Source organism: Primulina eburnea, chromosome 3, assembly GCF_022965805.1.
Source record: "Primulina eburnea isolate SZY01 chromosome 3, ASM2296580v1, whole genome shotgun sequence".
Classification (NCBI taxonomy): domain Eukaryota; kingdom Viridiplantae; phylum Streptophyta; class Magnoliopsida; order Lamiales; family Gesneriaceae; genus Primulina; species Primulina eburnea.
This window is the reverse complement of record NC_133103.1, coordinates 15052984-15196337: the sequence shown is the minus strand read 5'-3', so window position 1 is coordinate 15196337 and position 143354 is coordinate 15052984. Positions and strand designations below refer to the sequence as shown.

Sequence of the window (143354 nt, the reverse complement as noted above, 5' to 3'; positions counted from 1 at the left end):
GTACTTTCCCGGCAATTCAACTGATGTGGGGTTCGGTTTTGAGAGGGGGCAATTACTTAAGATTTTGGGAGGACGTCTGGGGGGGCGGGGAGACTCCATTCAATGTTCGCTTCGCTTCTTTGTATCGCATTTGTACTTTGACAAACAAACCTATTTTGAGTTTCTTAGAAGTTGTCAATCACCAGGATAGACAAACATATCGGTGGGATGTCTGTTTTAGGAGAAATCTTAACGACCGAGAGTTGGAAGAGTTTGTTACTCTTCAGGGCGTGTTAGATACAGTTAGGATTCAGCTAGGCGTCGACGATTACAGGGTTTGGTTGGGGGAGTCTACGGGTCTGTTTAGTGTCAAATCATTTTACGACTCTTTTTTTCCGACTCATCTATTTCCTGCTTTTCCAAGTTACAATCATATTTGGAAGGTTCCTGTCCCTCAAAAGTTACAAATTTTCTCGTGGATTGTGGCGTTGGGTAAATTACCTACGGCGGACTTGGTGCAAAAAAGATGGCCCACCTGCGAATTGTGCCCAAACTGGTGCTCCTTATGCGAACGCAGCGAAGAAACTCAAGATCATTTATTAATTCACTGCTCTTTCGCAAGAAGCTTATGGTCAAGGGTTATGCAAGATCTGAATTTTCAGTGGGTGTTCCCGAACACTGCTAGAGATATATTCACCAGCGATCCAGGTATTCCTAGGGGGAACAGAACTACCATCCTATGGTTTGTCACGATTCACTTCGTATTTTGGAGCATTTGGCTGGAGAGGAATAACAGGATATTCAATGACAAGAAAGCGGAAGACACGGATGTATGGGAGCTCATCAAGTTCAGAATGGGAACTACAATCACATCGATTAAAGAGTTCATTCACCTATCTATTTCAGATGTTGTTAGGGATTTCAAGTTTTCATTGACGTGAATTTGTATTAGATATATGTTGTTGCTATTGCGGATCACTCATCCGCCCAACTGTACTTGAACTTTCATATTTAAATAAAATTTTGTTTCTAATCAAAAAAAAATACAGTTGTGACTGGGTACATTTAAGTGAAGCTTGAGTGTGTGTGTGTGTGTGTACAGATACATAGGCATACATCTGTTTAAAAGATTATGACCATTAGTAAAAAAAATGATGAAAAATAAAACACAATCATCTTATTATGTATAATGCTAACTGCATTACACTATTTAAAATGTAAAAAGCTAGCAAGTCATCTACACTCTTCTCACAACAATAAATTTTTTCTTTTGCAATTTGAAGCGGTAAACTGTGCAAGTTGTGGAGATTTGGTGTGTGCATTTCATCATGTCTGTTGATATTACACACACAATTATGTGATCCTTACTGTCACCCAAATATCTATGTTTTATTTGTGTGTAGTAATTTTTTGTTACTTAAATAGAGATAGACTGAAGTAGTTTCATCACATGCTGAGTACCTTGGTGAAATTATGGCTTCTGGTTTTGTACAGGTGTACTTGAAATTTGAGCATGCTCTTGGGGATCCAGCCCGCATACAGATCCTGTATGAACGTGCTCTAGCAGAGTTTCCTGTATGTAGTGATTTATGGTTGGATTATACTCAGTATCTGGATAAGACGTTCAAGGTTTTCTTTTCTCCTTTCTGTACCTTTCTTCTATTGTTGTCCTTCAAATATATTGATCTCATTTCAATTGGGCGTACCTAATGTTACAGACCTCGAGAATTGTGAGGGATGTTTATTACCGAGCCACAAGGAACTGTCCGTGGGTTGGAGAACTGTGGGTTCGCTACTTGCTTTCCCTAGAGCGCAGTAATGGTTCTGTGGAAGAGTTATCTATTGTATGTTTCCATTTTCATGTTGCATATCATCATTAAATAACTTGATGAAATAGGTGTGGTTTGGTCATCAAATAGCAACACTTCTTGTGTTGTGTTGGTGGTTTTATTTTGGAGTGTGAATTTTTTACCAGTTTATTAACCATGTCCGAGTTACGTCTATTAACATTTTTTCTTGTTATCTTTTTTATCCTGCTAACTTTCTGCTTTACATATTAATGTGTTCATAATCAATGCAGCTTGTCTACAGTTTTATGAAGTATTTTTGAAGATGGATGTTTGTATGAATGTTGTATTTGTTACAACCCTACAACCTTGAATGCTTCTTGGCCCGCGAAGAATTAATGACCGCGTGAAACTGCATTTATTCTGCAATATAATTCAACTTTTTCTAGCTATGCTGTTATTGTTTTGCAAAACTGGTTCTAGAATACTCACTCTGGCACTGCTTGTATGCGTACGTAATGCAGCAGGCAACATAGAATGTCCCAAGTTCCAACATTGTGTTTCCTTTTTCTTAAGCAATGTTCTGTCTTTCCTCTCTGCTCTACAATAAATGGGCGAAATTGTCATATTAAAGCTTTGTGAATCTTCATCTCTGTGGCAATCATATAATTCTTTTATCCTGTAAAATTAAAATAATTATAAATAGCTAACTGAGGGAATGGTTTTCATGATACTGTAGATTTCTCATACCTGTTCTTGTTTTGGTTTTGTCCACAATGAACGTGACTGAGTTATTAGCAATAAGTATTGGCTACTAATTACATGTTCGTTGGTTGAGATGCTACTTGTCGTTGTTAAGTTGAAAATGGAACGGGACAATGCTTCTCATGGCATATTGTGAATGTTTGTATGCCTTTCTTTTCTTTTATTTGGAGTATAAGAAATTTAGACTATTGTACAGGCTGATTTCCTTGGCCAATATAATTGTTTTGCTGTCAATATTCTATTTATCACTGTCTTACCAGTTACATTAAGTTTCATCTTCCATTTTGATATGTGATTTCTCATCATCCAGGCATTTGAGAGATCACTTCGGTACTCTTTTTCCAGTTATGACGAGGTAATATAAAATCTGTTTGAAATTACTTGTTATGCTTCACTTCCATGTTAATTGAAAACCATAAAAAGCTATTTTGTTGTCTTAGTGTCACTTTTGTTGAGTACTTGTGTCATGATATAATTTTTTGGAGGACTGAGTTGTGTAAATGGACAAAATCGAGCTAAATAATAGGCATTTTTTCATATTCGAGCTAGAATATCTCTATGCACTCAAAGATTACTCGAAAAATGACATAATTTGGACTCGAGTTTGACACAACTTAATTTTTGAATTTGAGCTGGATTCTTTTGGTACAAATTGGATTTATTGAGCTTTATTAAGATAATACTCAAATTCAGATTTAAGCTCTTGGGCTCATGGAATTTTTAATGCATTTAAAAAATATAACTAAAGCATTAAAGCTTGTAAGAAGCACGAAAGTTGTCGAACTAATTAATTTGAGCTTGGACGCACCTCAAAAAATATACAAACAAGCTTAGTTGTAGTTCGATAATTTGGAATATAAAAGCCGAATAATATTTGGGCCGACTCTATTTTTTACCTCCCTTGTTTGGACAAGGTCCAAAAGCTTCAAATTCTGTGTGATTTCTTGATGAATCTTCTTTTTCATCCTACCACGTTGAATGGTTCGTTGCTAACACCGAACTTACTTTCAACTGCTATACTGCTTTCTTAGTAATGATTTTTCATAACCTGATAAGTTGGGAGGCATAATGACTTAAAGAGGCAAATTATTAGGCATGGAATGGTATCATGCTTTGGAGCTTCTTCCTTTTTCTTCGTTTATTATCTATACTATATTATTAAGGTTGAGACATCTATAATAACTAATTTTGGTGTCATGGTCTATTTTTTGTTCAACCAAAACTACTCCTTTCCGAAATTACAAAACATACATTTTTTGTTTAATAAAAATGTCATCAAAGTTGACATCTTATCTATCATATCCTAATAAAAATCTCAATCGCTATATTATGAACTTTTAAATTTAAATACTCGAATCTTTCATAACATGAAAAATAATTTTTTTATAAAAAATATATTTAAATTTTATTATAATCTCTCGAATTTACAAAACAAAATTATTGTACAGTAAATTTTTTTAATAAGTATGCATGCATCGCCTGCGAAGGGGCACTAGTTGTTTAAATTTTAGGGAGATGTAAATCAGATGGATTGTTGGAAATATACTGCATGGTGGATTCTTTTCAAATACTTGTCTCGAGTATAGTGGGTTTTAAATTACCGGGAACAAGTGATTTTAACAGTAAGAAAACATGAAGTAAGATTTTCGATTTGTGTTCACATCGGGTCCTGGGATGATGGGCGTCCAGATCATTGATATGCGAAATCAATGGGGAAAAACTTTTGCCAATTTGGTGAAGTGATAGGAAAAGGCAAATTCATGCCATGCTACCTATATTACCCTTTTTTGTTGTTGTTGACGCTTCTTTTCCTTTTTCTAATTGATGGAGACCAAAATCACAATTTCTGTGGATGAAGAAATATGATAAATTAACGTTACTTAGAATAAATAATTGAAGATCAAGACATAATTTTCGAGTGACTTTTTAGCATGCAGTCTGTTATTTGTGCATCTGAATGTTGTGGAACTTTTGTGAAAATACATTATAAGTTTCTTTTGTTCATGGACTATTTGTGTGTTAATGAAGCTCTTCTTTTCTTACCTTCTGTTTTTTTTTGTTGTGCTATTTCGATTATACTTTTCTGACACGGGCTTCGTTTCACTGTTTCAGTACCTAAATATATATCTCACTAGGGTTGATGGGTTAAGAAGGAGATTCTCTACATCATTACAAAATGAGAATGGCATGGACTATGCAGTTATACGGAATGTTTTTCAGGTTTCCATTGCTGACTTATAAACTCTTGTGCTGTTATTTTAAGTGGTTACTATATCTTATCTGCTACAGTGTTCACCCAGCTCTTCCTATTTTCCATTTTACAGTAACTAAATTCTTAAGCGTTACCTTTTGTTCTTTGTTTGTTTGGTGTTTTCTCGTGTTTTAGTTGCTTGATTTGCAACATTACATTAATTTTTTTCTTGGTATATTAACTTTGAAGTGGATGGCTACTTGTCCCTATTAAATGGCGTTCAAGGTGGCAGGCGGCCCTCGACTGCCCGCTTTTGTCTAAGGCAGTCCGAGACTATCCGCCGGCGGAGGCGGTGGAGACAGTCAATGATTTTAAAATTCTAGTCAACTATCAAAGTCAAATAATTTTAAAAACTAGTCAATCAATTTAAAATATCCTTGATATAATAAAAATATCCTTACTCTCTTTTGTATTTACTTTTGGTTCAAAGTGTCTTTCATCACCTGCCTCAAACCGCATCTAGCCGCTGCATCAGTCACCACCTTTATTATCTTGTTAGTTTGCATTTATATATTTATTTACATTTTGTCTAGATTGTGTTTTATTGTATGAAGCTTTTTATGCATAAACATTATTTAAGTATATATATTACATAAAAAATTATGATTATTTGTATTACATTGCATAATTATGCATGATTACCTATAAAAAGTTGCTAAAAAAATATTCAACCAGGCGGTCGAGGCGGTAGGCGATCATTGACCGCCCCGCCACCGCCACCGCCTCCTGCCATTAACATTGCCTGTTAGCCATGATTGGTTTCAAGGTCATGGGAGCTTTTGTTAGTATCTTGTACTATTCAAGACTGGTATTTTTCAGGATTATTTAGAGCTTTATGTGTGTTAGTGTTTTGGATAATTCTGGGTTAGTTACTTCGAAGAATCAGTACCTATCATAATTACAGTACTCAGGCTTAATTTTCATTTTCTTTTGATGCTTCAGAGAGCATCAGATCACTTGGCCCAAGATCTCAAGAATACATACAGTTTGTTGCACATGCATAGTTATTGGGCTCATTTAGAGTTACACTTGGGAAAAGATTCGACTGCAGCACGTGGTGTCTGGGAGGGGTTGCTTAAAATTAGGTCTACTTTTTTTTTTTTTTTTACTTTCATCATAAGTGAAATCTCTTCTTTTATTCAGATTATCTTAGCTGTTTGTTCTTCAGTGGGTCTATGCTGGAAGCTTGGCAAGGTTATATAGCAATGGAAATTGAGATGGGCCAGATAAATGAGGCCAGATCACTCTATAAGAGATGCTACAGTAAAAGATTCCCTGGGACTGGCTCAGAGGTATATTGTTTAATTTTGTTCTGTTCATCATCTTAATTCTTTAGAGAACCTCACTTCTGAAACATTTTAAGACCCTCAAGCCTACTTGTATGAATCTTACCGTAGAAGCTTTCAACACATTGCTTCTTTGTAGTTCCTTCTCTTTCGCTTCCAGAGTTTGGAAGTTATCCATTTGTTTTGTTTGGACATTTTTCCTTCTTGATTGAGAATGATGGGGCCATGGGGGTAGTGTGGGTGAATAATGGTTGAAGAATTCTTCAAAACACATGGTGGTTGGACAAACCATTGACTTTCAAACCTAATGATAAACAAAAGCCCAATCTCGCAAAATATCAAATTGGAAACATTCTTAAAAGTATTGAGTAGTTTTTGATTTAGTGGATCACTGGTCCACTAATGTAATTTGACAATTTATTATAAATAATATATCGTTTCTTATAAAAAAAATATGAATTTGGAATCTTGATTGAATTTGAAAACTTTCTACAAGTCTTGGATATGTATGCATACAATGTTACTTGATTTCCATTTCAACAAGGATTTAGGATTTTCCTTTTAGATTTTCTAGCTAAGGATGTTTAATTTGCGCTGCATAAATAACCAAACCCGATTAATCAAATTTAAGTATGGGTGTACTAGATGAATAATTAACTATTATAACTTGAATATGGAAGTATGAAAAGAGCAGCTAGAAATTAAAAATTCATTAGGGGACAGGGTATACTATGCATGCAAGGTCAGAATCTAGAAAATTGGCATTTTTCAGCTTTATTTTATTTTGGATGAATGCGTCGCTAGATTCATTACCTGACACCTGTTCTATCTCGCTAGAGTCATTTCTAGAATTCTAAATGTTGTTTAATCAAAGCATATGTATGTTAGTGTTATAGGGCATTGTATTAGATGATACCTTCCTTTCCTAAAAAACAGAATCATTCAGGACATATGCCATTCATGGGTTCGGTTTGAGAGGGAATATGGTTCTCTGGAAAGCTTTGATGCCGCTGTGCAAAAGGTACTAATTTATACTGCATGTAACTTTGGTTGTTCACGTCGCGTTACTTATAGTGGTTTTTGAAGACTTTTTTTTTTTACTTAATATATTGGTCTTATGATTAAGCTGTTCTTATTTTTCATTTTTTCACACTGTTGCAGGTGACACCGCGCCTGCAAGAGCTGCAGTTATTTATGTTGCCGCAGGAAAGTAAAAATATTGGTGCAGCAACAAATGAAAAAGAAAATTCTAAGAAGAGTGCTCGCGAGAAGAGGAAGCCTGTTTCCAATTCAATCGATGAGCAGCCTCCAATCAAACGTCGCAAAGATATGGATCAAAAGTTTAAGACGCATGAAAATGATGAAGATCATACCAGATACCCGGTTGAAGTAACTGAGGTTGCCAAAGTAAATAACAACGCAGTGGAGAGTTCGAACAAAGAAACAAAGGATCACTCTCCTAAAAAACCTGTTCGTTTTGATGATCAATGCACAGCCTTTATATCGAACCTCAGCCTAGAGGTATATCGTTTTGCAATCACGTTAATAAACTTTTTAGTGTTGGGGTGTACAGGAATAAGTCGTGTAATTCTACAGTAGATCTAATTCGGTAATGATGATTTGTGCAGGCAACCGAGGGGGACCTGCGTAATTTCTTTGGTGTTGATGGAGGAGTGGTGGATATTCGAATACTAACTGACAAACTCACAAAAAAATCAAGGGTGAGTCCCGGTAGTAATTATCTCCTTGACAAGTGTTCTATCTTTCACCGGTCTAAATAGAGAATATGTTTTTGGGCTTCATTTTCTTACATGTGATCTTATGAAGGGATTGGCATATGTTGATTTCACCAACGATGCTCGCCTTGCTGCGGCTCTGGAAAAGAACAAGCAAAGTTTGCTCGGCAAGAGATTAAGCATTTTGAAATCAGAACCACATCAAGGCCGAAAAAAAAGAGTAGCTGGTGTGCATCTTGTCCTAGTGTGGCTCTTGAGAGCTTTTCACTTAAGTGTAGTAATTATTAAATTTGCTCATGTTATATTATCTATTATTACTTAAGTGTAGTAATTATTAAATCTGCTCATGTTATGTTACCTCATATTCATCAATCTGCTGCGTCTGCCTTCATCAAAATTATTGATTTTTTCAAACTGGAACTTAAGTAGAACTTTTAGCCAAACAAAGTCTAATCCAGTATACCTGCTCTTTGTACCTCCGGAAATTGTTATGTTATTTCTGCATCTGAATATTCGTGGATAAAAATGGGACCAGTAGCTGAGAAAATTTTCTGTGTCTCGGTCTAATGCTTCATCGTTAATTATTCTTGCTCCTATTGGCTATGGAATTTTCTGCCATCTTGCAATTATATCTACTGCTATTTCTCTCAAAACGACAGGAAATGCCAACAAACCAAAGAACATGGGGGAAGTGGATTCGCCCGAGGCTTCCAAAGGAAGAAGGGGGTCTCAACCTCAGTCTGTAAGTAAGGCACATAAAGTGGATGTCCAGTTAACGGGAAGGAACACATTTGCAGTGCCAAGAAACGTTAAAGCCCTGGGTTGGAATAGCAGCGACAGAGGTAAACCGCCAGCCAAAGGAGTTAGGGAAGAGGGAGATGAAATCCCGAAATCTAATGATGAGTTCAGGAAGATGTTCCTGAAAAATTGAATATGGATTTGTGGTAAGTTTCTTGCTAACAATGTGATCGGTGATTAGTGCCATTACCTCTTCTTTTGATGATATCTGAGAATTCGATAATTTTACTCTCGAGTCTTTTGCTAGCTTTGTCACACTCAGCTAACTAAACCCTTGCGTCGGGGTAAGGAAGTAAAGTGTGTTTTTTTTTTCCTAGGATCATTTCGAGCTAATTTTCTACGGGCTATTGCCCCTTGGTTGATTTTAAAAAAATTACTGCAGGACTAATTTCTACATAAAAAAAAGGTGACCCTGGGAAAAAACCAAGGTCTTGAGCTGTCAAATGTTGCGAAGCTTTCAAATGTTTGGCTAACGTCACGAGATGCACGGGTGAAATATTTGCTAGAAATGCTTTATACCTCGTTTGGTTTTTCTTGGAGACTTGTGGTGAAAGAATTTTGGAGAAATGAATGTGTGGAAATATATTAAGAAATTAGTTGTATGCGTGGTGTTTTAGCGTATATTCAACAGTGGTAGTAACTCGAAATTTCACAAGTTAGGGACAGAACCATTTCCATCTCAGCGTAGAAAGAAAGAGAAAATCTGTTTTGAGATCAATAATGACGGTAAAAATTATTGTTTTTAAAACCAATTTCCCATCTCCATGAGCAAAGTCATTTTCATTTCATTTTCTAAACGCTCAGACTGGTAGAACATGTGGAGAATTTAAACGTGCGTATCGGAATAATGAAGGGCTCCACTAAAACAAATGCAAATACGCATAATAATATTAAAACTCTTTAATCCTCATTCACCAGCTTCTCAGTTCATTCCATCAAATGGGTCTGGTTTTGAAGCTCCGTGGCCTGCTTCTAGAGCTCCACTGTCTGTTTCTTAGTTTTGTCACGAGTTGAGTTGAAGCTCGTGATGACTTCGACAGAGACTCTCACATACTGGTTTCATTTGCCTTATCAACAGCCCCGATTTTAGTCCACAACAAAAAAAACAAAATAGGAAAAACATTTCAGACAAAAATCGTCGAGAGACAAGGGTAGAATTCTAGACAAAATGTCGTGGTCAGGGGTAGAAGTATTAACTGGGAAACTGGAATAAATTGAATGTTTATGCGGCACTTCTCGTAAAAATAGCCGATCAGTTTTGGTGATACCCCGATAATTCTCGGTGTCACATAGGATCTGAACTAGGTGGAGACGTTTGGTTTGAAGAGAATGGCTGATGGATTGTCTGGATCAGACGACGACACCTCCGGAGGCGTAAGCCTAGAAGAACAGGTGGAGGGTTTAAAGGATGAAAGGCCAGACTAAAATAAAACAAATGTAACGTTTTTTGTGTTTTTACTTGCTCTTAATAATATTAAAAGTCTTTAATTATAGGTGGAGTCAGATTTTCATTTCTACTTAGACTAGAATTTTATAAATCATGGTTGAGCTAATATTGACAAATGGAGTCTCCGGACTAACGGAAAATAAGACAATTTTATGTATAAAAAATATCGGAAAAAAACAAGCCATCTGGGCTGTGTTGCTCTGCCCGTGTTAATCGTGCTTCTCAATTCGGTCCAGAAAATCTGCTTCTGAAGATCTATGGAGCTCTAAAGTTTGTTTCTTAGCTTTCTCAAGAACCTTTCGAGAAGCCTCTATTGTTTATTTTCCGAGCCATGCATGAGTTAAGTTGAAGCCGATGATGACGTCGGTGCCTTCTATATATGGTTTAATTTTGATAAATATATTAATTTTCAAACTTTTTTATTTAGCAGAATTAAAAATGTGTAACGGGTTTGCAGGTCGGACCGTGTAGTTTTGGAGCAGGGGGAGCGAGTCTAGGCCAGGTCCAAGTCCGATATTTCCATCATGAGGCTGGTCCTGAGATTGATCAGACTCGTCTCGTCGTCCCTATTCATCCCCAACTCATTAAATCTAAAAAAAATCTTTATCGTAATAGTCCTTATTATACTGTATTTTTTATATAATAAGGGATGGCTGATTTTCTATCTAAATTACCGAACTTTCCATACAAATGAGATTTGAACCCGAAACATCATTGATCTTGGTACATCATTTTTGTCGGAAGACCGGAAAATCCTTGACTCATGTTGTAGTATTTATAACAAATAATTTATTCCACAAAAAATTATTTACATATAAATATATTAATTTAATTAATTTGTATATTTTTATTAAATTATTAAGTAAAATTATTCCAACAATTACAATTAAATAAATAAAATTTTTTAAAATAAAACTTTAGATAAAATTATTGAAAAATATATCACAATTAACTATTGCAAAAATAAATAAAAACAATCACTTTTATTACATGTTCAATAGTATGAGATAGTTGGATAGATGAAACTGATAACCAATAACCTCCATGTGTGCGAAAGCCACTAAGGAAAAGTTTGGTAAAACAACGCCACGTATCAGATTCCTCTTTGATTCCAAGCCCCAGATGGTATCAGAGCCATGGAAATAGTCTGGTTAATAATTTAGCACTTTTTATTTAAATGAATATTTTCAGTATGAAAGAAACTGTTCATAACAGTTTAAATGAAGAATATGATATACCTGAAAAATTAGATTTATTGAATAAATGGACTATTCCTAAGATAGAATCTAAAATGATCTATAAGTTAGGAACCTTTGAAAGAATTGGTCTTAAACAAGTAGTTAAAACTACAGAATCATCTGTACCTTTTCATAATAATGAAATGGTGATAAGATTGTTAAACAATAAAGATATTATGCCTTATATGAAAAATTATAAATTTATTCATATAGGATTAATTCAAATTGCTTTTAGACCTTTAACATTAGAAGGTTTACCAGAAAGCTTCATAGCAGCTTTAAGAGATGGAAGAAATTTGAATTGGAAACAATCCCTAATGGGAATAATTCAATCTAGTCTGGCACATGGTCCAGTATATTTTGATGTTTATCCAAATTTATCTTTATCTTTGTTTGATCCAAATATATTAGATGCTTTAACATTAAATGTTAAAACTCATGGTTATAATTATACTCCTGGAACAGAAGTAATATGTATCTGTTATCGTATTTATTATAAACCATTATTTACACTTAATCCTATGTGTAAAAGAATAGATAAAAAATTAAATGAAACCATTCTTATAGAAACTAATTTTAATAGATCTAATATTACAACTCGTAGATCTATAAAATGGGAAGAAATAGAATTTCCAGAAAACTGGATAATTGAACAAGCTGTTCCTAGAAATCCTATAATAAACAGAGATTTAGAACAAGTTATACAAACTAATGAAGGAACTGTTCAAATACAGTTTAATAATGAACAAAGAAGATTATTACCCTCTTCTGTTTATGCTAGATCAAGATCTAGTCATTCATTTATTTCTCCTCTAGATTATATGGTTGATATACCACAAACTTCTAGAGCTTCTACTTCTCAAGTTAGAGAAGATTTAGAATCTACTAATACAGTAGATGATTTAATTATAAATCAAAACAATATAGTTCATAAAAGTAACTTTCAAAAAGTTAAAGAAACTGATACAGTTTCAGAAATGAATTTTAGTATTTAATGGATAATAAACCTAAAATTGACTTTACCAAAGGATCTTCTGCTAGAGCAAAGATCAATGCAGAATTTTATTTACCCAAATGGGAATCTTTCAGAAATTGGTACTTTAAAAGTTTTTCTGAAGAAGAGTTTGAATATATTGTTTCAACATTTTATAAATATTGTGATAACCAGAATAAATTAATACATTTTGTTCCTTGGTTTTTTAAAACATTTATTATAGATTATATTTCTATTCTTGAAAGAAATTATAAACTTTCTTCAGGACAGATTCAAAAATCTGTTTATCCTCCTCAACAATCTTTTATAATAGAAAAGAATAATAAAATCTTAAATTTCACTGCTTTTTCAAAATTATTTGAGAATGATATGTTACAAATTACTATTAAACATATTAATCAGATAATTGAAAAACAAAATTATACAAATTTATATCTCACGATTATAGGAGAAGAAATAAATTCTCTTAAAGATCGTATTGATAAAATTATTTTAGCTATTAATAAAATTAAATCTGATGTTCATATAGAAGAACCAGAAAATAATATTGTTTCTGTTGCTACCTCATCCATTCAATCCCCTCCTGATATTAAGGATTTTAAATTTAAATCTTCTGTTTCTGATATAGAAAAATTATTAGAAGAAAAATTTAGAAATCTTAATTTAAATACTCTTAATGAAGAGTTTGAAGAATTAGATAAGATTAATAATCATTCTGAAGATGAAATTAATAAAATTAAATGGGCTGATAGACCCACTACATCCAAATATTACTATAATAAACCTACTCCCATGGATGTTCTCATTGAAGAAAATGAATATATTTATTCAAATAGTTATAATGGGAAAAATATTTATGAATGGAATATTGATGGTTATAGTGATAGACAAATTTATAATACTGCTCACAGAATGCTAATGTATAGTACTGTGTGTAAATCATCAGGTAATACTGATAAGAATATTGCTAAAATGATAACAGCAGGATTTACTGGCCAACTTAAAGGTTGGTGGGATAATTATCTAAATTATTCTCAAAAAGATGAAATCTTTAATTCCATAAAAATGGAAAATAATATTCAATTAGAAAATGTAGTGTATACATTAATATTGACTATGATTGAACATTTTACAGGAAAATTCACTGATAATAGTGAACAAATTAGAACTTTATTAAGTAATCTAAAATGTAAAACACTTACTGATTTTAGATGGTATAAAGATACTTTCTTATCTCGAATTTATGAGATTCCAGACTGTAATAATAGTCTTTGGAAAGCTAAATTCATAGATGGCTTACCTTTCTTATTTGCTGAAAGGGTTAGAAAAGTTTTAAGAAAGGATGATATAAATATCTCCTATGATAATTATACTTATGGTAATTTAATTAATACTTGTATTCAAGAGGGTTTAGCTCTCTGTAATGAATTAAAATTAAATAATCAAATTAAAAGACAGAATTTACTTGAGAAAAAACAGTTAGGTAAATTTTGTGATCAATTTGGTATGGACTTACCTAATAAAGGTAAGAAGAAAATTAAAGATAATAATGAAAAAATTTATAAGAAAAGACATTTGTCTGAAAGACAAAAAGAAAGAAAAAAGAAAAGAAAAGAAATTCGTGAATCAGCTAAAGCTGATAGGAAAAAAGATAAATATAAAAATAAATTAATAATTTGTAGAAAATGTAAAAAGCCAGGACATTATGCTAATCAATGTTGGGCTAAAAACAAAATTAATAATTTAGATATAGATGATAATCTAAAAGAAACATTATTTAAAATAATAATGGATTCTAATAATAATTCTGATAGTGAAACTGAGAATTCTTCAGAATCCTATAATTCAGAAGAAATTTTGGATAATGAATCAGATATTTCTGATTTAGAAGAATGCAATAATTGTATACAAGGAAAATCTTGTATATATCCTATAGAAGATAATAATAATAATAATGATGAGTTTTATAAACTTATGTCTCAATTTCAAGATTTAAATATTAATGTTTTAACTAACAATAATATTTTAGAATTCCTTAAAATGATTAAGGACCCAATATTAAAATCTACAATTATTGATCAAATGGAAAATACTGCTTCAACAAGTAATAATGAAAATAATATTCTTGTTAAACAAGAACAAGCATATTCTATGAAAGAAGTCAAAAATCTTTTACAGAAAAAATATAGTCAACAAAATCCAGTTACTATACAGGATTTAGTTAAAGAGATTGATAATCTTAAACAACAAATAAAATTTTTACATGATAATAATAATAGTTTAAATTATCGTATTTCAATTATTGAAAATAATAATAATTCAATTACTGAAAGTTTTGAAAATATTCAAGATATTTCATTTCCTGATAATAATCAGAAACATTTATCTGTTTTGAGTATGATAATATCTCAAAAATGGTATACTAATATTACTTTATTAATTGATAATTCTTATAAAAAGAATTTCATTGCTATGATAGATAGTGGTGCAGATTTAAATGTTATACAGGAAGGATTAATTCCTACAAAATATTTTCATAAAACTACTCATTCTCTCTCTCATGCAGGAGGAGAACCTTTAGAAATAAATTATAAATTACCTAAAGCTTATATTTGCAAAGATAAAAACTGTATTCAAACCAGTTTTTTATTAGCTAAAGATATTACAAGCCAACTAATACTTGGTCTTCCTTTTATTTATCAAATTTATCCTTTAACTCATGTTGATGAAACAGGTATAATAGGAACTTATCAAGGTAATCCTATTTCTTTTCAGTTTATAACCAAACCTGTTCATAGAATTTTAAATGAACTACAAGAACAGATTGAAAGAAAAACCTTTCAAATAAATTTTTTAAAAGAAGAAATAAAATTTCTTACAATTGATGAAAAATTACAGAATCCTAAATTACAGGAAAAAATAAAAATTATTTATAATAAATTTTCTTTAGAAATATGTAATGATTTACCAAATGCTTTTTGGAATCGTAAGAAGCATATTATCTCTCTTCCATATGAAGAGAATTTTGATGAAAAAAATATTCCAACCAAGGCTCGTCCTTGTCAAATGAATTCTGAATATTTAGAATTATGTAAGAATGAAATTCATTCTTTGTTAGACAAAGGTTTAATAAAACCTTCTCAATCTCCTTGGTCATGTACTGCTTTCTATGTTAATAAACACTCTGAACAAGAAAGAGGTGTTCCTAGATTAGTAATAAACTATAAACCTCTTAATAAGGTTTTAAAATGGATTAGGCATCCTATTCCTAATAAAAAAGATTTATTAGATAGATTAGTGCATGCAATTATATTTTCAAAATTTGATTTAAAATCAGGATTTTGGCAGATTCAGGTAAAAGAATCTGATAGGTATAAAACTGCTTTTAATGTTCCAATAGGACATTATGAATGGACAGTTATGCCATTTGGCCTTAAAAATGCCCCTTCAGAATTTCAACAAATAATGAATGATATTTTTTATAATTATAGCAATTTTATAATTGTTTATATAGATGATATTTTAGTGTTTTCCAATGATATTGAAACACATTTTAAACATTTAGAGATGTTTAAAAATATTGTTATCCAAAATGGATTAGTTATTTCAAAATCTAAAATGATTTTATTTCAAACAAATATTAGATTTCTTGGTCATATGATTGAAAAAGGAAAAATAGTTCCTATTCAAAGAAGTATTGAATTTGGTTCAAAATTTCCTGATATAATTACTGATAAAACTCAGTTACAAAGATTTTTAGGAAGTTTAAATTATATTTCTCCTTATATTAAAGATCTTACTAAAGATTCAGCTATCCTGTATGATAGATTAAAGAAGAATCCTTTACCTTGGTCTGATAGACATACTATGGCTGTTAAAAATATTAAGGAAAAGGTTAAAAATCTTCCTTGTCTTATGCTTGCTAATCCCCAATGGGATAAAATAGTAGAAACTGATGCTTCTGATATAGGTTTTGGTGGAATTCTTAAACAGAAAGATCCCCAAACAAAACATGAATATCTTATAAGATTTTATTCTGGGAAATGGAATAATGCTCAGAAAAATTACTCCACAGTAGCAAAAGAAATCTTAGCTATTGTTAGATGTATTTTAAAATTTCAAGATGATTTATATAATCAAAAGTTTATTATAAAAACTGACTGCAAATCTGCAAAGTTTATGTTTAATAAAGATTTTAAACATGATGTTTCTAAACAAATGTTTGCAAGATGGCAGGCTCATTTAGCTCCTTTTGATTTTGAGATCATTTATAAAAAAGGTGAAGATAATCATCTACCAGATTTCTTAACTCGAGAATATTTATCTTAATGTTTTCATCTACAGATATGTACTCTCGAGGCAGAGGAGAGTCCTCTTATAGAGGGCGAGGTGGTAGGGGAAAACCCCCTAATATTATAGCACAACATGGAAAACAGAGGCTAATAGCCCAGAACTTATCAAGTTCATCAGCCAGTAATACTGAGCAGAATGAGTTATACAATGAATTTCAAGAATTCTTGAAACAAAAGCAGAAAAATAATTCTGATTCTCAGTCTTCAGCATCATATGCTAATATCATCAAAGAAGATGATAATGATACAGCTCTTTATACAGAGTCAAAACATAAAGAATTAATTCTTCTTATAGAAGAAAAAGATATCCAATGGGAAAAAACTCCTTGGATTATTATGGAAAGATATTTTACCAATACATCATATGTATATGGTGCTTATAAGCAAAGAGGATATTATGAGAATCTTCTCATATCCACAAAAAGTGTTGATATTACTCACTTTTTCAGTAATACTCAACAAAAAGGAAGTTATAACTTCTCTAAGTTTATTATCAAAAAGATTATATCTATTGAAGAATGGGGTATATCTCCATTAGTTGAAAAAGAATTTTACTCAGAAAATCATAAAACCAGTTTTAAATTTAATTTCTGGGATTATATTGAAAGTTTTAATAAAACTTTATTATATGAAAATGAAAAAAGGAAACATACATGGTTTCTTAAGATTTGTGAAAATGTTTTCCATTATCCTATCTCAAATTGGTTTTTTATTTGGTGGAAAATATTTGGTCCATCAGCAAAGATTTTGCCAGAGGTTTTTATAAAACCATTTGATACTTGGATGAATGTTGCACCAATTATTACAAAAAGTTTTTCCGAGCATTGGATTGATGGAAAGACTTTATGTCTATTCTTCATGGAATTCGGTATTCCATGGATATGGAAATGGCAGCCAGAATTTGGTTATACAGATGAAGGTATCCCTTGTCTATGGAGAACTAGCTCTACAAAATTTTGGGATAAAATGTTACGAGAAGATCCAGTATCTGGAAAACTTCATGGTCATGACACCTTACTTCAAATGGAAGAAAAAATTTCTTCATATCAGAAAGATTTGTTGAATCAACAACAAAAAGAGAAAGATGCAATGAGTCCATTTAAAATTTTGACTCAAAAATATTCAGATATCTATTCTAAAGAGAAGATGGTAGAAATCTACATTGATGAGATGAAAAAAGATCTTTATAAGAATATGGGATGCTCCGATTCAAAATCAGACAAATCAATTGAATCAGATAAAACAATGGCTTCAAATTCCAGTAATAATCAATTCATACATCTAATGAAGATGCATGATGCACAGGATCCAGATGAGGATATTCCTCAATTATCTCAAATTGAGGATATATTTGAAAGTTTGAAGAAATCTCTCAAAGATAATACCAGAGATGATTAAGAATCGTTGAAAGTGGAATCTCACTATTCAAGAGTTGGTGGTATAACACATCATCATGGCATATCATGACAAAAAGTGGGTGGCATATCACTATTTACTTTTTGAATTTTGTAACCATGTTACTTTTGCTTTAATAAAGCATTTACTATTTTTATTTGGAGATGGAATCCGGGGCTTGATGTCCGGCTCTTCTATCTATATATAGTCAGTCTCTGTGTTCTTAGAAGGACACGGTTGAGTTTGCTCCCCTCTCTACTCTCTCTTGTACAAAACCCTTCTGAAGATAATAAAAGTTTGAAGTTTCTGCTTACAACCTTGTAAGTTTATTGCTTTTATTTTTTGTTTTTTTTTTTGTTTTTAATTTAAATATTTCAGTAATTAGCCTGAATGACAGGCTAAAGTATTCGTGCTAAATTATTTTCCTTACTATGACATGATCTATATTTATTTGTTCTTGGAATCAGATTGATATAATAAAAGATTTATTTAAATTTCTGGAATCTAATGTAATATAAGAATCTTTGGTTAGAACATAAGGTAAGAAGATGAACCAGGAAATGATTAACACAAGGTTCGAGTTTATCCGGGAAGATTAAATTCATGTTGTAGCCCTTCAGCCTGCTTAGCCGAGAAATGGCGTTTAAGGCGTTTATGGGTGATTTTTTATGAATTTATGATTCTTTGGGCCCTCGATAAATCCTCTGTTGTTTAATTTCTCTGGTATATCTTTCGTAAATCCTTTTATGTTTCGTAAAATTCCAAACAAGAATCTTATATTCATTATTATTCTGGAGTTTAAATTTCTCCTTTTCTTAGCTCAATTTGAGTTGAAGATGGTATATAGGCTGGAAACCAATAAATGTAATTAAAACTTTAAACATAACTAAAAAATACACATAATTAAAAAAACTAACATACAATTTTTTTTAAAATACATGCAATTAAAAAATCACAAATAATTAAGTATAACAAACTATAAATATACATGAAGAATTTTTCTTACATCTTCGTATAACACTCATGTTGAACATCATTCAAGTTTGGATCGTTAATATCTTTTCTCAATTCTCATGATTAGATTTTCTTGCTCCATCTCCTTTATTTCTTGATCCCTCAAACTCATTTCCCACTTCTTTTTCATATTTTATTTAAAATTTTCAAAATGTTTTTCTGCTAGAGCAACCTTCGCATCTTTCTTTCCATAGTATTGTGTCTCTTGTTTCTTTTCTTTGAGAAAATCCACATTCTTTGCAACTTTTGATCATTCTCCTTTCATGGCCTTTTTGAAGCTCTTTCTTCCCGTTGGTTTAATGGTTTTGCCAATTCCTGCATGTGGTCTCTCTCATCGAAGATGAATGTATCAGAGGGTGTTGGAAAAGGAGATGAAGATGATTCATCAATATTCTTCAGTTTTTGGTAGCATTTGTTGAAACCCATTTGAATTTTTGAATGACCATATCTTCTATTTTGATTAACCAAGCTTTCTCATCGGATCATCGACTCTCATAATCTTGCTCGAACATGGTTTGAGCTTAGGCATACAAAACAATATATATATAATTAGGAATTTGCTAAATGTCAAAATATTTCAGAATGATTACCTTATTCTCAAATGATGATCTGCTCTAGTTGAATGCTTCTAATTTGCTAATTTTAGTTTGGAAAGTGAAAACTCGTTTCTCGACATCTATGAAATGTTGTCGCATATTGTTCAGTGTACGTATTTTGATCCATTTGGCAAATCATAGTTATATTATTTCCAAACAATCCATGTAATTCTTGCTTTGATCATTTCCATGTGCCGGATCAGTGGAAGCTTTGCATTATATCTTTTTGAGCTTTCATCTTCCGTCTTCGTCTAATATTTCCTTGTGAAACCTTTAGTCGTATCGCATCAACAATATTCTTCCGTTAATTTTTGGCTAAAGAGGAGGGACTTCATTGGTATATTGAGATAATTGAGTTTAATTAAACATAAAACTCAACATTTGGTTGTCAGAGTATTGAGAATTAATTTGAGAAGAATTTGATGAAAGAGTATTGATATCATGGGAGACAAAAAGAACTCCATGGCTTGTATGGATGGATTTTTACATTTCATTGCTGCAACATTTCTAGGGATTGATTTCCGACTACTTTTTTGTTCTTTTACCGTCTTTCCTTGGGTGTGAGATAACCATTGTTTATCCATCTTTTCTAGGCATTTCCTAGGAACTCTCCATTAGCCGTCGACTTGTCAACCGCTATCTTAACTTTATCAGAGAATGGCGAACTTCGAAAGATGCATGAAATTCTAGATAATGTTTACTCGTGAAAGAAACAATATATAACAAATTATGTGAGATTTGACATATATGTTACTGATTTAAAAAACTAGAAAAGTAATAATGATATGGTTTCGAGGGGGCAACCATGTCAGCAAGCCCCATGGTTGGGCAAAACTTTGTCCGGCAGCATAACATTTATGTGTGTATATACATAATTTGAGTAAGCAAGTTTATAAGAAGGCAGAAACTAGTGTGAGACGGTCTCACGGGTCGTATTTGTGAGACGAATATATTATTTGGATCATCCATGAAAAAGTATTATTTTTTATGATAAAAATATTACTTTGTATTGTGAATATGAGTAAGGTTGACCCGCCTCACAGATTAAAATCCGTGAGACGGTCTCACATGAGACCCACTCTTACAAGAAAGTGAAAAGACCACTAAGTGTATCTCCAGCCTTCACCATTTTGCAAAGATTGGCTTCAATGGAGACTGCCAAAATAGCGCAGCCTCCACCTTACGCTAGAGGCACTTATTTTTTATTTTTGTTTTTTGTTTTAATTATTATAAATATGTATTATTTATTTTTAAAAATAAATATTATTTAAATAATAATAAAATATTTATTTTATTATTTTGATAATGAGATATCTAAAAATAAAAATTAAAAATAATAATGATTGATTTTTAAATATTTATTTATGTTAAGTATTACTAATTAAGAAATAATTTGATTTAATGATTTATAAATAATATAATTTAATACAAATACAAAAAATTAATATAACAATATAATTCATAAATAAATAGTAAATTAAAACACGTAATTGAAATAAAAATGCAAATTGAAACACATAATTCAAATATAAATGCAAAGACAAAGACAATAATTGAAAGAAAATTACATTTAGAAGATAAACAAACTAGATGAATGTGACCTTTGTGCACCCATTCAAGATGCGAGAGAAGCACCAACTCCGAACCTAAAAATGAATGTTGATTAGCATATCAAATTTCAAGAATTTCTCAGTCGATATAGAAGACAAAGATGTTCACTTCACACTACGAAATGCTTTAATTGATCATTTGTTAGATGAATATAGTCTTTCAAATGTTTGAAGTTGTATTCTTATTATATTTGAAGTTGTATCTATATTATGTATAAACTTAAATATTATTATTTAACTGTATTAATAATATAATATTGATTATATAAAATAAACATTAATCATAATTACAATACATATTAAATAAAAGATAATAATTAATATATGAAAAATAAAATGAATATTTCGAAAATATATTTTTGGTGTAAGATTTGAAGTAAATGGATTGGAGGCTGATGATGTATTTGACGTATAAATCTCACTAATTTAATGTAAAATTTGCAGAAAAATAAATTTTGTGATTGAAGATGACCCAAAATACTAAATTTCGGAGAGAAACAACTGCAATGATGAATTTCCTCCTTTTACAGAAGAAATGACCGAAAAAGGGCTCCTCGATTATTCTTTGACTGGAAATTCTTGCATTGACTCTGGTAAAAAGATAGAATTAATTTGAGCCAACCCTAATATAAAAAATAAATAAAATAAGATTTGGTTTTACTATTATATAATTATTCGGGATTTGTATGGTTTTCTCCATTTATGATAAAGAGATTATTTGACTGAATAATGATTATACACTATATGATATATCGGGAGAATGGATCTACAACCCATACTAGATCTTCTCAATTGATAGCCAAAAAAAGAGATGCAATATATCATAATCATTAGATTATAGTTGTTTATGATTATCTAAGTTTAGGTTTGTATAGGTCGAGAAGTATGCGAGTCTCTCGAAACCTTAACATATTTGTTGATCTCGAATTCTAATAAACCAGATCTATTATCATCACTACATGTAATCCATATGTAACAAGCACGTACATAATCGGTCTAGATTGCAATATATTTTCTCCGTTAAGAAAACAAAATTTGGAGATAGTAATCATGACGTCTAACGTAAAAATGAGCATATTATGTTCAATAAACAAAGGTTTTATCAATTTTATAATTTAATAAATTTTTAGAGAGCCATGAAATTAATTTCTTGGTCAAAGTTGGTCTTTATATTTGGTAGTTTTGCATTAATAACTTAACTATATGCATATCATGCATGACATTCTGAGGCACGATACCAATATCTATAGAGGGTAAATAGGCCAACTTCAAGGTCCCAAAGCATGAGTTGAGCTAGTGTCAGTATTTTAAAGCCAAATTGTACACATTCTTCAGGTAAAACTGAGAGATTTCACCCTCTTCTCCATTATATATATATATATTCCTTTTCAAGAAATAGAGATAGACAAAGTGTTGAAAGAAAGAGGTTTATTTCCTTATTTTGATGAGTATCATACTGAAATTTTCTTTTTCGTTTTGGTTTGGTCTTCTTAGCTAAAAAATACCCTGATGAAATTATATTGAATTTCTCATTTCAGGCTAAGATTTTTCTCACTTCGCTTGCTTACTTGGAATTAATAACTTTTATATCTTCGCTGTTTTTCCAAGAAAAGAACTTTGAACGAGTCATGGGGAACAAAAAGAGACGGAAGGATTTTCTAGAAATGTTCACGAGAACTATAATTGGTTCCCTGGTATTGTAGCTTGTTTCTTCATTGTAGGCCCTCTAATTCCATCCTCTTTTGTTCTCCAAACAAGAAGGTCACCAAACGTTGAGGAAAAAATGGAGCATCCAAGTCAAGAAGAGGCTATGCCAATTCCACTAAATAGCACATATGGCAGTCATGGACATGGCCAAGCCCACATCATATATCATGACATGATCCCTTCTCCACTCTCTCAAATCCCCACAAATGTACCCTTCAAGAAAGCAATCAAGTACAAAGAATGCCTCAAGAACCATGCAGCATCCATGGGAGGAAACACCATCGACGGGTGCGGAGAATTCATGCCCAACGGGGAAGAAGGAACAATTGAAGCCCTCACTTGTTCAGCCTGCAGCTGCCACAGAAACTTCCACAGAAAAGAAATCCAAGAGGAACCATCTTTTCACGATCCCATCAGTCGCTACCAGCACAATGTCACAAATCCAAGCACAATCATTGGGAGAAAAGTATTCCTGAGGCCCCATAAAATGTTCACGTGCTCTCGCAATATGGAATCTCAAGATGAAGGCGACGACCACGGCAGTGCTGATGGGGTGTTCGAGGCTAATAACTCGCCTCTGTTTGTGAAGAAAAGATTCAGGACAAAGTTCACTCGAGAACAGAAGGAGAAATTGTTCTTGTTTGCAGAACAAGTTGGTTGGAAAATGCACAAGCAAGAAGAAGGTGTCGTGCAACAGTTCTGCCGGGAGATTGGCGTCAAAAGAAGAGTGCTCAAGGTTTGGATGCACAATAACAAGAAGAATCTTGCCAAGAAATATAATCCCATGTTAGATTCTTAGGCAAACCAAGTTTATACGGGCTGTCTTTTCCCCTTAACTAAAATAATTTTTTATGGGATGTCTTAGATTCGAAAATTTGTATCATTGGATCTACCTTGAGAACTAGCTTTCTAAATAGAAGCTGAATTTAGATTTCGGTTGAGTCGGCTTCGTAGAAACTGAATTGTTTTTCTAGTTAAATCAAATTTATTACACGATGTATTAATTAACACGAGTACTATTGTTACGAGGATCTCGTGTTAAATTATTTGTAGTCTTATATAGTATGGGGGTTTTATTTCAATCATCCTCTTTCTCTAATTATTTTATAAGGCGGCTACACTTTGCTTATAAATACACTTCCTTTTGTTCATTCATACATTCACAGTATAGTGCATATTACTAAATCTCATAAAGTTTCTCCCTTTTCGTGAGTTTATATTGACTTGAGCGTCGGAGTGGTGATTTTGGGAATTCTTCCGATGTCCATTCACTGGTTATTCAATTATACAGAAAACTGGCTCCTGAGTCGAAGTGAAAGAAATATCAAATTGGAAAGGATTTTCACGTATACATAAAATTTTTCCCGTGATATCAGAATTTTTCTTACATATTGCGTTGAAATGATATGCTCTAGTTAGCAACAATTTATGAAAAATTGTCTCTAGTTGCATATGTATACCATTTTTTTCCAGTGATTTTCATATTTTTTTCTCAAAACGTCAGATCTAACTAGTATCTTTATGCATGTGTTGCAGTATATTTTTCAAGAACTCTATCAACCGCTCATAAATGAATAATTGAAGCTTGAAGACATTAACAGTTGAGTCAACTATGGACATTCCAACACATAACGGTGTGTTTAATATATGATACGTTTTATATTGAAATTTAGATATAACTAATACAAAAATTAACTCAAAGAAGAATGATTATCCAAATCCTCGTAAACAATCCCGATAACTCTTTCTAACCGATGTAGGTCAATTTTTTTAACAAACTTTTTATTATCAATTTGAACAATAATTTTCAGAAATTTGTCTTATAATAACGATTATAATTGCATTGAATAGTATATATTATGTTCTTGTAGCCATATTTTTTGTACGTTTGTCTCAATATTCGAGAATCGGCAAAAGCAATAAATAATATAACAAAATAAAATTTGACTTGAAAAATCGACATAGTATATAATATATATTCTTGTAGCCATATTTTTTGTTCGTTTGCCTCAATATTTGATAAATAATGTAACAAAATAATATTTTCAATTTTCCAAAAATTAATATTTTTAATATGTGAAGAAAATATCTGAAAAATAATTTATATGGCCTATATTTATGTCAAATGAAATTAGGTGGGGAAAAATAAATTTCCAGCAGTATAAATAAAAGAAGTCAAAGTTGAGCATAAAAAATAATAAATAGTGGAGTATAAAATTATAGAGAGAGAAATTCGAAAGTGTTGTCGGCTTCGACCAGGCAAAGACCATCGCCCTCTCTCTCTCTAGCTTTCTCAGTTTTCCTTTTCTGCATAAAAATAGTTGAAAAGTTCATTCATATCAGCTGGAAAGCTTCTAATTCGGAGCTAGCAAGTTCTGTGGAAGGGAAGCTTGCGGTCATGGTTGGGGGATGATTGTGGAATCCGTGCAATTTTGTAGGTTTGCGGGCAAAACCTTGGTAGAAACCATAGCTCCAATACTGGCATGTGATTTGATTTTTGGTTTGGTGTTGGGCGTTTTTTATTCGCTTAGATTAATTGTGTCCGTGCTGTAGTTTCAGTCATAGATAGAGCGTTCAGAGATTTGTGTGAATTTGTTGAAATATCATGTTGATGTAGGTTTGGGTTGTATTGATACTCAGGGACATGAAGGTCTGGACTGTTTTTCGTTTAGATCTGTGTATCGTGTTTCTGTGTTTGATAAAAGAATCCTTTGAATTGTAGGCGGTATTGTTGTATATTTGTCTTTCTTCAAGCTCGATTCGGCTGAGATTGCATTTTTTTTCTTGAAAAGTTGTTGATTTTTTGGTTCAATGAATTCCAATTGTCTATTCATCTCTAAACTCTTCATTCCATCCATGGTGGCAAAAATATTTTTTTTAGTAATTGTCTTACATCTTTAAGCTCTGCGTTCTGTCTGTGTTGACAAAATTGATATTAATTTGAAGAATAATGTCCGTGTAGCATTACAACCTCAATCTGCCCCGCCCGTCCTTTTTTTTGTGCAGATGCAGTTTCTGGTTGTGGAGGTTCATCACGGATCTTGATCCGATATGTGATAGTTATGATTAAGATTATTGGTTTTATTAAGTTATTGGTTCTATTATAGACTGAGTGGTTAATTAGGCGGTGAACTAAATATAGAACATTAGCAGAAGGTTTGACTGATTTAATTTAGCAAATTTAATTAAAGGTTCTTCCAGAACATAGGTCATAAAGGTAATATCTTTATGACAAACTCAAATGGTCCATACCCTTTTTGTGATCTTCATGTGAGAACTTGAGGATAAAGGCAAAATTTTTACTGATTTTCAGGTAAAAAAAGCAGAGGTTTGAGCGTGATTAAGGCATTTACCATTCTGGCATATGGATTACTTGTAAATTTAGCTAGTATTTTATTACAATTGGATATGATACTGGGATTTGGTCAGATCAAATTTTGAGCTTATTCATTGAAGCGAGTTGATCAATTTTTCGGGCTAAGCTCCGATCCAAAAAATAGAGCTGGTTTTCTCATGGCTAATCTCTCCGAAAATCATTTTGCCGGGGGCCCTCCACCAGGTTTGAGTTATTACACTTGCACTTTTGGAAATGTATTATTTTTTAGGTGCTTCGTCATTTCTTTACCTGCTGACCCTCAATGTTTGTTATATGTCCATTCAGACGGCATAACTACTAGGTGTGTCATGCAAATTTATTTGGTGTGTTCTTTTGATTATTTCTTTCTGCAAATTATCTTGTGAATTATGATCCTTTGAGTTGATAAATATGACGTGAATCTGATCAGAGAATCTTGACGATTTCAGTTCCATCTTTTCTAATCTGCATTGTTTGAGTGTTCTCTTAGAATATTTGCTTTTCCAATTTTATCGAAAAGAAATAAGATTTTGCTCTTAGTCAAGATCTATCACTTGTGCAAAGTTATTAAAACCAAGAAGGTGTGCACTGTGCACCTAGGCTCAAAACTCGAGACGCCTAGCCCTTGTGTGTTGGCACGGCTCTTTTCTTCCATTAAGCATATGGCTTAACCATGATCCCATAACTTTGGTGCCTTTTAAAGGCGCGAGACTCTTTATAAGTGTGGCTAATGTATTGGAAAATCAATATTCTAAGGTCAAAAGCTAGATAATAATGATTCGTTATCGCCAACAAATAATCATATATCTGTTTTATTTTCATTTCAATACTTTGTAAATTATAGATTTGGTTTTATTCATGAAATGATCTTTTGATATTTAGGATGCCTTACTTGTAATGAGGCTTGTGCCATGCTGTGTCATTTACGCCTAGCTCTAAGATACACGTCTAATAAGCATGGCCTGTAAATGGTAAAATCATGTTCCCAAACTCTACAAATAGATTTACCATAAAGAAGGGGATGGATGGTGTATAGCTTCATGGATTCCACATTTTATTTGTGTACATGCAGGTTTTTCCTGGTATTATGATCATAGTTTCCTCGTTTTCCTTGAAAAGAGAATATTCCGGGAAGTGTCTCCTATTTGCGGGTGTTGTTTAATGTGTTCTAGCGGGTTATTTTACTTTTTGCCTTTTCAATTTTTCCCTTACTTTTGTTATGACCTGGTGTTCTATTACAGGAGGCCCAACTGATGCTTTATACAACGAATTATGGCATGCCTGTGCTGGACCCCTTGTTACCCTTCCATGTAAAGGCGAACGAGTTTACTACTTTCCTCAAGGTCACATGGAACAGGTTGGACTGTTTCTGTTTATCCATTCCCAGATCTGTTCTTTAAATTGCTAATCTACTGTCCTGCTATATTGTAATGGTCGTGATTCCAACTGTTCTTCTCTTGTCTTGACAGTATTGTTTCAAGCAAGGGTCTGTATGACATTTGTTGTCAACTTGATACCTTTTTTGGCTTAGATGTGATATGACTTCTCAGATCCTGTTTGATATTTCTTTTTCTCACTTGTCAAGTTTCATAAAGAGTTGACATCAGTTTCTTTATTGACAGAAATTTTAACAGCTTTCATTTATAAGTATTTTACCATGTAGTCCTGGAGTTTTTGGTCAGTCATTTATTGATTGTGCGTTATCATCTAGCTTGAAGCATCCACACATCAGGGTTTGGACCAGCAACTTCCTATATTCAACTTACCCAGTAAAATACTTTGCAAAGTGATGAATGTCACACTGCAGGCAAGTAAATGAAATCTTTAGTGTGAGAATTTGGAGTTTGTTTCCCAAAGTTGCTTCTGGTGCCAAATATTTCAAAATAATCTCCCTCTTGTATTTTTGTTGTTAACTTGCTCATCTTGAATTGTAGGCTGAGCAAGAGACGGATGAGGTGTATGCACAAATAACGCTGATGCCTGAACAAGATGTAGATTCTGTTTCTCTTACTAAATATTCTTTTGATCTGAACAGTTATTACTATTTTGAAGTTTTCTAAATGGAGCTAGTGACTGGCAACACTAGTTCTAGATTGAGTTCAGTCATGTGGAGTTGAAACCAATAGGATTTTTATCTTTTTAACAACATATTAAATTAATATTAGTTGGTCCCTATTTACACCTGGCAAAAACAATTTTAATTTTTTGGAGTAATTTTATTCATGGTTCCTTTTTTCTTGAGAGGTCAACAGAAACATATCACAGTCTGTTTCACAATTTAGTTTGGTTTTCATATAATTAAGGTAAATTAAATCCTTCCAATGCCACTGATTCTCTTTCAATCTAAGCAGGCTAGGCAGGGATTCCTGCGCACATAATCCTCGCGGTTTAGCTTTCACACATACCTAATTCTTATTATTTTGTTCTGTGGATGGATCAGGAAAATGAGATAAAAAGTCCCGATCCTTCTCTGCCAGAGCCTCAACGGAGCACTGTCCATTCATTTTGCAAGACTCTTACTGCTTCTGACACCAGCACTCATGGAGGGTTTTCTGTTTTACGTAGGCATGCAGATGATTGCTTACCTCCATTGGTAATAGTCCGTCTTCTTTAGCTTTAGTCAGCCTCTAGTACTCTGTTTATATCCTGGCGAGGTTTTGAAGGTGCACTTTCTAATTGTAGGATATGTCTCGGCAACCACCCTGGCAGGAGTTAGTCGCTTCTGACCTTCATGGAAATGAGTGGCATTTTCGTCACATTTTCAGAGGTTAGAAATTTACTGGTTAAAAGCTGAATGTAATTTTAGTCTTGCTAATTTGTTGCAGAAGTCACCTTGTTACATCATATTGCATGTGTGCAACAAACACGTTGGCCAGAATCTGTGCATGCTACCCATGGAATATTCGGTGTACTCATCCATTGTTTATTTCTTGGAGAATTAATGTTAAATGAAGTACTGTAACTTAAAGCAACCTCTTGAAAATCAGCTGCTCAGTATTACTTCCCCGATCATCATTATGTTATGTTGCGGGGCCTCAGTGATCCATGGTTATAGGAAACGTGAACAACTCGTGTTTCATTCCCCAACATCTAGAATAAAAAACGTAGCTTATTTTGGAGCTTTAGATTAATGTAAGACAAGATTGTTTATTGTGTTGTCTTCTAAAGATACAGTTGTTAAGTGATGGGAACACTATTAATCTAAAATGAGGGAACATATTGAAGTTAATCTGATAATCTAGGTAATATTGCATTGTTCGAGAGTATTAGAAGGGAAATAGGGGCCATTCAATTCATGATGGTACATTTTCTAATTTGAATCTCTTTTGGATTGACATTATTCTCAGGTCAACCTAGGCGCCACTTACTGACCACTGGGTGGAGTGTCTTTGTTAGTGCAAAAAAGTTGGTTGCTGGAGATGCTTTCATTTTCTTAAGGTATTATATGAAAATGACATTGATCTTTATAACAGAATTGTTATTGCTTAAATTACAATTCATTAAACTTTACAGAGGAGAAAATGGAGAGCTTCGAGTTGGAGTCCGTAGGCTCATGAGGCAGCTAAATAAGACGTTATCATCTGTTATATCAAGTCATAGTATGCATCTGGGGGTTCTTGCGACTGCATCACATGCCATCTCTACAGGGACACTTTTTTCAGTTTTTTATAAACCAAGGTTCTTTCCTACTTTTCTGGTTTGGATTTTGCATCCATCAATATCAGTTAGATTTTCCCATTATAGTTGCATAAAATATTATGTTGTATCAACCATTCTTGTGAACTATCAAGTTCAGTCGTAACATCTGTGAGCATTGTGATCTATTTTTCTGCCGACCATTCTTTTTCTGGACATGAATTGGTGTGTTTAGCATGCTTTACAGTTTCTATGTAGTCGTGTGTTTCAGGATTCTAACCTTATACCTGTAACCTGGCGTCAATTCAGGAGAATATTTTGATTTTTCATATCTAATTTTATGGCACACTCTTGCGAAATGCCAAATGTGATTTGTTTATAAAGTCTGGCGGTATGATAGTCTTTCTTCTGTTGAGCCATTCTTTCCCAGGTCATGAATTGACTGTGCGTTTGACATGTTTTGCTTTCTAGTTTCTACGTAGTTCTAAATTTAGGTGTCTAGGCCTTATACACGTGAGCTAATGCAAGAGAAGATCTTAGATTATTTGTAAATAGTTATGTTCCACATCCTTGTGAATCCTCAAGTCTGATTTAGTTATAAAATCTATAAACGATGGTCTATTCTCCTGTTGAACCATTCTTTCCCTGGGCGTTTGTTTAACATGCTTTACACGTTTTATGTATTTCAAGCCACTACACCTTATACTTGTGAATTAATTATGGTAAGATTTTATTTTATTGTAACTAATGATATTGCGGGCTTGATCAGTTATTATAAATTAGCTAGGCAACTACTTGTGGTGGCTGTCTGGTTTGTCTATAGCATCCAATTTCTCGTTGTTCTGATGGTTGTTTATAAGAATTAACTGTATTGAACTTCAACCATTTGTCTCCAGAACTAGTCGATCAGAATTCATTGTAAGTTTAAACAAGTATCTTGAAGCTCGAAGTCACAAACTGTCTGTGGGGATGAGGTTTAAGATGAAATTTGAGGGCGAAGAGGTTCCAGAAAGAAGGTAGGTACTTTTTTGCTATAAAATGTGTTTTGGTTGTTGATTAGTTCTAAGCTAAACTCTTTTTCCAGAATCATTTTAGAATAATCACTATAAACGCATGTTCATACAGGTTTAGTGGGACTATTGTTGGTGTTGGGGATAATCCTTCATCCAGGTGGCCTGAATCAGAATGGAGATCTTTAAAGGTAAACTATATTCATATGCGGATATTTCTTCACACAGGCTGTAGTCCTCCCATGCTGAGAAGGCTTCAGCTTTTTTATATTTTATCCTTCCCGTAACAAATTTTTTTTCGTTCCCTACACAGATAAATTGATCTTCTTACTAAAAGAAAGTTGGGAATTTGGATAATGACAAGTATTTTAATTACATGATGATTTATTTCATGCATCCAGGTACAATGGGATGAACCCTCCCCAATTTTGCGTCCAGACAGAGTTTCACCTTGGGAGATAGAGCCACTTGTTGCATCAACTCTTCCAAACTCACAGGCTCAGCAAAGAAACAAGCGTGCCCGACCACCTGTCCTACTTTCACCTATACAAGATCTTTCTTCACGTGGTATTGTTTATTTCCACGATGATGCAAATTACATTTTTCTTTTTTTTTGCCGCATGTCAAAAAACAATGTGTTTTTTATAGGTATTTGGAAATCACAATCAGACCCCCCTTCATCATTTACTTGCCATGATCCATTGCGTGGACCAGATCTCTATCAATCACCTAAACATAGCTCTGTCACCAAAATCAGCACTTCAAGTTACATTGAAAATTTGCTGCCCCTTTCAAGCAATTCAATATACCGATCCAATATAGAAACTGCAGCCGAGTCAGTCACTCCAGCGAGTGACAGAAGACATGGTAATGGCTACAGGCTGTTTGGAATTGAATTGGTCGACCATTCAACAGTTGAATCCACGTCGTTAGCAATCCTGACTGGAACAGCTGTTGAGGACTCTCATGTTTCCATGGATATTGAATCTGAACAACAATCAGAGCCATTGGATCGGAATCATTCCAATTTTCCCTCGTTGATTTATGATCCTGACAAGTCATGTCTGATATCTCCCCATGAGCCTCAGAACAGGCAAATTAGAAGCTGCACCAAGGTACCTCCATTTTCAGTGCATGTTACTTTCTTTAAATAACACTTGATTTTAAAATTGGAATTAAACTTGACCATCTAATGGGAACATTCCCTCCTTTCCCGTGTGTTAAAGAGCTGAATGGCTTGATATTTTGGACATTTAACATTGCATATTGTCTAGGATTACTTATATTGCTCATCCATTTGCATTATCCTTCTGATTGACATTTTATTACTTCTGCATCTAGTTTTATTTCTATCAATCTACTAATATGGAACATATGCGACTTCGTTTTGGATTTCCTTTTGATTCTGGAAATCTTTGTTTTTCATTTTTCTTTTAGCTTAGATGTTCATAAATGGTCAATAGGTAATTGATTTGCATATATGAATCATCTAGGTTCACATGCAAGGCATTGCAGTTGGAAGGGCTGTGGATTTGACTAGATTTAATAGTTACGAGGATCTACTTAACAAATTTGAAGAGATGTTTGAAATCGTAGGGGAACTCACTGGTTCAGAGAAGAAATGGCAAGTGGTATATACAGATGATGAGGATGACATGATGATGGTTGGAGACGATCCATGGCAGTTGAGTAAAATTTACTGTTCCCATCACATTTACCTGCATATTATGTATCATCATTCCTGATTATACATTCTCCACTTTATGAGTAGACTACCCATGAACGGTGGATGTTAATATGTTGCTGTTGATGGGATGGTCTTGACATTTTAGGCTGCAAATACCAGTCAGCAGTCAGCACATACAGCTTCACTGATATTCACCATTGCCTTTCAAGCTTAAGTTATTCTTATATCTCGGATGTTGAGAGCATCTGAATGAATATATTGGAACTATGCTTCTTGAAATGCTAATATCACACTTTATTTTTGCATCTTCCCAGTGAATTCTGCACCATGGTGAAGAAAATATATATATATACAGCCGAGGAAGCCAAAAGACTATCGCCCAAGATAAAGCATCCTCTCACTGAGGTTAAATCTTCCAAGCTCCTTTCAGATGCAACTATTGGTGCTGAAGAACAATCATCAACCATGGGATCGGCATACTGATGAGTTCCTTACTATATTTAAGCTTCAAGAATGTTGACAAATGCACTAGTGAAGATGGAGTCGACAAATGACTTGTGAAGTTGTATTCCAGCTGCCAAATGAGCTATACATGATAGATTGACAATCATCATATATGGTTGGCGTTTGCAGGATATGGTAGTGAGGCAAAATTTGCTGTTATTTTTTCTTAAATTCTTTTAGAGTGGCTTCATAAAGTTAAGGTTTCTGATCTGGTATTCTTGTATTATTATTGTGTTTGTTGTTGGGAATCTTGTGGTGCATGCTTTTTTTTCCTGATCCCATTGAGGCTCAGATTTCTTCAGGATTAGTTCTTGACTTTCGTAATTTTTTTGGGTTTTTGGCTATGAGATTCTTTTTATGTCAGAAGACTATTTTGTATATAAATAAATACAGAATCTGTTATTGTCTTTTCCATTTTTTCAGTCTCTTGCCTCGTGGGATTTATTTATCTTCACTGGTTTTCATGTAAATTTCATGTCACATTTTCTACGCTTGGGCAATTTATTTTACGGACGGAAATTATTTTTTGTGGGAATTATTACATGGTTTTCACTGCATCGAGTCTATGGCATCGATGATAATTGCTCTATTTTACTTCCTACGTAGTAAATGCTACGTAGCAAAATCCTGTATTATTTAAAATAAATTAATATTTATAGAGGAAAAAAGAACTGTCCCATTTTTTAAAACAAAAAAAAAAGAGAGTGATTGCTCGTTTTATGTGTTTCAGTGATATAAACGTTACTAAAATTTTAATTATCATAAAAAGGAAAAGAAAAAATAATAATAAAAGACAACGAAGAAAAAGAAATATTAATGTAATTGCGTAATTTCTCTGTATTAGTTGAACTGTAATAATTATGACTCACAAAAATAAGAAAAACAGAAAATCTTAGTTGAATAGATCATTTTCTTAAAAAAACTTGTTCGAAATTATTTAATAAATTTTTTTGAGGGATATTTTATTTTTAATCTCGGTAAACTATTATGTTAAATTGTTGATTGATGAAAAGGATCGATGTATGTGGATGTTTGCTCCATTTTGGTTTATGCAAGTTTTTTTTAATCTTTGGAACTCGATAATTTTGAGAGTGCCATCTACAATTACTCATTTTTTAGTTTTGCATTAAAAGTAAAGATGTATGCATTAAACACTAGCATTGTTCCAGTCTCATATTTGTCTAGCATGGAGTAATGGGTTTAATGTATTGGTTACCGTGTTTATCAAAATTACTTTTGTAATCTCACATTCAGAGGAACACCTGCTTCGTTTAACTTTGGAAGTGTAACACTTAATCTTGATCTTTTAGACGGTAGACAAGATCCTATTTATGTGGCATAATGTTCATTTTATTTCAATAGATAAGATCTTGTCATACGTATAATTTCAAAAAAAAAAAAAATTGGATCGCATAAACAAATCTTGACAATCCATATCGGAGACAATGTCCTCATGGTTAGATGAAATAAACCCTTTTGACTATAGACAAAAGAAACTGCCATTTTTTTCGTCATGATAGAGATTGAAATTCCCAGCTTGGTATTTCTGGTAAATACAATTCACATTTATTCTACAAGTACAGAGAAAATCATCGTCTAAGGACACATCCAGAACTCAGTTACTGGGTTTAGTATCAAAACATTGTTTTGTGGACAAAGAAAGGCTTCGGAGACCGCCAAATTGGAGCTTTCTCTTGGAGACTTCAATTTGACAGAGTTGGAGACAGAGGTGCTTACTTGTAATACTCTAATTCTTTTGGTGCTTAGTACCTTATGTGGTTGAATAATCATGGTGTTGATGTTAGTCTGTTCTTCTCTGATATGCTCGAGGGACAGGCAACAAATATTAATAAAGACAAGAAGGTATCAGTTTCGGTGGTTTCGTCTATCCCAGGAATTTCGTCGGAAGATTGGGATGGTTGCAGTCTTGATGCATCATGTCCCGAGAAATTTAACCCTTTTCTTACCCATGGTTTTTTGTCGGTCCTGGAAGAGACCGGCCGTGCAGTTAAGGTTAGAATTTAGAAATATCAACTTGTTTGACTTGGCTCTTTCATAGTTTTTTTCTTCGTAACTACTTAGGTAAACAATAGATATGCTTCATTTACACAAAGAAGATCCTTTGGCAAGTATCTTCATTTAACTTGTATACACAAGTATGGATGTTTCAATCTTGCACTTGCAGTTCCTTTTTTTTTTTGGGAAAAAGGTGTAATATGTGGAATCAGAAACATAAATATGTTGCAATCTGATAAGATTCTGAAGCTATTTACTCAGCTTTTTGAGAGCCAAGAAAGGTATTAATTAATGGAACCAGATTCCAGTTATGTTTTAGAGCATCAGTGGCTGATGAAAGCTCACGTCCATCGATTTACTGAATAATATTGATGCGATCCTGGCGAAATGGATGAGCAGGGTCGGGTGCTCCACCGGATCGAATCAATAATTTATAATGTTGTTCAGGAAAATGAGCAAAGTAGATGAACTTGTGAGTTATAGCTTCCACTATGACCTGCAGACAAGGAGATGAACTCGTGAATGGGCGTCGGAGGGGTGTCCGGCGTGGCCACTCCGATGCTTGAGTCAGCAGGGTACTCAAGCAATAAAACCAATGTAACCAAGTGATGGCTGTGATATTGGTGTGATGAATCCAATGTAAATGTAAAGAGAGAACCTGATATTTATAGTATGAGGAGTAATGATGACCTCGTTCTCCGTGCTACCTACTAATTATAGTAGGACGGCTGAGCACATCCTATATTCTGACATGTCAACTCATCGGCACGGTGTCAGAGATGGGACAGTCGCCCACATCCTATTCTGCTAGTATACTCGAGTACGGTGCTCATATCGAGGTGGCCGGGTAGAATGCCTCCCTGGAGATTTATACAAGAGCCCGGGCCTATGACTCCCCGGAGAGTAGAGCATGGGCTTGCACCTGCCCGGCTCCAGAAGAATCCACCTGCAGACTTACTCGGATTTGGGAATCCATTTGATATTCCGGGTCATCCATGACTCGAGCTCTTACGGGGGTATCATCACACATCCCTTAAAGAGTCGGGCTAGAGTCATACTCGCTGTCCCGATCAGTCATGCTTGGATTCCCAAAGAGATAATCAATCTTGTTCTATAAAAGCATCGGGGGCTTCATGTCTCTCAGAAATGAGATGAAATGCCGGAGTCTCGTGTCTCATGGACTTGAGATAAGATGCCGGGGCCTTGTGCCTCCCGGTCTTTGCATAAGATGCCAGGGCCTCATATCTCCCGGACTTAGGAATGGCCGAGGTACGGAGCTCCGAGCCAGGTTTGAGAACCTTGGGCTTATAAATAACCAAGGCGCAGAGCCTTGGGTCGGGGAGCGTGTCCCGGGACTTGGGAATGGTCGAGGTGCGGAGCCCCGAGCCAGGTTTGAGAACCCTGGCTTATAAATAACCAAGGCGCGGAGCCTGGGCCTTCATGAATGGTCGAGGTACGGAGCCCCGAGCCAGGGTACGGATCCCTGGACTTAATAGATAACCAGGGTGCGGAGCCCTGGCCTTCATGAATGGTCGAGGTACGGAGCCCCGAGCCAGGTTTGAGAACCCTGGGCTTATAAATAACCAAGGCGCGGAGCCTTGGGCCGGGTAGCGTGTCCCGAGACTTGGGAATGGTCGAGGTGCGGAGCCCCGATCCAGGTTTGAGAACCCTGGGCTTATAAATAACCAAGGCGCGGAGCCTGGGCCTTCATGAATGGTCGAGGTACGGAGCCCCGAGCCAGGTTTGAGAACCCTGGGCTTATAAATAACCAAGGCGCGGAGCCTTGGGCCGAGGAGCGTGTCCCGGGACTTAGGAATGGTCGAGGTGCGGAGCCCCGATCCAGGTTTGAGAACCCTGGGCTTATAAATAACCAAGGCGCGGAGCCTGGGCCTTCATGAATGGTCGAGGTACGGAGCCCCGAGCCAGGTTTGAGAACCCTGGGCTTATAAATAACCAAGGCGCGGAGCCTTGGGCCGGGGAGCGTGTCCCGGGACTTGGGAATGGTCGAGGTGCGGAGCCCCGAGCCAGGTTTGAGAACCCTGGGCTTATAAATAACCAAGGCGCGGAGCCTTGGGCCGGGGAGCGTGTCCCGGGACTTGGGAATGGTCGAGGTGCGGAGCCCCGAGCCAGGTTTGAGAACCCTGGGCTTATAAATAACCAAGGCGCGGAGCCTGGGCCTTCATGAATGGTCGAGGTACGGAGCCTCGAGCCAGGGTACGGATCCCTGGACTTAATAGATAACCAGGGTGCGGAGTCCTGGCCTTCATAAATGGTCGAGGTACGGAGCCCCGAGCCAGGTTTGAGAATCCTGGGCTTATAAATAACCAAGGCGCGGAGCCTGGGCCTTCATGAATGGTCGAGGTACGGAGCCCCGAGCCAGGGTACGGATCCCTGGACTTAATAGATAACCAGGGTGCGGAGCCCTGGCCTTCATGAATGGTCGAGGTACGGAGCCCCGAGCCAGGGTACGGATCCCTGGACTTAATAGATAACCAGGGTGCGGAGCCCTGGCCTTCATAAATGGTCGAGGTACGGAGCCCCGAGCCAGGGTACGAATCCCTGGACTTAAAATAGGATGTCGGGGCCTCATACCTCCCAGACTTAAGATATAGTGCCGGATGCCGGGGCCTCATACCTACCGGACTTTCAAGATTTTGCTTCTCCTGCTATATTAGTTTAAAAACCAAATTACTAACCTGGAAATATTGAATCCAAATTCATTTTCGGTAGAGTGGAACTTCTCTGGTTGAGCTAAATTAGGTGACTAATATAGCTGTATGCTAATGAGTGCATAGAAAATGTTCTTCCATGCCAATCCGGGATAGCTGCTGAGCTTTGAGCCCATATAAAACCCACATAAAATCTGAGTGCCGAGCTGGTCGGACTTGTATGTTTGCCAAGCAGAGTTGGGCTTACTGAGTGCCGAGCGTGAGGTCGGACTTAAGTTCTGAATGGAAACCATATCTACGTCTTGAACTCACTTTCCCACAGACGGCGCCAATGATGCGATCCTGGCGAAATGGATGAGCAGGGTCGGGTGCTCCACCGGATCGAATCAATAATTTATAATGTTGTTCAGGAAAATGAGCAAAGTAGATGAACTTGTGAGTTATAGCTTCCACTATGACCTGCAGACAAGGAGATGAACTCGTCAATGGGCGTCGGAGGGGTGTCCGGCGTGGCCACTCCGATGCTTAAGTCAGCAGGGTACTCAAGCAATAAAACCAATGTAACCAAGTGATGGCTGTGATATTGGTGTGATGAATCCAATGTAAATGTAAAGAGAGAACCTGGTATTTATAGTATGAGGAGTAATGATGACCTCGTTCTCCGTGCTACCTACTAATTATAGTAGGACGGCTGAGCACATCCTATATTCTGACATGTCAACTCATCGGCACGGTGTCAGAGATGGGACAGTCGCCCACATCCTATTCTGCTAGTATACTCGAGTGCGGTGCTCATATCGAGGTGGCCGGGTAGAATGCCTCCCTGGAGATTTATACAAGAGCCCGGGCCTATGACTGCCCGGAGAGTAGAGCATGGGCTTGCACCTGCCCGGCTCCAGAAGAATCCACCTGCAGACTTACTCGGATTTGGGAATCCATTTGATATTCCGGGTCATCCATGACTCGAGCTCTTACGGGGGTATCAAATATCTTGATATTTCAATATGCCAGAAAACCATTAGGGTACTTTATTATAAAATCTGCTCATTTTCTTCCGCTCTCATAATTTGCGTTTGCCCGCAAGATTGGCATATTAATAGTCTCTTAGCCACTTTAGGAAACAGGATGGGTTCCACAACATATCATTGCTAGGGATGACAGCAATAACATTTTGGGAGTGATTCCTCTTTATCTGAAAAGGCTTTGTTTATTCTTTCAGACTGTTTTGCAATCAATTGCTACAAACTAGTACTTGTTTTATATATATCTATTATCTATATAAATATGTCACTTCAATTGTGAAATTACTTTGACACCCTTATTAATTATGAATTTATGTTCTTTAATTTAATACCAACTTTGGCACCCTTATTATTTATTTATGTCATTTAGTACCAAGGGTGATATGTACATTTGGTCATTCAATCTTTGTGTCGTTTTTTATTCTTCCGTTACTCACAAGAACATGGTTGTTTTGTTCTCTTGACCCTTATTAATTATGAATTTTTGTCATTTAATACCAACATTGGCCCCCTATTTATATATGTCCTTTCATACCAAAGGTGAAATGTGTCGTTCAATCTTTGTGGCACTTGCCTTATTTTACGAGCCATTGATAAAGTCCATATCTATATTGTCCTTCGCCAGGACGAGAAGGTCTGTGTCTCTGAATCTCTACTCCATTGCTTTTTTTGGCTTATTTCTAGCTAGAATTTTGATGTGTTTTTAGTTTTATATATTCTTAAACATGCTGTTTTGATTACATAAGGATCGTTTTTGTGATTTCGGTTTTGAATTTGGGTTGTTTTTCCTTGAATGGTGCATTTCTGAGTCGTCCTTGATATATTAGAAACATAATCAGAAGATTTTGTTTTCTCGAGTTTTTCTGTTCAAGGGGAAGCAGAAAACTAAGATAATTAAGGTAATGTTTTCAAATGCGGTAGAATAGTGGAACCACTGTTACGCCTTAAACGCATACAAATCTCGAGGATGAGATTAATGTTTTTATTGCTGTAACATATCCCAAAGTTTTTGTTTTGATGATACCAAAACTTGGCTTAAAAATGTACTAATGTTTTATATTGAGGCATGCAGGAAATTAAGAACAAGGTTACGTTCGGAAGATCCGAAATTTGGTTCGGACGTTCCGAAATTGTGCCAATCAGAAGCAAAATAGAAGCTGTTCGGAAGCTGCGAGGAGCGAGTTCGGACGTTCCGAAGACTGGATCGGACGTTCCGAACACAAGCAATCAAATCACTTCAATCCGGAGACAATTTGATCTGACTGATTGATTGAGTAGATTTCGGACGCTACGATGGACATGATCGGAAGCTACGAAGTGTTGAAGATTTCAAATCTCCGGAACGCGGGAATGTTCGGACGATACGAACTGGAGTTCGGACTTTCCGAAGTTGTTCATACACTTTCTGAAAGAATTGTTCGGAAGAAACGAAGTTTGATCGGTCCCTCCGAAGCATATGTTCGGACCCTACGAAGTCAAGAACGGAAGATCCGAAGTCATGCCAGAATTACGCAAATTGATTTCAATCACATCGGAAGTTCCGAAGCACAAACGGAAGATCCGAACCTTGGCGTCCAAGACTAGTATAAATAGGCCTTTGAGGATGCATTCTCAATCATCCCACTCCATTCTCTCTTGTCTCTTATAAAGCTTTCTACTATCTCGTGTGTGCGTTGATTAAAAGAGTTGTAATATCAAAAGAGTTGTAGAAAAAGAGTGAAAGTAATACTCTCGAGTGGGTTGTAAAGTTCGTGGCTATCCTTGGAGCCCTCAAGGCCAAGTAGACGCATCGAGGCGTGGTTGTAAAAGCTAGCTTGGAGCTTCTAAAGCCAAGTCGTTATAGTGATACCTCGATCTTCATCGAGAAGGGGAGACGTAGACGATTCTTCGTCGAACTTCCATAAACATCTCTATCCCTCTTTACCTTACGCATTTACTTTATTGCATTTAAATTACGCATTTATTTTACGCACTTACTTTACGCATTCATTTATCGTATTTATTTGTGATTGTCCCTCAAGTCTTCCGCTTGCAATTTTTGCAAACTCGTTTTAAAAACGCTAAAGGGCCTTAAAGAACCTATTCACCCCCCGCCCCCCTTTAGGTTCTTCAAGTGGTATCAGAGCCAAGTTTTTCAAAATCTTTTAAAAATGGCCAATCTAGCAAGCGAGTATGCCCAAGGACAATCCACAAATCGTCCCCCTCTTTTCAATGGTACTAATTACGGATATTGGAAGAATAGAATATCTCTATACATCCAATCCGTCAATTACGACCTTTGGAAAATAACGGTGAAAGGTCCCTATATCCCCATGAAAACGGTGGATGATAAGGAAATTTGATAGGACTCGTTTTTACGTGTTTTTAGTGTTGGTTTCGAGTCGCATTCATACATCATATTAGCTTGTTCTAGTTTATTCTTGCATTTTGTTTGCATTATTTAGCATGTGACTGATTTCGTGTGTTTTGTGGTATTTTGTAGGAATGGAACCAAATATAGCAGAAAATGGGCACAACAACGAAGAAGCCTCGCTAGGGCGGTCAAAACTGACCGCCCCAGCGAGCATTCTAGTCTTACCGAGGATATCGAACAGAAGACCTCTCGCTAGGGCGGTTAAAACTGACCGCCCCAGCGAGACTGCTAGCCTGGACAAAAGAATTTAACAGAAGATCTCTCGCTCGGGCGGTCAAAAGTGGCCGCCCCAGCGAGACTAGAGAGAAGGCTCAAAGTTTTTATTCGAGAGTCACTCGCCCCAGCGGTCAAAACCTACCGCCCTAGCGAGTTACGCGATCCAGCAAGATTCTGCGAGATTTGTTTCTATTTTCATGGACTCTATCCAAGACCACTAACCTAATACACGAGATTGGGCGCCGTTTTTCAGACTTACACATCATATTTTCATCATTTTTTCTGGGAGAGAAGGCTAGGAGTAAGGAAGACTTTCGAAGAACTCGAGAATTCCAAGCGTCGCAGCCATCTTCCATCGTCATATTTAGTATTTTATTATTCAGTATTTTATTCTCTTGCATAGATTGTTGATTTTTAGTATGAATTTGGTTGGCTAAACTCTAAATTTGTTGGGATTTGAGGGGATCCTACCCATACTCGTTGTTTAACATTATTTCTTGACATTTTTACAAGTGATTTGTTTATGCTATTGTTATTTCTTGTTTCAAGCGAAGCCTAGCTATCTTCCTTTGATTATTGCATGTTGTTAACGATTTCGACAGACTAATTAACAATAGGATCGCATAGTATAAACCACGGACTTACAATTTTAGTAGACATACGGAATTGGGTACGTGTCGATAGTAATAGTTCACCCGGATGAAAGCTAGTGGATTCCATAGAACGTAATGCAATCGTGAACTGTTAAATAATTGAGGACACTTGATTACTGCATGTTTATGATTAGTATTAATATAGCTCGACAGAGTATATTGATTAGTCTAGGGAATTCCGTCGAATGCACGAGTAAAAGTCGAGTCTAATTATCTGAACACGAGTGGTAGGTGAACTGATAATTCCCAACAAATTCGTTTCTCATTTGATTTTCATCCAATTTAATCATTGATTTCTTGATTATTTGTTCTTGCATTTTAATCATTTTAGTATTAAATTCACTTTAGTTTAATCACCAACTCCATCTATCGTTGCTAGAGAAATTTAAGTGAAAATAAGAATAGTGTAACGCAGTCCTTGTGGATCGATACTCGTATTCACGTACGTTTATTATAACTTGACTATCGTGCACTTGCGATATTTTAAATCGAGCCAAGCAACACGGAGACTAACCCGAGAGAGCATGTGAAAGCTGTGGAATTGCGCAGTGGAAAGGCACTTGAGTCTAAGGAGGAAAAGAACAAGCAAGGTGAGGATGAGGTGGAACAGCATGGAGGTAAGTCTTCTAACTCTACTTTTACACCTATTGCACCGAGTAAAATTGTTATCCCCCCACCTTTTCCTGCTGCACTGAAAAAAGCTAAGTTAGATGCACAATTTGGTAAATTTCTTGAGATATTCAAAAAACTGCATATTAACATTCCTTTTGCTGATGCTTTACTGAATATGCCAAGTTATGCAAAATTCTTGAAAGATATCTTAGCAAACAAGCGGAAGCTAGAAGATCATATGACTGTGAACTTGACTGAAAATTGCTCCGCTTTAGTTCAAAACAGGATGCCTCCTAAGCAAAAAGATCCAGGGAGTTTCTCTATACCTTGCATTATTGGTGATATTAATTTTCATAAAGCTCTATGTGATCTTGGTGCGAGTATTAATTTGATGCCGTATTCTGTGTTTAGGAGACTGGGATTGGGTGAACCCAAGCCAACTAGGATGTCATTGCAGCTGGCTGACAGATCTGTCAAGTATCCACGTGGGATTATCGAAGATGTCTTGGTGAAAGTGGATAAGTTTATTTTTCCTGCAGATTTTGTAGTACTTGATATGGAGGAAGATTTGGAGATGCCTTTAATCCTAGGGAGACCATTTCTGGCTACAGGGAAAGCACTGATCGATGTTGACGAGGGAAAATTGAGACTGAGAGTTGGAGAAGAAGAAATTATTTTTGATGTCTTTAATACTCTCAAGCACACAATGCACGATGATAGTTGTTTTCGCGTTGATGTCTTAGATTCTCTTGTTTGTGATTTTGTGCAGGATGGATTGCAAGAGCCATTGGAGGCTACTCTCACTACTGAAAAACAGGAGGACGAGCTGGACAAGGAAAGGATGGAGATGGTAGCTCATTTGAATGCCATTCCACCTTGGAGAAAGCAAGTGAGGCTTCGACTAGAGGAATTGGGGGATAGAAAAGATTTAGTGCCTCAAAAGTCAAGCCTAGAGGAGCCACCCACTTTGGAGCTCAAACCACTACCTCCACATCTCAAGTACGTATATTTAGGAGAAAATAATAAACTGCCTGTTATTATTTCCTCTTCTTTGACAGACGATATGGAGAGTAAGCTCTTGGGAGTCCTTAAGGAGCATAGAGGAGCATTCGCTTGGAAAGTTTCGGACATCAAGGGGATAAGTCCTTCGATCTGCATGCACAAAATCCTAATGGAAGATAAGTACTCACCTCTAGCACAACCACAAAGGAGACTCAATCCAAAGATGCAAGAGGTAGTAAAAGCTGAAACGATCAAACTTCTGGACGCAGGTATTATCTATCCTATCTCTGATAGTGCGTGGGTAAGTCCTGTACAATGTGTGCCTAAAAAGGGTGGGATTACTGTTATTACCAATGAAAAAAATGAGTTGATTCCCACTAGAATCGTTACGGGTTGGCGTGTGTGCATGGATTATAGGAAATTAAATGATGCAACCCGTAAAGATCACTTCCCCTTGCCATTTATTGATCAAATGATTGAACGATTAGCCGGTCATGAATTTTACTGTTTTTTGGATGGATATTCGGGATACAACCAAATCACAATTGCACCCGAGGACCAAGAGAAAACTACTTTCACTTGCCCTTATGGTACTTTTGCGTTTAGGCGTATGCCCTTTGGTCTATGCAATGCACCTGCTACATTTCAAAGATGCATGACCGCTATTTTTCATGACATGATTGAGAATTTTCTTGAAGTTTTTATGGATGATTTCTCTATTTTTGGCTCTTCATTTGATGAATGTTTAAAAAATTTGAATTTGGTGCTCATTAGATGTGAAGAGAGCAATTTGGTGTTAAATTGGGAGAAATGTCACTTCATGGTGCAAGAGGGGATTGTGTTAGGACACAAAGTATCGGAGAATGGAATCGAGGTCGACAAGGCCAAGGTGGAAGTGATCAAAAATCTACCACCACCTTCATCGATAAAGGGAGTTCGAAGTTTCCTAGGCCATGCGGGTTTTTATAGGCGTTTTATTAAGGATTTTTCTAAAATTGCTAAACCTTTATCCTCTTTGTTGATGAAAGATGTTGAGTTTAATTTTGATTCTACTTGTCTGCAGGCATTCGAAGTACTCAAGAAGAGCTTGGTGACAGCACCTGTGCTGACTGCCCCTGATTGGGAGTTACCGTTTGAGGTAATGTGCGATGCTAGTGATACAGCTGTTGGTGCGGTGCTGGGTCAAAGGAAGAACAAGGTATTTCATACCATCTACTATGCAAGTAAGACCTTAAATGATGCTCAATTGAATTATGCTACTACTGAAAAGGAACTACTTGCTATAGTATTTGCTTTTGAGAAATTTCATTCATACCTTGTTCTGTCTAAAGTGATTGTGTATACAGATCATTCTGCCCTAAAATACTTGCTTGCTAAGAAAGATGCGAAACCTAGGTTAATTAGGTGGATTTTACTATTGCAAGAATTTGATCTCGAGATTCGAGATAAAAAGGGTGTAGAAAATGTGGTTGCTGATCATCTGTCTAGGCTTGAGGATGTTAGAATTAATGGCTTTAACACTGATATAGATGACTGGTTCCCTGATGAGCAATTGTTTGAGGTAAATGCGTGCCCTTGGTATGCCAATTTCGCAAATTTTCTTGTCACTGGCACACCTCCCCCAAATTTATCGTTTCACCAAAGAAAGAAATTCTTTTCTGACGTGAAATATTATTTTTGGGAGGAACCGTTTTTGTTTAAAATCTGTGCAGATGCCATGATAAGGAGATGTGTAGCGGAGGAGGAAACCAGTCAAATTCTGAACCACTGCCATGACCGTGAGGTAGGTGGTCACTTTGGACCCATACGGACGGCATCTAAGGTACTCGAATGTGGCTTCTATTGGCCAACTCTTTTTAAGGATGCTCGTTTGTATGTTCTCAATTGTGATAGATGCCAACGCACAGGTAATATTTCTAACCGTCATGAGATGCCTTTGAATAACATTATTGAGTGTGAAATATTTGATGTGTGGGGGATTGATTTTATGGGTCCTTTTCCTGCGTCTTTTACAAAGAAATTTATTTTGGTGGCAGTAGAGTATGTATCTAAATGGGTGGAGGCGGAGGCTTGTGCCACGAATGATGCACAAGTGGTGTTAAAATTTTTGAAAAAACACATTTTTAATCGATTCGGTACACCACGTGCAATCATAAGTGATGGTGACACCCATTTTTGCAACAAAATTTTTGATAAACTGATGGGCAAATATGGTGTCACCCACAAAGTTTCCACTCCATACCACCCTCAGACTAGTGGACAAGTTGAAGTGTCCAATCGAGAGATTAAGAGGATTTTAGAAAAGACGGTTAATGTGAATCGAAAGGACTGGTCCATTCGGTTAGATGATGCTTTGTGGGCTTATCGTACTGCGTTCAAAACACCTATAGGCACTACACCATATAGGTTACTTTTTGGTAAAGCATGTCATCTACCCGTAGAATTAGAGCATAGAGCATATTGGGCGACCAAGGCACTGAACTTTGATTTTGCTCTTGCAGGTGAAAAACGACTGTTGCAGTTGAGTCAGTTGGATGAGTTCCGAGGTACAGCGTATGATCTTGCCCTATCTTACAAGGAACGCACCAAAAGAGCCCATGATAAACACATTGTAAGAAGAGAATTCAAAGTGGGTGAAGCGGTGTTGTTATACAACTCTCGCTTACGACTCTTTCCGGGCAAGCTGAAGTCAAGATGGTCAGGACCATTCGTTATAGCCGAGGTGTTCCCATCAGGTGCAGTGGTGTTGCATGACGGCAAGGAAGGGACGTTTACTGTGAACGCCCAAAGATTAAAGCACTATATTGGTGGCACGATTGAGCCACAAATTGGAGTCACTCGGCTCCAAGACAGTCGTTAAGGACATGGGTGAAAAGTCGAGCTCTAGACGATAAATTGAGAACTACTTCTACTCCTTATTTTATTCTTTTCGTTAGTTAATTAATTGCATCATTTGCATTTAGATAATTGCATGGCATTTGCATTAAAATTTTTTTTCAAAATGATTTCGAAAATACCTCACTAGGGCGGTTCATTTTAACCGCCCCAGCGAGAGGTTGTAATTTGTAATGGATTTTTGGCCGAGCATGCATCGCTAGGGCGGACACTTTTGTCCGCCCCAGCGAGGAATCGAAATTTTCAAAAACATTTTTTCCCGAAAATCCCTCGCTAGGGCGGTCAAACTTGACCGCCCCCGCGAGTGTTACAACTTTTCAAAATAATTTTAGTCGAGGATGTCTCGCTCGGGCGGTCTAAACTGACCGCCCTAACGAACACTCGCGTCTTTTTAAAATTTTTAAAACCGAGGTTCTCCCGCTAGGGCGGACACTTTTGTCCGCCCCAGCGAGCACTCGTAATTTTCGGGCAGACAGACTCTCGCTAGGGCGGACACTTTTGACCGCCCTAGCGAGTCGCGAATGTTTAAAAGCTGCGCCCTCCCTTCTCTCTTCTCCCACTCGCAAAACCTACACTTTTCTCTCAAATTTTCGCCCCTCCACTCCAGATCTGAAGCGATTGACGTGGTTTCTTGCCAATTTACAGGTATATTTGTGAATCTCCATTGTTGCAAAGCCCAAGACGCGATTTTCCCGGCCAAATCTACACTCTCCGACCACCACCCACGCCGCCGCCTCTTCACGTTCCGGCGAGCTTCCAAATTTTCCGGCGACTTCATATTACTTGTGCACTCTACTCTTACCATGGCTTCCAAACGCTCGAAGGTAACCCGCGGTGCCTCTAGTTCTCGATCCACCCCCTCTATATTTGTGAATGATAGGGCTAGGGAGCGATTTGAGCAAGCTAAACTCCATAGAAAACCAATCCCTGAGAGGGGATGTACTTCGTGGATTTTAGATAATATTTTTGAGGAGTTCCAGGTTGCAGGACGAGGGTGGACGAATTTTTTAGCACAACCGAATGCGGCTGTGGTGCCGGTTGTACGTGAGTTTTACGCTAACGCCCCGGAAGGGACTGAAAATAAGGCTAGGGTGAGGGGACGTCAAGTCCCATATGATCCTAAAACGATAAATGATTTGTTGGGTTTACCGGCAGTGGATGATTCGGTATTCCAGGCTTGGGTGCTGAATCCGGATTACGATCTGATCATTCACACATTGTGTTATTCGGGCACTACGTGGAAGCAGCCGGGAACGTATACGGTGTTTCTTGAGAAATTTTTGAAGGTGGAGGCGGCACTTTGGTATGCCTTTCTATCGAAGAGATTGATGCCGGTAGGGCATACGAGTGATGTACAGCGGGATAGGGCGGTGGTTCTTTATGCGATCTATACCGGGATGCCTATTGATGTGGGCAAACTCATATTCGGGCAGCTGACTATCTGTATCAATTGCAACAATTTAGCCTTTTATTTCCCCACTATCGTGACTGAGCTATGTGCCCGCGCGGGTGTGATTTTCGCGCACGATGATGAGTGGCTACCGCCACTGAGATCCATCGATGAGGCTCTGCATACCTCCAAGTACGCGAAGAGACGGGATGAGCTGCCCGCTGATGTATTTTACGGTCACGTGCAAGCCGCTCCACCACCGCCGGTCGTCGGACATCCACCACCACCGCAGCCACGCCGCCGTGCCATTCGAGACCGAGTCGACGAGTTGGGCGCTTGGGCCACCTACCAGACTCATTATCAGGCCATCGACCAAGCCCACACTCTGAACATCGAGTACTTGGTGCAGGGCATCTCGACTCACTTGGGCTTAGACACTTCCGGCCGGCCGCCTGTTCCAGCATACCCGCCACCTTTCCACTTCCAGTACACGTATCCTATTCCGCCTGCAGCTGACGAGGGCAGTCCACCACCTGAGCATGATGAGGAGGAGGAGTTTTGATCAGGGGAGTTCACTGTTTCCCCTTTCTTTTTCTTTTGCATTTTCTATTGTTGCATTTGAATTCATAAGTTGTTATTGTTTTTCGTGTCTGTTTCGTTTTGTGCGATGAGGGCATTGCACAACTCTAGTATGAGGGGGTCGGGTAGTTTGTTTTGTTTGTTTGTTCAGTTATTTAGTTTGTTAGTTGGGTTTTTAAGTCGGTGTATTTTCGTTGTTAGATTGTGAGTCGTTTATGGTGAGTTGACATGATTTATGAGCCGATGATGATGTTGCTTTGAGAAATATTGATTGGGTCAATGCATGAATGATACTCTGGATTGTTGAAACATGAGTTTTGGTGCAAATTTTGAACTTTTTGAGCACATATGTGTGGGGCCTAGAATTTTGTAGGAATAATGGTGAAATTTGAAATTCTTGTTGGTTAACTTGAAAGACATCACGTATGAATTGATTTAGCATGAAAACCCGTGGAAATAAGTCACTAATTGAGATCGTGCATGATAGCATTTGACTGACCTTGAACCGTACATATGCCCCCTTGTCAATATCCTGAATTCAAATACAGTACTCCTAACCAGCTGTAATCCAAAAAGATATATTCTTAGCCTAGGGAGTACATGTGTGAAAATTGTGCATCAAAATGTTGAAATAACAAAGTTCTTGTAAAAAGAACTTTGTGAAAAAAGGAGATGTAAGGTGAGGGGGAGCCGAAAATAAAAGGAATGAAATTCTATTCCTTGGCTAAAAGTTGGAGATGTAAGGAGTCGAGGAAGTCTGACACACAGTCTTGACAATTGCACAATGAAAATGATCGATGTACTCCCAACTTTTCGCCACTTGAGCTTATTTTCTTTCCTTTCGACACCCTTCTATGCACTTAAAAATTGACTAAAGTTCAAAATGATGGTTAGTGATGAATGGACACGGGGATGCATGCTAGTGAGATTTGTATTGAAGTGTTAATTGAGTGACTTGCATAACTTGACGATTGATCTATTTGACGTACGAATGACTAGACCCACCATGACACACACACGTTCGAATTAGTGCCAAGACTTATTTGTAGATGAAAAAGAGTATTTATTTGTGAAATGACTTGATTATGATGTGAAAAAATTTACTGAGGCACGAACATAAAATTGTTAACTCACCATTAACTTTTTCTGGTGTTGGTTATTTCGTTTTTTTTATTTATTTTGTCTGTTTAGAATCTCGTGCTTTAACCTATTTTACTCGAGGGCGAGCAAAAGGTTAGTATGAGGGGGTTGATAGGACTCGTTTTTACGTGTTTTTAGTGTTGGTTTCGAGTCGCATTCATACATCATATTAGCTTGTTCTAGTTTATTCTTGCATTTTGTTTGCATTATTTAGCATATGACTGATTTCGTGTGTTTTGTGGTATTTTGTAGGAATGGAACAAAATATAGCAGAAAATGGGCACAACAACGAAGAAGCCTCGCTAGGGCGGTCAAAACTGACCGCCCCAGCGAGCATTCTAGTCTTATCGAGGATATCGAACAGAAGACCTCTCGCTAGGGCGGTTAAAACTGACCGCCCCAGCGAGACTGCTAGCCTGGACAAAAGAATTTAACAGAAGATCTCTCGCTCGGGCGGTCAAAAGTGGCCGCCCCAGCGAGACTAGAGAGAAGGCTCAAAGTTTTTATTCGAGAGTCACTCGCCCCAGCGGTCAAAACCTACCGCCCTAGCGAGTTACGCGATCCAGCAAGATTCTGCGAGATTTGTTTCTATTTTCATGGACTCTATCCAAGACCACTAACCTAATACACGAGATTGGGCGCCGTTTTTCAGACTTACACATCATATTTTCATCATTTTTTCTGGGAGAGAAGGCTAGGAGTAAGGAAGACTTTCGAAGAACTCGAGAATTCCAAGCGTCGCAGCCATCTTCCATCGTCATATTTAGTATTTTATTATTCAGTATTTTATTCTCTTGCATAGATTGTTGATTTTTAGTATGAATTTGGTTGGCTAAACTCTAAATTTGTTGGGATTTGAGGGGATCCTACCCATACTCGTTGTTTAACATTATTTCTTGACATTTTTACAAGTGATTTGTTTATGCTATTGTTATTTCTTGTTTCAAGCGAAGCCTAGCTATCTTCCTTTGATTATTGCATGTTGTTAACGATTTCGACAGACTAATTAACAATAGGATCGCATAGTATAAACCACGGACTTACAATTTTAGTAGACATACGGAATTGGGTACGTGTCGATAGTAATAGTTCACCCGGATGAAAGCTAGTGGATTCCATAGAACGTAATGCAATCGTGAACTGTTAAATAATTGAGGACACTTGATTACTGCATGTTTATGATTAGTATTAATATAGCTCGACAGAGTATATTGATTAGTCTAGGGAATTCCGTCGAATGCACGAGTAAAAGTCGAGTCTAATTATCTGAACACGAGTGGTAGGTGAACTGATAATTCCCAACAAATTCGTTTCTCATTTGATTTTCATCCAATTTAATCATTGATTTCTTGATTATTTGTTCTTGCATTTTAATCATTTTAGTATTAAATTCACTTTAGTTTAATCACCAACTCCATCTATCGTTGCTAGAGAAATTTAAGTGAAAATAAGAATAGTGTAACGCAGTCCTTGTGGATCGATACTCGTATTCACGTACGTTTATTATAACTTGACTATCGTGCACTTGCGATATTTTAAATCGAGCTTTCATTTATAAAACAAATTTTGGGACTATTCACTGTGCAAGTTTGGCTCGATCAAAATTCCTAAAGGAATGGATGACCTCACCAAGGACGATATGAAACTTATCTCTCAAAATGCTAAAGCTATGAATATTCTTCATTGTTCCCTAGATATGAATGAATACAACCGAATCTCGGCTTGTACCTCCGCCAAAGAGATTTGGGACAAATTGGAGATTTGCCACGAGGGAACCAATCAAGTCAAAGAAACGAAGATAGATCTTCTCCAACTCAAGTACGAGACCTTTGAGATGGAACCCAAGGAGGATATCGACACCATGTTCCGGCGGCTCACCCAAATCATCAATGAGCTTGCCCAACTTGGTGAGAACTACCCAACTAAACAAGTGTGGAGGAGAGCCCTTCGAGCACTACCGGCAGAATGGGATGCAAAGCGCACGGCTATCATTGAATCCAACAAGGGAGATGCGGCATCCTACGACCTTGATCAACTTCATGGGACCCTAAAGACCCATGAACTTGAAGTATCTACCCGGAAAGAGACAAAGAAAGATGACGACAAAGTAAAGGCGAAAGGGATCGCCTTGACCAGTCAACTTGAAGATAGCGACGATGAAGAAATGGCACTCCTCACTAGAAAGTTCAAAAGATTCATGCGGAGTTCCAACTTCAACAAGAAGGACAAAAAGATTGAGAAGGAAGTGACCTGCTACAACTGTCAACAAAAGGGTCACTATGCAAACGAGTGTCCCTCCAAGAAGAAGGCCGGCAAAGACAAGAAGAAGGCCCTTCTAGCCACGTGGAGCGACAACGAAGAGGAGTCTACCCTATGCTTCATGGCGAAGGAAGATCATCTGACCGACTCGGATGACGACGAGGTACCCTCTTACGATGAATTACTCTCCGCTTACACTAGTATGTACAATAAGTCTAAGTCACTTAGAAATGAGAATAAGCAACTTAAAACTGAACTAGAAGCTAGGATGCATGACAACACTAGGCTCAAGACAAACCTAAGAGACTTAGAGAAAGCCTTCAACAAGTTCAATATGAGTAGCGGTAAACTAGAAAACCTCTTGAGCATGCAAAGGTGTAACTTCGACAAAGGAGGTCTAGGATATGAAAAGAAATCAGTCAACTTCGCTAGTCTTATCGCAAAGGAAAAACTAAGAACACCACCAACATGCACTTACTGTTGTAAGATAGGCCACATAAGACCTAAATGCAAGAAACTTAGACACCAACACAATAAGAATAGTTATTGGAAATGGATCCCCAAATCCCCAACTACTACTAACCTCAAAGGACCCAAAGAAACGGGTACCAACTATCAAATTGTATCTCAATCTTGTAGGGACAAAGGGGAGACAAGTCATCGAGCACTTGGTATCTTGATAGTGGATGCTCTCGACACATGACGGGAGAAAAGAAGCTGCTACAATCCATTCGACCAAAAGAAAAGGGATCGGTGACCTTTGGAGACAACAGCAAAGGGATCATAGAAGGCATCGGCTCAATAGGTATATCTAACTCTACTATTATTGATGATGTACTTCTTGTGAAAGGACTTAAACATAACCTCCTAAGCTTAGTCAATTGTGCGATAGGGGTTATGAAGTCAAATTCACACCACACGATTGCACTGTATCACTCACAACTGACAAATCCATTAGTTTCAAAGGTTATAGAAGTGAAAATGTTTACAAGGTCGATTTAAAGATTTCATCTTTTTCAAAAATAAAAAGCCTTGTAACATTAAATGTTGATGACAACATTCTTTGGCATAGACGACTTGGTCATGTTGGGATGAGCACCATAGAAAAACTTTTAAAACTTGACCTAGTTTCCGGAATGCCAAAGCTGAATTTAAAATTAGATTCTTTTTGTGATGCTTGTCAACTTGGTAAACACACAAAGGAATCTTTCAAAAATAAAAATTTTGTATCCACTTCTATGCCCCTTGAATTACTTCACCTAGATTTATGTGTTCCCTCGAGGACAACCAGTCTAGGAGGTAAATCCTATGCTTTTGTCATTGTGGATGATTTTTCACGTTTTACTTGGACATTGTTTTTAGCCCATAAAAGTGATGCCTTTGATCATTTCAAAATTTTTGTCAAAAAGGTTGAAAATGAGAAAAATCTTTTGATCAAACAAATCCGTAGTGACCACGGAACGGAATTTCAAAATGAAAATTTTTCAATTTTTTGTCAAAACAAAGGCATTGGTCACAACTTTTCTTGTCCTAGAACTCCTCAACAAAACGGTGTCGTTGAGAGGAAGAATAGGACCCTAGTAGAGATTGCAAGGACCATGCTATGTGAGCATTCTCTACCAAAATATTTTTGGGCTGAAGCGATGAGTTCTGCTTGTTACATCATCAATCGCGTATCAATAAGGCCAATTCTCAAGAAAACTCCATACGAACTATGGAGAGGGAGAAAGCCTAACATTTCTTACTTCCGCGCTTTTGGATCAAAATGCTTCATCCACAACAATGGTAAGGACAACCTGGGTAAGTTCGATGCTAAATCGGACAAAGGTATCTTTCTTGGTTACTCTACTTCTAGCAAAGCATATAGAGTCTTTAATAAACGCACTTTACTAGTTGAAGAATCTATTCATGTCATATTTGATGAAACTAACCCTTGCTTGCCTAGACCTGTTGTTTCTGATGATGATGATATAGATATCCTTGGCGAAGAGTTGGAGTCCACAAGCCTAGATGATGTTCCTAAAGATCAAGAGGACGCACCTCTTCCGAAGGAGTGGACTACGCACAAGGATCATCCCATGGACCTCATCATTGGTAGCCCATCGAAGGGAGTATCTACTCGCTCTTCTAATATGTGCAATTATCTTGCTTTTCTTTCTCACATAGAGCCTAAGAACATAGAAGAAGCTTTACTTGATGATTCTTGGATTATTGCTATGCAAGATGAACTAAATGAATATAGAAGGAATAAAGTTTGGAATCTTGTACCTAGACCCACTGATAGACCTGTCATAGGAACTAAATGGGTATTTAGGAACAAGTTAGATGAGCATGGTACAATCACTAGAAATAAAGCTAGGCTAGTAGCTAAAGGATATAGTCAAGAAGAGGGAATTGATTATGATGAGACTTATGCCCCTGTTGCTAGACTAGAATCCATTCGCATGCTACTTGCTTTTGCTTGCTCTAGAGACTTTAAATTGTTTCAAATGGATGTTAAAAGTGTTTTTCTTAATGGTGATTTGAAAGAAGAAGTGTATGTTGAGCAACCTGTTGGTTTTGAAGATGTGCACTTATCTGATTATGTGTATAAACTTGATAAGGCTTTGTATGGTTTGAAACAAGCTCCTAGAGCTTGGTATGAGAAATTGTCTACTTTCTTGCTGTCTAATGGTTTTTGTAGGGGTAAAGTTGATATTACCTTGTTTACCTTGACTAAAGATAATGATTTGCTGATAGTACAAATATATGTAGATGATATTATTTTTGGTGCTACTAATGAACACTTCTGTAGAGATTTTTCTAAGCTTATGCATGATCACTTTGAGATGAGCATGATGGGCGAGCTCAACTACTTCCTTGGTCTCCAAATCAAGAAATGCAAGGATGGTTTCTTTGTCAACCAAGGGAAGTACATCAAGGAGATGCTCAAAAAGTTTGGGATGGAGTCTTCCAAAGCCTCATCCACACCTATGAGCACGACAGTCAGACTCGACAAAGATGAGGGAGGTAAACCTGTTGACCAAAAGTTATTTCGTAGCATGATTGGCTCCCTACTCTATGCGACTGCTAGTAGACCTGACATTATGTTTAGTGTTTGCTTGTGTGCACGATTTCAATCATGTCCAAAGGAATCACACTTATTCGCCTTAAAACGCATTTTCAAATATCTTTCAAATACTCCAAATCTCAGATTATGGTATTCTAAGAACTCATTTTTCGATTTAAAAGCTTACTGTGATGCCGACTTTGGAGGATATAAGGTGGATAGAAAGAGCACTAGTGGTACTTGTTTCTTTTTGGGAAATTTCTTGGTGTCATGGTTTTCTAAAAAGCAAAACTGTGTTGCACTTTCAACGACCGAGGCCGAGTATATGGCTGCCGGTAGTTGTTGTGCACAAATTCTTTGGATGAAGTATCAATTACTCGACTATGGTGTTACTTTTTCAAAAATTCCAATCTTTTGTGATAATACAAGCACCATATGTCTAACAAAGAATCCAGTTCAACATTCTCGTACAAAACATATTGACATTCGACATCATTTTATTCGTGATCACATTGAGCAAAATGATGTTGAACTTCACTATGTTGACACCAAGAATCAAATTGCTGATATTTTTACAAAACCACTAGATGAATCTACTTTTACTCGTTTGCGTGGTGAACTTGGCATGATTGAGTTGTAAACATTAGTCAAATACTCTCGTACATATTTGTTAAATTGAGGGGGAGTATTATTAATGTGAGCATTATAATGTCGGATAATACAAATTAATTGTATTTATCCATAATTATGGCTCAACATTCATTTATGTGCTAAATATTTTAAATTTTAGGTGTTCCTCATCTTGGCTACTTCGGAATCACCGTTCCTTATTCGGATGCTTCGTTTCACTTCGGATCCACCGAACGTGTTCGGATCGTCCGAACCTGACCATAGGTTCCAGAACCTCCGATTCACTCTTCGGACCATCCGAACACACATCGGATCGACCGAACACTTTTATGTTCCCTTCGGTCTTCTTCCTCCTCACGTTCAGACGAGAGGATTTCCCGCTGGTCCTCCTACTACGGGTACCACTCCTAACCCTTCGTCTGATATTCCCTCTACATCCCAGCAGCGTGGTCCCGACCCTATTAGCACTCCTTTGTTGATCATTGATGACCTTCCTCATGGCTTCACTCCGCCTGCTCCCTCTGGACCCTTCGATCGGATTTTCGAGTATCTCGAGCGATTGGAGACTCGTTTCGACACTCGTTTCTCTCTTTTGGAGTCTGCCTTAGAGCGCCATCATACTGAGACTTCCTCGCGTCTTGATTCCATCGAGGCTGAGATGAGGAGCCATAGAGAGTCGCGGGATGCGGATTCTTAGCTTATGTTTTTGTTATTTTTTGTTTATTTTATCTTTATGCATCATTGTATAAAAGACTTGCATTTATTAGTGGATATTTTACCTGTTTATTTGTCTCTCTTTATGCTTATGTCTTTTTTATTATCGCAAAAAGGGGGAGAATTTATTTGGTTAAAATTGCTATTAAATGGTTATTAAATAAATTCTCAAATAAATTCGCCTTAATTCAACCTCTTAGATTTGTTATTTGATTAAGGGGGAGTTATTTAATAACATTTAGATTATGTTGATTATCGTTTCTCAATTTTTAACCAAGTTTTGTGATCATCAAAAAGGGGGAGATTGTTACGCCTTAAACGCATACAAATCTCGAGGATGAGATTAATGTTTTTAATGCTGTAACATATCTCAAAGTTTTTGTTTTGATGATACCAAAACTTGGCTTAAAAATGTACTAATGTTTTATATTGAGGCATGCAGGAAATTAAGAACAAGGTTACGTTCGGAAGATCCGAAATTTGGTTCGGACGTTCCGAAATTGTGCCAATCAGAAGCAAAATAGAAGCTGTTCGGAAGCTGCGAGGAGCGAGTTCGGACGTTCCGAAGACTGGATCGGACGTTCCGAACACAAGCAATCAAATCACTTCAATCCGGAGACAATTTGATCTGACTGATTGATTGAGTAGATTTCGGACGCTACGATGGACATGATCGGAAGCTACGAAGTGTTGAAGATTTCAAATCTCCGGAACGCGGGAATGTTCGGACGATACGAACTGGAGTTCGGACCTTCCGAAGTTGTTCATACACTGTCTGAAAGAATTGTTCGGAAGAAACGAAGTTTGATCGGTCCCTCCGAAGCATATGTTCGGACCCTACGAAGTCAAGAACGGAAGATCCGAAGTCATGCCAGAATTACGCAAATTGATTTCAATCACATCGGAAGTTCCGAAGCACAAACGGAAGATCGGAACCTTGGCGTCCAAGACTAGTATAAATAGGCCTTTGAGGATGCATTCTCAATCATCCCACTCCATTATCTCTTGTCTCTTACAAAGCTTTCTACTATCTCTTGTGTGCGTTGATTAAAAGAGTTGTAATATCAAAAGAGTTGTAGAAAAAGAGTGAAAGTAATACTCTCGAGTGGGTTGTAAAGTTCGTGGCTATCCTTGGAGCCCTCAAGGCCAAGTAGACGCATCGAGGCGTGGTTGTAAAAGCTAGCTTGGAGCTCCTAAAGCCAAGTCGTTATAGTGATACCTCGATCCTCATCGAGAAGGGGAGACGTAGACGATTCTTCGTCGAACTTCCATAAACATCTCTATCCCTCTTTACCTTACGCATTTACTTTATTGCATTTAAATTACGCATTTATTTTACGCACTTACTTTACGCATTCATTTATCGTATTTATTTGTGATTGTCCCTCAAGTCTTCCGCTTGCAATTTTTGCAAACTCGTTTTAAAAACGCTAAAGGGCCTTAAAGAACCTATTCACCTCCCTCCCCCCCTTTAGGTTCTTCAACCACGTTGCTCAATAGTTGAACCATTCGAAGAAGTCTGTAATGAAAGATAAATACGAGTGTAAGATATTTTGGTATCTTCTTTAGATGTTCTCTTAAGGCACCTCTTGGTTCATGGAATAGGATGATAATGATCTATGATATAGGGATAATAAATTGATAGTTTATTGATATGAATAACATATTTTCTAATGTTTTGTCGGTGGACATTGCTCAATCGGTGCCATTCAAGAATTTTTGTTTTCCCGTAGGACTACATTTTTTCCTCTCGGTATATAGTGTATTTGTGAGTCAGGGTCATTGATCACGCTTTGTAATGCGTGGTCGGCGTTCCTCTGCAATTTCCGCATTTGTTGCAAGGTATGTGTTTAATTAATGTTGTTCATCTATGGGTGTCGACTTCGATTATATGGTGTTATCAGTGAGTTTAATGATTGTAGCAGCTGTGACGTTGTTGGGTCTGGTGATGCACATGGCGATCGGTCCGTTTCTATCTCCGTAGGTGAGTTAACTTGTTTATTTTTACTCTTACTATCTTTTTTAGAGTTCAATTTTTCCGATTATGCTTTTGTGAGAATTATTCTATTTATTAGTTGTATTGAAAAAGAATTTGTTTTTTTTTTTGTTTTGGATTAAACGGTAAGTTTGTTTTAAAATCTTGAAAATAAGAAATTTTTTTCTTTTTTGTTTTTATTGCAAAAATTTACATTGTGGATCGGTTGAGCTTTCAAAAAAATTTGGTGCTTTTAAAGAAAATTATAATTAATGTCATATATATTATTAGCTATATAATAATAGTATAAATTGTGTCTTAATTTTAGTCAATTAAATATTGCACGTAATACTTTGAACACTAAACTTTTGAGGGACAAAATTTTCTACATTCAAATTGTTGATATTAACATTAACTTGCTAACTACTTCTAATTGTACCGATTCAGATATGGTGAAATATAATTTATTTAAAATTTTAAATTTATTAGGGAACAAAACTATTACTTTTGAAAATTATATATACATACTCAGATACTTGCATAAGACTTACATTCATGACAACTAAATATAAAATTATATATTCATTATTCGAAACATATGTCTATCTTACATTTCCTTCATAGTATAATAAATTTGAATAATCGGTTCTAATAGTCTAAATAATAAAACAAAACAACCCACAAATTAAAAAATCGTTTTATCACACATAAATTGTGGTTATAAGCTATACGCCACATTAAAAAAAATTGTATTGGTTAAATTTTTTTCGCTCATATTTATGTTCCTTATCATAAGAGAAAATATTGAACGCTCATATTATTTAACTTATGAATAAGATCAGTTGACAATTGCACGTATATGGAACCATTGAAAAATAGTATGTTTAATTTTAAAGTTAATGGATGTTGTCATATAAATGCTTATAATAATATAATATATTATTTTTTAAGTAAAATAAAATAATAAATTACGTGTATATTTTTTTAAACTTATTTATATCATCACCATTGTAGTTATGTTTTAATTCAATATAAATATAATATTATGATTATCTGCATACTTTAAAGCTCGTGCCAACTCAGATAAAGATTTAAACTTAGCAGTGACTTGATGATTATTTCTCATCATGTGTCGTTTAAAGAAAAAATATGGGGTGAAAATATACTAAACGTAAAAATTTGAAATACAAACAATTTAGTCATAAATTATATGGACCAACCGTTTTGTCCACAACATTAATAGTTTCATGTCATCCTGTAAGAAGAAATAATAGTGTAGCTAGCTTTTAATTCAATATTTATGGTGTCAGGTGTTGCTTCCGATGCCTTGTTGCGGGTGGCTTGCTTACCTGTTTGTGAGTAATTTGTTGTGCAAGCTTCTCTTTAAAGATCATTTATCTTTTCTGATCTCCATTTCTAAAGTCAATCTATTCGTTTAATTTCTCTTGTTTTATTTCAGTCACAGAGTTGCAATTAAATTATGCTAATACACTATCTGCAATTCCAACATGTAAATTTTGTGGGGCATTCAGATTTCCGCATGAACCCCCTACATTCTGCTGTGACCGTGGTAAAATTCGTCTTGTTTCACCTATTGCACCAGTGGATTTGGTTAATCTTTTCGTCGATCCTTCTTCTCCGATGGCTGTATCATTCCGTCGTAAAATACGCTTGTATAATAGTATATTTTCATTTACATCATTCGGTATACGGATTGACAAAAGTCTAGCATCTCTTAATCATGGGGTGTACACCTTCCGAGCTGCTGGACAAGTGTTTCATGCATTGCCTCCACTTGTGCCTCAAGAGGGAAGACCTAAGTATTTTCAGCTTTATTTCTGGGATAATGATAATGAGTTACATAATAGAATGTCTGCGGTAAATGAGGATGCTGTTGATGAGGCCACTATGATATTATTGATGCATATTATGAAACATAATCCTTATGCAGAGCTTCTTAGAAGAATAAATGAATGTGCTTCTATTCGAGATATCCGACTGCACATAAGCAAGAACGTTCCTGTTGATCAGAGGTGTTATAATTGTCCTTCAGCTGATCAGGTTGCGGCGATTTGGGTTGAGAGCAATGATAACACTAATATCCCTTATGATAGAGATATAGTTGTGCGATCGAATGATGGTGAGACCCATCAAATCAGACCCTATTTTGGTTGTTACGATCCACTACAATATCCTCTTTTTTTCCCTTATGGTGATTGTGGCTGGCAACAACATATTATAAAATTTTCAGGAGACTTGCACAATACATTTACGGGGGCAGCTATGTTGCCATCTGAAGGTTTTTCTTCATTTGATCAAATTGTTGCACGCGAAAGTCATGGTAAGGTTTGGTTTTATGTAATTATGATTTTCCCAAAAATGAGTGTATCATGTACATCGTTTTAATGTATTTTTGTTATTATTTTTCATTTTTTCAGTCGTTCGTGGGAAAAATGATAAGATGGTATCATGTCGGGAATATTATTGTTACAGGCTTCAAATTCGAGAAAATTCATCTTCATTGTTGTTGTATGGTGGCCGGTTATTGCAACAGTTTGTTGTCGACATGTATATTAAGCTGAAAACTACTAGACTTGATTACTACAGGCGAAATCAAGCAGAAATTAGATCAGAACTATATCAAGGCATTGTTGATAGTGTGGTAAATGGCGAAACACGTGGTCGGGAAGTTGGTCATCGTGTGGTACTTCCTTCTTCTTTCATTGGGGGCCCAAGGGATATGCGTAAGCGGTATCTTGATGCGATGGTGTTAGTAAGGTATTTCGGAAAACCTGATCTATTCATTACAATGACTTGTAACCCTGAATGGCCCGAGATTAAGAATAACTTGTTTTGTGGTCAAACTTCCAACGACCGACCTGATTTGGTTTCACGTGTATTTCGTGCGAAGTTGGTTGATCTGAAAGATCAAATAATTAAGAAAAAGATCTTTGGTTCTGTTGCAGCATATGTTTATGTAATCGAATTCCAAAAGAGAGGTCTGCCGCACTGCATTTTCTTGTTATATTGGACTCTGGGTGTAAAATTGCTTCACCGGATATGTATGATAGATATGTTTCTGCAGAACTTCCCAACAAGGATTCCTTCCCACGCTTATTCGACTTGGTTTCACGTCATATGATGCATGGTCCCTGTGGAAGTTTGAATAGGAGGTGTCCTTGCATGCTTAATGGAAGATGCAAACATCACTATCCTTGAGCTCACTCAAATCTGACAATACAAGGGCACGATGGATACCCAATATATCGAAGAAGAGACAATGGCCTTTTCGTTGAGGTAAGAGGTTGCCCACTAAACTCCCAATGGGTTGTCCCTTATAATCCCTACTTGTTGTATCGTTATGATTGTCATATCAATGTTGAAGTTTGCTCAGGCCTTACAGCAGTGAAATATCTATACAAGTACATCTATAAAGGACATGACAAGATATCTGTCCATGTCTCTCCTTCTGGCTCGGATACGTATATTGACGAAATCAAGAGCTTTCAGGATGCTCGATGGGTTTCTGCTCCCGAGGCAATGTGGAGAATTTTTGAGTTCAGTTTAAATGATGTTTCTCCTCCAGTTATTAATTTGCCTTTGCATCTACCCAATCAACAATGTGTTACGTTTTGGAACAATCAAAACTTGAGAAACGTGTTGGATTCTGAACATGTGCAGAAAACTATGCTAACTGAGTATTTTTGGACTTGTTATGCAGACATTGATGCAAGGCAGTACTTGTATTCAGAGTTCCCTCGTTATTTTGTGTGGGATAGTGGGAAGAGAGTATGGAATAGAAGAAAGCAAAAGAAGGTAATTGGTAGGGTAAATGCTGCTAACCCAGTAGAGGGTGAGAGATATTATTTACGTCTTTTGTTGCTTCACGTTCGAGGCCCTACATCTTTTGATGATTTATTAACTGTTGGCACAAGACTTTGTTGCACGTTCAAAGAATCAGCCCAGGTCAGAGGGCTATTAGAATGCGATGAAAGTAGTTTCCAATGTCTTAATGAAGCCGTTGATTTCCACATGCCTTATGCTTTGCGTAGATTATTTGCAACAATACTTGTGCACTGCCAACCAGCTGATGTTCGTAACTTATGGGACACTTTTTACCGATCTTTGTCTGAAGATTTTGTAAGGGGTAACCTCATAGATGAAGTTGAGATAATGTGTGAGACACTCCGATCTGTAAGTAATTTTTTGGAAAGCATGGGAAAACATGCAGATATGTATGATTTGCCGAAATTTCCATCGATATCAAGACAACGTGATATGGTCGAATCCAGAGAAATAATGGATGAAAAGTCTGTTCCAATACCTTCAAGTGACCTGCTTGCTCACCAATATCTTAATACTGATCAAGCGATAGCATACAGCATGATCATGGATTGTATTGATCGAAACTCCGGTGGAGTATTTTTTTGTTAATGGACCTGGGGGAACCGGCAAGACGTACATGTATCGTGCTGTACTTGCAACAGTTCGCTCACGAGGAATGATTGCCCTTGCCACTGCTACATCTGGTGTCGCAGCTTCCATTCTACCAGGCGGTCGAACGGCACATTCGCGCTTTAAGATCCCAATTGAGCTACATGAAAATAGTTACTGTTCTATCTCGAAACAAAGTGGGCTCGCTGATCTGCTACGTTTGACTAGGCTTATTGTTTGGGATGAAGCTCCGATGTGTAGACGCTACGCAATCGAAGCTGTTGATCGAACTTTGCAAGACCTTGTTGTCAACAAAGAACCGTTTGTTGGAAAAATCGTATTATTAGGAGGAGATTTTATGCAAATTCTTCCTGTTATTCCTAAAGCAACAATTGAAGAAACTATCGATGGAAGCTTTATTCGATCGCATTTGTTTCCGTGTATGAAAATCATTCTTCTACATGAAAACATGCGTGCGAAAAATGATACTGATTTTTGCGATTTTTTGCTCAAAGTGGGTACAGGGATGGAGCCTGTTGATGGAAATGGGAATATCAAAATCCCATCACATATGATAACTAAAGTGTGTGAAGGAAGTATTGAGTTGTCAGAAAATACATTGATTGAAAATGTATACCAAGGGTTATACGATAATGATAACTATCTTTCATCAACTTACATGACTCGGCTAAGCTCGATTGCTTACTTACTTGTATGTGGCTTTATTTATCTATTTCTTCATCTTCTTTTAAAATGTATATTTTATCACCAATATGTCTGTTAATAGGCTCATGTGTCAACTATTACAAAATAATGATAGTTTTCATATTTACTTTATATATTTCACACTTTTACTTATAACAAATATCAAAAAATATTAAGTTTATTTATTATAAATAATTTACGAATTTAAAAAGAATACAATATTTTTTTTCTAAATATATAATATAAAATTTAAATATTAGATGACAATTTATATTATGATTATATATATATTATGATTTATATTTCTTAATCTCATTTAGGCTTGACAACAACTAAAACAAACTCGCGAGCCATGAATATATTATTTAAAAAAAAATGAGATCGTCTTGATTATAAACACATCCAACTCAAATAATCGATAATTCATTTCGGCTCAACTCACCTCGATTACTTGCCTACTTGTATGTGCTTTTATTTATTATTTATTATTCTCTTTTCTAATACTTATATTTTATCCTTCAATGGTTCATTCGTAGTCTAATTAATCATATGTTAGATTATATATATATATATATATATATATATATATATATATATATATATATATATTTTAAACTTTTATTTATAACAATTATAAAATAATTTATATATATATTTAATATTTTTTACACTTTTATTTATAACAATTATAAATTAATTTAAAAAAATAATTTATTATATTAAAATTATGCATTTAACTAAGAATACTATTTTCCCTGCTTTTAATTCAAATTTTAATAGCTATTTAAAATTTTGCCTTATTCTTGTTAAGCTAATTCATACTCGATAAAATCTGAATAAACTCCTAAGTAATGAATATATTCTTTAAATAAAGCTTCAGTTCGACTCGATTATAATGCGTCAAAATCATATATTCAAGATTTCAGGTAGAAACATTTTATTACTTGCCCTACTTGTTTGATGCTTTATTTGTTAATCTTTTACCTCTTCTGTTAAAATCTATATATGATTGTTCACATGTTCGCTTTTATCTCAAGATCCAAGTATTAGATAAAACTAATAATAATAATTTATTTATAAATTTATCAAAAAAATATACAGGAATCAAGTAAATTTATTTTAATAAAAATACGAATTGAAATAAAAATACTACAGTTTTTTGCAACAACATCTTTCAGCTTTAATAAAAATAAATAGCTATTAAAATTTGTGCTTTATATTTCTTATGCTCATTTTGAGCCATTATGTTTTCGTAAAACAAAAATTGACCTCTGCATGATTATAAATGAATATCGATTACTTGCCTACATTCACGTGGCACAATTAATTTTTTTTTATCATTTCAGTTTTATCAACTCTTATTTTAAAACCTATATTTGATACTGATTTAAATAAAATATGCATAATATGTACTTCAATTTAATTTCTTTTCACATCGTATATAAAAATGTTATTTATGCAAAAGATTGGTACATATTCAAAACGGTAATAAAAAATAGTGGGACGGTGATGCGAAACCAAACAATGAATGAGATTTACTTAAAATAATTGCCCTTTCAAATACTGTATATGAAAGTTACTGAAGAATGGACGGTTTCAAATATTAATAGAAACATGCATGTATTACATTCCCTTCATACCGTTATATATGCAGTAAACGTTTTTTAATTAATCAACACATTTATGTTACTTCATTTCTTGGAATTGATTTACACAAGCTTCACCGTGTAAACTTTGCTTCATATAAATAACAGGTACAAGTCAGCACGGATTACAGCAACCCCTTTGAAACATTGCAAACATCGAATATATTCTGACATGGATAAACCAAGGAGCCTCACACACAACCGAGAAACTGAGATTGCTACAGCCTACGTTGACATCATTAAAGGTTTTAAGGAAAATCAATCGGATGTCGTCATCGATGCTCCCGTTCTTCGACAAGGATATGAAACCCGAACAGATACAGATTCCATAACAATCAAGAAGTCGACACTCATTGAAAATCATGTATGTAATTTATATCTTATTCCGACCAAGCATCGTAATATCGTCACTTATATCAAAATAGGACGATCTTCACAATTTTTTATATTGCTGCACTGAGATGTAATCAACATCAGCTTCATATATATTTGGAATACTCCTACGTTAGACTTCATATAGGTTACCCGTTGCTTTCTATTATATATTTGTATGGAAGTATGATTTACTCTCTTTTTTCTTGAATGTGATCTCCCAACTTAAAACCTTGTTGCAATAGAAGTTTTACACAAGTCATAAGATAAAGAAAACAATCTATGGAGCATATGTGTTTTATCTTATATTTATCTTCTGTGGTAGGCGACCTTTTTGGGTTCAAACCGAGTGTTGTATTTTTCCGAAAATTCCTGAAAGCTAACCCAAATTTCGGTGAAAATGTGTTTCCATTTTTTCTTTTTATCAAGTGATTATTGGATGAAAATTATTTGAGACGCTTAACAACAACTCAATCTCTGTAAACGTTTATCTCTGAACTACGCTTATTTTTATTTTTTGGTTTCGGCTAAAAAAATTCCCGAACTTTCTTTTATTTGAAAATTTCTCCAAAACACTCTCCTAACTCGTATCTTGTATAAAAATATTGTTTTTATCATTATTGATCTCTTTCTACTTTGCTAAGCCTTCCCTTTTTTTTAATTTAAGGAATTGACTCTCTGTACTCGTGCTGGAATTCCACAACGTATGCGCGATCTCGCTCTCAACGAACACGACATTGTGATAGCAAACCTTAGAGCTCAACTCTGTGAAGAAAAACAAGAACATCAAGAGCAATTGTTGGGCAAAGACTTGGCATATGAAGACTTAAAGAAGGAGAAACTTGAGTTAAAAGAACTCAAGGACCATCTTCAAGCTGACGTACAAAGGTTTGCATACTATCTCAATTCAGAAGAAACACATGAACAAAGATGACCAAGAACGAACTACACGCTGCCCAAACAACAGTCAATGAACTATATAAATTACGTGAGCAGATGGTAAAGGAAGCCCATTCACTCCAGAACCAAATTAAACATCTTGTGCTGACAGAAAACCAACGCCGTCAGCAAGATGAGGAAACCATCCAAGGGCTGCAGAGTTCAGTGCAAACCTTGACTACTCAAAACAACCAGTTGCACAACCATGTTAATGATCTTCAGTATGCGTTGGCCACCTTGGTTGATGATCCCGAGGAATAGCCTCAAGAAGATCTTATGGAAGATGAAGCGGAGGGAGAAGGAGAAATTTTAGACAATTAGACTATATCTCTGATAAGAGCGTTAGCTCGTGGTCTATGATGTAATTTATTTTGATTTGTACAAACTTATGTTATGACACATATGACGCAACTATGTTAACAATAATATTAATGCATTAATTTTTTTGAAGTAACAAAATATTTCCTTTTCTATGTTCCGCTACAAAACCTTGACAGTTGACACCAAATATACAACAGAACTGATCACACGCTAATGGGAATATGACAGCTAGAAATTTTTTTAAAGTGTCAAAATATTTCGTTGTCTAATTCCCACTACGAAACCAGTAAACAAAAATTAAAAACAAAAACATAAGGGAATAGCAAATGGTGCTACAGATATCTTGTTTTTAAATTGAAATATAGCAGCGTATGGCCTGTTCGCAGCGTTTTAGTGACAACCGATCCCTCGATTGATTTAGCTATTTTCACTTTAAAAGGTCTTATAATGATGGCGATCATTATACAAGCATATGGAGAAGTTGAGTCTGGGGTGAAGTTCTCTGTATTTTTGTTAGCTTATGATTCACCTTCCAACTTGGAAGGGTCTAGACATATTATTATTTTGGTTACATACTTATATAATTTAATTTAAATTAAAGATAATATTAATTTGAGATATATAATAAAATATAAATATAAGGAAATTAACATTTTTTTACTTCAAACAAAAAAAAAAAATTGATGGATCAATTAATAATTTAATCCTACTAATTTGTATTTTTTTATTTTAGTTTTTTCAAAATATTAATGTGACATTGCAGTCTGGAGTTAAAATTGATTACATGTTGTTACAAATAAGTAATTAACACAGTCTATAACTTTCAAATTTAATATAAATTATTACTGATGTATTTTGTGCAAGATTTTCATCATTATTTATAGATTGCAGTAAAAAAATTTAGTAGAAAGACCTGTCGGCTCCTTTACATTGTACTTGTTTCTATCCATCCATAAATAAAAATGTATGTATGTATGTACATATATACAAAGTTGATATTTATATTTCATTAAATGTTTTTTTGTTCCACTTCATATGTAAAATATTTGTCAAATTTATTCATAAATGGAGTGTATATATCAACTCTATTATATATATATATGATGTTTTATTATTTTTTTATTTTTTTAAGGAGCTTTAATTATCAAAATATCTATACAAATTATTTTTCTTAAAATCTATAACTATCATATCTTGATGCAATATTATTTTATCTTTATCTTCATTTTGGACTTTCAAATGATTGATCACATAAAAAAAAATTATAATTTATCTTTTTTTATGTGTTTCACTAAAACATTATTATATATATATATATATATATATATATATATATATATATATATATATATATATATATATATATATATATATATATATATATATATATATATATATTATGGACAGTGAATCTACCTCTATGGACAAATCACGTTCAATTTTAACAAAGAAGTTCAATTTTAGTTTTATTCTTTTTTTAAGTAATTTCTTAAGCTCATTTGGACCCATGATATATTCTCAAAACAAACTTTTACTTCAGAAAGCTTATAAATGAATCAAGCTCATACATTATAAACCTTGGTTCAGCTCATCTCGATTACTTGCTTACTTTAACGTCCCTTCTTTTTTTTTTCCCTTTCATTTTTATTACCCTTCTTTTAAAACCTATATTTTATACTAATTAAAAATAAATTATGCATAACCTCTACTTCAATATAATGTCTGTTCACATCCTATATATAAACGATACTTATGTAGAAAAATAATACATATTCAAAACATTAAACAAAAATTATGGGACACTTGGATGCAAAACCAAATAATGAATGAAGTTTACTTAAAACCATTGCCCTTTGGAATTTTTTTTTCAACCGTTTCTCAATAATTGGAATTGAAAGGTCCCAACAATCAATAAATATATGTATTACATTCAATTTTAAACGTTATGTAGAAAACGTTTATTTACATAATAATACATTTATAATAATTTATTTTGTGGAATTGATTAACCTTCGTAACCATGCTACATATAAATAGAAATTGTATGATGGAACCAATTACAGCATCCCATTCTATTCATTGCAAACATCCAATTTATTCCCAAATGGTGAAACCCAACAGCTTCAAACACACACAAGAAACTCATATGGCTACACCCAACGTTGTCATGATTAAAGATCTTAAGGAAAATCAATCTGATGTCGTCATCGAAGCTCTCGTTATTCGACAAGGCTATGAAACCGAAACAAATAAAAGTTCCATAAGAATCAGAAAGTCGATACTCATTGACAAGCAGGTATGTAATTTGAATATTATTCCGAGCACGCATCGTAATATCGTCGCCTTTATCAAAATAGGACCATCTTCACAATTTTTTTTCATCTTCGCTTAACTGAAATCAACGTCATCTTAATATATATTTATGGTACCATACTTTATCCTTTACTTGTGTTATCCTTTGCTTTCTGTTTATTTGTAGGGAAATATGATTTACGCTATAATGTTCTCGAATGTGATATCCCAATTTAAGACTGATGCCCCCAAGGGAACCCGGGCCCGGGTAAAGCTCCCGATCCGGAGGGTACTTGAACTCGGGCGAGATGAGAGCAGGGAAGATATCCCAAATTACGACTACATGCAGAGAGCCGGTATGAAAGAAGGATCCCGGATCTTCAGATACCAGGCGAGTTACGCACTCTAAGTGTCGGAAGAATCCCCAATGAACTACTTGGCAAGCCATCACCCGGAGTAAAAGCTTCCCGGTCCCAGAAACACCTCAGGGGCACCCGGGAAAGAGGCTCAGTCTCTCCCTCATCGTCATGTCTTCCGGAAATATCGGAACCCATCTTCCCACGTTCTATGACAAGGTCAACACTTAATACGTGGCCCACTATTTTATAATGTGGCCCACCATCCCGAATCGTGGCCACCACCCGAACTTTGCGGGCAAGTCACCTATCTGACTCATCTATAAATACCCCCTGTAGGTACTACACAAGGGGGTCTCTCTTCTCTTTTCTTACTCACAAGCACTCACGAACACTCTTATTTTCTCTCCCAGTTTTCCTTTGCGTGCATTACTGACTTGAGCGTCGGAGTGGATACGCCGGAATAACTTCCGGCGCCTCCCTAACGTTCTGTGATTTCAGGATTACTACGCAAGTCATCCCGGTCGTTAACCTCCAGGTGACAAGGAACTCACCCGGATTACTAGCAACTTACACTGAAAAATATTCAATCGCACGTACATCCACGCATCCGACTTGGCAAATTGCACACCCGGCTACTACCCGATTTGCCCGGTTGACATCAAAGACCTTGTTGCACACCAATAAAACATACTTGATATGTAATCCACTGGTGAAAAAAATAAACTTCAACTATGTTAATGTCAACCCGAGCATCGAACTTACTATCTGATAGGACTCGTTTTTACGTGTTTTTAGTGTTGTTTTCGAGTCGCATTCATGCATCATATTAGTTTGTTTTAGTTTAATTCAGCATTTTTCTATCATTATTTAGCATACGGCTGATCTCGTGTATTTTGTGGTTGTTTTGTAGGAATTGGACCGAAAAGTGGGATTTTATTTGGCACAGCAGCGAAGAGATCTCGCTCGGGCGGTCAGCGAGAATTTTAATCCAGCCGAGGAGTATTTGCGCGAACCTCTCGCTAGGGCGGTCAAAAGTGATCGCCCCAGCGAGACCATGGACATGGCCGATGATTTTAATTCGAGAACCACTCGCCCCAGCGGTAAAAGATAGATGCACAATTTGGTAAATTTCTTGAGATATTCAAAAAACTGCATATTAACATTCTGTTTGCTGATGCTTTATTGAATATGCCAAGTTATGCAAAATTCTTGAAAGATATCTTGGCGAATAAGCGGAAGCTAGAAGATCATATGACTGTGAACTTGACTGAAAATTGCTCCGCTTTAGTTCAAAACAAGATGCCTCCAAAGCAAAAAGATCCAGGGAGTTTCTCTATACCTTGCATTATTGGTGATATTAATTTTCATAAAGCTCTATGTGATCTTGGTGCGAGTATTAATTTGATGCCCTATTCTGTGTTTAGGAGACTGGGATTGGGTGAACCCAAGCCAACTAGGATGTCATTGCAGCTGGCTGACAGATCTGTCAAGTATCCACGTGGGATTATCGAAGATGTCTTGGTGAAAGTGGATAAGTTTATTTTTCCTGCAGATTTTGTAGTACTTGACATGGAGGAAGATTTAGAGATGCCTTTAATCCTAGGGAGACCATTTCTGGCTACAGGGAAAGCACTGATTGATGTTGACGAGGGAAAATTGAGACTGAGAGTTGGAGAAGAAGAAATTATTTTTGATGTCTTTAATACTCTCAAGCACACAATGCACAATGATAGTTGTTTTCGTGTTGATGTCTTAGATTCTCTCGTTTGTGATTTTGTGCAGGATGGATTGCAAGAGCCATTGGAGGCCACTCTCACTACGTTGAATCAGTTAGACAAGTTTCGAGGAAAAGCGTATGATCTTGCACTATCTTACAAGAAACGCACCAAACGAGCCCATGATAAACACATTGTAAGAAGGAAGTTCAAAGTGGGTGAGGCGGTGCTGTTATACAATTCTCGCTTGCGACTTTTTCCGGGCAAGCTGAAGTCCAGATGGTCAGGACCATTCATCATAGCCGAGGTGTTCCCATCAGGTGCAGTGGTGTTGCATGATGGCAAGGAAGGGACGTTTACTGTGAACGCCCAAAGATTAAAGCACTATATTGGTGGCACAATTGAGCCACAAATTGGAGTCACTCGGCTCCATGACAGTCGTTGAGGACACGGGTGAAAAGTCGAGCTCTAGACTATAAATTGAGAACTGCTTCTTCTCCTTTTTATTCTTTTTCCTTTATTCCTTCATCGTATCATTTGCATTTAGGTAGTTGCATGGCATGACATTCATTGTTTTTATTTATTTTTTCGAGAGTATCTCGCTAGGGCGGTCAAAACCGACCGCCCCAGCGAGACGTCGTTTTTTTTCAAAAACATAGCCACCAAGAAAGCCTCGCTCGGGCGGTCACTTTTGACCGCCCCAGCAAGTGAATTTTTTTAAAAATTGGTTTTCCTGGTGAACACTTCTCGCTAGGGCGGTCACTTTTGACCGCTCCAGCGAGTGAATTTTTTTAAAAATTGGTTTTCCTGGCGAACACTCCTCGCTAGGGCGGTCACTTTTGACCGCCCCAGCGCGCCCTCATATTTTTCAAACTGTCTGTCACCGAAAACCACTCGCTAGGGCGGACACTTTTGACCGCCCTAGCGAGTCGCGCATATTTAAAAAGCTGCGTCGCGTTTTTTTTCTTTCCCACTCGCAAACCCTCGCCTCCCTTCTCGATTTTCGGCGCCTCCTCCATCTTTGAAGCTCAAATCTTCTTGTTTTGTGATATTTTCAGGAAAAGACTCGATCTTGGTTGCTACACTCCACCGGGACGCGTTTACACTACAATTTCTTCTACTCCGGTCATCTTCCAAGGATTCCGGCGAGCTTCTCCGGCGAACTTCAAAAATTTTCCGGCAACTTCAGACTCTTTGCACTCCCATCTCGACATGGCACCTAAACGGTCTAAGGTAACTCACGGTGCCTCTAGTTCTCGTTCGACTCCGTCTAATTTTGTTAATGAGAAAGCTCGGGAGCGGTTTGAGCATGCTAAACTACATAGAAAACCAATCCCTGAGCGAGGGTTTACTACATCTGTTCTTCGTTATTTTCCGGACGTCTTAGTAGAGGGACGAGGGTGGAGTAATTTTTTAGCACAACCGAATGCCGCGGTGATTCCGGTTGTGCGTGAATTCTATGCGAATGCTCCGGAGGGGAGTGAGCATAAGGCATCTGTGCGGGGGCGTCGAGTCCCATATGATTCGAGAACTATCAATGACTTGCTGGGTTTACCGTCGGTGGATGACTCTGAGTTTCAGGCGTGGGTACTTAACCCGGATTATGATTCGATTATACACACACTCTGTTATCCGGGCACCACGTGGAAACAACCGGGGACGTATACGGTTTTTCTTGAAAAATTTTTGAGAGTGGAGGCGGCAATGTGGTATGCGTTTCTATCTAAGAGATTGATGCCGGTCGGGCATACGAGTGATGTCCAGCGTGAGCGGGCGGTTGTTCTGTATGCCATCCACACTGGGATGGCGATTGATGTGGGCAGACTCATCTTTGGACAGCTCAACATGTGCATAAACAGCAGCAATTTGGCGTTTTATTTTCCGACGATCGTGACTGAGTTATGTGCCCGAGCGGGGGTGATATTTGCTGATGATGATGAGTGGCTACCACCGATGAGAGCTATTGATGACGCTCTTTATCGATCCAAGAGGGAGAAGAGGCAGGCAGAGCTGCCCGAGGATGTATTTTTCGAGTATGGGGGCGCAGCTCAACCACCTCCGGCTTTAGGACATGCACTGCCTCCTCCGCAGCCACGCCGCCGTGCCATGCGAGATCGCATCAACGAATTGGGCGCTTGGGCCACTTACCAGACTGAGTATCAGGCCGTCAATCAAGCTCATATTCAGAACGTCGAGTACTTGGTACAGGGGATCTCCACGCATTTGGGCATCGACACATCCGGCCAGCGACCACCACCCGCATACCCGCCACCCTTCCAGTTCCAGTACCATTATCCTATGCCGCCACCAGCTGACGAGGGAGTCCCACCACCTGAGCATGACGAGGATGAGGAGTTCTGATCAGGGGAGTTCACTGTTTCCCCTTTCTTTTTATTTTTATTTTGTTTGTTTTGTCATTACATTTGCATTCATTCGTTTTTATGTTTTTAGTCTTTGTTTCGTTTTGTGCTATGAGGGCATGGCACAACTCTAGTATGAGGGGGTGGGTAGATTGTTTTGGTTGTTTAGTTAATTGGTAATTGTTTTGATTGTTTAGTTAATTGGTTTAGTTTCGTTGCATTTCTGTTGTTTGGTGTCGTTTATGTTGATTTCTTTTGTTGGGTGTCGTTTATGGTGAGAAGCCATCGTTTATGAGCCAATGATGATTTGAATTGATAGGTTACAAAAGAGTTGATTGGGTCACGTCGTGAATGATACTCTTGATTGTTAAAGCATGAATTTCGGTAAAAAATTTGAACCTTTTGAGCACACATGTGTGGGGACTAGAACTTTGTAGGAATAATGATGAAATTTGAAAGTTTTGTGTGGTTAACTTGAACGGAACCATTTATGAGTTGATTTGGCATGTAAACCCGTGAAAACAAGTCGCTAATTGGGACCTTGAATGAGAAAATTTGATTTGCCTTGAACTTTACATTTACCTTTTTTCCATTGCACTGAATTACAATGTCATACTCCTAACCAGCCGTGATCCAAAGTATTATATTCTGAGCCAAGGGAGTACATGTGTGAAAATTGTGCAATTAAAAAAAAAGAAAAAAGAAAAAAAGAAAGAGATGTAAGGTGAGGGGGAGCCGAAATAAAAGGAATGAAATTCTATTCCTAGGCTAAAAGTTGGAGATGTAAGGAGACGAGGAAAGTCAGACGAAAAGTCTCGACAATTGCACAATGAAAATGATCGGTGTACTCCCAACTTGTAGCCACTTGAGCTTATTTTCCTTCTTTTCGACACCCTTATCTGTACTTAAAAGCTGAATAAAGTTCAACTTGTGGCTAGTGATGAATGGACACGGGGATGCATGCTAGTGAGACTTGTATTGAAGTGTTAATTGAGTAACTCGCATGATTTGATAATTGTAGTAGCCCGAATTCCAAATTGGGTAATTAACGGATTAATGGTGATTAATCATGATCGGAAGGTCTGAAGATGGTTCGAAAGCACCGAAGAGTTCGGAAGGTCCGAAGTGAGTTCGGTGGATCCGATCATGAGGTGTCAAGAGCAGCTGGACACGTGCAAGTTCGGACGTTCCGAAGTGTATGTTCGGTGGATCCGAACATGAGCTGTCAAGAGCCAATGGACACGTAGCGTTCGGACGTTCCGAAGTGATGTTCGGTGGATCCGAACATGGCCTATAAATAGTGGTCGGATTTCCTCATTTTGACTCGCCAATTCAGAGAATTCCATAGCATTTCAGTCGTTTCTGACAGGTTCTAGTCTTGTTCCGAGATTTGGGCACTAGCGGGGAGCTGCTGGTCTTGTAGCAGAGCTGTGCTCTAGTTGGGAGCTAGCGGCATCAGCGGGCTAGCGACGGACGAAGGTTTGGAATTTTTATCAGTATTTATCTCAGGATTATCTAGTTAAGTCTGGTAGATAAGTTTAGTGATGGTTTTCACTTGATGAGTAGGCTTGGATTAGACCTGTTGTCTGGTGGTTCCAGTGGATTAGGATTGCTGTGATAGAGGTACGAAAGTACTATCCGAGATATCCTGGTTGAGTATACATTCATATATGTGTTGCATGATTATGTGGTGCATTGATATATGTCATATGATGCATGCTATTATGTCACGGTTATTACTGCACGTTGCATTTCACGTTGAGCCGTATTCTCCTTCGAGATAGCCTTTGCTGTTGAGCTGTATCTCTTTCGAGATAAGCTATATCTTGGGGCCGCTCAGCCCTGTCTTGTGGACGCATGGACACCGAGAGTACACAGTGGCCGACGGGTCGGGAGGGCTTCGGTGGTCCGGGACATTTTAGGTCCACGTCTGTCTTGTAGTGGATGCAGTGACCCAGAGGTTGGACCGCGCGGCACTATCCACTTGGCGCCTCTAGACTGAGCATTGTTGAGATCCTTTTGTGATTCCTGTTTCTTGACTACCCTGGTATCATATCATAGCATGTGCATTTCATATAGGTTTGTATACTCATACTTTTGTACTGGGCGTTCTTATCGCTCACGTCCTCGGTTTTGTTTATTCTTGGACACCCCATTCCCACGGGGCAGGCCTCAGGTTGGACAGCTCAGGAGGAGCAGGAGGAGGACGTTGAGTAGCTGGTTGGTTTAGTTTATCGGTATTGTTTGGATTCGATATGGTTGTATTGGATATTTTATTTTTGAGTTATTCTAGACTTCGATTGGGTTGTATAACCAGTATTTTGTTGACTATTTTCCGCTGTTATCTCTGATTATTGTTATTAGGTTAATTGCATGCTTAGTTCTCAACTAGTAGGTGATTCTGGAACGGTTCACTACATTTATGGTATCAGAGCATGCAAAGATTTTTGGGACATTAGTAATTCTGTTTTGAGGATTTAGGAGTTGATTTTAGTTTCTTTTCAGATGTCAGGAGATGGAAGCAGTCACGGTAGTGTGGGACATGGCCGTTATGGCGACGATGAGGCTGGCCGAGAACATCGTCGTAGAGATCGTGACGGAGGACGTCACCGAGATCATGATGAAAGGAGACGTAGGAACCGTGTCAACATTATAGATTTAATGAAGATTGGCACCAACAGAGATGAAAGAGTTGAAACAACAGTTAGCAAGGTTAGCTAACGGAGACCACACATCTGGTTTTGCAATCCAAACAGATGGAACCTTGTGTCTGTCAGGAAGAATCGTAGTTCCAGAAGATTCTAAATTGAGAGACGAGATTTTATCTCAAGCTCATAGGAGTAAGTTGAGTATCCACCCTGAAAGCATGGAAATGTATAAGGATTTGAAAACCAAGTTTTGGTGGAAAGGTATGAAGAGAAGTGTTTACCAGTTTGTAGCCAAGTGTTTGGTGTGTCTGAGATGTAATAACAATGATTGTTATTTCATTTTGTTCATCCTCTAAGCCTGATTTCGAGGACGAAATCGTTTTTAAGAGGGGGAGAATGTAGTAGCCCGAATTCCAAATTGGGTAATTAACGGATTAATGGTGATTAATCATGATCGGAAGGTCTGAAGATGGTTCGGAAGCACCGAAGAGTTCGGAAGGTCCGAAGTGAGTTCGGTGGATCCGATCATGAGGTGTCAAGAGCAGCTGGACACGTGCAAGTTCGGACGTTCCGAAGTGTATGTTCGGTGGATCCGAACATGAGCTGTCAAGAGCCAATGGACACGTAGCGTTCGGACGTTCCGAAGTGATGTTCGGTGGATCCGAACATGGCCTATAAATAGTGGTCGGATTTCCTCATTTTGACTCGCCAATTCAGAGAATTCCATAGCATTTCAGTCGTTTCTGACAGGTTCTAGTCTTGTTCCGAGATTTGGGCACTAGCGGGGAGCTGCTGGTCTTGTAGCAGAGCTGTGCTCTAGTTGGGAGCTAGCGGCATCAGCGGGCTAGCGACGGACGAAGGTTTGGAATTTTTATCAGTATTTATCTCAGGATTATCTAGTTAAGTCTGGTAGATAAGTTTAGTGATGGTTTTCACTTGATGAGTAGGCTTGGATTAGACCTGTTGTCTGGTGGTTCCAGTGGATTAGGATTGCTGTGATAGAGGTACGAAAGTACTATCCGAGATATCCTGGTTGAGTATACATTCATATATGTGTTGCATGATTATGTGGTGCATTGATATATGTCATATGATGCATGCTATTATGTCACGGTTATTACTGCACGTTGCATTTCACGTTGAGCCGTATTCTCCTTCGAGATAGCCTTTGCTGTTGAGCTGTATCTCTTTCGAGATAAGCTATATCTTGGGGCCGCTCAGCCCTGTCTTGTGGACGCATGGACACCGAGAGTACACAGTGGCCGACGGGTCGGGAGGGCTTCGGTGGTCCGGGACATTTTAGGTCCACGTCTGTCTTGTAGTGGATGCAGTGACCCAGAGGTTGGACCGCGCGGCACTATCCACTTGGCGCCTCTAGACTGAGCATTGTTGAGATCCTTTTGTGATTCCTGTTTCTTGACTACCCTGGTATCATATCATAGCATGTGCATTTCATATAGGTTTGTATACTCATACTTTTGTACTGGGCGTTCTTATCGCTCACGTCCTCGGTTTTGTTTATTCTTGGACACCCCATTCCCACGGGGCAGGCCTCAGGTTGGACAGCTCAGGAGGAGCAGGAGGAGGACGTTGAGTAGCTGGTTGGTTTAGTTTATCGGTATTGTTTGAATTCGATATGGTTGTATTGGATATTTTATTTTTGAGTTATTCTAGACTTCGATTGGGTTGTATAACCAGTATTTTGTTGACTATTTTCCGCTGTTATCTCTGATTATTGTTATTAGGTTAATTGCATGCTTAGTTCTCAACTAGTAGGTGATTCTGGAACGGGTCACTACAATAATTGATCTATTTGAAGTACGAATGACTAGACCCATCATGACACACACACACGTTCAAATTAGTGTCGAAATTTATGTGTAGATGAGAATGAGTATTCGGTTGCGATTTGACTTGATTGGTTATGGGAAAGTAAACTGAGGCATGAACATAAACGTTGTTAACTCACCATTGACATTTACTCGTGTTAGTTTTTTTTCTTGGTTGAGTTTTCTTTTTGTGTTTGTTGAGTTTGTTAGAATCTCGTGCTTTAACCTATTTTACTCGAGGACGAGCAAAAGGTTAGTATGAGGGGGTTGATAGGACTCGTTTTTACGTGTTTTTAGTGTTGTTTTCGAGTCGCATTCATGCATCATATTAGTTTGTTTTAGTTTAATTCAGCATTTTTCTATCATTATTTAGCATACGGCTGATCTCGTGTATTTTGTGGTTGTTTTGTAGGAATTGGACCGAAAAGTGGGATTTTATTTAGCACAGCAGCGAAGAGATCTCGCTAGGGCGGTCAAAAGTGACCGCCCCAGCAAGAATTTTAATCCAGCAGAGGAGTATTTGCGCGAACCTCTCGCTAGGGCGGTCAAAAGTGATCGCCCCAGCGAGACCATGGACATGGCCGATGATTTTAATTCGAGAACCACTCGCCCCAGCGGTAAAAAGTGGTTGCCCTAGCGAGCGACGAGATCAAAGAAGATTTGTTTCCAAGTTTTGTGGACTCTATTCTACACCTAACCTAATACACGAGATTGGGCGCCGTTTTTTGGGTCTGACACCATATTTTTCCATCACTTTGCTTGGGAGGAAGGCTAGGAGCAAAGAGATTTCGAAGACATCGAGATTTCCAAGCGTCGTGGCCGTCATCCATCGTCAACCTTAGTATTTTAATTATTCAGTTTTTATTTCTTAGATTGTTGTTGATTTCTAGCATGAATTTTAGTGGCTAAACTCTAGATTTGTTGGGATTTGAGGGGATCCTACCCCGTACTCGTTGTTGAACATTATTTAGCGACGTTTTTATGAGTGATTTGTTTATGCTTTTGTGCTTTCTTATTTCAATTGGAGTCTAGCTAACTTCCTTTGATTATTTCATGTTGTTGATGATTTCGATAGAATAATTGACAATAGGATCGAATAGTATAGACCACGGATTTACAATTTTAGTAGATATACGGAATTGGATATGTGTCGATAGTGATAATTCACCCGGATGAAAGCTAGCGGGTTCCATAGAACGTAATGCAATCGTGAACTGTTAAATAATTGAGGATACTTGATTACTGCATGTTTATGATTAGTATTAATATAGCTCGACAGAGTATATTATTTAGTCTAGGGAATTCCGTCGAATGCACGAGTAAAAGTCGAGTATAATTGTTTAAACACGAGTGGTAGGTGAACTGATAATTCCCAACAAATTCGTCTCTCATTTGATTTTCATCCAATTTAATCATTGATTTCTTGATTATTTGTTCTTGCACTTTAATTATTTCAGTTATTAAATTCACTTTAGTTTAATCACCAACTCAATCTATCGTTGCTGAAGAAATTTACTTGAAAATAAAGATATTGTAACGCAGTCCTCGTGGATCGATACTCGTATTCACTTACGTTTATTATAACTTGACTATCGTGCACTTGCGATATTTTAAATCGAGCTTTCATTTATAAAACAAATTTTGGGACTATTCACTGTGCAAGTTTTGCTCGATCACTATCCAAACAAGGTCTGTGATTACTGAATTTCAAGCTATTCGACCCACGCTGCCAATGGGTATCAACTTCAAGAGATTTAATGAAATCTCTCCTAAGCTTAATGCAAATGAAGACCAACGTAAGATTCATCTTTGAAAATTATTTCAAATTGTTTTCAAAAAAATGCTTCATTAACTTTGTGCTAACTTTGCAGATTTAATTGGTTTTGTCAAAAACGTTCGACCACTTCGTAATTTCACGAGACCGAAGACCGGAACAATTGGACATTTAAGAGATATTGTCCTCATGAATGAACGGTTATTGATGATAAACGATGACTAAATACACCTACAAAAATCCTTTTCTTTGCTACTGTTCTTTACCCATTTTTAAGTGCACACTTTTAATGGTTATATTTTCAACAGGTACGAAACTATAGATATTGGCTTGTGGGATGATTTAGCTGTCAATGAAGGCCAGTTGATGAAAAAAAATGAGTATCTTGCACCTATTGCGGCTATATGCAACCTCAGAATGCAAACACACAATAGTTATACTAACCATCAACCCTCTTTATTGTTTCATCATGCTTACAAATAATAAATTTCATTTCTGCTCTCGATGTTAGATGTTTCTCAGTTGAAATCTACACCAACAACATATGTTATACTCAATCCACAATGCTCCAGATCAATTGAACTTACCGAATGGTAAGATCACTTTTAATATCTCTTCATCGTGAAGCATTGCATCTATTTTTAGCTATGTTTCAAGCTCATTATCTTTTGGGCCGATCTAATATATTTATCTAAAATAAATTATTCTTTCGCATGTTATGTAGAAGATTTAGAACATTTATATTTTATTACTTAATGATATATTCCCGGTCTTCATTTATGTTATTACATAACCGGATATAAATATCAGGTTGCACGCGACTGACACTATACATGGAGTGAATGAACTTTGGACCAAGAAAATGTTTGCTGAAGCAGTCGAAGTAACTCTAGAACAACTTTCCAAAAAAAGGAACACGCTGACTGAGGTATTATTTGTTTCAGATTCATTGCATCATATTAACCACTTCTTATATCTTAACTATGAAATCAACAAATACTACAACTACATTATTGCACATAAAGAATAAAAATATGTTGACGAGTTTGTACGAAGCAGCGGGGAAATTCAGCTAATGACTTGGTCTATCTCATTTTTTATATACTTGTCTTTATCAATTCTATTTTAACTATTTAAAATACATTATAAATCACCAAGAATAAGAACCAAATTTCTACATACTTTCATTAATTCTTCAACGTTTATGATAACCTTTGTTCACTTATATAAACTTTGTACTCTCGAAATATTATGCATGAAAATATAAAACATCATAAAAAAATATATGAACAAAATAACTAAATCTGCTCTCTGTTTTTTTCTTTTTTAGAACAACTACTACTGTGTTGAGGGAAGAATAAAGAAGCTCGAAAACAACTCATCTCTATTTTATGATGCGTGCAACCATTGTAACAAATCTGCCACAAAGACAACAAGTGGAATGTCTTGCCTTGACTGTACAAATATGCCCATTGAAATAGTTCCAAGGTTTTAATTAACTCTACTTTCATTCTTCGTTAAATATATCCTGATTACTACATACAATGATGCGCCTATTATATACGATCTCAGGTATAAACTTAGTGTGTTGATTGAAGATGGAACTGGCATCGCAAAAATAACTATGTTTGGAGAAATTGTTACAATGTTCATTGGCTGTCCTGTTGAAGAATTCATCAAAACCCGCAATAAGGTAGGAAATAATACGTATAAAATACGTTTACTACTTATTAGAAAGGAAAAAAAAAACATTTTCACCTCATCATATCATTTGCAAGTATATAATCTAATGTTTATAAATCTCACATATGGTGCAGGAAATCGATGATATCATCACTCCTAACACAGAAAGCCATAGATTTCTGTTCAAACTGGATAGGACTGTCACAAATAGTGAAGACATGGTTTCAATAATTGCTGAAAGTGTTCAAAAACCACGCCCGATCCACTCCAAAAATATCCCTACAAAAAAACAGAGATCGTTAATACGGCTAAATAATGCAAGCAAAGATAAAGCAAAGAGCTGCGCTTCCACATCTTCGAAGAGAAACGTTCCAGTTACAAGAGAATCACACAACATCAATATAGAATGTGAGGACGACGAGCTTCTTAAGGAGTATACAAAACGAATTAAACGACGGACTTCATGCAGAAAAACAAACACTGCTTCTATGGCGACCAAATGAAGAAGACGTTATGAGATTTCTTTTTGTGTTATCAACACTCATTTAACTTTTTAATAGTACTCATTTCACTTTTTCTTAACTACTTTTTGTCTTATTGGAATGAATTCAACATCTCATATAATATAATTAGTTATAAAATATTTTGTTCTAATGTCTTAAAAAAAATTCGTTTCCCTTATTATCACACGTGCAACGCACGTGCATCTTCCTAGTATATATATATATCTGTGTGTGTGTGCAAAAGTTGATACATACTGCAAACACCTTTTCTTTCTTTACTTGCATTTGTAATTGCACAGGACTGTCTCCTTCATGTTTTTACCTAGCTCTCTTTTAATTGAATTCCGCAGCCATTCTTATGGTGAATATGTGTTCGATCATTCATGGGCAGACGCCTATTACAGTTATGGGTCAAGATATTTTCCAAAATTGCAATGCCGTGTACCTTTCACTTCAGTCACCGGCCCAAGGATATTAGTCCGTAATACAATGTTCCGAGATCAAGTGTTTGATAATTTAGTCTCTGCATTGTTGGAACTGACAGTTAAGGTAGTTACTTTCCCTAACCAACTCTCTCCAGATGTTCTAGTTACTTGCTAATAAGCATTTCAGCTTATATTGTTTCAGGATTTTTTTCCCTTTCCTGTATCATCTTCTTTTCTGCTCTCTGTTTTGGTGTACGAAATACACATCATACGAATTTATTTTTGAATATGTGTCCTGTTTTGGAAACAGAAAATTGTACTCATGAAAATTTGCATTGTACGAGTGTGTTGTCTTGTGTCTACCTTAGTGCTCATCATTTGCTCAGTGACCACTCTAATTCTGATACTGGCAAACTGTTGAATTTTATAGATGGAATTTTGACCATGCACGAATCTAAGTGAAGGGAAAAACCATTATTCTCATCTTTTGAAAGTTTTTCTCGTTTAACCGCAAACTATGTCACAGGATTTCTGTAGATATTTAGGTCTCGTATTGTTATCTTTCTTGTATGCTTCTCTTTCCATTGAGTGAAATCAAATCATTTCTTACTTCTCAGTGTTGAATGTAACAAGATTTATGTCCTTCCAGTTTCAAGTTTCATCCCTGCACATTACTTTTCCATCTTCAAGTGATTGTGGGAAATTAAAAGAGAGAGGTTTTCTGCAGAGGATAGGAATGCAGTATCACTGGAAAAATTGTGATTACCGAAGGTAGGGTGCATCATGCTTATTTGCTAATTGAAATTGCTGTGAAGCTGATTTATGGTACTTTTGAGATGATCCGTTGTTCTAGGCATTGAATCATGGGGATGCCATCCTGACCTCATTACCACTTTCTTGTAGCATGGCACTTCTACTAAAAGAATGATTTATGAAAATGGAGATTTTGTTATGAATTTAGAGTAGGTCTCATGTGAGACCGTCTCACGGATCTTAATCCGTGAGACGGGTCAACCCTACCCATATTCACAATAAAAAATAATACTCTTAGCATAAAAAGTAATACTTTTTCATGGATGACCCAAATAAAAGATCCGTCTCACAAATATGACCCGTGAGACCGTCTCACATAAGTTTTTGTCATGAAGAATGAGACTCATGTGAGACCGTCTCACGGATCTTAATCGGTGAGACGGGTCAATCCTACCCATATTCACAATAAAAAGTAATGTTTTTAACATAAAAATAGTATTTTTTCATAAATAACTCAAATAAGAGATCCGTCTCACAAATACGACCCGTGAGATCGTTTGTCTTATAAGTTATTTGATATTGAGGTAAAACCTTTTGTAAGACGGTTTCACGGATTGTATTTTGTGAGATAGATATTTTATTTGGGTCATCCATGAAAAAATGTTACTTTTTATGTTAAGAGTATTGCTTTCTATTGTGAATATCGGTAGAGTTAATCCGTCTCACAAATAAAGATTCGTAAAACCGTCTCAAAAAAGATCTATTCTGATATTAAAATTGTAAATTTAAAACGAGATATTTAATTCAAAAATTTCGATTGTAAGTTTAAAACATAATAATATAATAATAATAAAATAAAAGTGATAAAAATGATATAAAGATAAATTTGATTTTTTTAAGAATATAAATATTTATTAAAAAATTAATTATGCATGGATCGTATCTTTAATGCTCTGGGATCGTCGCCTCTCACAAAACTATTTGACTGCCGCTTTAACCTTAACAATGTCAACCAAAGCATCCAATATCTTACGACAAAATTCAAAATCTCTCCGTGCGGCCATACGTCGAACGGCCATTTCTACCCATTCAAGATTATCCGCAGACCTACGTTCCTTCTCCTTTCTCTTACGCCCTCTTGATTTCCAAATTTATATTGATCGTTTTATCCTTCGATTCTACTGTATTCATGTGTTCTAGGCCCGGGAATCAATTGTTTGGATTTTGTATTTCCTTTTCTTCTGAATTCTCTTTGGGTATTTCGATGATCCACGTTTTCAGCTAGTCGAGGTTGGTTGCTGAAGTCCGAATCAAACTCGGAGTGGTGGCATGATTAAAGATTTAAATTTTCTTTTTTGGGTCCGGATCCTCACGACAAGACTCAATTCTTTATGCAATTTCGAGTCTCGATTGATAGTAGTCTGATTTCGCCTCGCCCACTTTTGAGATGGAATTTCTTACTGAAGCGGGTTTTGAATTTTGTTAATTGGGGTTTTGAAAATTCAATCTTGATGAAGTCCTGATACGGTGAAACGAAATAGAAAATATTCAATCTTGAGCTGTTGGTTGGGCAATAAGTTTGCACGATCAAGTGGAGCAATTAGAAATAGAAGCGAAAAGTAGAAAAACGAGAGGTGATGGCAAAGAACAGGGAGAAAGATGAAACGGAGAAAGCATTTAGTTCATCGGTGATGGCTGGGGTGGACTCATCAATCAGTTTGTTGAAGCTGATTTCAACTTTGATAGTTTTTGTAGTGGGAGTAGTTATAGGTCTAGTTTCTAGTTCTCACATTAATCGTTATTTTACCATCCAAGATGATCGGTTTACTTTTAGCCATAGTTACATAGATTCCATGCAGTTTAGTGTTGAGACTCCTCAGATAGAGGCTCCATGCGAAAGGGAAGATTGCCATATTATAGAGAGTTTCATCAGACCGAGAAATTTGAACCATGGGATGACGGATCAAGAGTTGTTTTGGAGGGCATCGATGGTGCCTGAAAAGGAAGAGTTTCCTTTCAAGAAAGTGCCGAGGGTGGCATTCATGTTCTTGACAAGAGGTCCATTACCGATGTTACCGCTGTGGGAGAGGTTCTTTAAGGGCCAAGATGTGGAAAAGTATTCCATATATTTGCACGCTCATCCAAGGTTTGATCTAAATGTGACTGAGGACTCTGTTTTCTACAATCGACAGATCCCTAGTCAGGTACAATTTCATGAGGAACTACACATTTTTCAGTAGATTGCTGTGGAATGAAAACATTTTGGTTTGATTCCTGCGGAGAATGCTCAAGTGTTTTGTTTGTTTAGTATTTGTGATTGTTCCATTTTAGTTTGTTATTATTCTTTTATGTGCAAGATATCATGTGTATAGGATACCAGCTTGCACTGGATTGAAAGTATGCAGTGGCTTTACTTTTTCGTCTAGTGTTAGAATTTAGAAAGATAGACAAGGGATGATTATAGTTATATGCGATCAAAACATGTAATTGAGAGATCACACCATATCTTGCAGCGCTTTCTTAAATTTCCCGTGACATGCGAAAAATCGATGATTTTTGCAGACCAACTGAATGAATTTTTGTGCTGATATATGTTGTCATGGACATAAATCAAAATTTAGATCCTCGTTTTTCCGTTCTGCTGTTTCAAGTTACTAATTATCTATGCCGCTTTGGGGAGGACAACTCTAAAAGTTTATCACTGTTCTTTTCTTCGTATTAACCTCAACAAATCACATCTATTTGCAGGGTGTCGAATGGGGATCAGTATCCCTAGTTGATGCAGAGAAACGACTTTTGGCAAATGCCCTTCTCGACTTCTCAAATGAGCAGTTCATTCTGCTATCAGAGAGTTGTATCCCAGTTTACAACTTCCCAATTATCTACAGTTATCTAATCGAATCAACCCATAGTTTTGTGGAGTCATACGATGATCCTTCTCGTTATGGTCGTGGCAGGTACAGCCGTAGCATGAGACCTGACATTAAGCTTGCCGACTGGAGAAAAGGGTCTCAATGGTTCGAACTTCATCGTACTCTAGCAATCAAGGTAATTTCTGACACCAAATATTACAGAATCTTCGAGAAGTATTGTACGCCTTCTTGCTATCCCGACGAGCACTACATTCCGACCTTTTTGCACATGTTCCATGGTTCCCTTAATGCGAATCGAACCATTACCTATGTTGATTGGTCGCAGATCGCCCCGCATCCTGCATCCTTCTCTGCTGTTAACATAACAGAAAGTTTCATACATTCGATTAGGAATAACGGCACATTTTGTTCATACAACTTAGAGAAGACACATATTTGTTACCTCTTTGCAAGAAAATTTGATGCCAGTGCTTTGGAACGTTTATTGAATCTCGCATCAAAGATTATGGGATTTTAGATATTTCTATATACACCATTTTCTTACAATATTTCAAGGTTTTGCAGACCTCTTGAAGGGCGATGTTTTTTAATGAAATGCGAGCGGAATTGGACGGTAATTATTTTATATTTTAGTTCAAGCTCGAATATCTATCAAATGTTCTTGAGAAGAACAATAAAATTAACTGATGTCGGCATGAACTTGACTTAAAAGTTATTAAAAGTTTTCAAAAGGAAAATCTAAGAATCATTATTTTTAGAGGTTGTAAGACTTCTTTAATATATTAATGTTACGTTCAAACAAATTCAATCTAATTTGATATTAGCTTCTTTGTTATTTTCATATTTGAGTTTGGGATCGATTTAAAGTTTAGGTTGTTTGAGTACAATGTGTTTAGTTTGACTTAATTGGGACGGTAAATAGTTTTATCTTTGAAAGTGTTTTTCTTAATTTTCTCTCTAATTTCTCACGTACTTATTAAACCCCGGAAATCCATGTTTTCAACACCAGATTGGACCGATCGGTTCGACTGAGAAACGGTCACTCGTCAGATCCGAACCATATTTAAAAACTGTTTTCAACACCATTTCTGGTTGCCTTGCTTTATTTGTGATTCTGGATTTTACTCTTCATTATCAACCTCATATCTGACATTCTGGGATTTGTATGTGCACTCCATATATTCTTTTGCATCTTGCCTTGAACTTTTTCAAGTTTTATGCCAATCCATTAGGCCAAAATATCCTACAGATGCTATTTGAGGGTGTTTTTAGTAAAAGTCATAAGTTGACCTAAAACTCTCAACTTCTGAGTATTTCTTCAATTTGTTTAATAATGAATCAAAACACATCTAAGTTGATAAAAAGCGACATCATGACCTATTTTGGTTAAGCATTTTCATCCTTGAAAGAAAAAAAAAACCATATATTTACAACAGTGGCCATAAGACCTACTTTGAGTAAAATCTTGAAACAAAGTGCAAAATACTTGCGAAGGTGACTAAAAAACATACTCTATACATATCGAAAACTTTTAAGAATGAGAAGTTAATCTGCACAGTCTCCTCATTATGTGTTTTCTTCTTCTTCTTTATTTCTCTTTTAGTTGGCCGTGCAATCCTAAATCTCCACTTTGATATCATCTGTTATACTTTTCAGGTATCCTGGAGGCTCGCCCCATGTTTTATCACTACACAAATAAAAATATATTCACAAAAGTGGCTATAGAGTCTAGTTTATTCACAATCTTTTATAATATTCAGTTAAAGTAATAATAACATCGATAGAAAAAACATGCGCATAACTGCTCAAAATGCCAACTCCCTACAAACTATAATGTCTCCCTGGTACAGGTCGCAGGCTCATCCAATAAATTGTAATTGCCCAAACAAAATATAATAACAAAAGTGTAGCTAAAGCCGACTTTGCATAACTCCCTATAAATAAAAATAACTTAGTATGTACAAAGGTAATCTTATGTGTTTTGTCATTTCTGATATGTGATTTTTAATAATCACTTTTTTGACATATTTATGTGTTCTTTTTTATTACTACACCTGAAACACCATCGAAAATTTTACTATTATTACAATTTTATCGCACTGCTTCCACATGTACCGACTCCCCATCAATTTCTTTTATCAGTTTAAAGTTTTATGGCAATATCATCATTTATGTTGCGCAATCTAGTGAGATGTGGAACTTTCCCACACAAAAATCAAATATTTTGCTTTCTTTCACATCTTTTTCATCGTTGACTTTATCTTCAGTAGCTCACATACCAAATTTTGACTTACTTCACAGCTTATCAAATTTTTCCCTTCTAAAAGCAGCTATCTAGCTCCCTTAGCATCCTTCTTAATTCTTCTTTTTGTCTTGGTGAGTGAGTGACCTAAGAAATTTTTTATGTTGAGCCACTCTCAGTTTTCCATCAAAATCTCTTGTTGGCGAAAGAACAAATATGGACATTCCACTCTCGTTGGAAGACAAAGCAAGTGGGCTTCAATTCATGATCAGACAATGTGAATCGAAAAACTTGATCAATCTTGCAATCAATTAGCCACTTGAAATCTTTTTACTCTATTATGTCAAATATATTTCTTAATTTGTTGGACTTTTATTCATTTTTTGTTGGACTGATAATTTATTTTTTTATGTAAACAATATTTAATTTGTTCAGCGGGGTGTAAAAAAATTATATGGTCTTTGGGTAGGAGTTTGTCCTATTCTAACAAGGATCCACTAGTGACATACTTACCAAATACGTCATGAATACATTATTAACGACTAATGAAATATTTAATTTTAGTCAATAAAAGCGGAATAATTTTATTATTTAATCGTTCTTATTAATCTATTTTTTGTGAAACGAATCAATTTGATCCATATTTAAAATGAAAAGCAATACGTTTAATATAAAATCTAATATTTTTTTATGAATCGAGTTGAGTTGGATATCCATATCAGAAAATTAACTCATGAAACGGTCTCACAAAAGTTTTTGTACGTATATATATATATTTTTTGAGTAAGAAAGTGTAGTTTTTTAGCATACTCGAAATGATAAATATGATGGTTAAAAAAAGTGATATTTGCATATAGTTCAAACTGTTGTGAAAAAGTAAAAATTTATGGTAAAAAGTAAACATCTCAAACTCTCAAAATTATCAAACTACACACTTTATAATATTTTTCTCTCAACTCAATTGTTATTTCATTCACAAATGAGTGCTCTATTTATAGAGTTTCATATACAAATATTCCAAAATAAATTACCTCATTACATACATCATCACACACTAATTTTCAATATTCAACACCTAATTTTACCTAATTTTCAACATTCAACATTCAACATACATATTTTAATATTATATTTTCAACACTCCCCCTTGTGATGATGATCATAATGATTGTCTTCATTACGTGTTTTTATACTGCCTCGTTAAAAACCTTACTTGGAAAAACCCATTGGGATAAAAACCATAGTAAGGGAAAAAGAGTGCAGTCACGTAAACTCCCCCTGATGTTGACATGAACAGTTCTTCACAAATTTCATAGATTGCGCATCCCAATATTATATATGTGCTTTCTGAATATTGACGTAGGAAGTGCCTTTGTGAAGAGATCTGATAAGTTTTCACTTGATCGAATGTGACGAACATCAATACCTCATGAATACCTTATTAACGACTAATGAAATATTTAATTTTAGTCAATAAAAGCGGAATAATTTTATTATTTAATCGTTCTTATTAATCTATTTTTGTGAAACGAATCAATTTGATCCATATTTAAAATGAAAAGCAATACTTTTAATATAAAATCTAATATTTTTTTATGAATCGAGTCGAGTTGGATATCCATATCAGAAAATTAACTAATGAAACGGTCTCACAAAAGTTTTTGTGCGTATATATATTTTTTTTTTGAGTAAGAAAGTGTAGTTTTTTAGCATACTCGAAATGATAAATATGATGGTTAAAAAAAGTGATCTTTGCATATAGTTCAAACTACTTGCGGAGGATATCTTCTAGGTATAATCTAAACTAGCATTTTTTAGTACGTGATGTGTACCAACATATTCAAATTTTTTGGGCCAATTAAAAAAGTAAGAGTGAGACAAAAAGTATTTAAAAAACAAGGACTTTGATTTTTTTTTTTTTTTTTAAAGAAAGAGTTGACTTTTGATTATTACATTAACTGCAATTAAATTCTTTAACTTAATTAATTCTCCTTTTCTTTATCTTCTCGGTCGACACACATCTTCCACCAATTAAAATTTACGAGTCATCTACCTTTTTTTCCCTAAATCGAGATATGTCGACTCAAAACCAATTTAGTCGACCCAGAATCTACTTTGAGAAAAAATAAGAGTCCACCCAGAAAAATTGGTCGACCAAAATTAAGTTGGTCGACCAAGTATTATGGGTCGACCAAAGATTAATTTTCTTGGTCGACCCAAATTTTGTTGGTCGACCAAACCAAGAAGAAATTCCTCTTGGTCCACCAACATAATTTTGGTTGACCAAGAAGAACCCATAATTATGCCAAGTTTGTTTTATTATTATTATTATTAATTTTTGTTTATTCTAATTACCTTATTCTCTTAATTTTTGTTGAATTTTGTATGATATATCTTTGGGTCGACCCAAAAACAACAAAGTCTACTTTGTGTCGACCCAGCTAAATATGTTATTAATATGTTAAAACATGTAATATTATATAACATATTTGTAAAATTGTGATTCATATATTAAAACATGTAACATAGTTGTGAAATTGTGATTAATATGTTAAAACAACATGTAACATAGTTGGTTGTGAAATTGTGTTTCATATGTTAAAACATGTAACGTATTTGTAAAATTGTGATTCATATGTTAAAACAAATAACATAATTGTGAAATTATGATTCATATGGTAAAACATGTAACATAGTTGTGAAATTGTGATTCATATTTTAACATATAACATAATTGTGAAATTGTGGCTCATATGTCAAAACATATACAACATAGTTGTGAAATTGTGACTCATATGCCATAACATGTAACATAATCATATAACATTATAGAACATACTTGTGAAATTATGTGATTTATATGTTAAAAACATGCAACATTAATCAAAATTGTGTAATTATCCGTCAAAATTAAATAATTATTAGTCATATTTCTCAAATCTATGGATTCATGTGTTAAAAAAATGGTCGACCCAAAAGCATTCTTGGTCGACCTAGAAGCAACATGGGTCGACTCAGAGATCAACAGGGTCGACCCATAAATCACCATGGTCGACCTAGAAATCAACCTGGTCGACCAAAAACCGACTAACAACAAAAGTACATTATAAATACTTAAATCGAAATTAAAAAGATCAATACAATATCTAATAATTAAAAAATCAATACAATGTCCAATCAAATACAAAAACAAGCACTGAGTCAACCCAAACTTGATCGATGTTGGGTAGACCAAAATTTTAGGTAAAGTCTACCCAACATTTTGCTTGGGTCGACCAAGCAGCAAAATTTTCTTGAGTCGACCAAAGTGGGTAGACCAAAATTGGTCGACTTTGGTCTACCCAAAGTTTGGTCTTTTGCTTGGATCGACCAAGCTTTGGTCTACCCAAGCAAAATTTTGCTTGGGTCGACCAAGACCCAGGTCTACGCAAAATTTGGTCGACATTTTCTTCTTCAAGTGAGTCGAAGAAACAAAAGCAATAAATCGAAATAAACGTTTGTATTATCAAATTTTTGTCAACCATTTGTCTGATTGAGTTTGCTTAGATTGGACGGATCTGCGCCGAGAATTGCCGGGAAAGGAAATACGATCGGAAAAGAAATGGAAGGAGGTCGACGGAAGAGAAATCTAGTCTGGAGTCGACTGAATGAGATGGATGAAATTAATATTAAAAGTTTAAGTTAATGGTATATTTACACTTAAACAGAGGGACATTTATGTAAATTGATTTGTGGATCTTTTTTTTAAAAATAAGTCACGATAGAGTCTCTTTTCCCTAAATTTCCCAAATTTTTTATGCTTAAAAATATTTCATCTAAATATTATATTAAAATAGAAAATTTTAACTTTTATTAATAATTTTTTTATGTTAAGAGTAATGTGATGATTTAAAATTTGTGACACCCTGGGGCTGGGGTGACTGAATTCGCTTTCGAGCTAACTGTAGCGGATTCAATGGCAGCAAAGTCGTGAACAGGAAAAGCTTCGTTCTTTTATGTTGTAGCCGGGTAGCCTCCGATCCGTACAGGTACAATTCTTATTTGAACGAAATGAAAAAAATGCGATCTTTGTTGCCTAATAGAACAAACACTAATACCTTAATTGAATCGGTCAAGATCAAATTTGTTTATCAAAGTGCGGGGATCTATTGAGGTGCAGGAGGGTGATCCAGGGTGATTAAATTGTCCCTTGTCAGGATGAAAAAATCCAAGGATCGATTTTCTTTTCAAAAATCCTAAATTTCGAATAATGGTTCGGTTGAGTTTGCAAAAAAAGAACTTTAGGGTCTATGAATTGAGAGTGGACCTTACTTTAAAATATAGATAAAGACAAAAAAATAAAAAATTATTGGTATATTAGTTACAGATAAATTACAAATTTATTAAAATATATTTTTTATTATGTTTTTTAATTAAATGAATATGAAATATTTTTACAATTTAATGGAGGTATTTTTATTTATAAAAAATTGCATCCCCACCTAAAAAAATAGTTACGCAAAACTCTCATGTATTATAATATAATATATATAATTTACCTGCCAAAAGTGCGTGTAGTTTTCCGTTAAAATTCCATACTAAAAATCATTCGCTTATTGACCTAATACCAAATTAAGTTGGTACGAATTATTGACAATATTATTTTGGATTAATTTAATTATTACTTTTTATTGTTTTTAACCCCAAGGCCTAAACTATATTACAAAAGGATTAAAATTTCCTTTGAATCTTAGTGTGATTCACCATTTTTTGACCAAATCAAACAGACCCCAACTGGCATTTAAGTGGTCATATGTGAGTCTCCGGGCCGGTTACCTTGTACAATTATGAAATCTTAATTAGCTCTAATGACTCGTTGTTTTAAGTGGAAAAAAGAAAGATCAACATATATTTTTTATTGGGAATTGTTTGTTTTAGTCGAGTCTCGAACTCGAGATATCGAGTTTCTCATCCACTCAGCACACATGATGAATTATAATCATTCATCTATATATTATGGTTGAATGCGTAATCATGATTTATCTACTCACCATACGTGTCATGTGTTAAGTTGATACATACATTATTTATGTGAGTAACATGAACAAAACCCTCAAAAGATTGACGCATCTACCAAAATCAGTTTTGATAGCCAATTATAAATTAAATTATGTTAAAATACAAAGTAACATGCCAAATGTATATGCTGAAAAAGAAAATCTATGAAGCAGATAGAATATTCATTTTGCTAAGTAATCAAGCCACCCATATTTGAATTCAAAGCACACAATTTTGGAATTCAACAACACAATTAACACATGTGTTGATTAGTCAAAAATAATGAGGTAAGCCATGAGGTTTTATTTTTTGTTTTTTCCCTAAACTTTTCCTATAAATACCCACCCATTCTTCATTCCAAAATCACACCAAAAACACAAATCCTCTCATCTACAATCATAAGTGTAGAAGTGAGATAAAGGATTTAGTGTGAGATTTCTTAAGGAGTGTTTATCCTTGGAAGGAATAGGATTAGTGGAGAGAAAGTGAGTGTTAAAATCAGAGTGTTCTGAGTGAAATACTTTGTATTCTCAATTCTCTTGTCTTCTTTGTTATTAATAAAGAAGTGATCTCCTTGAGAGGTTTAGAGTGGACGTAGCCCAATCTTGGGGTGAACCACTATAAATATTGGTGTCCATCTTATTTATTGTTGATATCACTTATGATGTTCCGCTGCGATGTTACCTCGTTTATTTCCCTGATATCCCAACAACTGGTATCAGAGCTAGATTCTCAAATACTATAGGAAGTCCTCGTATGCTCTGTGGTTGCAGCTTAGTCTGAACTTCCACATCAGAAAAGGCTTTCTAGACAGTATTAGGGAAGTGGTTCTTTTGTGTTCAGGCTTTGACGATTATTCGTTGGTAGCATTCACAAAAGATGGAGGTACGCACAAGCAAGATGATTAGCCTTAATGGCTCTAATTATCAACTTTGGAAAAGTAAGATGAAAGATCTTCTATTCGTCACCAAGATGCACCTACCGGTGTTCAGCGAGTCTAAACCAGATGATAAATCAGATGCTGAATGGAACTTCGAGCACGAGCAAGTCTGCGGGTACATCCGACAATTTGTCGATGACAACGTGTATAATCACATCTCTAACGAGACACATGCTCGTACGCTTTGGACAAAGTTGGAGACACTATATGCCTCCAAAAGTGGTAACAACAAATTGTTCTATTTGAGCAAGCTTGTCCAGGTTCGATACAAAGAAGGAACTCTGGTCGCAGATCATCTGAACGAGATTCAAGGATTCGTGGAGCAGTTATCAAGTATGAGCATAAAACTTGATGACGAGGTGATAGCTCTGATTGTGCTAGCTTCATTGCCAGAGTCTTGGGAGACTCTGAAGGTATCACTCACGAACACAGCACCAGGAGGAGCCGTGAGTATGGACTTCATCAAGAGTGGCATCTTGAATGAAGAGATGAGGCGGAGATCTCAAGGTTCCTCTACCTCACAGTCAGATATTTTGGCTGCTGAGTCAAGGGGAAGAAGCAAGATCAAGAAAAACACAAATCAGAAGCCAAGAAGAAGCAAGTCCTCGGGGAGATATGCCAACGTAAAGTGTTATCGCTGTGGAGAAAACGGACATATTAAAAAATATTGTCGGCAACCGAAAAACAAACATGAAACCGATGATGAGCAAACAAACGCCATTGACGAGTTCAATGTTGTTCACGAGCTAGAGCAGGAGTCCGTAAATTTGGCAACTCAAGTAACTAGTTGGGTGATCGATAGTGGAGCAACAGTCCACGTCACATCTCGAAGAGAATGCTTTACATCCTACACACAAGGAGACTTTGGTGTGGTGAGGATGGGGAATAACGACTTATCCAGAGTCGTGGGAAAAGGAGATGTGAGCTTGACTACCGTGGATGGCTCTACACTGATCCTGAAAGACGTCAGGCATGTGCCAGATATGCGCCTGAGTCTGATATCGGTCGAAAGACTCGATGAAGAAGGTTTCTGTACAACCTTCCGAAATGGGGTATGTAAGATTTCAAGAGGATCACTTGTGGTGGCAAAGGGATTAAAGATGTCAAAGCTATATGTAGTTCAGGAAAATCATTCCGAAAGAGTGAACTACGCAGAGGAAGAAAACTCAACAGAGTTGTGGCACCGACGTCTTGGTCACATAAGTGAAAAGAATCTTACACGCCTTGTGAGCAAGCAAGTTCTGCCCGGTATAAAGCAGGTTCATATGAAACAATGCACAAACTGCTTAGCCGGAAAGCAAAACAGGATATCATTCAAAAGTTCACCTCCTAGCAGAGCAGAAAAAATTCTAGATCTGGTGCACTCAGATCTATGTGGTCCGATGCCATTGTCGCTCGGAGGAGCGAGGTACTGGGTAACTTTTATCGATGATCATTCTCGGAAAATTTGGGTGTGGACACTCAAAACCAAGGACCAAGTTGCGGAAACATTCAACAATTTTCTAAACTTGGTTGAACGGCAAACATGCATTAAACTCAAATGTATTCGAACGGATAATGGAGGAGAATACATTGGATCCTTTGATGAGATATGCAAAAAGAACGGAATCAGACATCAAACAACACCACCAAAGACACCACAACTCAACGGATTAGCTGAGAGGATGAATAGAACTTTGGCAGAAAGAGTCAGAAGCATGCTCTCACATGCAAAGCTGACTAAGGAATTTTGGGGTGAGGCCGTGGTTGCTGCTGCATATATATTGAATCGCTCACCTTGTGTTCCTCTCAATTATGATGTCCCAGAGCAGGTGTGGCAAGGCAAAGAAGTTTCCTATAATCATTTGCGGGTATTTGGTTGTGTTGCTTATGTTCATATACCAAAAGATGAAAGACAGAAGTTGGATGTCAAAACAAGAAAGTGCATATTTATAGGCTATGGCGAGGATCAACTTGGTTACAAGTTTTACAATACAGATCTCAAAAAGCCTATAAGAAGTCGTGATGCCATATTTCAGGAGAATGAATTCTTGGAGACTGCGGAAAAGGAGAATTCTGGATCTGAACAAGATCTGGAATGGTGGCCTTCAACGGTAAATCCACAACCGGTTGAAGATGAAGAATTGCAGAACGATCATGAAGATGATGATGAGATTCGTGTTCACAGTGAACCACCAGCAGAAAGTTCTCGTGGTACAATGACCACACGTTCTGGAAGAGAAGTGCGACCCTCAACCAGATATTCCTCAAATGAATATATCCTGCTAACTGACGGGGGAGAACCAAAGAGCTTCGAGGAAGCTATTACCAGTGAACACAAGGATAAGTGGATGGAGGCTATGCAAGAAGAAATGCAATCATTGCATGATAATGAGACGTTTGAGCTGGTGAAGTTGCCGAAAGGCAAGAAAGCTTTGAAGAATAAGTGGGTGTTCAGATTGAAGCACGAAGAACACAGTAGTCAACCAAGATTCAAAGCTAGGATTGTCGTCAAAGGTTTCGGACAGAAACACGGGGTCGACTTTGACGAAATATTTTCACCTGTGGTGAAGATGACATCCATCCGGATTGTGCTAGGGTTAGCAGCTGAGCTTGATCTGGAGGTGGAACAAATGGATGTCAAGACCGCATTCCTTCATGGGGATTTGGAGGAAGAAATTTACATGGAGCAACCAGAGGGGTTTGAAGAGAAGGGGAAAGAGGACCTCATGTGCAGATTAAAGAAGAGTTTGTACGGTCTCAAGCAAGCACCAAGACAGTGGTACAAGAAGTTTGAATCGGTTTTAACTCAACAGGGATTCAAGAAAACCACTGCAGACCATTGTGTGTTTGTCAAAGATACCTCTGATGATGATTTGATGGTGCTTCTACTCTATGTAGATGATATGTTGATTGTTGGCAAAGATGCTTCTGAAATCAAAGGCCTAAAGAAGCAACTAAGCAAGATTTTTTCAATGAAAGACTTGGGGCCAGCAAAAAGAATTATTGGCATGGAAATCCATCGAGACAGGTATGCCAAGAAGACCTGGTTGTCGCAGGAGAAGTATATTGAGAAGGTACTTCAGAGGTTCAACATGGACCAGGCCAAAGCGGTTGGATGTCCTCTTGCCAACCACTTCAAGTTGAACTCAAAGCAGAGTCCTATTACAGAGGATGAGGAAGAAGAAATGAAAAGTGTTCCATATGCTTCAGCTGTTGGAAGTCTGATGTATGCCATGGTATGTACTCGGCCGGATTTAGCTCATTCAGTAGGTGTAGTGAGTAGATTCCTTTCAAAACCGGGAAAGGAACATTGGGCTGCAGTAAAATGGATATTCAGATATCTACGGGGAACCTCTAAACATAGATTGAGTTTTGGAGGATCCAGACTTGAGCTTGTAGGCTACACAGATGCAGATATGGCAGGAGATGTTGACTCCCGAAAATCCACATCAGGATACCTGATTACATTTGCAGGGGGAGCTGTGTCATGGCAGTCAAAGTTGCAAAAGTGTGTAGCATTATCAACCACTGAAGCGGAGTTCATTGCAGCAACTGAGGCATGCAAGGAGCTATTATGGATGAAAGGGTTTTTGGAGGAATTAAGTTTTGTGCAGGATCAATATAAGTTGTTCTGTGATAGTCAGAGTGCAATTCATCTTGGAAAGAATCCTTCAATGCATTCAAGATCAAAGCATATTGATGTACGCTATCATTGGATACGGGATGTATTGGAGAAGAAGTTGTTAAAACTTGAGAAGATTCACACAGATGAAAATGGATCTGATATGATGACCAAGACATTGCCGAAATGGAAGTTGGAATACTGTAGAACTGTTGCAGGTTTGATCGAATCACAAAATGGGCTTGAGGGGGAGAATTGCTAAGTAATCAAGCCACCCATATTTGAATTCAAAGCACACAATTTTGGAATTCAACAACACAATTAACACATGTGTTGATTAGTCAAAAATAATGAGGTAAGCCATGAGGTTTTATTTTTTGTTTTTTCCCTAAACTTTTCCTATAAATACCCACCCATTCTTCATTCCAAAATCACACCAAAAACACAAATCCTCTCATCTACAATCATAAGTGTAGAAGTGAGATAAAGGATTTAGTGTGAGATTTCTTAAGGAGTGTTTATCCTTGGAAGGAATAGGATTAGTGGAGAGAAAGTGAGTGTTAAAATCAGAGTGTTCTGAGTGAAATACTTTGTATTCTCAATTCTCTTGTCTTCTTTGTTATTAATAAAGAAGTGATCTCCTTGAGAGGTTTAGAGTGGACGTAGCCCAATCTTGGGGTGAACCACTATAAATATTGGTGTCCATCTTATTTATTGTTGATATCACTTATGATGTTCCGCTGCGATGTTACCTCGTTTATTTCCCTGATATCCCAACACATTTCACCAGCTAACAAAAAACTCCAGCTGGCCTGGCATGGATTTCTTAATTCAAGAAATCAATTTCTTTTATATTGCTACTGTTTGTATTTATATCCCAGTACGCAAGGCCAAAAGGAGTCCAACTTTCAGCGCCAACGACGTAAAATACTTGGCATCTGCCTTTTTAGATCAACTATTTTGTATTATTAACCTGTCTGTTAACGGCCATTTTCAACCACAATTTTTTCACAAGTTGAAGAAATATATATGATAACAGAAGCAGCCACCAATTCTCACTAAAACTGCTTTGTTACCCTTTGTCAAAAGTTGATGAATACGAGAAATGAAACTGGTTGGTTTAGCTTCGAGTAAATAAAAAGTCATATATGCACAAATTTCTAGAAAACAGTAATTTTCAGAAGGTAAATTCATGATATGTGTGTATTTATTTATTTACATTATATAATATACATAATGGTCGTGGAAGAATGGTGCTTTATCTTCTACATTCGTTTGTGTCATTGTCATTGTTATAATTTTTGTTATTGTTATAAGCCATTTTCCAATGGCCTACCACTGACAACTCCACTCTTTATCTTTTTCATTTAATAATATATACAGACACATTCATTCCTCACCACTAACAACAATTATCAAATCATTAATGGCACATTTAATTTATCAGCGACATATTGCATTCTATACACCTGTACATTCTTTGCAAACGCAGCGGTTTTGTTTTTGTCAACTGGGTCAGGGACTTTATGGAGTGGTGATGTTGAAGCTAAAATGTTTGGTGATTCTTTGTAACTTACGGACAGAATTTATATAGATTTGCCATTTGAGAAGTCTTGACCAAAGATTTGGTTTTTGGGGAATTCTTGAATGTGGGCTTTATCAGAGTGGATTTTTGAGCTTTCTTGGAGATAGATCTGTTTCTGAAGTCATTTTTTTCCCTGTCCGTGGTGGTGATATAACGATGGGTTTTTCAAGATCTGGGATTTGAAGATTTCTCTTGTGTATCCTGTTCTAAGAGTCTAAGGTTGGTAAAATCATGAACAGATTTTTGAGATGAGGTCTTTTCTCCAATTTCTTTTCCTATTTTTTTAAGTTCTAGTTGTGTAAATTCAATTAATGGGAACATTTTCTCATCTTGGTTCCGTGAGGTACTATGTTGCAAGCAGTGATATAGGACATGATATATATAATCTTGGATCTTGTGTACATCGCATTGATGTACTTATTTGTGTTTGACTGTTTCTGTATGGTTATTTTTACCTTTTCTCCCCACACTAGTATTTATTTCCTAATTAGTTTCTTATGTGTAGGACTTGGCTGATTAATAACTACCTTCGGTATAACATTTCTGTAAGAACTTAGGGATAGGAAGGGATTGAGAATTATTACAATCTGATGACATGGTCTCAATTTAATGCCCGTTTGTGCTTACCAAACTTGAACACAATTTTGGTGTCCTTTGTGCAGAATCTACAGGTGGTTTGAGCATCCTAAAGAATAATGTCTTCTAATCTTGATGCACAACTCTCGAAGGGTTCCGGCATCTTCGATCTCAAGGTCTGGCAAGTTATCGGAATTATTGTTGGGTTCTTGATTGTGGTAATCCTGTTTGTGTTAATATTTTATCTTACCTCACGTAAGAAATCAAGAAAAGCTCAAGCAAAACTTCCTCTTAGCCAAATACCTACCGTTTCAAAGGAAATTAAAGAAGTGAGAGTAGAGCAGATATCAACTGATGGATTTGTTCCACGTGATGGAATTCTTCTCACGATTCGTGACAAATCAAGTGACAAAGAATCAGACAAGGTTTTGGTCCATTTAGGAATGCCTAAAGCAAAGAATTCAGATAACAGTAGTCAAACTGGTTCCTTCCATAATGTTGATAAAGATTATTGTGGATCACAATCCGGAGATGAAGGGAGTTCCGGGACTTTTACCGTATATAAGCCTTCTTCGTCACATCCGATAACTGCGCCATCTCCTCTAAGTGGCCTGCCTGAATTCTCTCATCTGGGTTGGGGTCATTGGTTTACTTTACGTGATCTTGAGGTTGCAACAAATAGATTTTCGAAGGAAAATGTTATAGGAGAGGGTGGATATGGAATTGTTTACCGAGGACAGCTCACTAATGGTGCTCCCGTGGCCATTAAAAAGCTCCTCAACAACCTGTAAGTTTAAAATATCTTTTCTGATATTTTATGTTCTTCATATGTAGTCATTGTTTACTTTTCTACTAAGATAACTTTTTAATCTCTCTCTATAAATTTATGTTTATACCTATCTAATCCAGAGGTCAAGCAGAAAAAGAATTTGGGGTGGAAGTTGAAGCTATCGGCCATGTGCGTCACAAAAATTTGGTTCGGCTATTGGGATATTGTATCGAAGGAACTCATAGGTATACACGTGCATACAATCTTGTCCAATATTTGTCCATGATAGAGTTCCTTTTTTTCTATAGATTTCCATTCTTTAACTATTTCGCTGTAAACTTGGTAATTCACAGTAGAGTTCCTTTCTTTGCTATTTCGCTTAGCTCCTTTGAATCTGTTCATTGTCATTCGATGCACACAGATACATTATATAATGTTTTTTCTTTAGCAGGGTACCTTGTGATTCCTTTTATAATATTGTTTATATCAAAAAGTCCATGTAGTCTAATGAACCCATGGTATAGAGCCTTAGCAGACATCTAAACAACATATTAGTTTCTATATTTGTTTCTTTGATAATTGCTCTTTCTTAACATCTTAAATTGCTCTTGCTGAACTTAATCTTATCGTTTTAGGATGCTAGTTTACGAGTACGTAAACAATGGCAATTTAGAACAGTGGCTCCATGGAGCAATGCGGCACCATGGATTTCTTACTTGGGAGGCTAGGATAAAGGTTCTCCTTGGCACAGCTAAAGCGTAAGTTGGTTGAGCTGTTTTATTTATTATTATTATTACTTTCTTTGATTTAATTTGTTTCTCCACTCATAACATGTGCTATACATCTTGCAGTCTTGCCTACTTGCATGAGGCAATTGAACCCAAAGTCGTTCACCGAGATATAAAGTCGAGCAACATTCTGATAGATGAAGAGTTCAATGCCAAGGTCTCTGATTTTGGTCTGGCTAAGCTGCTTGGTGCCGGAAAAAGCTACATCGCCACCCGAGTCATGGGTACCTTTGGGTTAGTTCTTTTATAACTTTAATGTTTTTCTCATTGTCTGTTGAGCTATTGATCTGTTACAATTTGTGCTCAGCTATATCAAAAAGTTGTATCAAAATTGTTGGAGAGCAACAACTACCTTGTTGTACTATGTCACTGTTTGCATCGCATAGTGATCAAAGATAGTGCTAGTGCTATACCGTATAGAAGATTTGAGTTTTATTATTACTATCGGCTACAACTTTTAGTACAATGACATACCCTACGTCCTATAGGTCGTTTAGATGAGTCAAGAAACTAGAGAAGGCAAGTAGGTAGTCCCGCAAATAAAAAAAATTCAAGTATCATATTTAATTTTTTTTCTAAAATCGGAAATTTAATCACTTGAAACACAATCACTTGTCTTTCCAAACTAAATTCTTGAGTCAACCTCCATTGGATCAAACATTCGTCATGCCTTGAGTTTGTAATTAAATATTTATCAGGTACGTGGCTCCAGAATATGCAAATACCGGACTTTTAAATGAAAAGAGCGATGTATATAGTTTTGGGATTGTCCTGTTGGAAGCAATTACTGGAAGGGATCCTGTAGACTATGGACGACCTGCATCAGAGGTATTAATCAGTTGTTCACTCTTACGCATTATTATCGGTATGTGGTCTAGTTGCATTTTGTGAAACTTTCAATTACAGGTTAATCTAGTTGACTGGTTGAAAATGATGGTTGGAAGTAGGCGTTCAGAGGAAGTGGTAGATCCAAACATTGAGATGAGGCCATCAACTCGTGCCCTTAAAAAGGCCCTTTTGACTGCTTTGAGATGTGTTGACCCAGATTCTGACAAGAGACCTAGGATGACCCAGGTTGTCCGGATGCTTGAATCTGAAGAATATCCAATACCAAGAGAGGTCAGTTCTGCAATTCTTGATGCAAAAATTTCAAGTGATCTCGTTTGCCATCTCTGCTCTTAGAGTTAAAAACTTTTAGTTTAAACTTGTGTTGCTATTTGGATAAAGTTTATATTCCTTCGAAAGATGCTTCTTTTGCGTATTTCTTGAACCGCAAAAAATGTGGCTTTTAAGATTCGACCTCAGCTTGTTAAAAAAATAAAATTTTAAAAAACTACTTTCTCCACTATTTTCGAACATAATTCTGTTTCTGCTTTTTCTAAAGTACTACTGAAGTCAACATCAAATGCTTTTGCAACAAAACTCGCCATATATCGGTATGAAATTGTCACTGCCTTCAGCTTTAGAAAACCATGTGACAGTCTCAAAATAGTCTGTTGCCTTGTCCCTTGCGTTTGTGCAGATAGTTAATGAATTGGAGTAACTTCATTGTTCGCTTAATTAATGCATTGTGTGTTATTCCTCTGTGCGTTGTGTTCACATCACTTCAAATAAAATCGACCTGGTGGGTTGTAAATTATATCAACTTTATTTCCTTGAAATGTCAATACTCAAACTCGATTTGCTTGTAAAGCTCATTGATTTATACTTGTAATAAGCTCATACCAGGATGTTTTATCCATTGTCCTATATCACCCTTAAGTTATCATTATTCTTGGATTCTCTAGGATCGAAGGCACAGAAGAACTCGAGCAAGTAGCCTAGGAAATGACCATCAGCAGGATAATTCCGACACCGATAAAAGTGACAACCAAGACCCAAGGACAGAAAGTTCAAGAATTTCTTGAACATAAACCAAAGGCTCACTTCCATTCCCCAACATCAATCTTTTGACCTGCAGCTGACTAGTTCTGATGAAAAAATGGATCTGTGTGATGCATTATTTGCTCAAGAAGATGCAGCCTGAACTCACTGGTCGGTGAAATTAGTGAACTACATATATATGTATAGGTGAGAAGAGGATTTCGTATCCCGTTCTTTCTTTGTTCTTAAAGATGTATTTCCTCTTCTCCCAGCATTCATGTTTTTGTATTTATAAGTAGTTAGCGATGGGATTGACATTTATGATGGTTATCAGGACTGAGACAAACAGGGGTGGTGTTTACATCTATACTGATTCTTTCTTTAGCTATTTAATATTGTTTCAAGAAAAAAGTTTTATTGTTCTGTAATCTTGTGGGTTAATGGCTTATTATATGTTTTTTTTCAAAAAAATCAACGGGCAAAAATTAATTTGAACTGTTTTTACCATACACACTTGTTAAGTTCTTTGAAATATCTTTGATTCTCAAACAGATATTCTCGCAACAGGATATTCAGTTTTTGTTATAACTATAGATGATCGTATTTTCCATAAAAAAATGAGTAGGTCTCTTATGAAACGATCTTACAAATTTTTATCTGTGAGATTAATCAACTCAATCGATATTCACAATAAAAAATAATATTCTTAATATAAAAAAATAATATTTTTTCATAGATGACCCAAATAAAAGATTCGTCTCACAAAATACGACCCGTGAATACTTAAATAGTTATATTGTGCGATGCTATTTTGCCGATTTGATAAAAATTGAGGCATCTAACTACCACTATATATGCTTTCAATTTTTAACTATACTAATTACAATGCGAAAACCTATTTTCTACAGTGTGTATATTCAGGAAAAGTTATTTTTACCGCAAAAAAATTAAATAATAATCGTATCCTCGTGATTTTAAATATAATGCTAATATCCAATATGCACATGGTTAGAACTTAGAAATGGCTCAAGATATCCAACAAATCTGCTCTGTACAATAACAGCAAAGTTCGGGATGATAATGAAGAAGTAAAACATCACTACTCCCCCTAATCGTAAATCCAAGTTCTCACATTTAGTAGAAGGTTAGACACTAGGATCCATTTGCTTCCCAACGAAAATGAGAAAGAGAGAGCAATGCAGTCAGTAGCCACGAATGTACCCTGTCACGACTTAAAGAGATGTGCAGGATGCACGAGTTTCTTGAAAATGTGGACTCGTCCCAGAAAGAGGACAGAATATAATGTTATTTTACATGTTACGTGCAGAGTCACCTAGGCAATTCGAGGTCTGGCCTTTGGTCGAGAGCGTACATTGTCGAATCATCAGGAAATGCATCTGGATAGGCAGATAATAACTTCGCTTTCAGGCTCCTAAGATTTAAAAACAAATTAGAAGGGCAAACAATTTTGACAAGCATGTAGGCTTTACTTGTTACTGGAAAAAATGTGTCATGCAGTTGAACATAGCTAAGCAAAATAACAATAGGCAATGGGCAAAGAACAATGACGTGATCTTTTAAACAATCCAAAACAAAATATAAGGCAGTATGTCATTTTTGCTTCCCATACTCACAGTAGGAGGGGGCACCACTCCTTAGCAATGTTTACCCAATTAAGATATTTCGGCAGAAATAATTAAATAAATTAGAAGATAAACTATTTTCGAATAAATTATAATATAAACTTCATATAACCAATATTGAAATGAATTTTAGTCATTCTTACCTTAAATTGAAAAAAAATTGATGGAAAGTTGGAACATTTATATACGAAGGACTATAATTGATTGTTGGAAATTAGTTCAAGAACTAAAATGATAGTTGCAATAGTTGTAGACAAAAAACTAAAAAAATATCACACACTAATACACCGTACAACAATTTCGCTCCATTTCAGAAACAAACAGGTGGTTTGATGGAAATTGAAGATTTCCTTTCATATTTTTTAACCATCAGTGGGTTGCACATAACGAGATAAAATATAAAATAAAAATATGCTGAACACTCTTCCACTAATTATCAAAAAATGAACTAATCAGAAAATTGTTTTGATGAAATAAATTATAGATAAATTACATAGAAACACTTGAGATGGTGTTAATTTTTTCAAATAAATTACATATATTTGCTACGATTTCTTTATGCATTTAGAACCATTTAGATATGCCCAAATGGATTGAAATCCGTAAAGAATCTTAACAACATAATGGACCAAAAAGGATAACAAACAAAACATGAAGGGTAAAAAGTGTTTTCATCCCAACACAAACATGTAATGAAGTTATTGAAAACGAATTCGAACAAACACGATGAAGAAGAGATATTCAAGCAACCAATCTGAACTAGTTTTTGGATAGGGTCGAATGCGCAAACAGGGTAGTCCAACCCAAAATTTGAAACTTCAAACATCATGTATAAATATAATTTTTCGCAAAATTACATGCTTTGGCTCTATCAAAATTTCCGAGACCACTCGAGGATTACCTGGTTCACTGTTGACATGATAAATGTGGAATTTCTAACAAGCTATTCACAAGTAAAATATGTGGTAGAGATTTCATATCCCAGAAAGCAACCATCTTTTTTCTAAATTCTAGCAAATTCTCATTCTGGAAACCATTGAAAATAAAGAAAGATAATCATCCGAGACCATAGAACGCGTTAAAAAACACACAGAATTCAGCTAAATCACACATACCGCCTGAATTTCAAATAAACCTGACAGAAAATTACTGTAGGAAATGAAAGATTGCGTACCTAAGCTTTTGAAAAATGTAATCGAGATCTGATTTCATGGATCGTAAGAGGCGGGTGTTCCTGGCAAAATCGGCGGACACCTCAGCGAAACAATTTCCGGAATATTCATTAAAGTGCGATAATACAACGTTGCTGTCCTGCAATCTCCCCAATCTGCAACATTTTTCCCATGGTAAAAACCATGAATTAGCTATACAATACAGAATCAATAATGCAAAATTGTGCATGATCAAATACACGTACATGAGGTGCTGGGATTGCTTTAGAGAATCTGACTCATGGGAATCAATTAAGGTTTTAAAACTTGTCGAAATTTCTTCAGATGCTGTCCTTATCGATTCGCTTTCGGCATTCGCCATTTTCAATCTCGCTCGCCCAGTTCTAAGCTTACAGGTGAACAAGATAAACTAAGTACATCGGCCAATGTTGGGCTTCTAAATTTTGGGTCTGGGCTATTACATTGGGCCTATCACCTTCTACGGTTGTACTAATTGTTTCACGGTTTTTACGTTACGGTAAGACTGTAATAATAAATTAAAATAATTTTAGTTAATTTTTTTATATTAAATAATTTATGTGTGAAATTAAAGATTATCAAAATTAAAAATTGTGAAAATAAATTTTTCTAATATTTTTTATGTTATGAGTGATATGATTATTTAAAAATCCAAAAATATCGACAAGATTAAAAAAAATATTATTAGGATACGGTAATTATAAATATACAAAATTACTAAAAATTAGTTTTTATGATTTTTTTTAATTTAAGAATATGATTATTTTTAATTTATCAAATATACAATAACCTCAAAGTTAGTGTGCCATCAACGTTAAAAATATATTAAAAGTAGGTATCTTGTGAGACGGTCTCATGAATCTTTATCTGTGAGACGGGTCAATCATGCCGATATTCACAATAAAAAGTAATACTCTTAGCATAAAAAATAATATTTTTTCATTGATGACTCAAATAAAATATTTGTCTCACAAAATACTATTCGTGAAACCGTCTCATACAAGCTTTTACCTAAATAATAATATAGATATACAATAATTACAAAACCTTTCTGTTATTAAAAAAAATAAATTTTAAACATATAAATATCATTCAATGATAAAATAGCTTCTTAACCCAAAAATATCTGGGAATTTAATTTCTACTATGATATCAGAATTTGATCATGATAAGTAATTAGAAACTCGTAGTATGCAATCTCTTTTGAATTAATATTGGTAAAAATTTGTGTGAGACGGTCTCACGAGTCATATTTGTGAGACGGGTCTCTTATTTCAGGCACCCATGAAAAAAATATCATTTTTTTATGCTAAGAGTATTACTTTTTATTGTGAATATGAGTAGGGTTGCCCATCTAACAGATTATGATCCGTGAGACGGTCTCACATGAGATTCACTCATTAATATTTTGTTAATTACAAAAACTCCTACTATGAGATCGTTTAATGAGATAATTTGATGCGACATATCTCTTCTTTAATTCGACTCGTGAAAAATATAATTTTTTGTCAAAATTATTATTTTCCACTCTAAATACAGATCAAATTGTGTTGGTAAAAGGATTCATCAAGTTTATGAATAAATCCAATAAATTATTCTTATACCAATATTTTTTTCGATCGAGTCTCTCTCTCAAATATTGTCTAATGTATTTTACTTGAAATTGTCGGCATATCTCAAATCCCCTGATTAATTAGGGATTTTAAAGGCGTAAAATATAAAGAAGTCAACCCTGTAAATTTGATTCACCAATTTCTTGTGATTATGTAACCTAAATCTGAGGATTGTTGATCAAGCAAAAGCGTGCATGATGTAAGCACTTACATCATGTTTTAAATTTGACTATTTTAACAAAATTTATTATAATATAATGTCCAGTACGCAACTGGAATTGTCTCTTTGTATTTCAATAAAATTTATTACAATTTCAAGCCCATTATTTTAAAAAAAAAATCACATTTAGTAGTTTTCTAAGGTTTTCTAATCTTGACACTAAAAAAAAAAGACCGATTTGCGACGGTCAAATCCATCTCTAATAACCACAATCCTTATATTGATCGTCGTTTATCATTTTAGAGATAAATTTATTAACCATCATTACAGTTAGTAACAGTTTTTAGTCGCCAATTTTAACGATAATTGTAGAAAAATCATCGCTAAATTATTTAATTAAATTTTTTTAATGAAATAATATTATTTTGATTTTTATAATTAATAAAAGTGGCGATGGTTTTTTTTTCAAAAAAAAAAACCTCGCTAAATTATATTTTAATGAAATTAAAATATTTAAATTCTTTATATAAATTATAATTTTTTGTATTTAGAATGTTATGTATCAATATGTTTTTATTTGAATATTTTTTTAAAATATATTTGAATTAGAGAACCCGTCGTTAAATTAGCGCTTTTTTTTAGTCTGATTTTTTTTTTTTAATAGTTGTCACTTGAAGCAGATAACATGATTTTCTATTATCGTTTCAAACTCGATTGTTATCAAATAGTATTGATTATTATTGCAGATCTAACATCAATGTCTCAAGTTTAAGACGAGATATGTCGATACCCAATTAACAAAACCTCCCTCCCCTGGCTAAAGAAAAATAAAAGGCAATTGAAAATTTGTTATAATTTAAAGAGAAACCATAAATTTGCACTTGTTGCAAAGTCTTGGAGTTGAAACAATACGATGTAGCTTTCATTTTGTGCAGAAGTCGTGTATTGCCATATGCTTACAACGTTTGAACATTAATTGTGTCTCTATGTGATTAGACCAAATCTCAATTAGCAAACATCGGAAGGTTCGATCCTGGGTGTGGGGGCAGTGCCCACACCCTAGATCAAGGGTTGAGATTCATATCATGGGGAATAAAAAAATTTAAAAAAAATAAAAAATTGGGCCAGAAAAAATTGGGTGAAATAATCCGCAAAGATCTTTATCCAATAATTACAATAATTATTGAAGAGAGAAAAAAATGAAAGTAATTACAGGAGTCGAAACGGCGCAACCACAAGTTAATTAAGACATATAATAAAATACTGATATTTGCAAAGTCAAAATAAATATTTTTGTAAAAAATTATCCCAAAACTAATGCTCTCAAAAATACAATTTACTCTTAATAACACTAACTTTAATCTTATTTAGTATTCAACAAGTTTTATGTAACATAATAATATTATATGAGATTTGTGTCTTCCACTCTTGGGTGGAGTAAAGACCCGAGTTCCTAGGTGGTGGGGGACAAAATTTTGTATAATTTCACTTTGAAAAATATAAACATTTTATATATAAAATATATATATATATATATATATATATATATATATATATATATATATATATATATATATATATATATATATATATATATATATATATATATATAGTTTCAAGGTGGTGGGGGACAAAATTCTGTATCACTGTCATTTAAAGCTAAATAAAATTTGATTTTGAAAAATATAAACATTTTATCCATATAAATTTTTTAGATACACTCCTCTCTCTCTATATATATATATATATATATATAGTCTCTCGTGAGATGATCTCACGGATTTTTATTCGTGATATAAGTCAATCCTACTCATATTTATAATAATAAGTAATATTTCGACATAAAAACAATATTTTTTTCATGTACTAAAATAAAAGATTTATCTCTTTAAATTGACTTGGGAGGATGTGTCACAAAAGTTTGTGTGTAATATATAATATTGGAATATCCTTGAGTTGTGGTTGTGTACTTGTGTTGGCCTTAATTCACATGTGTTCACATGCATTTCTTATAAATTTGGCTTCATTTAGTGAAGATGGAAAGTCAACTTTCGGAGGAGGTGTGTGTGTATGTATATATATATATATATTGTGCATGTCAAAATCTTCCGTCAAATATCGTGCTATAGATTTCTCTAGCTTTGATCATATATATATGTATGTCCTAAAAATGCATGTGAAAACTTGATCAAATATAGATTTATATCCAAAAATAATCAATGGCTGACTTGGTTGGCACTGATGAGATAGAGTCGTTTAGGCATGAATTGTCAGAGATTGGGAGGAGCTTAAGATCATCCTTCCGGCGCCGCATCTCGAGTTTTCGAAGCAACTCAGAGTTGAGTAATGCATCAGATATTCACGACCTTGATGATGAAACTTTGATGCACTGGGCCGCCATAGACAGGCTGCCAACTTATGACCGGTTGAGATCTTCTCTGTTTGATCAAATTGCCGATGGGAACGAACCCGAAAATGGAGGCAAAAGGATTGTCGATGTCACCAAACTTGGTGCTCCTGAAAGACATATGTTCATTGAGAAGCTCATTAAACATATTGAACATGACAACCTTAGGTTATTGCGTAAAATCAGGAAAAGGATTGATAAGTAAGAATATTTCTTGTCTTTTTGGAAGCAAGGATTTGTTTTCTATTTTGTAACATGACTTTGAGGATTGGTTCTTCTTTTATTTTTTGGAATGTAGAGTTGGTGTTGAACTGCCCACAATTGAGGTTAGATACAAGGACTTACGAGTCGAAGATGAATGCGAAATTGTCTATGGAAAGCCACTCCCAACGCTTTGGAATACCGTGAAAAGTGCTCTTTCGGTAAGTTTTAAGGTTGCATTTGGATTGAAGAACTTGGTTAGTTTCCGTCATAATCGTCTTAGAATAGAGATTATTTAAAAGCACTTCTCCTGATTTCATATGCATATTTTCAATAAAAGCTCCGTTTTGGTGACAGGGTATTAGCAAACTTCCTTGTTTACCATCACAAGAAGCCAAGATAACAATCATTAATGGTGTTAGTGGCATAATTAGGCCTGGAAGGTATATTGAATATACTTTCTCTGCTGTTTTCTACTTTTTTCGAAAACAACAAACTTGTGATTTGTTTGCTTCACTTTGTTGGTGTATGTATGGTATATGATAAGGAATTCTTTGTTGCAGAATGACTCTGTTACTAGGTCCTCCAGGCTGTGGCAAGACAACGTTCTTGAAAGCTCTTTCAGGCAACCTGAAAAAGTCGCTTAAGGTGTGGTGTCTCTGTTTTTTTGGCTTTCAAGGCCAATTATTTTGGTTTTTTAAGTCATATAATTTCCAATAAAGTTCCACGTAAGAAGTGTTTGTGCTTTTCCTCCACAACAGGTTACTGGCGAGATTTCATACAACGGGTACAAACTGGAAGAGTTTGTACCACAGAAAACTTCAGCTTATATAAGCCAATATGATCAGCACATCCCTGAAATGACTGTCAGAGAAACATTAGATTTTTCGTCTCGCTGTCAAGGAATCGGAAGCCGAGCAGGCAACTAGTTTATAATATAAAACTTAGATTTATAGCGAAAATTTATTTTTTCATGATGATTGATAACATGATCTAATCCTCAGAAATTATGACTCGACTTACTAAAAAGGAGAAAGAAGCAAAAATTGTTCCTGATCCTGATATAGATACCTACATGAAGGTGCTTAAATTCCGAATACTTTTAGTTCTCATTTTCCTTTTGTGTCAAACTTATGCATTCTTTGTCCTTAATTCGGGATAGGCAATTGCTGTAGAAGGACAAAAGACAACACTTCAGACAGACTACATATTAAAAGTATTTTCTTACTTGATTTAGCTATTACTCTTCAGCTAGCACTGTGTAGATCGAGCGCCTTACAATTGATAGTTACCATATCATATCGACATTTTTTAGATTCTCGGACTAGATATTTGTGCTGACACGCTCTTCGGAGACGCCATGAGGAGAGGTATCTCAGGTGGACAGAAGAAAAGACTCACAACAGGTAGTCTCATTGTTAAAAGTACAAGTCATTTTCTTGCAACATGGTTACTCCAATAATACTAACTGTTTTTGTGATTTCAAGTATTTAATCTTCGATCGACTTTATTAAGGTGAGATGATTGTTGGACCAACAAAAGCTTTATTCATGGACGAAATATCAAATGGCTTAGACAGCTCGACAACATACCAGATCGTTTGTTTTCTTCAACAACTAGCGCATATCACAGATGCAACTATACTTATTTCACTTCTCCAACCAGCACCAGAAACGTTCGACTTATTTGATGATATTATCTTAATGGGAGAGGGAAAGATCATCTATCATGGACCTCGAACTGATGTTTTAGAATTTTTCAAGTCCTGTGGATTTAAATGTCCCGAAAGAAAAGGAGTTGCCGATTTTCTTCAGGAGGCAAGTTCATTAAATCTGTGTATTATCGCTATTTCAGGTCATGTAATCCAATATCATCTCACTTTTGAATGGTTTAATCATCAGGTCATTTCAAGGAACGATCAAGAACAATACTGGAATGAAACGGACCAAACTTACCGTTATGTTTCGGTTGATGCATTCTCAAGAAAATACAATGAGTCCTCCTACATGAAGAAATATAGCGAAGATCTATCTGTTCCTTACGATAAGTCCAAAAGCCACGAAAATGCAACAAGTTTTAACAAGTATTCTCTTTCTAAATGGACGTTGTTTAAAGCGTGTTTGTCAAGGGAATACCTTCTCATGAGAAGAAACTCTTTCATATATGTATTCAAAGCTGTTCAGGTTGGCTTAGTCCATTAATTTTTTCTCTGAGTTACATTGAGTTTTCTAAGTACTTCTTCAATACAATTCGATCTTTTGCAGCTTATCATCATTGCATCAGTCACAATGACTGTATTCTTGAGGACAAAAATGGGAATTGATATTGTACATGCTAACAGTTACTTGGGAGCTCTATTTTATTCACTCCTTATCCTTCTTATCGATGGATTTCCCGAGCTTTCGATGACCATTGCGAGACTTGAAATTTTCTACAAGCAGAGAGACTCATACTTTTACCCTGCTTGGGCTTATGCAATTCCAGCTTCCATTCTCAAGATTCCACTTTCGGTTTTTGAAGCTATTGTATGGACGTCACTCACTTACTATGTCATCGGATTCAGCCCAGAGGCCGGAAGGTTGCTGTCATTCAACATTTTACTGTACAGAAAAATGTTTGATATTTTGTGAATTAGCATATACCTTACTTTTGTTTTTTCAGGTTTTTTCGACAAATGATATTGTTGTTTGCGGTACATATGACCTCGATATCTATGTTCCGTTTCATGGCATCAGTCTTTAGGAGTGTCGTTGCGTCTACAACGGCTGGCAGTATGTGCATACTGTTTGTAATGCTATTCAGTGGATTCTTGATCCCGAGACGTGAGTCGTTTTAATTTATTTGTTTTAGTTCGTCACATATTTTAACTTCTGGCACTCAGGAGTTTGCTGTTTCTTGCAGCATCCATGCCAGAATGGCTGAAATGGGCTTTCTGGGTTTCTCCACTATCATATGGAGAGATAGGCCTTGCAGTGAATGAATTTCTAGCTCCAAGATGGCAAAAGGTGAATATGTTTCTTAATTTTACTACCATTTTCTCATTTTGGAAATTTCGAAACAACTAACAACAGGATCAACAAAAGCATTATCTGTTTTGTCTTTGCCAAATTTTGTAAAGGAGCTGCAAGGAAATACAACAATAGGACATGAAGCACTTCAAAACCGGGGTTTAAGCTTTGGAGGAAATCTTTATTGGATATCCGTCGGTGCCCTCTTAGTATATACATTGCTTCTCAACGTTGGATTCACATTGGCCCTAACTTTCTTGAAATGTAAGAGCGTTATTAGATAATTGTCTAGATTCCAACTCAAGATGATTCAAGTGATGAAATAAATATTTGAAACAATGCACCAGCTTCTAGTTCTCGCGCTATTATTTCAAGTGAAAAGCTCTCCCAGCTAAAAGGAAATACAGAACCCGACACCCGAACCCATGCAGAAGAGCATTCCAAAGTTTCTCCTCCTAAAAACACCGCAAAAACTCTCAAAGGTCAGGTTTTTCCATTTTATCAAAAAATATTATGTAATTTCACTTCATGTGTACTTAATTGTCTGTCGCATTCTTGCAGATAAGATGGTGTTACCTTTTGAACCCTTAAGTATAACATTTCAAGACGTGCAGTACTATGTTGAAACCCCTTTGGTAAACACATGAATCAAGTCACATTTTATTCCTAAGTTATGATATTTCATTGTATCGTCAAGAAACATCAGATGGCATATTTTGTTCCATGGTTACCTTTTTAGGCAATGAAGGAGCGTGGATTCACCGAGAAAAGGCTTCGGCTTCTTAGTGACATCACTGGTTCATTTAGGCCGGGTGTTCTTACGGCACTGATGGGCGTGAGTGGAGCCGGGAAAACCACACTTCTAGATGTTCTTGCCGGCAGAAAAACTAGCGGAACCATAGACGGAGAAATTAGAGTAGGAGGGTATCTTAAAATTCAATCGACGTTTGCTCGAGTTTCAGGCTATTGTGAACAAGTAGACATACACTCTCCTCAGATTACTGTCGAAGAATCACTCATTTTTTCTGCTTGGCTTCGTCTCCAACCTAGTATCGACACTAAAACCAAATACGTAGGACACTAATTTCCTAATAGTTTGCATTTCCTTGTTAGCCGTAGCACATTATCTCATGGTGTTTTTTCAGGAATTTGTGAATGAAGTTCTTGAAACCATCGAGCTTGATGGGATCAAGGATGCATTGGTTGGCATGCCTGGTGTTACTGGTCTTTCAACTGAGCAAAGAAAACGCTTAACAATTGCGGTGGAACTTGTTGCTAACCCTTCGATTATCTTTATGGACGAGCCTACAACTGGACTAGATGCAAGAGCAGCTGCAATAGTTATGCGAGCAGTAAAGAATGTGGCGAATACAGGCAGAACAATAGTCTGTACCATTCACCAGCCGAGTATCGACATATTTGAGGCATTTGATGAGGTAACTTTTTACATTTGGATCCATTCATGTTTTCACTTACCAAAAAAGACAGAGTAACATATAGTTTTTATCTGCAGTTGGTACTCTTGAAAACAGGAGGTCAAATGATATATTGTGGACCTTTAGGTCAGCACTCTTCGAAAATTATTGAATATTTTGAGGTGAATCTTTGTATTCAGTAATACACGATGCTTTTTCTTGCTCAACTTACTTGAAGATTATTCGTGGATGTTTACTTCTGCGAGTCGTTAACAGGGTCTTTCTGGTGTACCAAAAATTAGAGACAACTACAATCCTGCAACATGGATGTTGGAGGTTACTTCAACTTCATCTGAAGCTGAACTTGGCTTAGACTTTGCTGACATTTACAAGAATTCTTCTCTATACAAGTGAGTTTCTATGGGCTACATGGTTAACCGTCTCTTGCATTAGTTATAAACTTAAGGACTCGTTTAAGCGAGATTCCGTATGATAGATTTTGCTGGTAACTACTTCGCATCTCTTCTCCTTTACAAAAACGATTAATTCCTGTTAGATAAATCAGTTACACAAACTTGTAAAGTCATCCACATGTCCCACAATTCAATGTGAGAAAGGAGTGTGACAATCACCCTTTCTTTCATAACATGATGTTGATTTTGTGGCTTAGCATATCGATCTACCAATGCCTGAATTCTAAAAGTGGTAATGACGAATTCAAGAGGTAACTTCATGTATTTAGTACGTTATTCAACAACTTCAAGAAATGACTCCACAGTCCACAAATGTAAGCACGTTATGTCATATCATAGGCCCATGGGCCATGGAAGTGAGTCTACACTATAGAATCCAGTAGAGACATTTGGAGGCCAATTGTTGCTTCTGCTAGCTTAGCAGTCAATATTGGTGTTAAGGATGCTAATTTAAGAAGCTTTGGGATGTATCAAGCTATAAAAGTTCAATTCTACAAAAATACTTTTGCATCCGTGTTTGCTCTGGGAAATGATTAGTCTAAACTGCTAGATAATCCAATCGTACTATTATTATTAACAACAAATGAAACATGTCATATTTCTTAATTGTGTGTGATGAATCTCTTTTCTGTTGTTTGATTCCTAGGACTAACAAAGAGCTTGTGAATCACCTTGGTAAACCACCGGCTGGTTCGAAAGATCTCCATTTTCCCACTCTCTACTCACAAAATTGGTGGGGGCAATTCAAATCCTGCCTATGGAAGCAGCACTGGTCTTATTGGAGAAGCCCTTCATACAACTTGACGCGATCACTTCATATGCTCTTTTCTTCTGTTCTTTTTGGATTATTGTTCCGTGATCGGGGCAAGAAAATGTAAGCCATAAAGATCTCTGCAAGTTTATTATATATTCGCTCTCATGCAACAGCTTCCACATTGGTTTATGCTAACTCTGATTTGTGTTTTTATATTTTATGCTCTGTTTGATAGAGACAATCAGCAGAGCCTATTCACTCTACTTGGTTCAATGTATGCATCAGCTCTCTTCTGCGGCATAAACAATTCCTCCTCGGTTCTTCCGTATGTCAGCACGGAGCGGATGGTTTTCTACAGAGAACGATTTGCTGGAATGTACACTTCATTGGCATTTTCAGCAGCACAGGTATGTATTCGCCTTAACCTCATCTTCCGCGATGTTTAAACTAAACATCTTCTGCCCCCACAGATACCAAAAGGGCCGGTGTGAGCCGCAATCTGCATAATGAGTTCTGCCAACAATTAATTCCTATCTACATAATGAGTTGTTAGAGTGATTCGTTTTGTTTTGAAGTGGGAATCAGTAATCTTTTTCTTCAAATTGACAGGTCATAATAGAGATTCCATATCTCTTAGCACAAGCAATTGCATTCACAGTGATAACATATCCATTGATTGGATACTACTGGACAGCACATAAGGTGTTTTGGTACTTTTACTCCATGTTCACTACATTGCTCTACTTCACTTATCTTGGGATGATGATGGTTTCAATAACACCAAGTTTCCCAGTGGCTGCCATTTTGCAGTCAACTTTCTACACAATGTTCAATCTGTTCGCCGGATTCTTGATTCCTCGCCCGGTAACCACTTCTTCCAAATAATTTATTCCCACTTCAATAGAAAGGTACTTGTGAGATATATGGTGATGGTGAATTGTGTTCTTGAATGTACAGCAAATTCCCAAGTGGTGGCTCTGGTTTTATTATGTGATTCCAACTTCTTGGTCATTGAATGGGATGCTCACTTCACAATATGGAGATATAGAAAAGCCAATCACAGTGTTTGGAGAAACCAAATCCGTTGCTGCTTTTCTGAGGGACTACTTTGGATTTCACCATAATCAATTACCTTTAGTGGGTGTTCTTTTATTCTTTTACCCTATATTTTTTGCTGCTTTGTTTGCATTTTGTATTGGCAAACTCAACTTTCAGAGGAGGTAACCACTTGTGTAACGCCAACATAAATGCATATTTTAACTTTTGTCCTTTCGATGTATCATATAAATTTTCAAATTAATATTTATTTATGCTATCCTTTGTATCAATCTATCATGTTTCCCTAAAATTAGGAGTTTTTTTATCAAAAAATTAAAAATCATGATGATGTATTAGGGTTTTCAAGAAAAAATCCAATAAACAATCTCACATATCAATTTCGTTAGACGACTGTTATGAAAAATATTCTTTTTAAATCAAAATTATTACAACCCATTAAATTTAATTTGATGGTAATGTTGGTTAACAAATTTGGATATCTACAGGGATATATGAGTCTTAATGCTTCAGAATTTGTGATTTTCTCGAAAAGGTCCAGTTTATGGAAAATCGTATCAAGATGTTTATTTTTTAAAAGTAATTATTACATCGTATTTGTACGAAATAGCGCACATTGCGACGAACTCAGAATTATGATAGATCCAATAACTGGAAACAATTCATTCATATGCGATGCATTCACCTGACTAGCAAACATGCGACTGGCTGACTAGCTGACTCAAACTGTAATTTAAGTAGACACCACACACACATTCCTTATATGGCATATCACAAAGCAATCTGTGCTGCAAGAACATTAATCAAAATGGAAGAAAAACATACACACAACGCAAGGTAACATGGGAAACCAGTAGCAGATGTCTCGGGTTTAGCCTTGGGATTTTTCCCATTTGAGGGGCTTAACTACCTCCCATGTGAAGTCAGCATCATCCCTTCCAAAGTGCCCGTATGCAGCAGTTTTCAAGAACCTTCCACCACCACCTCTCTTCAAATCCAAGTTAATCGAGATCATTCCAGGTCGGAAATCAAAATTTTCTTTCACAATTTGCAGGATTTCTTTGTCAGGGATCTTCCCCGTGCCATAAGTGTCAACAAAAACAGATAACGGCTCAGGCACACCAATGGCGTATGAGACTTGTACGATGCACCTGCGAGCAAGGCCATTAGCAACAATGCTCTTGGCAGCCTGCCTTACAATATATGCACCACTTCTGTCGACCTTAGTGGGGTCCTTTCCAGAGAAGGCACCACCCCCATGGGCGCCCCAACCACCATAGGTGTCAATAATGATTTTTCTGCCCGTGAGACCTGCGTCACCATGAGGGCCACCAATAACGAACCGACCAGATGGATTGAGGTGGAAAATCGTCTTCTCGTCAAGGTACTTTTCAGGGATGACTGGCTTGATGACATGCTCCTTCAGATCCTTGGCAATCTCATCATTAGTAACAGTCTCATCATGCTGAGTCGATATGAGAACTGTGTGTACCCTTATTGGAACCATTGCACCATTTTCATTATAGTACTCCACCGTAACTTGAGTCTTGCCATCAGGTCTCAACCAGGGACATGTACCATCCTTGCGTACTTCTGTCAGCCGAGCACCTAATTTAGTAGCAAGCACATGGCTGAGAGGCATATACTCAGGAGTCTCATCTGTGGCATACCCGAACATGTGTCCCTGGTCGCCAGCACCAATCTCTTCAGGGCGTTTGGTCAGGTGACCGTGAACTCCTTGAGCAATATCGGGGCTTTGCTGCTCAATGTTAACAAGGACCTTGCACTTGTCAGCATCGAGACCCACGTCATCGGATATGAATCCAATATTGCGGCATGTGGTGCGCACAATTTTCTCATAGTCTATGTCACCCTTTGTTGTGATTTCACCAAAGACCATTACCATGTTGGTCTTGGTACAAGTCTCACAAGCAACTTTACTGTCAGGATCTTGTTCCAGGCAGGCGTCGAGTACTGCATCAGATATCTGGTCGCAGAGCTTGTCGGGGTGGCCTTCGTTCACGGATTCAGAGGTAAACAGGAAGGTGTCCATTTCCCAACCTGCATGAGATAAACTCAAAATCCATCGTTTTTGTCCTCGAAATAAGAAAATCCCCATTTTACAAGGCAGAAAAAATCCAAATCGACGCAAGAAAACCTGAGCCACTGACTCACTTGAGCTATAAGAAGTAGGGTTAAGATAAAAGTGTGAATATCCCAAGGCTCCGAAAAGCTACATTTCAAGTGAGGTTTTCTTCGTTTAGCACCAAAAAACCAAGATATACTGCACCACGGTTTATAGAACAAAGGGCATCGCTTCATTTTGAAATAGTAGAAGCTATTTTAACATGTTTTTTAACCCAGAAAGTCCCCCACGAATCTTCTCTTTTTATTAGGACAAGCATGCTGAGTAGTCAAATTATTGCAAGTTAGAATAGAATCCAGTGAACAACGCATCTATGATCATTTTAACAAGAACAATAGGAAATCCTTTCAATGAAGGGTAATCAAAGCCTATTGCCCTCTAACCGAGCAAACCATGCCTAGATCTGCGTTAAAGGAGGAAAATGGACCCGTTTATGAATCAAACTTGAGTAAACAGAAACGGGATGAAATTCGTCAGTAACTATCACTAACCAATAAATGCCAACCTTGAAGCAAAAACAAGTTTAGATCTTTCATATCTCCCACTGTCTACTACACAACCCTGACCGCTAAACCTTAAACAAAACAGTTCAAGATCCATGAGTAGATCACAAATTTATAGCCAAATTTTGGAATAAAAACATCTATACAATCAAGAAATTATTTACACAGACAGAGAAATGGTAAATAACTCACTCAGAAGAAACACTCAAATCAAAGAGCAAGAACAACATTAGCCCAGACAAAACCCACGAATAGAATCCTCCGCAGAGGCTAAAACTTACAACAAAAACCGAAAGAAAAACCGAAAGAACCACCAAACTTCAGTACCTTGGCAGATGAAATCAAGGACCGACAGAAGGGAGTTGCTAACTTTATTGTGATTGGGTACTTTCTTTAGAGACACCAAACGCCTGCAAGTCTCGGTAAAGGAAATAGGAAGCGTATTTATAGATAAGATCACGAGTCATTCCACTAGTCGGTGGGACAAAGGTGCTAGCGTTTCGGACGTGGTTTTTATTTTGGCATATTCCGGTGAAGATCAACGGGAGTCGGTAAGCGGATGACGTTTCTGATATGGCATAATATATTAATAATGAGTTTTTTGCATTCAGGTCTATTTTTGTGATGGTAAAAATTTGTGTGAGACGGTCTCATAAGTCGTATTTGTGAGACGAATCTCTTATTTGGGTCACCCATAAAAAAGTATTACTTTTTATGCTAAGAGTATTACTTTTTATTGTAGATATGGGTAGGGTTGACCCGTCTCACAGATTATGATCCGTGAGACGGTCTCACATGAGACTCACTCTTTTGTGATATACATATTGTTTACTTGTACAAAAAATATTATTTATTATTGTAAATATGAAAAAAGTTGACTCGTCTCACAGATAAAGATATGCAAGATATGTCAGAAGAAACATATTATTTTAATATATATATCATACATATTAACTTATATTTTAGATTCGATATTTGATATGAACGATTAATGTTAAAACACATTTAATACAAGAGATATGAATATAATCCCGATTAAAGATAAATATGTGGGGAACAACATCTGAATCCGAATTATTTAAATGAATGAGTATTTTTTTAGTCTGTGAAAGAATTTGTTATAATTGAATCTTAAACTAAAAAATTCATCTTAAATTTGAGATATCAATGTCAATTGTCAAGTTCACTATATTCATCGATAAATAAAGGAGTCTATTATTCTATTATAGTAGTGATTTACAACATTTGCATATGTTATAAAATCTAATTTTGGAAGTGAAAATTTTAAAAATAATACATTCTTGTTCGTATGCATATATCAAACATAATATGTAGAAATCTTGTATTTTTTTCTCTAATATATTTTTTTTTTGACAGTGACAAAAAAATCATGTCTTAAATCGATTGCGTAGAACGAAAACATCAACATTTGGAGGTTGTAACAATCTTTTACCTACTCTATGTGATTCATGTTTCTTTCTATATAATTAAGAAGAGATATGAGGAATTCAATGGTAGGTGAAATACAACATAGATTTGACTTTTGATATGTGAGTATGCTACGATAAAATTTCGAAATAATTTTAGTAATTCGATAGAAGTTGTGTAATAAATGTTTAAAGTTGTGTTTGGATGGAGGTATTTGAAGCTATGAATTTTAAATCCATCTACTTGGATGATTTATGTTGGATAGATTTTATATCCACGTCACTTGACTTGTGTAAACACAATGGTGATTATGATTAATTGTGATTTGTATGGGATCCTATGTTATGCAATTTATACCCAAAGAGAGTATACGCCCTGCATCGTATTATTAGAAATCGTGTTTTGATTCTCGATAATTCACGATGTTTGTCATATTATTGAGTGTATTAAGTATATAATTGATAGTTAAAGGAGAAAATATGTTTTGATAATGAATGATTGGATTAATATTTGATTTATGTTTGAAAAGTACGTTGAACCGTAATGGAGAAGTGATACATGTTACGGTTTCTAACATATTAATTTGAGTATTAATTCAAATGAGTTTAAACCAACTTCATTAGAAAAGCTAATACATAACACTAAAATTTCTATATTTTGAGTATAGTCCAAATCTATCCGGAATTAGGGACAAAGAGAATTGGCATAACTATCATGTGTGATAATCAAATTGAGTGAGGTCAACGGAAAATGAAATCCAAGACATATATCTCCAATTTTCATGTTGACAATCTTAGCTAATTAGAAGTGTCAAATAGAGTTTCGGACAGAACAATGCGTGCACCCGCACAGTGAAGACACATGCTCGCGCGCCAAACTCGCCAAACACCTTCCGACAGCAACCGTATGCCAAAATTGTGAACCTGCACACCGCCTTAGCTGCACGAGATTTAAGGTCGATAAGCACGTATTGCAAGTAATGATTCTCTTCCATTTTCTCTCCATCTATGAAGAAACACAAGAATTCAAGTTCTATCACCCAAAACCACATCATAACTCAAAACAAAGTATATATTCGTAATACTCGTGTTGAGAGTGTTTTTTTTAGGTAATCTTATCTTGGATTCAGCCCCTTCATTTATTGAATTGATGGAATAACATGTATTTGAATTCAGAATCAATATATACTATAGAATAGCTTACGAGAAATGTTAAATTCTCATTGTTCACTTGTTTCTTCACCTCTCCATTTGACATGAAGAGAATTTCAGCTGCTAATTTGTGGTGATACCTATAGTACACAGCTTACTGCCATGTTATTTTCCTCGGCGGATTGGCATAGACATCAAGGGGTTACCCTCTATGGTCAAAGTAGAATCCACCTTTGATGATCCTATGACTTGACATTAGGAAGTTTTGGTATGAGTTTTCTATGAAAATCGAGATAGCATATTTGAGGTTAGGAACTTAGTTATTGCACATTATTCTCTTTGGATAGGTAAACCGGTCTGAGTAATTCTGCTTTTCTGCAGTGGTTAATAGGAGCAATCAGTGTCTAGTTTAGACAAGATTCATGTGTTCAAGTTCCTTGCGTCCCCACTCTGATTGAGATGTTGCATAAATAAACTTTAAAACATCTTGTAAGGACATGCAAAAGCTAGATTAGAGGACAACTTAAAAGTGGACATGTTGATGAGCACCTAGTCACTTGCAGTGAGAACACAGCCACCATTCTTCCACAAAAATAATTTCGAACAAACTATCCCATCCTTACAAACAATCCCAACTCAGATAAAATAATCTAGTTTAGAACTTGCCATCAACAAGAGTGTGTTCGACCTATTGGCCTTAGACATTTGAAAACAGTTGATAAGTGATCGAGTGAGAAGAAATGCTTTTCCATTATTCAGTGAATCAATCGCTATAAGGCCAAACTGGCAAGAAGAATCCAAGACTCGTGATCTTTGGTCACGTACGAGCGAACTACGAGACTCTCCAACTCATGCTTTTGTTGAAGCGGCTTGTAGAGAAGTCGCTTTATTTATTTGTTAATTTATTGTTAGTCAAAGCAGATTCACTTGTACCAACAAAATAGATTGAGTGGCTTGGAAATAATCAGTTCAGTTTTGTTGTGTCAAAATAGATCCAGTTCTTCCAAAATCATATTGCATAGCAGGCAGCTATATATGCCAGACTGGTAACTCTATGATATTGTGGTTAATATTCATCTTTCTTGCTAGACTGGGATATCAAACCATACCTTTTGGTCCCTCCAGCTCAAGAATATCATGGAAAGAAAAACTAAACTATTAAATCCTTGTGCTGTTTTATTACAACACCAAAAAATTGTATGTAAAAACTTCCTGAAAATGTTTTACTTGATGCAGCGATTACTACTCCAGATGGTAGGGAACTTAAAAAATAACCACGGACCAGATGCTTTTTCAGGTGCAGAATTTCATCAAATCTGGAAGGTTTGGTGTTGGCTTTTTTATCTATTGCGAAGAGTTTTGTCATGAAGCTATTTTATCTTATAGCAATTATGGAGCACTGATCATTTGAAAAACTCCCAATCTTTATGATCTGTCGAAAAGTTGAGAAATTTGCTGGGTCAATTGTCCTTCCAATTAAAATAATGTCTTCAAATTAGTTTATTATCATTTATGGCAAATGATATCCATATTTCATGTATCTTAAATCCATTACAATTGTTTTCTCGATTTTAGTGTTGAAGAAATTGAAACCACTCCATATCTGATATCCCCAAACAGTCAAAATAGATATAAAACCGAATTTGAAATTCTCTACTTTAAAATGAATTGATCCATTGGTAACCTGAAAAAACTTGTTAATAGAACAGGAATAATGGAGAGTGCCGGTATTAAACTTTGTCCTAAAATCAAGATAATTTTCTCACGCATGAACTCTAACACCGATCATAACTTGAAATAAAACCGAAAGTCTCACTTCTCTTTAGCATATACGCACAAACAGAAAGGCCTAATTACATGATACCAAAACACCAACCTAATCTTGCGGGAGTGCATAAAAAAAGAATCTCGAAAAAAACATTAGAAGTCTCAAGGCAAATATCATCTAAAGATGATGTAGAAACTTATAGCCCTTGAATTAATGATAAATTTGACCGTTTTGAAAACATCCCCTCACAATTTTATAATCAGTGGATAATGCAGTCGTCATAAAACAAGTGAAATGTGTGAAAATCACATTATAGAAGAGCCTTAACTTGACTATTGCAAATTATGATAAAATTAGGAAATTTTACAGCTTACACACAACAGTTGAAGCTGCTAAAAACTTGCAAAATGACGGCATAAACTGCTGTACCTTGAGGCTTAATTTGCTATCTCAATTCCATATAATATATCGAGGAAGCCAAAACTTCCCTTACATATAGAAATGGTGAATTTCCATCATCACTCGAGAAAAATCAGAAAAACAGAACATACAATCCCTAAAAGACGCAGTCGGCCAAATTTCATATGTTACAGGCATCTACGACGTTAAAGGGGCTCTGAAGGTCAGTTACCATCGAGTGACACGTGTCTTGAACCCCCATACAATCAAGACTAGATGCTACTTATCTTAATCACTTACAATCCTTCACCATATTAACAGACCTAATACAAGTGGCAACAGGAAGAAGAAAGTATCCGGCAGTAAAAGTTCCGAGTGACTTAGCCTCGGAATTTTGGAATATAGAGAGAAATAAGTTTGTGGATAGAATCAAAAACAGAGATATGCATGTCCTACTTAATCGATCATTTAAAATACATTCCATAATATCAAACAAATAGCAGAAGGGAAATAAAGCGTTCATTCCCTACAAAAGCAATTGAACTTTATCACTCGTTACCTAAACCTGGCCTTCTTGGGAAGGCTGGCACCTGGTCTTCTTTCCGGCGCACGAGATTTTCCAAAGGCCTTCATTTTCCTTCTTTTTCTTTCCTCCTCGCTGTCTGATTCATTTCCCTTCTCTCTGTCTGCGTTACTAGCTTCCCTTTCCAACTCCTCCCAGGTTTTCCCTTCGTCTTCCTCATCCTCCTCGTTTGAATCATCTTCCTCGTCATCTTCAGACTCCACTAAAGATTCACTATCTTCATCCTCGTCTTCCGACCCAGTGTCAGATTGTACATCTGAAGGTTCATATCCTTGATCTGACTCCTGTGAATTATCAGAATCTGAATCACTAGCCTCCAAGTTCAAAAATTCCCATCCACCATCCTCTATAAACTGTTCTGGGTCATCAGTGATTGTTTTTAGTATCTGCCTCCAGTTAAGATTTAGCCTACTCTCGTAGTACTTAAGATCTGTCGTGTCAAGCCACTCTTTAATGCCATCTAGTGATGATGTAGGGATTGAATCAATACGCATTACATCCCGCTTGAAGTCCTTGAACACAATGGTCATGTCAAAATTCTTTTGACCCAGACCAACCCTCTCCAAATTAACTATCTCAATCTCATTAAGGGTAATAACCACAAACGGAGTCTCTATGAGCTCAACAAGGCACGTAGATGTCGGTACTATGAATGCAGATGATTTATGTGGCACACCGTGAAAACCAAGTTCTCTCAGCGGCTGATCAAACTCCAGATCCAGTGATTTGAATTGAGGTTGTGACCATAGATCATTGACCCTATTGACAAAGTTTTGAAAATCCAAGCTAATTTTGTTCTTTCTATCTCTCTCCCGCTGCTCCTCCTCTATCTCATCAGGGTCATAGGCAGATCTTTTTCCACCTCCAATAGTCTGTACTACATCCATGACTTCAACATAAAACTGAACATCTTTGGTTTTCTTGTTCCCCACCATAATGTGGTTGTGCAGGTGAAAATGCAGGAGGGTAATCATTTCTTTCTCCGCTGGCTGGAAGAATGCGTGTTTGATGTTTCCAAACATGATGTCCACCCGCTCATCTGATCTTGAAGTCGCATAACGAAGTCCATTTGCATGCGCTTCCAGGGTGCCACTAAGCTTTCTTCCCCGACCGCCAAAAACTGGGCGTATCCAAAGGTCGGACAACCTAATTGGCTTAAATTTTGCTCCAGCAAGTTGCAGTTTTTCTTGGGTAACTAAAGTTGCCCGCTCAGCTTTCTCTGATTCACGGGAGGCGACCTGTCTACGGAGAGTTTTAATTAACTGAACAACTTCACTGATATGTCTTGGATCCTTGGAGTGAAATGAAACTTCTTTAACATAAATAGAATCTTGAAACTTCTGCAAGTTTGCATCATGTTGAGAGAAAGGAGCACCGGGTACATTAAACATTATCCGAATATAACATGTTCGACTTGTGTCCTGCTGGCTAGATACACTCTTTACAGTAGCAATGTGGAAAGGCACCATCCTTCCATAAACAGGCAGCAAAATGGCCTCATTTTTCTGATCAATCTGAATCATAAATTCTCTCGGAGGAGGTATATCATTGATGTTCTTGTATGCAATCAGCTCTCCTGAGGGTTTCATAGGACCATGGCTTGTCCCTTCAGTACCACCACCAGCAAGTCTTCTTGCAGTTTCTTCGTTCTTCCGACGAGCCAGAGCTGCTTGATGCTGCCTCCTCAACTCTTCTTTTGACACCTCATGGTTAACTGATCTAAGTGTTGCCTTAGACGAGAATGTCTCAGCACCATTAGATACAGCTTTAACTTTAGGCAGCTCTTCTTCTCCTTCTTCATTGAAAGAGTATGCCACATCTTTCAAAGCTTTAGAACAGGTGAAAGTCAACACTTCCGGAACACGATCACTGACAATAACCGTATCAGCAAGCAACATAGAAAATTTTTGGGTTTTTGGATTCTTCGTCGCTATTTGCAAATTATGAAACCCAAGAGACACATTAAAGACCATGCCTGTCTTCAGCATCCGATCATTTTTGCTATTTAGATTAAGTGCTGACTCACGAAATTCAAGACCTATTCCAGTTCCTGCGGATTTTGTCAAATTGGGAACCATTTCAGGTGCTTCCTTTTCAACTACAGAAAGAGCTGCCAGGTATACATCACCAACTTTACGTCCAGGTTTCAAAGCAGCAATTGCTGCATCGTGAGCCTTTAGGAGGACTTCATAGGCCTTGCTCTGCACGGGATTGGCATCGATTAGAACAGTCCGAGCCACATTTGAGCAATAGCTGTTGTACTGAGATCCTATTGCACATATAATCACACTAGTAGAATCATAAAACAGATTTTCATCATTGCTTGACGCACTAGGTCTGAGATCAAATTCTCCTCCGCTTTCAAAAATTGGTGGGTAGCATATATCAACATTTTCAGCTTTCAGCTTCACCTTTATCCTTGCAGGCTCAAGTATGACCTTTTCAGTGTCATCCATCAAGGAAGAATGGGTTACCTTCTTCTCTTCATCAATTATCTTCTCCAACTTTGGGACCACAAAGGTTTTCATCACTGAGGAAGTCAGGTAAGCAGCCTTTTTCAAGTTCGTAATCTCAGTAGGGTCTTTCACAGCAAACAGATCCGAGAATCCATTTGTAACATCGGTGAGCTGAAAATTTGCACTCTTCAACTTCTCAGCCCACAACTCCAGAAGCCTACCTTCAGGGGCCTCTCTAGCAATGTGCCCAAAAACCGGGACATCAAATCCGTCCATCCTCGACTCTGTTCGAACTGCACGGAATATATTATCCATCAATGTTGTCCCAAAATCATTCTTGGCCTTCGCATGCATTATAACTTCCACACCTACAGCATCTTTTGCAGATTTTTTCACTACTTCAAGTAATGACACCTTCTTCTGGCTGCATAGAAAATGGACATGTTTCTTCATGAACACCATAATAGTGTCTGGAAATTCGTGACCGATCAACCATATATTAAAAGCCGAAGACTTCAGATATCGCAAATCCTCAGATAGAGGGGGAGTTGCTACTGCAAAAACCTCGGAACCACCCCATAGATCACTCTTATTTTCACTCCAATTAGTGTATAACATTTTTAACCGTTTGCTGAAGATTTCCAGATTAATTGTGTAGGCATTGGCCCCACTTCCTGGCGCCTTGATATTATTATCATTCCCTTTAACATTTCGATCAGCCATTTATACCAACTCACATATAAATCTTTACTCCGGTTATAAGGAGCAACTACAAGAAGGATGAATAGCAAGACGAACGGGAGAAACGATAAAATTTATAACATCCCTCCTCTTCCTAATCCCAATATGATACGCATTCACCTGAATATAACTTCTCAGGGTCAGATAAACACCACAAACTTCATAATCTCAAACGGAAATCAGCAACAAAAAAAACTATTTATGAATAACATTAAAATTGAAAAAAAAAAAACAGGGATGCAAATAAAAGGCCGCATTTTTTACGCTTTTGGGACAGTTAGTGCAAACAAACAATTATTCATAACAAATTAAAAAAACGAAAAAAATAAGAAACCTAGTACCACAATCCTCATATTTCAATGTTGAAAGTTTCCACTAATAATAACTTGTGATCCGAAAGATTGCATGATTTAATTCGAGTTTCGTCACATAGTCTGAAGTGGGAAACAAACCAAGAAAGGAGGATGAAAAAATACATACAACATCAAGTCTTCGAGCAGATCGATTATTCGAACGCCAATACCCAAGGCTCAATTGCAAACATAATCAAAGAATCCATGGGTGATTGGATATGGAGGGGGGAAGATTGGGAGAGATTTTAGGGTTTAGGTCGCCGCTTAAATACGATTCAATTACCCCATATGCCCTCGCTGTTGTATCAATTTACAGGAATACACGTGGTGAGTGCTGTGTACTGGATTTTTCCCTAAAATATTATAAAAATAATATATATGGATCAAAATATGACTAAAATGGAAAACTTACATTTAAAAAAACAAAATTATTTTTCGTTATGAATATCGGTAGGATTAACTCATTTCATAGATAAAGATTCGTGAGACCGTCTTACAGTAGACCTACTCATTTAAAAATAATAAATTTGTGTGAACCGGTTCAAACAAAATTACGTTAATTTTTTTATACAGAATTCTATGTCAATAAGAAAATTATACAAATCGAGATCTAAGGCCTCATATCGTAAACATCATTTTCTACCTAATTTTATTTAAAAATTTATAACATTAAGAATTATAACATACTACTAGCAATGACAGTAATTATCAGAATATCAATAATAATGTTACTTAGTCATATTTTGATTTTGGCCCTCGGATTTCACTAGAAATTTATGTTTTCCACGTTAGTCATATTTTGATTAGGTTGTATTATTTCTATAATATTTTATTATAAAAAAATTCCGTTGAGTACTTGAATCATCATCCCTTTCTCTTACCCGTCTAGTCAAAGGATATTAACATAAAATATTATGTTTTACTTTTGTTTGGAAAATTATGTATTTTGTTCGGTATACGACCAAATGGTGTCATAAGAATATGATTATGTTAAAAATTTCAGGTATTTTAGATTCAATATGGTGAGTAAAAATTATCTTTAAGTAATTGTTGATAATAAATGATTTGAGTTGGGCGTGGACCGAGCGGAACCATTGATGAGAGGGCATTGGTTGAATCCTGCATAAATGAACAAACGTTAGAGAATATCGGAAGTGTTTCTGGTATTGTTTTTTCGATGTTTAAGTTAGTTCGGATAACAAATTTAAAAATGCAAGTGTAGTAGTACTTGTATAGGTAATAAATAAATGAATGTAACACTGATAAGTACTTAAATGAATTTAAAAATTCAAAAAAAATATATAGAATAGTAGTTTACTGAGAAATAGTAATCAATAGAAAATTTTTATAATAATATGTAGTTTATTATATTTTATGAGTTTGAGATTTTTATTTTTTATCATAAATTTCTACTTTTAACATTTTTTATCTATTTTTTAGTTTTCAATTTACACTGTCATCCCAAAAGTAATCATTCTGGGACGCTATTGTTTTGTTGGCTTTTTTTTAAAAATATAATAAATTTAAAAAGTTTTTATAAAAATATTGTAATTTGAAAACGTTTATAAAACTATGGCAATCCGTGGGAATCTGCTCCGGATTCTACAGCGACGGTTTACAGCCGTCGCAATTAGCGACGGTTTTTTAATCCGTCGCACACAGCGACGGATTAAAACCCGTCGCTCATTGCGACGGTTTAATAATCCGTCGATATTGGCGACGATTATTAACCGTCGCTGTTTCTCTGCCCCTTTCCTTTTTATTTTTTTTTATTTTGTTTTAAATAAGTCTGAATCCGGTGCAGTGAAATGCGGATTGTACTAGTTTTATAAACACTTTCATTTTACAACATTTTTATAATGTTTTATTTAATTTATAATATTTTTGAAAGTTTCGTTTCCACAGTGTATGAAAAAAATACGGTTAAGTGTTACGTGTATCAGATTGTAGGTGTTGTAACACTCACGACAACATGCAGCGGAAATTTTAGTTTAACACATTAACACATAACTTAATTGAAAAACAATATGCGAGACAAGATGTAAATTATGCACAAGTACCAAGTACTTGTGCGATGCCTCAGGGCAAAACAATTCACTAGAAAAACTTGTAAGTTTACAAAAACCGATACTAGTGAAAGACTAAAACAACTCCCTCATATAGGCGAGTGACAAATTGCATCCTATACTTCTAACAAACCGTATAACCAAAAACTCAAAGGATGCATCAACTGAGAAGTGAAAAATCTTCAGAAATCAGCACACTAATCAAAACAGTGATTAGGTGTTGTCTTCAAATGTTGTCAGCACTTCACAGCGACACAATAACGATGGCACGAGATATCTTTGAACTCAGAAATTCTTCCTAGCAGCTTCGTCTCTCGCACACCGAAAATATTAAATCTCATCTCTATATATATCATCTCTTCGCAAACCCTATTAAGCATAGAAAAAGAGTTTATTAGGAAACAAACTCTTTTAAACAAGGATATCACATCTTAGAGATATTTTCACTTCTAAAAGATATCATGTATCATATCAATCCTAGATTTATATCATATATTAAATCTTATATCTAGAAAGGCAAAATACTAGAGATATTTAAATAAGGAAAGAATATCAAGGAATAAATTCCTTTCAATTTTTAAAAAAGCCGACAAATACTGCATGATATTACTGTAAATAATAATATTGACGGCGTGCGATTAATGTACTCCGTTAATGTCTAGACACAATTTTTTTAAAATTTTTTACTACTAACAGCAGCGCATATAAACATGCACACTTTTAGTAATACTATTAACGATGTGTTTTTATTGTGCGCTGCGAAAATTGCATATGTTATTTTAACAGCACACATAAATACATTCTGCGGATATTACTATGGAATTTACTGTGCTGTTAAAATTACATATGCAATTTTCGCAGCGCACAATAAAAACACGTCGTTAATAGTATTACTAAAAGTGTGCATGTTTATATGCGCTGTCGTTAGTAGTAAAAAATTTAAAAAAAATTGTGTCTAGACATTAACGGAGTACATTAATCGCACGCCGTCAATATTATTATTTACAGTAATATCATGCAATATTCTGTCGGCTTTTTTAAAAATATTATAAATTAAATAAATCATTATAAAAATGTTGTAAAATGAAAGTGTTTATAAAACTAGTACAATCTGCATTTCATTGCACCGGATTCAGACTTATTTAAAACAAAATAAAAAAAAATAAAAAGGAAATGGGGCAGAGAAACCAATAGCGACGGATTATTAAACCGTCGCTATGGGCGACGGGTTTTAAGCCGTCGTAAACATTAAAAAACCGTCGCTAATTGCGACGGCTGTAAACCGTCGCTGTAGAATCCGGAGCAGATTCCCACGGATTGCCATAGTTTTATAAACGTTTTCAAATTACAATATTTTTATAAAAACTTTTTAAATTTATTATATTTTTAAAAAAAAGCCTTGTTTTGTTCATTACTATTTATTAAGAGAAGCCTAGAGAATATTTGACAAGGATGATGAAATCTTTTTTGTTTTACCAATATAAAATTTTATAAATAAGTCTCTGAATTTACAAAGAAGAATATAATTAAGTAGATAAAATTTTATAAAAATGTGTAGTTTAATATATTTTGTGAGTTTGAAATTTATACTTTTTACCGCAATTTTTTATTTTTAACATTCATGATATTTTTTTTTATCTATTTTTTATTTGTCAATTTACACGTCATCCCAAAAGTCATCATTCTAGGACGCTAGTGTATTGTTCATTATCATTTATTAAGAGAAGTCTAGGGAAAATATTTGACAAGTACGATGAAATCTTTTTTGTTTTACTAATATAAACTTTATGTTAAATACATTATTTTCCATATGCAAAAATAGTAGGAATATAGAAAACTTTAAAAATTATTTCGTGTATTTCGCTTTTTCAATTAAATAAATACTTTATATATAAAAAATTCAAAATTTTAAAACAGATCAAACCAATCCCATCAGCTCTTAGTCTGGTTTTCGGCGGGAGGGTCTAATGTTTCCAAATAGTTCGTGCGTATTAAAAATGTGTGCCTGCCACTCCGACACCTCCAAAAAAATCTCAACTCGGAGCGTTGTTACGATAATTGAATAGCAATAACAAATTTCAGATTAGTATATTTGATGCTTCGTACAGTATTTTGAGTATTAATGTCCTCGAAGCTTCGTGTCTCACATCTTTCTATGTATTCCATCTACAAATCCTCCACAGGAATGGTGATGATTGAGTAGTTGTGATCTGGTTTTTGAGAGCCTTGTTCTCCTTCTCCAAAGCCTCCTTGTCGTTCTTGAGCTGTGACCAATTTCATAGAGTTGATCCCAAGCCGATAAAAGGGTACGTAAAAGAACAATTCAAAGAAAAATCTAGTGAATCCTGGAATGCAAGTAAATAGCGCAAACAAATGCACTCGTGTTTTCGTTCACGCCATCTCGACTAGCAGCAAATGCTTGTCAAAAGCATTGTGACTGGTAAGAGTAGATGGTCTTGCTTTTCTTCTTCTTCTTGTTTTTTTAAACCTAGTGCTCGAAGCTTATGTTTGGTAATAGGTAGATTTGAATTTTGAGACACATGTAAGCACCATAACTTTGCATGGTGTCTCCAGGATTTCGACTTACAACAGAAATGAAAAGTAAATTACATGTGTAATTTTTCTGAAAATAAAGTCTCGCCCTCCACGGCCAACTTGCTGAGTCTGTCCCTGGTATAGAGGAAAGTAAAATTGCAAGACTTGAATCATTACCTCTTCTACTTTGGTAGCAAGTAATACGACAGCTTCTTGTAATGATGAAATAGTGGTTGATATAACATCTTCATAAGCTGCTTCAGTTTTTTCCGTCGACTTGGGGTCGAAGAAAATTCCTTCCAAAATGAATAGCTGCTCAAGCAGTTGGACATCTTCGATCTTCATTCTCTGTTTCATCTATATTTAGGACACAAAATTGTTTAGATACAGAGAGACGCAAATCATTTACTGGTCAAAATTTGGAATACGAGGGTAACCTTTTCCAAAATCTTCTCACATGACTCATCTTTGATCAATGAGACTGATTCAGTACTGTTGGTGTCTTCATCTCCTTTGAAATTTACTAGTGCTGATGCCTTTATATGCCTTGCTCTGTTCAAAGATTGAAGAAATCAACTCTACCAGCACAGTTTCGGTAAAAATAACTAAATAAGCATACAAAAAAGTTTGATTCTAGATGTCCTCTTCCTGTTCCATCACACCTAAATGTATAGAACTCGAGATTGGAACATTATTCGGGAGAGGAGAGCCTTGGTCGTCATAGCCGACCAAAAGTAGATTTGCATACCTTGAACCAAATCGAAGAGTGGATAAGGTCTCTGATGCATTTGATGGGCTTGGTGAGCAGCAGCAGAGCAATGTAGTATGGGAGTCTCCTCCCTGTGAAGTGCAAGGTAATTTCATCTTTATGAACGGTTAAACAGGTGACAATCAGACGGGGTTCGTGGAAAGAGACTAACAATAGCATCCTGCAAAATCCGTGTAAGCTTAGAGTCACGATAGGGGATATGATTCCCCCTTACTGTTGAAGCACAAGTTAAAGCATTTATCACGTTTCCAAGTGCTGACAGTGATTTGTTGATAGTTTTTGCTTCTTCAAGAACTCTGCCTCCAGCTCCAGTCTTCTCTGCTTTCTCAGATCCCGCTAAGTCTACAAGGATTAACTTTCCAGACCTGTCCCAGTTTCCATGCACATAAAGAGCTAATTCCAATAATTTAAAAATTTTGAAGTTGAGAATATACCTTCTCTCCTTCTCTAGTTCCAGCTGGATTGAAAATATGTATATGCAGTGACTTCTACTGCTGACTACATTCATTTCTGCGGAGGTTAAATTTTACATGATTCCCAAAACATAGCGACGAATTCAAATATTCGATAGAAAGGTGCTAGCCTGCTCCTTGGGCAATTTGGAAAGGAAAGTAATGTATTTAAGTTGAAAAAAAAAAAGATAAAAAGAGTACGGGTGTCTCCAACGGCTCTGTTTGCTATTCCACTCTGCATAAAGAAGAACCATTTAAGTTATAGAACACAAAGAATGAACGGCAAGGAACGTAAGGAACTTATATCTTACTGAAAGACAATGTAATGCCTCAGCAGAATCTGATACCGGGATCTGGAAAACAAAATCAAAGCTTGTAAAAGCTAGACTGCATGATCAGAGTCAATTTTAAAGGGGGCCATTGCAGGAATGAGAAAATTATGTGAAGAAAGTTGATGAAATTTAATATAGTAACTACATATTCAATACTGAAGGGCAGGGGAATATAATCCGTCCTCATGACTCATCCAGGTGCCATGCAATAACATTCTTTGTCGCTCAATCTGATACAGTTTAATTTTCTTCATGCATATAACCTATCTGAATACCAGATAAACTTCTATGTATATATCGCCAGCTACTTGATCCGACAGATAGAGTTCATCCAGAACTTTCCTATTATTCACGCATTTCCAAATGGAAAATAGCTGTCATCAAGAGTTGGTGTGAAAAAAACTGTGATCCCAGGCAAGAAAAACGCAGCAAAAAGGAAATTCCAATCCCAGGCCAAAACCAAACGAACCAGTTTCTCTTATGGACTCTCCTTCAGCAGAGGCTGACAACACTCTGTCATTGTCGATACATGTACATATGTATCTTTATCTATATCAGGATGACGTCTCAAGCAGAAGTATTCGGGTTAGGAGGGTGGAAGGATCTCACCTCTGTCACTCCAGACACAAATATTCCTTGCTCCCTACTCTCCTTAATCTGCAAATTGTCCTTGGACAGATTAAAAAGGTCCCTGAGGAGCAAAAAGCACCCATTAACACAGAATATGTGCCAATTTTCCAATATAATATCAACGTCCAACTTTGAGACGGAAGATCAGGCAACTGCTGATACTTTCAGGTGGTGCAGACCTTACTCTCTCCATGTATATTTCTACCTGAAAAACATCAGGAGAAGAGTGTCCCTTTGAGAGCTAAAAATTAATAATGTAAAATGCTAAGGAGAGTTTATCCTCTTAAGGCCCTTATACCATTGACAGTTTAATCATGTACTTGGACATGTCATTTGAATGTTTAATTATGTCAAAAATGCCATCCACCACTCTTGGCAGCAAGCCTTTCTCTTTTTCCTCACAATCTATTAATTTTGGTCCCTGAAACAAAAAAGACTGAATAAGATCTTTGTCAAAGAATATTGAGTGCATATTTCATTGCAATTACATTACCTCCATGGTGTAAGTCTTTCCTGCTCCTGTCTGGTTAAAGATGCAAACGAAACGGTTCATACTTGGGTATAATAACTTTGAGAATTTAGTAACAGGTAAAAAATGAAGAAAAAGATTTAAATGGTATGTTATCCGTCTTGACAGTTGATCCAGAAGGGGTAATGGAGTCACAAGACAAAGACGAGGAAGGCAACTTATTTTGTGAATTTTGGTTAACATAAAACTGGAATTTTCATTGAGTATTATGATATCCAACCAAAGGAAGAACAGAGAGACAGAGAGGCCAGGCCAGAAACAGTAGACAAATATACTCTCAATTTTTTTTTTCCAGCAACTATGTATCAACCAGAACTTGCGAGTTAGAACTTCTCTGTGCACTTTGTGGTTGCTGATTAAGGGTACTCATGTACAATCATCAAAATTCCATCAACAACAATCTTGCAAAACTTTTGAATTTTCAAATTAAAAGCAATAGTTAAGCCGAAATATAAAGCTACATCTTGCAACTATGCCCTGTAGATTACCACAGGCTTTATCCAATGGGTGAGCAAAAATAACTCAAATATGCTAAAAATAGAGCTACATTCAGAAATAGATTTATATGCAACAGCGCAGCAAAGAATCATAAACAAGCCACCAAATAATTCTGAATTATTTGACATAAAAAAAGATGAAATAGTTGAACATGGTATACAGGCATTCGGTATTTCTCATTAAGCACCAAAACATATAATGGATTCTGAACATTAACAAGCACAAAGGGTCAATAGTTCAATATCTTTTCATATATATGTTTACACAAACAATAAAAATCAAATTGTGTCATATATCCAACATTGATTCCACGACAAAATGTGGGGTAGCTAACAAGCTTGAGGGTTCTCCTGTCTAAAAAGTAAAAACCTAGCTTTTTGAGTTTGGCTGTTCCTCTTGGACTTATCACCTGACCATTTTAGTCCCATCGGAGGCCAAATAGGGGCAAATACGGGAAAGGCCTATGATCAAGTCAGCATCAAAAGTGTGGCTCATGTTCACATTACAGGTCGGATGAAGGTGCATGCACCAAATAGTAATGAGTAAATAAAAGTTGTTCCAATGAGCTGCCGTGAAAGTGAGCTTCTCAGGAGGTGAGCAATGACGATAGATACATAACATTTAAAGCTCTCATCTTTTAGCTTATGGCCTAATATTTGACACACTGATTGATGTAATTTCATAATCAAACAAAGAATTTCACCTGTCCATATGTAATGATGGCACCATTCACACCATTAACAATACCTACAATTTTTTGACTGTTAAAATATGAAGTTAAATTTGAACCATTATCTAGATTAAACACAAAAATAAACAAATTAAAAGTATCAGAGAAAATGGAAGACAGAACAGTTTTTCACCCTTGACAATGGGTAAAGCGATGAATTCATATATGTCGGCCTGCTCTGATCCTTGATAGAACGCTTTATCAAAACAAAACTCCACTTCCTCTTGCTTCTCATCCTGTCATGGGACAAATTCAAGCAAGCTTATTTCCCTAATTATCCATCTCTTGCTTCCGTACCCTCTTTTTAAATCAATTATATGCTCTATTCATATACAGATGAACTCATGCTTATCAAATACAAAGACACCAGTTAAGTTATAACCTCCAAAGAAACAATAAAAATACTTTTAACCTCAGCATAGATAAATTCACATTAATTCAAGCTCAAACTCATAATAAATTTTTGAACCATGTTCATTTGTTTATAATAATTGTGAAAAAAAAAGTATATTAACGTGACAACATCAAGATCCAACTTGTCTATGAATCTTTTACACGAAAATGAAATCAAATCTAAACTCCATGTGACAGACAACTACCAAAATTATCTGGTTGTATGCACCCCTTAAATCCACGAAATCCACAAATGAAGTTTCAAGAAAATTGTAGAAACTTATGAGGGTTTTGGGAGATATTATTTCATCACAAAATTAGAATAGGGATCTAACTTGCGATATTTTACAGAAAAAAGGCAGTCCCTTTCAACTTCTGTATTTGAACTATTTCATATCAATTTCGGAACATTTATTAGAATTTGGATTATTAATGTTTTATCTGTTTGTAGTTTCTAGGCTCAACTCAACGTTGTTGACGTCATTTAAGATCACCCAGTCATACATATTTGACCCCATTTCACTGGATCACATCCTCGAATTTCTCATCTCTCATCATCCATTTCATACATACAATTAATGAGGTGCACGGTCAAGCGAAAGAAATAGAGAGAGAAGTGTCGTATCAACTCAGCACAAACCTATACGACACTATAATTTGCTGTATACCCAAAACTGACCTGTCCCACCATCACACCAGCTCAAGCATCTCTAATTCATTCATAAGGAAATATGAAGAAAAACTTGCTCTACTCTCTCGAGTGTGCATCAAGCTCATGACACCAGAAAGTAAAGTGACAAGTCGGTCAGCCTATTGGGACTAAAACACAAGTCCAATACCGTTTTAGGTATTGCATGGTCCCTCATGCCGATCCATTTCATTTCGGCAAATTACCTAGTCATGCACCCACTAACAACGTAACCCCACAGTAACCAATACACATGATTAGAGATCCAGTCAAACACAACATTAATTGGAAAAAAAAAAAAAACCAAAATAACCAATCTTATACCCTGAATAAACTACGTAAAGATGCAGAATCGCATTATACAAAGTAACACTGAGATAGAGTGATAAATGCGATCTTCTACCTTGATTATAAAGGATTCAGAATCAACACCGGTAATGCAGACGGCATCACCATGATCGGACCTTTCTTTCTCATTCAGAGGTCTGAACAGAGCGCAAACTCTTATGTTCCTCATCCTTTTCAGCATGCAAACTTGTACAAAAACCTGCCCTGGATTAATCGGAAAAAGCTAAAAAAACAGCCTCATTCACAAATTTTCTACCGAATTTCATTCAATAGACGAATCAGTCGCACGAGATTAAAGCAAATCAAATGTGTGTATAACATGAATGCCCCCAATGCTGTGGGTGTTAGTTTAGAGAGAGAGAGAAGACCTGGCTGAAAAGCGCGCGGAGGAAATTCCCTCGGAAAACCAAGGAGAAATCATGAATAAAATGACTTTATTACCCTTCCAGAGGGTAAAAATAAGTGAAACTGGGATATAATCTCCCTGGGCAAATAAAAATAAAATAAAAAATGATCTTTTGTAACTAAATTGTAGACTATGTACAATATATAGTTGTATCTAGTAATACGGAAATAAATTGTTTGAACAACAAAACATGTATTTTATAGCTATCCAAATGTGGTTGACACATGTCTTTGCGTTAGAACGTGTCGCAAAAATCAATCATAAAAGTCATATACGAGCAATCCACAAACTCTGTCTCAATTAGGTTTACACACAGGCTGAGCAAATAATAAGGTATTCAAATTTTTCCACATGTACGCATTATTTTTCAATGACAAAAGTAATACAATATGAAACATCCGGACATAAAATAAAAACATGATATATTGGCCTATGGAACATGAGATTCGTGAGGTCAGAATAACTGATATGCTTGGTCATATATGGTTCTATGCCTATAGATCAAGCCTAGAAATATAAATGCGATGTACCATATCATCCATAAGAATGCCATGTTAGATTGAATATCTCACGAGCCCTTGGATAACAGAGATTCATTTTAACTTGTAATATCTCGAATAGTTGGATCAGGCTTTGTTGAATACACAATGGAGAATTCAAATATATTTTTGCTTTGTTGAAAAATGAAAGGAACGTGTTCTATAGTAATAAAGGAGCTTTACAAATAGAGCTTTCTCTTCTCATTGTAATATATCATTTTATCGAGTTCTCTCTCATCTTATAGTATTTGAATGCTTAGTTCTATAATATTTGTAAGGTGTTTATTCTCCAATATTAAGAGAGTGTCTGTTCTCTTTGGAACACAGTGAGTGATTGTACACCATAAAATATTATAGTGAAATTCTTTTCATCTTGTCCATGGTTTTACCTTAATAATTTTTAGAGGTTTTTCACGTAAATCTCGGTGTCCAGTTTTGTACTTTATTTTCATCTTTATATATCAAATTATCGCACGTGGGACCAACAAATGGTATCATAGCCTTGATTTAAAATTCTGAATATGCTCTGTGGTTACAGCCTAGGCCGATCTTCCACATCAAAAAAGTTTTTAAAATATTTTTTTATGAAGGCGGGATTATTTTGTCCAGTCTACTAAATTGTTGTAAACATAATGACGGACATGTACTAGATAATAAAGTTCAATTGAAGCAATTTTATGCTATGAAAAATAAAGCTATAAACAGTTCCAAAAAAAAAAACATTGTTTGGCGGCTATTGGAGATATACCGTTGGAAATGACAGACGATGGAAAGTGGAATGAGATGAATGACAATGTTGTTGCAAATTTACACTTGGCTATAGCAGACGACGTACTGTCAATTATCTCTGAGATAAAGACAGCTAAAGTTATCTGAGATACTCTGACAAAGATGTACGAGGTCAAGTTACTACACAACAAGATTTTTATAAAAAGAAAGTTTTATACTCTTCGGATGTTGGAATCCTCATCAATGACCGAACATATCAACACATTAAATACTCTTTTTGTCCAACTCACTTTTATGGGACATAAAATAGAGAAAAATGAACATACAGACCTTCTACTTCAAAATCTACCATTTTCATATGATCAATTTATCATCAACTTAACCAAAAATATTCTTATGGGATTTCTAAAAATTCGACGATGTCTTAACAGCGGTTCTCAGATAAGATAGCCAGCGCAAAAAAAAGGAAGATACAGTTGGTAACTTCGATGCAGGCAGAGGCTTTACCCATGATAAGAAGAAAATTTATGGACCATGACTCTAGTGGAAGCCAAAAACGAGGTAGATAAAATTCGTTAAGTAAGAAGAAAAATATTTATTGCATTCAATGTGGCGGTAAATGGTACTTCGAGAAAGAGTATACGAGTATCGAGAAGAGTTCTCAAGTAACTGTGGTCAGTATTTCAGGCGGTGATGAAATATTATTCAGCGAAACAGCAATAGTTGCAGAAGGCAGACATAAATTTTGTGACACATGGATTATGGATTTAGAAGTGACGTGACATATGACGTCTCAGAGAGAATGGTTTGATCATTATGAACCAATATCAGGAGGATCTATATTCATGAGAAATGATCATACCTTGGAAATCGCTGGAGTCGGTACTGTCAAAATAAAATGTTTGATTACACCATCCGCACTATACAGAAAGTACGACATATGAAGGGACCGATGAAAAATATTTTGTCCTTAGGGCAATTGGATGATATCGAGTGCAAAACTCGTATCGAGAAAAGGATCATGAAAATTGTTGGTACAAGAGATTTGATTCCTATATTATGAGCCTTGGATACAACAGACTGAGTACATACTTTTGTACGTATTTCGAGAGGTTTGGTGATAATTATACCATTTTGCTGTTGTATATAGACGACATGTTGATAGCAGCCCCCACCAAAGATCAAGTCCAAGGATTGAAGGCACGGTTGCTCATGGAATTTGATATGAAGGACTTGGGACCAACGAACAAGATTATAGGGATGCAAATTTACTGAAATAAAAGTAACAAAAAGATTTAGCTTTTTCAGAAAAATTATTTGAAGAAATTCTTGCAACGCTTCAATATGCAAGATAGTAAGCCAATTTCGACCCTCTTCCTGTTAACTTCAAGTTATCATCCGAGATGTGTCTTAGTAGTGAAGCATAGAGGATGGAGATGTTTCGAGGACCATATGCATCAGCAGCGAGAAGTTTGATGTTCGCTATGATTTGTACAAGACTAGACATTGCTCAAGCAGTGAGAGCTGTTAGTCGGTATATGGTGAATCCTGGACGAGAGCATTGGAGCACTGTCAATAGGATCCTTAAATACATTAAAGGTACCTCAAATGCTGCTGCATAAGCATTATATTATGGAGGATTAGATTTTACACTCATGGATATGTCGATTCAAATTATGCAGGTGATCCTGATAAGAGAAAATCTACTTCTAGTTATGTGTTTATACTTGCAGATGGAGCAGTAAGCTGAGTTTAAAAACGGCAAACAGTTATGGCATTATTTACAATAGAGTCATAATACATGACAGCTACTCCAGCTTCCAATGATGCAATATATATTAAAAGGTTATTGGAGGAGATCAGACACAAACAAGATAATGTTCCTTTGTTTTTTGACAGTTAGAGTGTCTTGCACATCACAAGGAATCTAGCATTTCATTCTAGGACGAGCCCAATTTCACTTTATGCGGGAAGTAGTAGAAGAGAAAGTGTGGATATGCAGAAGATCCATACAAAAGATAATATAGCTGACGTTCTGACCAAGCTAGTGGACATGGATAAGTTTGAGTGGTGTAGATCCTCGAGTGGCCTAGCGGAAACATAATCAGCAGAGAATGACAATATTGAAAGGATGTGTGGAGCTGTATTTGATTCTCAATAAAATCTCCAAGTGAAAGAAATGTCGGCAAAGAATGACAACACACACAAGAAATGCGTTAATGACGGTGGTTGGGCCAGGCTTTTTTGAATACACAATGGAGAATTCAAACATGTTGTTGCTTTGTCGAAAAATGAAGGAAATACATTTTCTGAAAATGCTTTCCGCACTAATAAGAGAGATCTATAAATAGAGCTTCGTCCTTTCATTATAATGTATCCCTTCATCGAGTACTATCTCATCTTATAGCATTTGAATGCGTAGTTTTATAATATTTGTGATGTGTTTGTTCTCCTGTATGTTCTATTTGAAAACAGTAAGTGATTGTACACCTTAAAATATTATAGTGAATTTCTTTTCATATTGCCAGTGATTTTTATCCCAATAATTTTTAAGTGTTTTCCACGTAAATCTCGGTATCCAGTTTTATAATTTATTTTCATATTTATATATTAAATATCGTACATGAGACCAACACCTTATCCCGAATGTCAAGAATTTCATATATGTGACTCGTTCCCAACCCAAATATCCTGGGTAGAAAAACCAATACCTATTACTTATTTTTACTCCAATACTGAGTTGGAATATAGAAGTTATAAATACTTAACAAATCCATTTTTTTCAAGTGATTTTATTAAACAAGCACAAACGGTTTCGATGTTTGGATAAATGTTAAAAATTGTTT

At 36.0% G+C, this 143354-nt stretch overlaps 12 protein-coding genes across 31 annotated transcripts in view; 8 read left to right on the top strand and 4 right to left on the bottom strand.

Moving 5' to 3' along the window:
• LOC140826885 (uncharacterized) overlaps positions 1–9300 on the top strand; it is a 16644-nt gene extending 7344 nt beyond the window's left edge. The window contains exons 6-17 of one of the 3 annotated variants that reach the window (XM_073189417.1): positions 1474–1608; positions 1698–1823; positions 2842–2886; positions 4644–4751; positions 5725–5867; positions 5951–6074; positions 7015–7089; positions 7230–7589; positions 7697–7789; positions 7896–8031; positions 8464–8748; positions 8985–9300. In XM_073189417.1, coding sequence (XP_073045518.1) covers positions 1474–1608; positions 1698–1823; positions 2842–2886; positions 4644–4751; positions 5725–5867; positions 5951–6074; positions 7015–7089; positions 7230–7589; positions 7697–7789; positions 7896–8031; positions 8464–8735 — 1617 coding nt within the window. In that variant the 3' untranslated portion in view covers positions 8736–8748; positions 8985–9300. Of the gene's footprint in view, positions 1–1473; positions 1609–1697; positions 1824–2841; positions 2887–4643; positions 4752–5724; positions 5868–5950; positions 6075–7014; positions 7090–7229; positions 7590–7696; positions 7790–7895; positions 8082–8132; positions 8151–8463; positions 8849–8984 lie in introns of those variants that run through there. The other 2 variants (XM_073189416.1, XM_073189418.1) reach the window with 2 other exon arrangements.
• A 13731-nt stretch (positions 9301–23031) lies between these two features.
• On the top strand, positions 23032–23754 carry LOC140826857 (zinc-finger homeodomain protein 4-like). The gene has a single exon (XM_073189376.1). The coding sequence runs from the start codon at positions 23032–23034 to the stop codon at positions 23752–23754; it is 723 nt and encodes a 240-aa protein (XP_073045477.1).
• A 1410-nt stretch (positions 23755–25164) lies between these two features.
• On the top strand, positions 25165–33595 carry LOC140826880 (auxin response factor 1-like). 5 transcript variants are annotated; one of them, XM_073189404.1, is made up of 15 exons: positions 25165–25412; positions 26412–26514; positions 27552–27667; positions 28022–28117; positions 28245–28301; positions 28751–28903; positions 28993–29077; positions 29658–29748; positions 29824–29988; positions 30843–30962; positions 31072–31147; positions 31358–31523; positions 31605–32071; positions 32450–32640; positions 32958–33595. In XM_073189404.1, exons 1-15 carry the CDS (start codon positions 25365–25367, stop codon positions 33124–33126), a joined length of 2103 nt encoding a protein of 700 aa, XP_073045505.1. In that variant the 5' UTR covers positions 25165–25364; the 3' UTR covers positions 33127–33595. The 5 variants fall into 5 exon arrangements, with proteins under 5 accessions (XP_073045505.1, XP_073045509.1, XP_073045507.1 ...); XM_073189408.1 differs by having other exon boundaries at positions 25166–25393; positions 26385–26514; XM_073189406.1 differs by having other exon boundaries at positions 25166–25393; positions 26269–26514.
• Positions 33596–34634: 1039 nt separating this feature from the next.
• On the top strand, positions 34635–86625 carry LOC140826881 (glycosyltransferase BC10-like). 9 transcript variants are annotated; one of them, XR_012116884.1, is made up of 4 exons: positions 34635–34876; positions 34984–35160; positions 82312–82510; positions 83036–83340. XR_012116884.1 is itself a non-coding variant. In XM_073189410.1 (3 exons), exons 1-3 carry the CDS (start codon positions 34937–34939, stop codon positions 86527–86529), a joined length of 1065 nt encoding a protein of 354 aa, XP_073045511.1. In that variant the 5' UTR covers positions 34893–34936; the 3' UTR covers positions 86530–86541. The 9 variants fall into 9 exon arrangements, 4 of the variants coding, with proteins under 4 accessions (XP_073045511.1, XP_073045513.1, XP_073045510.1 ...); XR_012116885.1 differs by having other exon boundaries at positions 34737–34876; positions 83004–83340; XR_012116883.1 differs by having other exon boundaries at positions 34737–34876; positions 82817–83340.
• LOC140828355 (uncharacterized) lies at positions 59454–62815 on the top strand. The gene is made up of 3 exons (XM_073191341.1): positions 59454–60722; positions 60820–61380; positions 61767–62815. The coding sequence occupies exons 1-3, from the start codon at positions 60023–60025 to the stop codon at positions 62813–62815; spliced, it is 2310 nt and encodes a 769-aa protein (XP_073047442.1). The 5' UTR covers positions 59454–60022.
• On the top strand, positions 80119–82012 carry LOC140828314 (uncharacterized). The gene is made up of 5 exons (XM_073191304.1): positions 80119–80368; positions 80586–80703; positions 81106–81263; positions 81374–81468; positions 81593–82012. Exons 1-4 carry the CDS (start codon positions 80280–80282, stop codon positions 81441–81443), a joined length of 435 nt encoding a protein of 144 aa, XP_073047405.1. The 5' UTR covers positions 80119–80279; the 3' UTR covers positions 81444–81468; positions 81593–82012.
• A 12602-nt stretch (positions 86626–99227) lies between the features above and the next one.
• LOC140826867 (probable receptor-like protein kinase At5g18500) lies at positions 99228–103781 on the top strand. 3 transcript variants are annotated; one of them, XM_073189392.1, is made up of 8 exons: positions 99228–99639; positions 100102–100783; positions 100906–101010; positions 101401–101523; positions 101617–101787; positions 102252–102381; positions 102460–102672; positions 103341–103781. In XM_073189392.1, the coding sequence occupies exons 2-8, from the start codon at positions 100116–100118 to the stop codon at positions 103458–103460; spliced, it is 1530 nt and encodes a 509-aa protein (XP_073045493.1). In that variant the 5' UTR covers positions 99228–99639; positions 100102–100115; the 3' UTR covers positions 103461–103781. The 3 variants fall into 3 exon arrangements, with proteins under 3 accessions (XP_073045493.1, XP_073045492.1, XP_073045491.1); XM_073189391.1 differs by having other exon boundaries at positions 100092–100783; XM_073189390.1 differs by having other exon boundaries at positions 100083–100783.
• A 601-nt stretch (positions 103782–104382) lies between these two features.
• Positions 104383–106653, bottom strand: LOC140828312 (kxDL motif-containing protein LO9-177-like). Its single transcript, XM_073191303.1, has 3 exons — positions 106477–106653; positions 106234–106386; positions 104383–104848 (listed from the first exon to the last, which is right to left on the bottom strand). The coding sequence occupies exons 1-3, from the start codon at positions 106590–106592 to the stop codon at positions 104746–104748; spliced, it is 372 nt and encodes a 123-aa protein (XP_073047404.1). The 5' UTR covers positions 106593–106653; the 3' UTR covers positions 104383–104745.
• A 3429-nt stretch (positions 106654–110082) lies between these two features.
• Positions 110083–117573, top strand: LOC140826866 (pleiotropic drug resistance protein 3-like). Its single transcript, XM_073189389.1, has 24 exons — positions 110083–110630; positions 110728–110851; positions 110988–111073; positions 111194–111278; positions 111392–111551; positions 111635–111711; positions 111793–111846; positions 111946–112036; positions 112146–112447; positions 112532–112813; positions 112895–113208; positions 113292–113452; positions 113532–113635; positions 113749–113902; positions 113986–114120; positions 114200–114273; positions 114378–114710; positions 114784–115074; positions 115152–115235; positions 115330–115463; positions 116173–116400; positions 116516–116687; positions 116890–117144; positions 117238–117573. The coding sequence occupies exons 1-24, from the start codon at positions 110242–110244 to the stop codon at positions 117502–117504; spliced, it is 4356 nt and encodes a 1451-aa protein (XP_073045490.1). The 5' UTR covers positions 110083–110241; the 3' UTR covers positions 117505–117573.
• A 379-nt stretch (positions 117574–117952) lies between these two features.
• LOC140826865 (S-adenosylmethionine synthase 3) lies at positions 117953–120490 on the bottom strand. Its single transcript, XM_073189388.1, has 2 exons — positions 120313–120490; positions 117953–119397 (listed from the first exon to the last, which is right to left on the bottom strand). The coding sequence occupies exon 2, from the start codon at positions 119387–119389 to the stop codon at positions 118208–118210; it is 1182 nt and encodes a 393-aa protein (XP_073045489.1). The 5' UTR covers positions 119390–119397; positions 120313–120490; the 3' UTR covers positions 117953–118207.
• A 4602-nt stretch (positions 120491–125092) lies between these two features.
• On the bottom strand, positions 125093–129133 carry LOC140826862 (FACT complex subunit SPT16). 2 transcript variants are annotated; one of them, XM_073189382.1, is made up of 2 exons: positions 128992–129133; positions 125093–128631 (listed from the first exon to the last, which is right to left on the bottom strand). In XM_073189382.1, exon 2 carries the CDS (start codon positions 128491–128493, stop codon positions 125287–125289), a length of 3207 nt encoding a protein of 1068 aa, XP_073045483.1. In that variant the 5' UTR covers positions 128494–128631; positions 128992–129133; the 3' UTR covers positions 125093–125286. The 2 variants fall into 2 exon arrangements, with proteins under 2 accessions (XP_073045483.1, XP_073045484.1); XM_073189383.1 differs by having other exon boundaries at positions 128898–129110.
• Positions 129134–132864: 3731 nt separating this feature from the next.
• Positions 132865–139321, bottom strand: LOC140826863 (kinesin-like protein KIN-1). 3 transcript variants are annotated; one of them, XM_073189385.1, is made up of 16 exons: positions 139203–139321; positions 138890–139038; positions 137539–137641; positions 137379–137422; positions 136142–136171; positions 135947–136069; positions 135828–135853; positions 135628–135709; positions 134998–135039; positions 134888–134921; positions 134669–134744; positions 134386–134599; positions 134214–134305; positions 133903–134017; positions 133643–133822; positions 132865–133194 (listed from the first exon to the last, which is right to left on the bottom strand). In XM_073189385.1, the coding sequence occupies exons 2-16, from the start codon at positions 139013–139015 to the stop codon at positions 133084–133086; spliced, it is 1398 nt and encodes a 465-aa protein (XP_073045486.1). In that variant the 5' UTR covers positions 139016–139038; positions 139203–139321; the 3' UTR covers positions 132865–133083. The 3 variants fall into 3 exon arrangements, with proteins under 3 accessions (XP_073045486.1, XP_073045485.1, XP_073045487.1); XM_073189384.1 differs by having other exon boundaries at positions 138890–139057; positions 139203–139256; XM_073189386.1 differs by lacking the exons at positions 137379–137422; positions 139203–139321 and having other exon boundaries at positions 138890–139192.
• Between the last annotated feature and the right edge of the window lie 4033 nt (positions 139322–143354).

Excerpts from the sequence above, each read along its gene's own strand:
- LOC140826881 (XM_073189409.1), top strand. The coding sequence starts at position 84,777 with ATGGCAAAGAACAGGGAGAAAGATGAAACGGAGAAAGCATTTAGTTCA. Across the intron at positions 85,344-85,887 it reads ATCGACAGATCCCTAGTCAG|GGTGTCGAATGGGGATCAGT; the intron begins GTACAATTTCAT and ends ATCTATTTGCAG.
- LOC140826866 (XM_073189389.1), top strand. The coding sequence starts at position 110,242 with ATGGCTGACTTGGTTGGCACTGATGAGATAGAGTCGTTTAGGCATGAA. Across the intron at positions 112,037-112,145 it reads GAAGAAAAGACTCACAACAG|GTGAGATGATTGTTGGACCA; the intron begins GTAGTCTCATTG and ends GACTTTATTAAG. Across the intron at positions 113,209-113,291 it reads TTCAGCCCAGAGGCCGGAAG|GTTTTTTCGACAAATGATAT; the intron begins GTTGCTGTCATT and ends TTGTTTTTTCAG.
- LOC140826865 (XM_073189388.1), bottom strand. The coding sequence starts at position 119,389 with ATGGACACCTTCCTGTTTACCTCTGAATCCGTGAACGAAGGCCACCCC.
- LOC140826867 (XM_073189392.1), top strand. The coding sequence starts at position 100,116 with ATGTCTTCTAATCTTGATGCACAACTCTCGAAGGGTTCCGGCATCTTC. Across the intron at positions 101,788-102,251 it reads CGAGTCATGGGTACCTTTGG|GTACGTGGCTCCAGAATATG; the intron begins GTTAGTTCTTTT and ends AATATTTATCAG. Across the intron at positions 102,382-102,459 it reads ATGGACGACCTGCATCAGAG|GTTAATCTAGTTGACTGGTT; the intron begins GTATTAATCAGT and ends TTTCAATTACAG.
- LOC140826857 (XM_073189376.1), top strand. The coding sequence starts at position 23,032 with ATGGAGCATCCAAGTCAAGAAGAGGCTATGCCAATTCCACTAAATAGC.
- LOC140828355 (XM_073191341.1), top strand. The coding sequence starts at position 60,023 with ATGGCTGTATCATTCCGTCGTAAAATACGCTTGTATAATAGTATATTT. Across the intron at positions 60,723-60,819 it reads TGTTGCACGCGAAAGTCATG|TCGTTCGTGGGAAAAATGAT; the intron begins GTAAGGTTTGGT and ends TCATTTTTTCAG. Across the intron at positions 61,381-61,766 it reads AATCGAATTCCAAAAGAGAG|TTTGCTCAGGCCTTACAGCA; the intron begins GTCTGCCGCACT and ends TCAATGTTGAAG.
- LOC140826862 (XM_073189382.1), bottom strand. The coding sequence starts at position 128,493 with ATGGCTGATCGAAATGTTAAAGGGAATGATAATAATATCAAGGCGCCA.
- LOC140828312 (XM_073191303.1), bottom strand. The coding sequence starts at position 106,592 with ATGGCGAATGCCGAAAGCGAATCGATAAGGACAGCATCTGAAGAAATT. Across the intron at positions 106,387-106,476 it reads AAGCAATCCCAGCACCTCAT|ATTGGGGAGATTGCAGGACA; the intron begins GTACGTGTATTT and ends AAAATGTTGCAG. Across the intron at positions 104,849-106,233 it reads TACATTTTTCAAAAGCTTAG|GAGCCTGAAAGCGAAGTTAT; the intron begins GTACGCAATCTT and ends TTTAAATCTTAG.
- LOC140826880 (XM_073189404.1), top strand. The coding sequence starts at position 25,365 with ATGATTGTGGAATCCGTGCAATTTTGTAGGTTTGCGGGCAAAACCTTG. Across the intron at positions 29,749-29,823 it reads GATGCTTTCATTTTCTTAAG|AGGAGAAAATGGAGAGCTTC; the intron begins GTATTATATGAA and ends TAAACTTTACAG. Across the intron at positions 31,148-31,357 it reads CAGAATGGAGATCTTTAAAG|GTACAATGGGATGAACCCTC; the intron begins GTAAACTATATT and ends TCATGCATCCAG.
- LOC140828314 (XM_073191304.1), top strand. The coding sequence starts at position 80,280 with ATGTTAGATGTTTCTCAGTTGAAATCTACACCAACAACATATGTTATA. Across the intron at positions 80,369-80,585 it reads TCAATTGAACTTACCGAATG|GTTGCACGCGACTGACACTA; the intron begins GTAAGATCACTT and ends TATAAATATCAG. Across the intron at positions 80,704-81,105 it reads AAAGGAACACGCTGACTGAG|AACAACTACTACTGTGTTGA; the intron begins GTATTATTTGTT and ends TTTCTTTTTTAG.
- LOC140826863 (XM_073189385.1), bottom strand. The coding sequence starts at position 139,015 with ATGCTGAAAAGGATGAGGAACATAAGAGTTTGCGCTCTGTTCAGACCT. Across the intron at positions 136,070-136,141 it reads GAAAGACTTACACCATGGAG|GGACCAAAATTAATAGATTG; the intron begins GTAATGTAATTG and ends TTTTTGTTTCAG. Across the intron at positions 135,710-135,827 it reads ATATACATGGAGAGAGTAAG|GGACCTTTTTAATCTGTCCA; the intron begins GTCTGCACCACC and ends TTTGCTCCTCAG.